At 32.7% G+C, this 112,351-nt stretch overlaps 17 protein-coding genes and 4 non-coding genes across 39 annotated transcripts; 8 read left to right on the forward strand and 13 right to left on the reverse strand.

Annotated features, from left to right (window-relative positions):
• The first annotated feature begins 9,241 nt into the window (after positions 1–9,241).
• LOC123194061 lies at positions 9,242–11,275 on the forward strand. The gene is made up of 3 exons (XM_044607191.1): positions 9,242–9,397; positions 9,820–10,018; positions 10,828–11,275. Exons 2-3 carry the CDS (start codon positions 9,837–9,839, stop codon positions 11,012–11,014), a joined length of 369 nt encoding a protein of 122 aa, XP_044463126.1. The 5' UTR covers positions 9,242–9,397; positions 9,820–9,836; the 3' UTR covers positions 11,015–11,275.
• Positions 11,276–13,416: 2,141 nt separating this feature from the next.
• LOC123194282 (probable phospholipase A2 homolog 1) lies at positions 13,417–15,202 on the forward strand. The gene is made up of 4 exons (XM_044607454.1): positions 13,417–13,607; positions 13,725–13,764; positions 13,848–13,967; positions 14,829–15,202. Exons 1-4 carry the CDS (start codon positions 13,500–13,502, stop codon positions 15,005–15,007), a joined length of 447 nt encoding a protein of 148 aa, XP_044463389.1. The 5' UTR covers positions 13,417–13,499; the 3' UTR covers positions 15,008–15,202.
• A 2,819-nt stretch (positions 15,203–18,021) lies between these two features.
• On the forward strand, positions 18,022–23,378 carry LOC123194697. 3 transcript variants are annotated; one of them, XM_044608057.1, is made up of 8 exons: positions 18,022–18,293; positions 18,430–18,562; positions 18,968–19,071; positions 19,519–19,690; positions 19,831–19,971; positions 20,124–20,367; positions 20,456–23,013; positions 23,173–23,378. In XM_044608057.1, the coding sequence occupies exons 1-7, from the start codon at positions 18,262–18,264 to the stop codon at positions 22,984–22,986; spliced, it is 3,357 nt and encodes a 1,118-aa protein (XP_044463992.1). In that variant the 5' UTR covers positions 18,022–18,261; the 3' UTR covers positions 22,987–23,013; positions 23,173–23,378. The 3 variants fall into 3 exon arrangements, with proteins under 3 accessions (XP_044463992.1, XP_044463993.1, XP_044463991.1); XM_044608058.1 differs by having other exon boundaries at positions 20,456–21,640; positions 21,719–23,378; XM_044608056.1 differs by having other exon boundaries at positions 20,456–23,378.
• Positions 23,379–23,985: 607 nt separating this feature from the next.
• On the reverse strand, positions 23,986–27,541 carry LOC123195044 (deoxyhypusine synthase). Of its 3 annotated transcripts, none has more exons than XM_044608613.1 (8): positions 27,127–27,541; positions 26,866–27,033; positions 26,488–26,706; positions 25,843–25,929; positions 24,891–24,996; positions 24,558–24,793; positions 24,344–24,416; positions 23,986–24,167 (listed from the first exon to the last, which is right to left on the reverse strand). In XM_044608613.1, the coding sequence occupies exons 1-8, from the start codon at positions 27,319–27,321 to the stop codon at positions 24,001–24,003; spliced, it is 1,251 nt and encodes a 416-aa protein (XP_044464548.1). In that variant the 5' UTR covers positions 27,322–27,541; the 3' UTR covers positions 23,986–24,000. The 3 variants fall into 3 exon arrangements, with proteins under 3 accessions (XP_044464548.1, XP_044464550.1, XP_044464549.1); XM_044608615.1 differs by having other exon boundaries at positions 26,866–27,029; positions 27,127–27,268; XM_044608614.1 differs by having other exon boundaries at positions 24,038–24,223; positions 27,127–27,533.
• Positions 27,542–27,778: 237 nt separating this feature from the next.
• LOC123195045 (40S ribosomal protein S15a-5) lies at positions 27,779–30,809 on the reverse strand. Its single transcript, XM_044608616.1, has 3 exons — positions 30,625–30,809; positions 28,556–28,716; positions 27,779–28,196 (listed from the first exon to the last, which is right to left on the reverse strand). Exons 1-3 carry the CDS (start codon positions 30,752–30,754, stop codon positions 28,098–28,100), a joined length of 390 nt encoding a protein of 129 aa, XP_044464551.1. The 5' UTR covers positions 30,755–30,809; the 3' UTR covers positions 27,779–28,097.
• Positions 30,810–31,642: 833 nt separating this feature from the next.
• Positions 31,643–40,854, reverse strand: LOC123194603 (zinc protease PQQL-like). 2 transcript variants are annotated; one of them, XM_044607886.1, is made up of 21 exons: positions 40,570–40,854; positions 39,928–40,174; positions 39,731–39,856; positions 39,044–39,181; positions 38,820–38,954; positions 38,433–38,690; positions 38,196–38,333; positions 38,043–38,112; positions 37,727–37,940; positions 36,412–36,517; positions 36,095–36,328; positions 34,742–34,906; positions 34,510–34,659; positions 34,337–34,428; positions 34,106–34,187; positions 33,902–33,985; positions 33,704–33,820; positions 33,492–33,602; positions 33,239–33,319; positions 32,375–32,569; positions 31,643–32,072 (listed from the first exon to the last, which is right to left on the reverse strand). In XM_044607886.1, the coding sequence occupies exons 1-21, from the start codon at positions 40,776–40,778 to the stop codon at positions 31,998–32,000; spliced, it is 3,027 nt and encodes a 1,008-aa protein (XP_044463821.1). In that variant the 5' UTR covers positions 40,779–40,854; the 3' UTR covers positions 31,643–31,997. The 2 variants fall into 2 exon arrangements, with proteins under 2 accessions (XP_044463821.1, XP_044463822.1); XM_044607887.1 differs by having other exon boundaries at positions 39,928–40,169; positions 40,570–40,708.
• Positions 40,855–42,332: 1,478 nt separating this feature from the next.
• On the reverse strand, positions 42,333–49,952 carry LOC123194602 (zinc protease PQQL-like). 2 transcript variants are annotated; one of them, XM_044607885.1, is made up of 21 exons: positions 49,530–49,952; positions 49,171–49,417; positions 48,957–49,082; positions 48,280–48,417; positions 48,052–48,186; positions 47,663–47,920; positions 47,426–47,563; positions 47,265–47,334; positions 46,949–47,162; positions 46,297–46,402; positions 45,979–46,212; positions 45,351–45,515; positions 45,119–45,268; positions 44,946–45,037; positions 44,740–44,821; positions 44,544–44,627; positions 44,346–44,462; positions 44,134–44,244; positions 43,869–43,949; positions 42,924–43,118; positions 42,333–42,701 (listed from the first exon to the last, which is right to left on the reverse strand). In XM_044607885.1, the coding sequence occupies exons 1-21, from the start codon at positions 49,745–49,747 to the stop codon at positions 42,639–42,641; spliced, it is 3,024 nt and encodes a 1,007-aa protein (XP_044463820.1). In that variant the 5' UTR covers positions 49,748–49,952; the 3' UTR covers positions 42,333–42,638. The 2 variants fall into 2 exon arrangements, with proteins under 2 accessions (XP_044463820.1, XP_044463819.1); XM_044607884.1 differs by having other exon boundaries at positions 42,333–42,679; positions 49,530–49,950.
• Positions 49,953–52,746: 2,794 nt separating this feature from the next.
• Positions 52,747–56,032, forward strand: LOC123194863. 2 transcript variants are annotated; one of them, XM_044608339.1, is made up of 7 exons: positions 52,747–53,224; positions 53,308–53,393; positions 54,477–54,555; positions 54,663–54,722; positions 54,862–54,983; positions 55,137–55,208; positions 55,321–55,566. In XM_044608339.1, the coding sequence occupies exons 1-7, from the start codon at positions 52,910–52,912 to the stop codon at positions 55,331–55,333; spliced, it is 747 nt and encodes a 248-aa protein (XP_044464274.1). In that variant the 5' UTR covers positions 52,747–52,909; the 3' UTR covers positions 55,334–55,566. The 2 variants fall into 2 exon arrangements, with proteins under 2 accessions (XP_044464274.1, XP_044464273.1); XM_044608338.1 differs by lacking the exon at positions 55,321–55,566 and adding an exon at positions 55,638–56,032 and having other exon boundaries at positions 52,752–53,224.
• A 546-nt stretch (positions 56,033–56,578) lies between these two features.
• Positions 56,579–60,554, reverse strand: LOC123194862 (histone acetyltransferase type B catalytic subunit-like). 2 transcript variants are annotated; one of them, XM_044608336.1, is made up of 10 exons: positions 60,328–60,554; positions 60,186–60,227; positions 59,332–59,441; positions 59,082–59,150; positions 58,910–58,948; positions 58,755–58,831; positions 58,555–58,642; positions 57,820–57,901; positions 57,531–57,691; positions 56,579–57,373 (listed from the first exon to the last, which is right to left on the reverse strand). In XM_044608336.1, exons 1-10 carry the CDS (start codon positions 60,404–60,406, stop codon positions 56,732–56,734), a joined length of 1,389 nt encoding a protein of 462 aa, XP_044464271.1. In that variant the 5' UTR covers positions 60,407–60,554; the 3' UTR covers positions 56,579–56,731. The 2 variants fall into 2 exon arrangements, with proteins under 2 accessions (XP_044464271.1, XP_044464272.1); XM_044608337.1 differs by lacking the exon at positions 59,082–59,150.
• A 1,456-nt stretch (positions 60,555–62,010) lies between these two features.
• Positions 62,011–64,054, reverse strand: LOC123194864 (60S ribosomal protein L28-2-like). The gene is made up of 4 exons (XM_044608340.1): positions 63,900–64,054; positions 63,602–63,771; positions 63,351–63,514; positions 62,011–62,355 (listed from the first exon to the last, which is right to left on the reverse strand). Exons 2-4 carry the CDS (start codon positions 63,747–63,749, stop codon positions 62,215–62,217), a joined length of 453 nt encoding a protein of 150 aa, XP_044464275.1. The 5' UTR covers positions 63,750–63,771; positions 63,900–64,054; the 3' UTR covers positions 62,011–62,214.
• On the reverse strand, positions 62,644–62,735 carry LOC123195365. Its single transcript, XR_006497434.1, has one exon. It is a non-coding gene; the product is annotated as a small nucleolar RNA R24 (small nucleolar RNA).
• On the reverse strand, positions 62,928–63,013 carry LOC123195366. The gene has a single exon (XR_006497435.1). It is a non-coding gene; the product is annotated as a small nucleolar RNA R24 (small nucleolar RNA).
• Positions 63,062–63,152, reverse strand: LOC123195367. Its single transcript, XR_006497436.1, has one exon. It is a non-coding gene; the product is annotated as a small nucleolar RNA R24 (small nucleolar RNA).
• Positions 64,055–64,066: 12 nt separating the features above from the next.
• On the forward strand, positions 64,067–64,138 carry TRNAP-UGG. Its single transcript has one exon. It is a non-coding gene; the product is annotated as a tRNA-Pro (tRNA).
• A 2,609-nt stretch (positions 64,139–66,747) lies between these two features.
• On the forward strand, positions 66,748–68,774 carry LOC123194866 (60S ribosomal protein L31-like). Of its 2 annotated transcripts, none has more exons than XM_044608344.1 (3): positions 66,748–66,897; positions 67,074–67,191; positions 68,255–68,774. In XM_044608344.1, the coding sequence occupies exons 2-3, from the start codon at positions 67,109–67,111 to the stop codon at positions 68,532–68,534; spliced, it is 363 nt and encodes a 120-aa protein (XP_044464279.1). In that variant the 5' UTR covers positions 66,748–66,897; positions 67,074–67,108; the 3' UTR covers positions 68,535–68,774. The 2 variants fall into 2 exon arrangements, with proteins under 2 accessions (XP_044464279.1, XP_044464280.1); XM_044608345.1 differs by having other exon boundaries at positions 66,855–66,976.
• Positions 68,775–69,188: 414 nt separating this feature from the next.
• LOC123194865 lies at positions 69,189–72,149 on the reverse strand. Of its 3 annotated transcripts, none has more exons than XM_044608343.1 (8): positions 72,008–72,149; positions 71,778–71,891; positions 71,546–71,607; positions 71,355–71,438; positions 70,880–70,934; positions 69,879–70,014; positions 69,709–69,759; positions 69,189–69,618 (listed from the first exon to the last, which is right to left on the reverse strand). In XM_044608343.1, the coding sequence occupies exons 2-8, from the start codon at positions 71,878–71,880 to the stop codon at positions 69,519–69,521; spliced, it is 591 nt and encodes a 196-aa protein (XP_044464278.1). In that variant the 5' UTR covers positions 71,881–71,891; positions 72,008–72,149; the 3' UTR covers positions 69,189–69,518. The 3 variants fall into 3 exon arrangements, with proteins under 3 accessions (XP_044464278.1, XP_044464277.1, XP_044464276.1); XM_044608342.1 differs by having other exon boundaries at positions 71,778–71,903; positions 72,008–72,144; XM_044608341.1 differs by having other exon boundaries at positions 71,778–72,122.
• Positions 72,150–74,169: 2,020 nt separating this feature from the next.
• LOC123194618 (asparagine--tRNA ligase, cytoplasmic 1-like) lies at positions 74,170–77,341 on the reverse strand. The gene is made up of 7 exons (XM_044607910.1): positions 77,174–77,341; positions 76,635–77,092; positions 75,939–76,529; positions 75,085–75,341; positions 74,873–75,002; positions 74,690–74,748; positions 74,170–74,532 (listed from the first exon to the last, which is right to left on the reverse strand). The coding sequence occupies exons 1-7, from the start codon at positions 77,175–77,177 to the stop codon at positions 74,349–74,351; spliced, it is 1,683 nt and encodes a 560-aa protein (XP_044463845.1). The 5' UTR covers positions 77,178–77,341; the 3' UTR covers positions 74,170–74,348.
• Positions 77,342–79,478: 2,137 nt separating this feature from the next.
• Positions 79,479–80,420, forward strand: LOC123194619 (40S ribosomal protein S30). The gene is made up of 3 exons (XM_044607911.1): positions 79,479–79,638; positions 79,758–79,895; positions 80,235–80,420. The coding sequence occupies exons 1-3, from the start codon at positions 79,635–79,637 to the stop codon at positions 80,279–80,281; spliced, it is 189 nt and encodes a 62-aa protein (XP_044463846.1). The 5' UTR covers positions 79,479–79,634; the 3' UTR covers positions 80,282–80,420.
• A 3,306-nt stretch (positions 80,421–83,726) lies between these two features.
• LOC123195295 (vacuolar protein sorting-associated protein 32 homolog 2-like) lies at positions 83,727–87,926 on the forward strand. 8 transcript variants are annotated; one of them, XR_006497422.1, is made up of 10 exons: positions 83,727–83,886; positions 84,040–84,150; positions 84,721–84,820; positions 85,014–85,099; positions 85,181–85,272; positions 85,846–85,960; positions 86,075–86,270; positions 86,888–86,968; positions 87,552–87,646; positions 87,748–87,926. XR_006497422.1 is itself a non-coding variant. In XM_044608968.1 (8 exons), exons 2-7 carry the CDS (start codon positions 84,079–84,081, stop codon positions 86,264–86,266), a joined length of 657 nt encoding a protein of 218 aa, XP_044464903.1. In that variant the 5' UTR covers positions 83,727–83,886; positions 84,040–84,078; the 3' UTR covers positions 86,267–86,270; positions 86,888–87,100. The 8 variants fall into 8 exon arrangements, 3 of the variants coding, with proteins under 3 accessions (XP_044464903.1, XP_044464902.1, XP_044464904.1); XR_006497423.1 differs by having other exon boundaries at positions 87,753–87,926; XR_006497421.1 differs by having other exon boundaries at positions 87,552–87,620.
• Positions 87,927–93,288: 5,362 nt separating this feature from the next.
• Positions 93,289–94,439, reverse strand: LOC123195132 (transcription factor MYB87-like). The gene is made up of 3 exons (XM_044608747.1): positions 94,177–94,439; positions 93,970–94,099; positions 93,289–93,854 (listed from the first exon to the last, which is right to left on the reverse strand). The coding sequence occupies exons 1-3, from the start codon at positions 94,310–94,312 to the stop codon at positions 93,356–93,358; spliced, it is 765 nt and encodes a 254-aa protein (XP_044464682.1). The 5' UTR covers positions 94,313–94,439; the 3' UTR covers positions 93,289–93,355.
• A 5,450-nt stretch (positions 94,440–99,889) lies between these two features.
• Positions 99,890–101,555, reverse strand: LOC123195010 (zinc finger CCCH domain-containing protein 20-like). The gene has a single exon (XM_044608558.1). It carries the CDS (start codon positions 101,497–101,499, stop codon positions 100,381–100,383), a length of 1,119 nt encoding a protein of 372 aa, XP_044464493.1. The 5' UTR covers positions 101,500–101,555; the 3' UTR covers positions 99,890–100,380.
• Positions 101,556–112,351: the final 10,796 nt, after the last annotated feature.

Genomic DNA, 112,351 nt, shown 5'->3' on the forward strand with positions numbered 1-112,351 from the left:
ATTATATATTAATTATATATTAAACAATATGTGCCCATCATATGCATAAAATCCTGTAACACTTGCGTGTGATCTTTACTCATTACCAAACCATAATTAGCAACATAATACAATAATATAGCTTTATAATTAACAACATAATTAACAAAATTACCCCCCAAAAGTAATTTGAGCAGTAAAAAATGAGGTTATATGTATAATAAATTATGAGTTTAAGTTTTCTCTAGTGACATATTAAGATCATAACTCTTGATTCACCTGGTTCAATAGTTGTAAGATCGGTCATTAGACTCAGAGCTTGTTTTATTCAGTGTAGTTAATTCGATCTCAATAAAACAGTCCAACTCAAATGAGGTTTCTCGTTAAAAAAAACATATTTAACAAAATAAGCTAATTAATAATCTAGTGGAGTTAATTAGATTTACCTTATTTGATAGTTGTAAAATCAATCACTAGACCCAAAGTTTGTTCTACTCAGTGTAGTTAGTTCAGTCTCAATAAAATGATTAACTCAAGTGAGATTTCTCTTCTAAAAAAAAATAAAATTAACGGAATAAGCTAATTAGGCATAATCATCTAGTAGGGTTAATTAGATTTACTTAATTCGATGATTATAGGATCGTTCACTGGACATAGGGTTTATCCTATTCAGTGTAGTTACTCCAATCTCAATAAAATAACCCAACTCAAATGGGATTTCTCATTTAAAAAGAAAAACATAATTAACGAAATAAGCTAATTTGGCATAATTATCTAGTGGGGTTAATTATATTATGCTTAATTAATTAGTTTTAAGCTCTTTCGGCTCTACTCCTTCCACGCTTGGATGCCTTTAAACTCTCTATTATATCTCATTCCTATACTTGGAGAAGAAGACACCCCATTCAATATTATAATTTCACAATTTCAAAGCATTTACTTTTCATTATAACACTATAAATCTGACTTCTAATTCTAAATCTGAACTAATTAACAATTAGTTCATCCCATGATAGACATGACTTTGATGAGAGACTGTCAACAGTCTTTGCCTACCAAAGTAAGAAACTTTCTTCATTATTAACTTAATCTAATCCTATTAATTTATTGTTGAACATGATTTTGATTTGAATATTTCCTATCCCTTTTGAGAATAATGTTAAACTTTGTTTTATATATAGGCCAACTAATTAGTTGTTTATTGAATTCAATATTCATAATTTCATGGATGCTACAGAAATTAATTTTTATTAGTTCACTACCCAACTTTATTTGTTGTTTATATAATACAGTTTGATTATAACCCCCGCAATCTCAAAAAAAAAGAAAAAAAAAAAAAGGCCAAGAATGAGACTTTTAATATTTTTTTAAAGGGGTTTTTAGTTCTAGGGTAAAAAATTATTTTAATAATTTATCTTTTGTTACTATTTTTACCTTAAGTATTAAAAGATTACCAAAGTAATCTTGTTTTAATTATTACTATATCCTTATTTATTAATCTTTTTAAATAAAAATAATCTCATTTTCAATTAATATAATAAATAATATAAAAAATATTTTAAAATAGTTAAACCTAATAACATTTAAGTAAAATAATATACTAGTATTATTTTATTAACTCTAACTAAATATAATAATTATTTATATCTATCCAACTGATTGTATAAGTAATGTGTCATCATATGTTTAAGTGATTTTAAATTAAGAATAATATAATATAATATTTAATCATATGATGATACATCATCTGTGTATATATATATATATATATATATATATATATATATATATATATATATATATATATATAAAACATTGCTTAAAAAATTCTGAAAAAAAAAAATTGGCTCCTCACGTGTGAACGTGGTTGCTGGGATTCTGGTTGCTCCGTGTAAGAGCTTCTCATTGACAAAATTTTAACGCTGACTGCCACACCAACTCTCTGTATCATCTAATTTTGAGTCAAAACTCAAAAGTGAACTAATACAGACCAACGGTTTAATCTGGACCGTCCAAATCACCCCCGTGACTCACGATGCCAAGCAAATCTGCCAGAGACAAAAGATACATCCTGGCATGGCAGCCAATTAAATGGTTTAGGTCTAAAAAGTGTAAAGATCGCTGGCTCTTTTAGCTGGATGATATTCGGTTCCGTCAAGCCATTGTTTCACATTGTAACTGGATCCCATAAATCTTATATCAATAATCAACCTGATCTCATTGTTTAATTTTTTTATGAAGCCAGCGTACGTGGATGAAAATGGCCCATGCAGCTCCATTCTGCATGATTCCTGCCATAGAAAAAGAGTTCTCCAGTCAAATGAACAGAGTAAACTGGTCCACATTTGATTACCATCGCGATCAAGTTAAGCCAGGTGGAGAATAATGGATTCTGATGGAGATAATTGGTCCACATTTGATCGCAATCTGATATTTTTTGCATGCTGATTACTTAATTGTTCGATAAAGCTAGCTAGCTGTACATAAAAATGGCCAAAGTACTGTTGGGTGCAGGTGACTGGCTGGAATTAAAAATGATATGTTCTGTGTTAACATATAGAAAAGATGGTGGGTAGCTGAAGGAAGAGGTCCAGAAAATTAATTTGTGAAAGGGATGGCGTGTGAGCATATATAGAGACATGCTTAAAATATAAAGTAGAGATTCATTTCAAAATTATATGATCGTTGGTGATGTAATTAGCAAACACAAACTATCCCCTATTCAATTTGGCTCCCATTGCAATCTTATCCTAAGTGAAATGTCTTTCTTTATTTCTTTTGAGCAATATCATCTGTACACATTTTAAATATATAAATAAATACATATTTATGTGTATCATTATATGATTTGATGTTATTTTATTCTTAATTTAACCTCACCAAATTTAATGATATCATATATCAAATGTATACTCAAAATAAGTATACATAATTTTATTGATTTCTTTTACTGTAGACTATAAATTTTGACTACCACTTTAGAATGAAGTCTTCCCATATATGAATCTACTATATGTATGATTCTAAAGTTTGTACATCATAATTAAGGTGTAATTGTTTGCTTGCCCTACAGTTACTATAGGTGAACGTAAAGAGAACATAAATAAAGATATATGAATAAAAGGCTAGATTAATTAATTATTATAGCCAAAATGTAATTTTTTTTTCCTTATGTAATCTATTAGTTTTAGGGCACAAAGACCAACATTTTGTCAACACCATAACAAAGAACAAGGAACTGTTAGGTTTCCATTTGCACATCAAGGAAGAAACAAACCCCTCACCTCAAGGGTAGTCTATTATTGTCTCTGTTGGGAGAGACATGAAGTAGTCATGCAAGAGGATCGAGACTTTGAGTTAACTAACGGTTGAGGGCGGATTGGAGCACCAATGGTTGCCATTGAGGTAGGATGTCCCATTGTTGAATCAACACTTCAACAGCAATGGCCAAGCCACCGAGGGTGCCAGGCAATTGTGTCATCACCTAAGGGGCCACGGTTAGCTCTCCAACCATTGAAGTATATTGGCTTTCAAAGATAGGGTTAGGTGATTCCAAAGATAAGGAATTATGATTGAGACTATTTTTGGTAGTTTAATTATTAACAATCACTAACATTGTGCTTCTTTCACGATGATCCTTTGGCAAAAGTTTAAAAAAAAAAAAGAGGGTCATTCTTTTGTTGGAAAAAAAAAAAGGAAAAACCTTTTAGAGGACCTTTCTCTGGAGTCATTTTTTTTTTTTATGATAAATTAGCACCATCAAGAGTATACTGAATAATGATAGGATTCAATTGAAAATGTATAGATATTATCGAATTTTTAAAATGGTTTGATGTATGATTCAGAAGTCTATATTCACATTTATGTTATTAACCATTGGAGAAAACAGTAACAAAATTACAATGTGTGCACTAAAAGTAATAGAAGTTTTTCAACGTTTATAAGCCTTTGTATAATTGAATTTCAAGAAGATGAGTCTCGGGTTACATGTATAATTGAATATGTAAAGTGAAATATTTATCATGAATTTTGATGAGTGTCATCATCATCAAGTGAACGCGTGCGTGTGCGCTTTCAATATGATTGGAGAGTAATTGCACTTCAATTGTATATGTTAATATCATGGGAAATTGTTTTATGATAATAGGAAAATGTTATTCAATGTTGAGGAGACTATCAAAATCATGATAGTTACCAACTCCTGCTCTTCTCATTACTTCTGGATGGGAAGGTCTTTTATTGCATCTCAAGTTAACTGCTATATCAGGCTGAATTTGAACCAAGTTTATTTAAGTTTGATTTGAATAAACTTGAAACGAGCTTGACATAAACAAACTTGAACATGAACTTGAGCTTTATATGTCAATATAAATAAGTTTGAGCTCAAGTTGTGTAGCCAAGCAGCTTATGCGGCTTGCGAACCAAGCCACTTTTGTCATAAAAAAATTTAAAGTAAACAACATATTTCATTTTAAAATTTTTAATTAAAGGGAAAAGTTTTCTTTGCCTTTTCAGTCTTCACGCAATCAATGTTCTCTTCCTTCCTATCAACCTGATCTTTCAAGCCCACAATGGATCTTTGTATATGAATATGGCCAAACCTCAAATCCCCTTGATGAAGAAGAATCCACGATGGAACATCAACCTATAGACCCTCCTGAAATAGAGCTTGCTTCCAAGACTTCTTAATATGTTCCTACCACAAATTCCAAATTTTAAACTTTTACTTTCAACGATATTCCAATCTCCTAATATCACAATAGAATTCATGAAATGATTGGTTGGCTTAATAATGAAATGTTAAAACTTGGTGCGAATCTTGTGCAAGTATTTACTTCCTTTATATCCCATTTCTCTGGTGATATAAAAGAATGGTGGATTATGTTGGCTCAGTATAGACAGACTTAGCTCTTACGACTTTCTGATGTTGATCAATTCATGTATAATATTTATGTTGAATTTTTGGGAAACCCTGCTCATATTGCTGATTAAGCACGCGAAGAGTTTTTCAAGCTTAAATGTTGCTCCTTTAATCTAAAAGACCTGGAAAAGAATTTCAAAAAGGCTCGGGCTCGATTCTATATTCTCAAAGGCGTTGATGATCCAAATCTAAAGCAAGCCTACCTAAATCAATTGTCTGAACCCTTGGGCAATGAAACTTTGTATAAGTGCCATTAGAAATCTTCATGCCAAGAAACTCAATGGAATCCATGCCAATTAGCATCTTTTTCTCAGACAACATGACGCCATGGTTTTTGACAATATTATGGAACTGGAGCAGGAGTTCAACATGATTCTTTTCTGTACAGGAGAACAGTAAAATGTCATCAATGTATATGAGAGCATTATCTTGGATTGGGCCATAAATTCTAGTCGTGGCCTTTTGGAATAATGATGGGTAGTCTTGAGTCCAAAGGGCATGATAGTCCATTAGTAATGGTGGCCTGGGAGAGTGAATGTTGTCTTGGGCCTATCTTCAGGTTAAATGCTCAATTGCCAAAATCCAGCTTTAAGGTCAAACTTGGATAAGACTTTTGCTTGGGCTAACTAAGCAAAGAAATGTTGTTTGTTGGGTATAGGGAACTTGTCGTCTTAGAGAAAATCATTCAAGGGCTTATAGATTATTACAAGCCTCATTTTGCCTCGTAATTTCTCAGCTCGCTTGTTGACATAAAAGCAACACAAGCCCATGGAGATTGAGTGGGCTCAATGAGTCCTTCTTGTTTTAATTGAGAGAGTTCCTGTTCAGATTGTTGTTGCAGGTCAGGATTTAAGCCATTGTGACTAGCTTTGGTGGGATTAATGTCTTCATTTTTTTTAATAGGAAGAGTGATGAATAATTATAGGGGTTTCCATAATGGTTTGTCGCACTTGAGCAAGAATTCTGAATGATTATCTGCATAGGATTCTTCAATAATTTGTTGACGAAGAGCATCGAGAGATGTAATGGTAAAATAATTAGGAATCTTACTCCATGAAAGAAACTGTTGAGAATGTTGTAAGCCATCAGAACAAAGATAAATCCTTTTGTCCAAAAACTTTTGGATAAGATCAAACCCAATAATAGCATCTTTGTCAGGTAGATCAGAGGCTAGAAACTTGTAGCATATGTTGATTGAGGGAAATGGTTGTAAGATGATGGTTTTACTGATGGCTTCTTTGGCAAAGACTTCACTATTGGCAACCCGAAAGTATTGTTTGAAGGGCTACCAATAGGAGGGTAGAAGTACTGGAGGTTTTAGAATTAAAGAAACTGCACTAGTATCAATGAGAGCAATGATCTTGATTGGTCAGTCATATTTGTGAAGTAACAACTTGAGTTCAATAAGAGGTTACTAGTGGTGGAGATTGTGAGATGGCATCATAACACCATAAGAATCCGAAGGATTATGAGCAGAATTGTCCTGTGTCTCGGAATTAGACTCATAAAGAATAAAATCCAAGTTAAGAGTGTTTTGAATCAGTTTTAGAGTAGAGTGATTCTACATCATCATCATGAAGACTGGCAATGTGAGAAAGTTGTTGTATCATCTTTTGACTTTTACGTATAGAACAATTTTTAGAGAAATGACTTTTCTTTTTGCATATGAAAGAGCAACCATGTTTCTTGAAGGTTTTCTATTTTTTGAAAAATTTGTGTCTGCAGTGTCGTGGCTTAAAATATTCTGACTTACGTCTGTACTTGGGGTTGTATCGCCGATGATGCTTTTTCTTGGATGTGGGGTAGCTGTAAAGTTTATTGCCAGCAAAACATTTAATTTTTAAATCAGATCGATCACAAGTTTTTTTCCAAAGATTTACCAAGTTTGTCCACATTGGTCAAGAATTTAGTCTTATTGCGGAGCATTTGGAGCTGGTCAAGTATAGATCCCCAAGGGAAGTCTGAGCTAGCGTGCGTCCTTTCGAATTGAAGAAATCTGACAGTTTCATTACCTCCATAAATGTACACCAGTCAAGGAAGAAAAAACTTTCCCTCCTCCAATTAATGCATGCCACATTGGTCAAAGGGAAAAAAGACTTTCCCTTTAATTAATGCATGCGTTTCAACTTCCTTTTCTTCTGACCTTCTTTCTTCCTCTGTCGTTCACTCCATCTGAGTCTAGAACACAGATGTTTGATAACGTCAGTTCCAATCGATCACAGTGTTTGGTAGTTCAACTATTCCAGTCACAAAGCCTCTCTCTCTCTCTCTCTCTCTCTTTAGTTGATGCACGTTTTCATTCATTTTTAAGTTGTTGTTGTTCTATATAGCTAAAGCTCCCGAGTAGCTCGTGAGCCAGTGAGCTTGAGTTTGAATAACTACTTTCTTAGTTTATCGAGATCAAGTTCAAGAAATCAAATTTATTTTGATTTGAATCTAACCTTATTAATAATGCACTTTAATTATTGACCACACAACTTATATTGTTAAAACCTCCGGAATGGACCGTCTATATATCTATAGCATTAAAATTGACAAAATGTTTTAACAGTAAAAAATTCAACCGTCTATATAGAAGATTGATTCAAATTTGACTTATTTTATTTTATTTAAAAAAAAAAAAAACTTCAATCTTTGACTAAAATTTGTTTATTTAATTTAAAATTGAATTTAAGTTCTGGTTAGTTTAGATAGGATCCGAAGGTAACTTAAATTTTAAACTGTGTTGGTAGAGTTGCAACTTGCGAGTATGCCAATTTAAGAGGAAGGTGATATGGGCCCCGAGACTTGGATTTTGTTGGCTCTTTGCTGGGCTACAAAATAATATATTGGAATGGTAACCTTATGTTCGGCTAGTTTTGAATATCAAGTTTATTCAATAGTTAGATAGATGGGTGTATTTAGAAAATTGCATCTTCTATTTGAGTGGACGTGGACTTCGGCTGTAGGCCCAAAACTGACATTTGTGTTATAGAGTTGGGCAAATTGGTAACTATGATAAATAGTCGAATCATGTATTATTTTATATGATGTAACTTTCAAATAATAATAATAATAATAATAAAATAATCTATTAATATGTTATTATTTTAAACAAATCATAAACATCATTAAAAATTCTCATATACATTCCTATAATATTATTATTTTCTATAAAAAGTATATCTATCCGTATCGATAATATGTATCATATTATAAAATAAGTCAATTATATTATATTAATTTGATATAACTTATAATATATACTATTTTCTAACTATATTATATTATATAATACATATTTTATATTATAAGATATTGATAGCATCCATCCTTAAATATCATTTATATTTTTCACCATCATAACTACTGTCATAAGTTTAATTTGTTAGGATTCTAATCCTATTCTTATATTAAATTTTATAATATTTCAATGACTTGTTCTAAATTTTATATTTTTAAGTGGTGTATATGGAAATTATCATATTATGCTATTTGTTTCTTCTAAAAATTTTTCTTTTGAGAAAAAAAAAAAACTTTAATTGGTTTCTCGCACTCCTTTTACCATAATCACCACGAACCCTTTGGAAACAATGTGAATAGTCATAAATATCTCTTCGTAATTATCTGTCCTATTAATTATGATTATATTCATAGTTACAATATTTTATAATATATATGATATAATACCGTATTCACATAAACTGATATATATTATAAGATATATTGAATTAATGTGATATAGTAAATGTATTGTATAATACAATATGTAAATATATATCATCGATACAGATTAATACAATTTTTAAAGAAAATATTAATATAGTAAATGTGTATATAAATAATTTTAAATTTTCAAAGATATTTATGATATTTTTTAAAACAAAGATGTGTTAATTAAATTTTTTATTATTTTATTTTTTAAAAGTCATATTATATAATATGATAAGATACTTAATATATTATATGATACAATATGTTGGCAATTGTTATTTATGTCATAACAATTTTTTTTTATCAACACTAAAATAAGTTAAATAAATTTTGTGTAAAAAAAAAAAAGTGAAAAATAGTGTTTATACAGAGGATGTTGGTCCATTTTGTTTAAATCATATTGTTATATTATTTGTTTTGCATAGATTATAATTATAAAAATAATTGATTATATAATAATTTATCCGTATATATTTGGTATAAAAATAGTTTTTATTTTTTAAAAATTAAAAAAAAAAAAGTAAAAGAATACAAAGTGGTAAGTTGGTAACTTCACTTATAATACTGCCAACACATAATTTGCTAGTTAAGCCCTCATAATTCTTGGTTTATTTTTAGGCCCATTGTCAAAATGGAAATTAACTTAAATGACTCAAATAAAATCCCAAACCCAAAGGCAGCAGTAAGCTTGCACTCTCTATCCCTCCCTCTCGCCATACAGAAGCCAAGCGGCGACCATAGCGAAGAGCAGCGCCGTTTCGTTGCGTATTCGTCGGACATTTCCTCTTCAGAAAAGCATCGAAGGTAAATTGAATTTCTCTTATCAGATTCCCGATTTCCTTCATTGGCTACTAGAAACGATTGGAGTTCATTCGATTTTCTCTTGTATTGTCTTCTTTTTTTCAGATCTGTTCTTGTTACTGTACTTGATAGACTGATCTTTGAATTCACGTAGTAAGATTATATTTATTGTTGTTTTGGATTGACACTTAACTCCGGTTTGGTCTCCCGTGGATGAAAATATGAATTTTACGAGGAATTGATAAAAATGTTGCTTTTCTGAAGTAATTGACGGTGTGGGTCTTTGTTATTTTGGGTGAATTTTATATTGAATTTTTCGTAACTGGGTTACGCTGAATTTTTTTTTTTTGTTTGTACTTAGAGCTTTAACATTTGATGATTAAAAAAGTTGGTTTTAATGGTTTGATTTGTGGTTGTGGTTTTAGGTTTTTAGTTGGAGTTGATGGCATCAAAGTTGCAACAGTTGCAATCCAAGGCATGCCAAGCGACGAAGTTTCTGTCGCAGCATGGAAATGCTTACTATAAGCAATTATTGGAGCAGAACAAGCAATATATTCAGGAGCCTCCTACTGTGGAGAAGTGTAACTTGTTGGCAAAACAATTGTTTTACACTCGTCTGGCTAGGTACCCTTTTTGTACCTTTGTTTTATTGCATTTGATGCAAACTTTTTTGTGGATCCTGCAGCACTTTTGATGATCTTGAAATGGTTCATTTGTATGGGAAGCATTCCTACTAGGATGTAGCTACATGATATCCCCTGATTTATTTTTATTAGATTTTTTTCCTTGAATATACACAAGGTGATATGCCCAGCTTGTGATGAGTTTTATTTTACTTAATTTATTGGTAATGTTTAGCAGTGATATTTTGTAGAAGTTCCTGATTATTTCATACTTATTATGTGCGCATTTTAAAGTTTATTTTCTGAATAAAAAATTATTTAAAACTCATGTAGGTATTTAAATATTTTTGTGCATTAACTTGTGTACGTACTTATCATGTACGCATTTTTTGCTTACCTACATATTGTTTTTATTTTAAGGCTGCAGTGGTTCTTGGTTGTGTTACTGTGTTTTGTGAATATATTAAACACCTGCGGAAATTTTCTGTTAGCACATGTTTGCTAAAGAAATGTAGGAGTTTTTAAAGCTGGTTGACAGAATTTATAAACATGAGTTTCTCTTTTTTTGCGTTTCATGAGAATTGAGTGATGATAAGTGTGTGATTCTGTTGGTCAATCTGAATTTATTTTTTGATTGTGCTATGTAAAACTGTCTGTGACATTTTGCTTAATAAGATTTCTCAGTGTGCTAGGTATTAGCATGCCAAGCACATTCCATACTAACTAATTACATTGTAACTGTGTTTGAAAACCTATGATCTGATTTGCATATTTCTCATATATGCTCACTGACTCATTTTAACTTGACAGTTTTCCTGGGCGCCGTGAGGCATTCTGGAAGGAAGTTGATTATGCAAAGAATTTATGGAAGAACAGGCAGGATCTGAAGGTTGAGGATATGGGCATTGCTGCTTTGTTCGGACTGGAGTGCTTTGCATGGTATTGTGCTGGTGAGATTATCGGAAGGGGATTTACTTTCACTGGTTACTATGTCTGAGGTTACTTAGTTGGTAAAATGTTTTCAAGGAAAAGAATATGTAAGCCTCCCATAACATTCGTGATTGAGTCACAGCTACTCTACATGCAATTTTTGTTGTTTCTTCAACATTTTTGAAGCTGAGAAATCAGTGGGTAACTTTGGTAGCGTCAATAATTTTGCATTTGAAGTGACCTGGTTTGACAAACCTTGCTGTTTTATTTTATCAGAAACTGCTACAGCGACCCATGATTGATTATAAAGGATGCAAGTTATTGTGGATCTTCCTCTTTCACTCTAATCACTTTACTAATTTTCTATTTACTTACTGTCTGGAATGGTAGTTATCTTTTCACTCCAAATCCAATTGTCTTGATCTTTACAGGCCAATCAAATCAATGTAGAATTACTGGCTTTTATATTGTAACGTGTTCTGTTGAATTTGTCTTTCCCTTCAATGGATGTGAGATAGAGTACAACATGGTTGGATGTGTATAAATTTTTGCTCAGCAGTTTCAAACGCCTCGCCAAAGAAGATGGATAACACCAACATTCATTCAGGAAATGTTTCTCAGCTATTCTGTTTAGGATTGAAAAAAAAACCATCAAATAAGCTCGGCTTTGGATTTGTTTGGAATCTAGTCAACACGAAAGTCCGTACAAGTAATATTCAGGTTTAATGATTAATATCATAATTATGGTATCAAATAAGCCTCCTCCACTCCGTGATTTCCACATGCCACTCAAGCTATCTGCAAACATGAAATTCCATGAAAATCATACCTAAATTTTTGTTGAGGCGCCTCTTTTCAGGGCCTCTAATTCTGTATTGCAATTATGACTCTCATTTCTTGTTCCCCGGTTCAGCTCCACTAGACCGTCCACGGAGACGCCGAAAACTCCCAATCCAAAGGAAGGCCTTTTAAGGAATTCCAATTCTATCTTTAGCCAATCAGATTAAAAAAAGGGGAAATTATAAAAAGTAGGCAAAAGTAAGGGGGTTTAAGAAAATTATCCAAAAAATTCTGATTAAAGCAAAAATGTCCAACTTTTGTGAAAAGTCAAAACTGCCCATATATAAACCTAGCAAATTTTCCCTGTTTCCACTGTGAAATCACTGTTTAAAAACAGGGAAAAATTCAAAATTTTCCCCTGTCCCACTGTCATCGCACTGTCGGCCGAATTTCCAACGATTTTCGTGGTTTTCGTCAACCGAAAATGGCACAGCACGTTAGAATATCTTCCGTTATCTTGTTTGAATCAAGTTATTGTTCATATTATTGAGATTTGAGTGAGATTTTACGGTTTAGGGTTTAGGGTTTCGATTTTGAACAATGCTTGAAATGTTTTGATTCTTGGTTGTTTTCGTTGAATTGGTTGAGGGATTTTATGTTATAGCCTATGTAGATTTGATTTGTGTTAAAATTAGAGGTCGAAACGACGAATTTTTGGTTGAAAATTCGTTTTGAAGCGATCGATAGTCGACAGTGGGAACAATGTTTCCCACTAGGTTAGGGGGTTTAATAGTATTTTCAAAATATTAGGGAGCTGTGTGAAAGTCCTCAGCCACTGTGGGCTTTTTTTAAATTTGCCACGTGACAGTGGGTTGTTGCTATCTATACGGTGGGTTGGGGGGAAATTAACTTTTTTAAAACTATAGGGTTTATATGAGACAGACTTTGAACGACCATAACTTTTGATCCAGGAGGAGTTATGGGGCCTATAATATATCAACGAGAAGCTCGTTTCGAGTTCTATAACGAGCTTCTCATTGATGTGTATTATGCATTTTTTTTATTTTATCAAATTTAGAATTTTCGGTTTTTATGATTTTGAGTTTATTTGTGATCGGGGTAGACTTTTTGATATGTAATTTTCAAATTTGATATTTGTAATTATAATATGCTTTTTTAGACATGTTTTACGATGTAATTATGAAATTTTTGATCGATTTTTCGATTTTCTTGTTCATAAGCTATTTGAACGTGTAGTTTTATAAATTCAGATATGTTTTTTTAGATTTTCGAGTAATTTTTTTATTATTGATATTTTAGGGTATTTCAATATATCTATTTATTCATAACATGTTATTTTCAATATAGTTTTCACGAATTAATTTTTTCAATTCGAATTCAGAAATATAAATTTCTTCTTTCCGAACGAACCTGTAGTAATTGATATTAAATAAAAATGAGAGTGAAAGTAAGTATTTAAGTGATATAAGAAATATATGTAATGAGAGCGAAAGTGAGAGAGTTTATATAAATGAGATGAGGGGAGGGGTAATTTTGGTATTTTAGAAAAAGTTATGGGCATTTTTGCTTAAGAATAGTGAATTTGGGCTTTTTTGCTTGAAAATAGTGAATTTGGGCATTTTTGCTTAATGAGGGGATATTTTGGCCATTTTTTATAATTTCCCCTTAAAAAAGAATGCGGACTCGACGCCAGTATCGTATACAACCCGGAGTCGTTTCATATCAGGGGACTTGGCAGTTTGGCTCGAAGAATGCTGCGCGGTGCGGTCGGCCTCGTTCATACGCGTGTCGTCTTAGCATTCGCATTTATCTTCTTCTTCTCCGCTGTCTTATCTGAATGTGCCACCAATAATTCGCAGGTAACTCGGGTTTCTCCGTCTCCCCTCTTGTTTGCCGATAAAACACAGGGAAAACTAAATAAAGATTAAAGTCGCATTTGTTGGATCCAAATCTAAGCTTGAACTATCGATTGATAGGTGAAATGCAGCAGAACTTGCGTTGCACAGAATTGTAATTGTAAGCCTTATTTCATTTTAATTGTAATTGTTTACATATTTGTGGTTTAATTTTCTAATACCAAATTTGCCCGTAAACAATAGCGGTTGGGATTCGGTACGGGAAGTACTGTGGCGTAGGGTGGACGGGATGTCCCGGAGAGAAACCATGCGACGATCTCGATGCTTGTTGCAAGATCCACGATGAGTGCGTTGAGAAAAAAGGTACTAAAACAGTTAATTGCTTCCGTCCAATTAACATGTATGGTCTTCAGCTGTTTACAGGATAGGGTTTACTGATTTTAAACTGAGCTGGTTAATTATGTTATGCCATAGCTTTGTTTACAGAACTTCTAGATGTAAAAACAAATTAAATTGCGTTTGATGTTGTTGATTTCATAGCTGTCAAAACTGATTAACAGACGGCATTGGACTCAAATTTCAGAATTTCTTTGGATCATTTTGTTTATTGTAAGGCAGAGAGTATTTAAGGGAAAGCCTGGTAATTGCTAGTTATGCAAATAATGTGCAAATGTGAAAATTGGGGGAACTATGTTGTTAATTATGTTCATAAACTATGTATATGAAAACATTGATTCCATTGAGCTGAATCATTCATTAAATTATAGATTACGAATATGTGTATATTAGAATGTATTTGGGAGTTGGGACTACTTTTGTAGGAGGGATTTGAAAAGCACCATCTGCATCTTTTCTTTTTAAATCCCAGTAGCATTTCCTCTGAAAGTACAAATGGTTTTCTCCTTCAAAAGGGAAATGAAAGCCTTTTTGCACATGAAAAACATTTTAATCTGTATTATCTGAAATTACAAGGCAGACACAATTTACTTTTGACTATTGAAATTTAATGTTTATCATTTGGCAAAAGTACTCCCGAACACACATTTTTTTACTAACTTTGCTTTTTTCTTTTTTTTTTTCAATTTTTGTTTCATCTTGACTTGATAAATGACTATGACAGGATACTATCAAATATAAAAAGAATTATGGCTGTAAAGATTACATTTCTGATGATTCTGTAGTTTCTTGTGCAAGTTCTGTGACTAGTATTAATTGTAATCTTAGGTATGACTAACATTAGATGCCACAAGAAGTTCAAGACTTGCATAAAGAAAGTACACAAATCTGGGAAAACCGGATTTTCTCGGGATTGTCCCTATGACACAGCAGTGCCGACTATGGTACAGGGTATGGATATGGCCATTTTACTGAGCCAGTTTGGGAACTCAAGGTTGGAGCTGTGACTAGTGAATTTTAGAAAGATTGTTGAAGCTGGTTCCTGTATCATTCATTAAATGGATTGTTGAACAATTTTATATAGGTACCGGATCCTCTCTGATTTAGTATATTTACTTAGCTTTGAAAATAAATAATATTGATTCATATTTGTACTCAGAATTCTGGATTTGGAATTTTACTAAAGCATGAGTATTTCTTCAGAGCTGGTGGATTAGCTTCTGTATTAGCATTTGTTGTTGATCTTATTGCAGAATACAAGTAGAACGCGCTCTTCCTTAGTTGATCTGATAATTAATATAGATATTTTTTTCTCAAAATCCAGGAACTGAAGTGGTACAATAAATATGAGTTTTTTTTTTTTTACAATAATCTTTGTTATGCTTCTTGACACAGGTGAGCTAAAAGATTTAGTCTTCTCGATAAATCCAATCATTTTGAGCACACGAGCACCAACTGAGGTGTTTTTTCGTTATCTCATAATGCTCCATGCGAGAATGATTTCAAAAAATCTTAGGTTGATTAATCAATTCTTGATCATTCTAATAGTTAATTTCTATATTATAGTCAACAAAGACAGCATGATGTTCTATGCAAAGTTCCTTTGTTTTGGTTTTTTATTTCACTGAATTTTTTTTAACAAGATTAATATAATTATTTGTATATAATAGGAATTGAAAGGAAATTATTAATATGTAAGGTGGATTTTCCACCCTTGAAGGAATGTGAGGCGGTGGAGAGCTCTATAGGTAGCCACCCCTCTTGTTTGCATATGTGTATATGATATATTCGTTGTGAAGTTTCAAAGCAAAGTAGAGAAGCTTTCAAAGTAAAATAGCGAGTTTTCATAGTACATTATACTTAAGTTCTGTACATTTCAACTAGGGATGGATTCAAAACAAGTTTGTTCAGGCTCAAAATGAGCTTCGCTCGCAAGAGCCCAAGCCTGAACACAAGCTTGAATTTTAAGCAAAAAACGAATACGAGCCCGAATACGAACACCGGTTAAGCGAGCCGAGCACTCAAATAAAAAAACATTTAACTTAGAACAAACGACACCGTTTGTTTTTTGAAATACGAGTCCAAAGCGAACCTAAACCCGAACACACGACCCCAAGCTAAGTGCAAACTGAGCCCGAACACTAAAATTATGAAACAAGCAGAACACGAACATGTGTTTAGCAAGCTCGACGAGTCCAAGCCCGAGCCCGAGCTCAAGCTTGGGCTCACTGAAAACGAGCCGAAAACAAATTGGGCCCTGTTCGGGCTCGGTTCGGATCGTATCCAACTCTAATTTCAACCCTCCTTTAGTTTCCTCAATTACATACATAATAACTCACTGATTCTCTTCACAATTGATTATTCGTTCATCCCAATTAGCGATGATTATTTGATAAGTTACAATCATACCAAATTGTCTCTTACTCCATGATATTGTAATATTGTGAAAACACGTTAAATAACTTAAATAGTCTTAAGAAGAACAAGGTGAACAAAATTTATGAAAATTAACACAATTTACAACTCACAAGTCTAACACGATCTGTTATAATGGTAGGCCATGTCTACTTGTGTCAGACCAAAAAAAAGGGTCTAGGTTGACTTGACCTCTTTGTCATTTTTATATAAGTGTACTTAAAAGTTTGACTTTGCCAAGAGTTTACTCTCTCAATATGCATGACTTGCCTTTGCACTAGACGACTTGCTTGTGACCCCTTCAATAAGCCTATGCACCGGCGTGCATGAAATTTGACCAAAACTCGTGTTGACTTCAACTAAGGCGTGCATGGGTGCTTGTGCTCTAGAAGGCTTGTTTATGAGTGGCCTAAACTGTCTTATACATGGTCATGCATGACATGAATACAAAAAATTCCAGAGTTAGGAATGAAAAGCACACATGGTTCTATACCTTCACATGCATAACTCCAAAATGAAATTCTGCATGGTTGAGTATCAATGGTGCTAGGTCGTGCATGACCTAGAAATCTACATTTTTTAAAGGCCAAAAGACTTATTCCCACTTAAGGTTTAGTGTAAACCTAAAATTACACGTACTAACTTTCAAAAGCTCAAATACTCACTCATTTATTAAAATTTGTTGTTATTGTTAGGAGTAAAATTATAATTTAAACTGATATATTAGAATCACCCTTAAGTTTTAAAATTTTTATTTTTACCTCTTAACTTCGTATTTTCTAAATTTAAAAACTAACTTTTTTTTAGGGTTACAAACTATCATTTTTCTCTAATATACAACTGTCCCCCAGTTTTCTAAAAAATTTTAGTTTCCCCTTTTTTCTCTCCCTTAGTTTCCAATTCTCCTATCTGGTGATCGATCGTCGTCCCCGATCGTTAGCTCTCTCCCTCTTGGTCTCAATCACTCTCATTTTCCTCTCCAATTGTTTTCATCGAAGAGAAAAATAAAATCGCCTTTTTCTTAGAAACAAAATCGCCGTTTTCTTAGATGAAGACTCGTATCCTAAACAAGTTTTGTCTAATTTGTTAATGAACTAAGTCAGACACTAAACAAATAGAGATTTTAATTTAGTTTTTGTTATCATATAAACAGTATAAACACCTCACCATCCAACATATTGGTTCATGGAATGATATTTGTTTATTAATATTTTCGTTTCCTATTATATCTTTCATAATATTTATAAGTTTTAAAGTTATTTCTTATAAATTAAATCTAAAATCCACATGTTGTTTAATTTAATCTAATTTATAAAATATCTTTATATATATTATGAACACCCTTCAAACAATTATAAAGAGGCGTAATTTTGAAATAATACGTGACTGATTGATTGATTGACAATGAAAACATATTAATTGCACGTGCCTACAATTTTATTCTGACTTTAATATTTGGACAGAAACTTCTAATTGTAACCCACAAGATTGACAAGGGTACCAATAAATGAACACAGAAAGCCAAACAAAGACGAAAGGAAGGGGGTAATTTGGTCATATAACAAGCAGTATTTTTATAACCAATCTAATGTAACTTCACATATCAGACTTTGACCTAACGATATTTCAAAACTGGAATCGGATTCGTGGGTTTCCTGGATATTACATAATTGAACCATTTCTTCGCTCTTAAGATCCCCTTATCCATCACTGAATCGGACAAATCCATATTAGATTTTTTTTTGTTTTATAAAATTGAATACGCAAGCCTTATTTTACCTCGGTTGCTTACGGGATTAGAGAAGAGAGTGATCGGAATTCTTGCGTTGGTTTCTTGTGAAGCGCGATGCTCCACCGGAGTTTCAAGTCTGCGAAATGGTAATTACGTTTTTTTTTTTAAATCTATTTTAAGAGGAAAATCAATTTGTCCTGTTCGATTCATGTATTTGGACTTCTGTGTGATAATCGCCTGATTTTTCATTTCTTTTTACAAAATTTTGTTTTCGTTGTGTAGCAAGACAGCTTTAAAGCTTGCGGCATCACGTATAAAGCTATTGAAGAATAAAAGAGAAGCGCAGCTGAAACAGCTGAAGAGAGAATTGGCTCAATTGCTGGAGTCTGGCCAGGACCAGACTGCCAGAATTCGGGTACTTTTTTTATTGTTGTTTTTAGATCTTTCTTTTTATCTCATGAAGTGTTTGGGTTATTTATTTAAATTGATGTTAATTCAATTAATTGTCTTTTCTTTTTTTTTTTAAATATATTTTTTATTATTATTCCAGTAATTGAGGCCAAGTAGTCTATAATCCTGTTTCGAGCCTTTAGTTTTGGTTTTCACTTGAAGCAAGGAATATACATTAAAGCAAGTGAATGAATCAAATAATTTTTGTTTATATGAGGCTTAGTCACTGTTTCTTTGCTGTGATGAGGATATTGGAATTGCATTCTTTGGCTTCTTATCTGTTGTGTCTTTGTTAATATGTTCTTGGTGGTCAGAAAAAGAGCAGTGACTTTTTGGCTGATATATTTTTCTATCCTATTTTGTGTCTCAGGTTGAACATGTGGTGAGAGAAGAGAAAACAATGGCAGCATATGACCTCCTTGAGATTTACTGTGAACTTATTGTGGCACGCTTGCCGATCATTGAGTCACAGAAGTATGTAATAGGGTCTGATTTTATATTGTTCAATGTTAAAATTCACGAATGAATACATATGGGTCAGGGAGAAATGGTACCATACCATATTTGCTGACACTGGGGCTGTATGGCATGGTTCATGTCTGATGCAATTAAAACTCCATGTTTGATGTGATCATGTGATTGAACATTCTCACAGATAAACACCTGCTTTATTCAGCTTTACTCTTTCTAATGGAGAAATAAGATATATTGTCTCTAAATTTAGATATCTGGCATCAAGTTGATTTGGAAAGCTATGTGGTGAGAGTTTTCTCTTTGCAGTGTACTGACACGGAGTTGTCATAAAGAAAAAAGCCCCATAAGCTTTTGTTTGGGTGCTGCAGACAAACTAGACCATTATGATGTAAAGAGTTATTTTGTCATAAGAAATTCACAGTTATTGAAACATACTTATTTTTTCAGAAACTGCCCCATTGACTTGAACGAAGCAATTTCAAGTATAATATTTGCATCTCCAAGATGTGCTGACATACCTGAACTCATGGATGTACGGAAGCATTTTACAGCAAAATATGGGAAAGAGTTTGTCGCTACTGCTGTTGAACTGCGTCCAGATTGTGGTGTAAGTCGCCTGGTAAGTTTTCACTGGATGTGTAGCTCATTGATATCTGAAATTAACAAAATTAATTTGATCCATTAACAGAAATATGCTAGTTTGCTGTTAAAGCCCAGCAGTTTATCATTAGTGGATAATTTTATCTTTTATTTTTGCAGTTGGTTGAGAAATTGTCTACGAAATCACCTGATGGTCCGACGAAAATTAAAATTTTGACTGCAATTGCTGAGGAACATAACATTAAATGGAATCCTGAATCCTTTGGAGACAAAGATTCAAAACCCGCTGAAGACTTGCTGGTAAAATAATAATTCAGTTCCAAGTGGTTTCTTTGTTGCTTGACATTAAAGAATAATAAATTTTAAAGAGGCCATATTTGTTTGTAATTTGATTTTAATGCATATATTTGTTTCTTAACATGTATCCTTCTCAAATGAATTTGTTTGAGCAGAATGGGCCAAATACTTTGGACAAGGTCAATAAAATGCCAATGGATTCTTATGTTCAAGCTCCACATAGTCATAATGAAAAAGGACCCTCAAATGTCTATGTTCCGTCTATGAGAAATGAAAATCATGATTTACCTGTGAACTTGCAAGACTACAATACTAGATCATCGGGCCACTCCCATACAGATAGCGATGACACTAAGGCAAAATGGTCTGCTCCTTCTCAACTCGAACCTCGGCCTACAGGTTATTGAAATACTTTTTAATACACCATGTTTAAATTTATCCCTTGTCTTGTCCATAATCATTCACTATGGTCTTTTCTAAGTAACAGGATCTAGTAATCAAGGGATGGAGTTTAGGCGGTTGTATTCTGGAAATGGAAGTACTTTTTCACCTGATAGGCAGAACTGGAATATGGAATTCAAGGACGCTACTGCGGCTGCACAGGCAGCTGCTGAATCTGCAGAAAGAGCAAGTGTGGCTGCTAGAGCAGCTGCTGAACTTTCAAGCCGTGGACATACCTCACAGCAATATTCAACAGAGTCACAAAGAGATAAAGTGCCTCAAACGTTTTACCAATCAACAAATGAAAATCATGCAAAAGGTCCCGTAAATAATGCCCTTGATAGAAGAAATTTTAAGGCCGATTATGAACAATTTCCCACCAATCAGGAAGATGATATGGCAGGGATTGCTGACAGATTTCAGAAAGACAGTTTCAAGAGCCTCAATAAATCTATCCAATCTGCTTCACTGAAGTCCACTGCAGCCTCTTTTGATGGCAACCCATTGGTGAATAATCCCCAAATTGCTGATGGATATTCTCGAAAAAACTCATCTGAAATTGAGCAGAATGACCTTTTAGGTCAAGTTAGCTTAGAGAAGCAATCTAGCACTTCTCAGGTAGAATTAATGAATAAATTGCAATACGGTTTGAATTTTAGTAGTGTTGATGAGTTTGAAGAAGTAAAAGTCAGAAAGCAAACTGGCTGTGCCTCCTTTCCTTCTCATTCAAGCACACTTAATGATGATCATGAGGCTGTATCAAGTTTAGGGGGAGATGCTGATGAGAATCCTTTCTCTATTAATGACAAAGGAATTGCTCAAAGAAACTCTAGTAAAGTAAGTTATCATGAAAATGCTGCTGCGGTCTTTGATGATTGTGGTTCAGATGAGATTGAATACAAAATTGATTTAGATGGTGAGCACAAGGGAGATGGCTATGGTTTGAATTTCTCATCTCCTAGTAAAACTACACCTTCTCATGTTTTTTCAAATAAGAATGCTTGGAGTGATAGGGAAAATATTGATGAGTCATGGGGGAAATCTACTCCACAATCCCATTTCTCAATGGATCACCACTCTGGTTCTGTGTTTTCTGAGAGTATGACTAGTTCAACAGTTCCTTCACAATCAGATAACATGTTGCCTGCAACTTTTGATGATTCAGAGGGTCCAAGTTCAGAAAGTGAAGAGGATCTTGATAAGTCTAAGCTTGTTAGGAGCACAGATACAAGTAAACACGATGTTTTCACCAAAACTTCTGAGGTCATCCTCAACAAGAGTAATGAGTTTTTGGATTCTTCTTTTGCAGATAAGGGGGAGGCGGGGTCTGACCAGCCATGGGTAAAGCCATCTTTTGATGTGACACCAGTGGAAGTACACTCGGGTAAAAACCAAGCAATCAGATCCAATGCTGAATCAGCAAGGAAGTCTGCTTATGGTGATGTGTCCACCAGTCAGTCATCTCTGAGAGTGGGAAAATCCCAAGTGGATTTTAATGATGGGGATGAGGATTCATACAACAACTCATTTGATGAAGGGAAACACCAGCAATCTCAACGGCTTTCAAGATTTTCACTGGGCCAAGAAGTCATGGACAATGTTCCCATAGGACAGCTAGCTGAACCCATAGAACATACTGAACCTTCAGATGTCTCCAGTGTGGAAAGTAGTAATGAGTTGAACCTTGCAAATTTGACTGGTGGATTACGAAATAAGGGTTATAAGCGTCCACCATTTAGTATGAGCCCGTCAGGCTATGCTTCATTACCTAAGCAGACAGCCAAGGATACTTCCACAATTAAGGAAGCACATTCTGCAACTGTCAGGGGTCCAATTAATCCTGAAGGCACAAAGCAAGATTCATACAGTAGGGAAGCGAAGGAAGCAGCCGCTGAAAAACCAAGCATTAGATCACATTTTGGTTCTTATGGTGAGGATTCAGATGACAAGCTCCCACAGCACACTTCTGCAAGCCATAGAGAGCAATTCAGTAATAAAGCTGGGATTGGAGAAAATAAAAAGTCAAGCTGGAACCAGGTTCAATATTTTAATGCTGATGATAGTGATTCTGATGATGATATTCCTAATCAAGCTTTGACAAGCAAAGCTCGTATAAATACCAGACTTTCTCGAAGGACAAAAGCCTCTCCTTTAAACTCTGAGAAAACTACAGTTACTTCAGAGGCATTGGTAACATCAGACTATGGTGATGAAAAGAATTCTCCTTCATGGAATTTTTATAATAATGAAACCAGACAAAAGCCGATGTCTCAGAACAAGAGCTCAAGTCGCTTAGGAAGTTCCGAGCGGCCTAGGTTGGTAGAACAAGCAACTGATGAATCAATTCCAGAGTCGAAGGGATTGTCTTCTGACAAAAGTTTAAGGTCATCAGTGAAGGAGCAGCCAACCAATTTTCAACCAGAGAAGGTAACATCAGGTGGCGCTGAAGGTTTGAAGTCTGCAAGTTCTAGCGTGTTGAGCCAATCTAAGGAGAAAGCTAGTCATGTTCACCCAAAGCTTCCAGATTATGAAGCATTAACTGCACACTTACAGTCTCTCCGACAAAGCCGCCAGTAATTTACTTCTGTTCTTATAAATATATAGGTAATTTTGATCTGTTGCTCACGTTTGCTTTTTTCATTTTTTAAATTTATACTGTATGCATTATATAATTTGATGATGGATGATGAAACAAGAGGCCAATAATTTGTCTGTCTGAATCGGGTCTATTTGCTCTATTTTCTCTGTAAACCCAAAATTTAGGTATTGTTTGCTGCAATGAAATAAATAAGATTGTTTGGAGGAACTGGAGATTGAAGCTATGGAATTCAGTCACATGATGAATGTATGATCTCAACAAAAGTAGTAACTTTTACGAGTTTGATATTCCATTTACAATGTAATAACTCTCCTATATGAGACATTGATTGTTGAGGTGGATGTAATAAACAGTAATTTTATGAGTTTCATATTAATTGTAGCAAATACTAAATTTGGCCTTAATGCGTTCTGGATTGGTTATCAGTTGTGTAGAGCTTTAATTTTCTTCGAAGGTAGCACACTTTGTTTGCATTTCAACCTTGATGATTAAAATGTTAGGGAGAGTCTTTTGATACAAAAGCTATATAAGATACTGTTGAAGAAACTAGAGCAATATTATACGTATACATTTTTTATACACAATTGGGATATATAAATGATGTGTCATTACCTGATTAGATATCACTTTATCTTTAATTCAAAATTATCCAATTACATGATAATAAACATTTATGTACCAAAGATTTATACACATAATTTTATTGTAATTGTAAGGGCCTGCTGAACTTATGGTTTTAAACTAGCTACGTGTGTTGGATATCATTCAACCATATTTATTGATAAAATGGCCTGTGATGCTACTCATTTTGTAATTGAAAGCTTATCCATCGCAGGTCCAATGGAGTAATTCCATATATATAAATAAATTATACAATCTAATGTAATAATATTTGATTGGATGTGTTAAGTAAAAGAAAAAATAAACTATCACATATCAAATTATAAACTATCACCTTAGTTTATATAAATAAGTTCGTATAATTTGTTCATTCACATAGTTTTATTCCATCCAGTTAGGTCAAGAGGGTGAAAAGAAAATGCTTGGCATTCATAAGAAGCTTCAAGTACTCCGTATAAGTTACAACATATGGCAATTAAATGACTGGCATCCAAGAATATCAATATTTTCCTTCTACAAGCGCAGCAGGCAGCAGCTTCTACAAGGGAAGCACACTCTCATCAAATAAGATAGCAACCTCCTAAAATTCAGCCCCTTAAAATAATTTGAGTTAATTCAAGACAAATAATTTTCTGCTGATTAACAGCTTCATGAGCATTAGTAAAACTGTAGTATGATATATGAATCAAACTTCAAATTAACGCTCAGTCTCACCACACTGCATTGTCCTTGAGGCAAATGTTTCAGCAACCAGCAGAGGAAAAGCAATAGTTGCATCACAATGCACCTGGTTAAATTCAGTTTTAAGTGTGGGAAAGGAATCAGCATTAAATACTAAAAGCACAACTCATATTAGCAAGGAAAATATTGCATGCAACAGTGGACTCAAGGATGTGTATAGTATGCTGCAAAACATCCAATTACATACCTTCACTGTCTTAGCTGAGCTGCGAATTTTTCCCCATGACACAGCCTCATCAGGACGAGCTCCAGAATCACTACCATCAAACTCTTGGGCAGTATTGATGAAGACAGCATAATCTGCACCATTACGCATCATATTGGCATTGCAAATATGATGCTTAGGTAGACCACCTCCTAAAATTATCATCCCTGTTTTCCTTGGACTTGCATGAACAGCTTCACCATTCATGGCCCTGATATCTGTTTGAAATTGGTAGTTTTTTCTCAGATAAAAAACTGAAAACTGCTAACTATCAGTATGGAATGACATTGCAATACTGAAGCAGCAAGCACCTACCTTGCACGACATCAATAATCAAGCCAGGGCTCTTGAAGGAATGGAAGTACAACATATCCCCCAGTGAGCCATCAGTTAAACCTGGACAAAAGACTGGAATGTTGTTCTGGAAAATATCCAACAATTATATTGAATTATTTTGGAGAAGTATTGCAAAAAGCTATTTCATTTGGCATTAAATGCACTACATCTAAAGCAGTGTATAAGATAAATCTGATTGTGCATTGATAGCAATATTTATGATGTACCATGTCTTAACACTGCAACCCTAAATAGCACAAGCAGGGGTGTTGATACTAATCAGGATACCAGCAGCAAATGATGGCACCATCTAATACATCTGATGTCCAAAAAGAATTAATGAACTTAATTTTCCCATTAAATTGAAAATATTGTAGCATATAGTGGTAGCTTCCCCTTCAAAAGACAGTTCTGTAACATGCAAGGGGTTACGGATTACTGTCAGACATGTTTAAGTTGCAGAATATTCAGAAAACTAAACATGCTATGCATACTATACCAGACAGACTCAAAAATTTGAAGTGCACACTTGTTTATGTAACCAAGTATATATTAACAAAACTCAGTGACATCTTTTCACCTTGTAGAGTGGAAGATTTTACTTTCATGGAAGACAATTTGAATTGCTTGAGAAGTCAAATTCTTGACCTTTAGGTTTTAGATTATTAGATATACAAGATGCATGACAAAAGAGAATCATAGCCTAGGACAAATTCAAAAGTTCTGAAGTATAAGACCTATTATGAAAAAAAATACACAAAACTGAAACTCAATGTACAGAACAAATATGGATACATGAAGGATGTTCAAAAATTATGAATAAGAACAATAATAAAAATGGTTGATCATTAAGATAGGAAGTTGATCAACAAGCAATGAAAAAAATAAAGATGGTGGCCAATGTGTACACCAAACTTGATGAAATACTTGCCTTGTATGCCCAGTAAAGATATGAATTCTCATCATTAATTTCTTTTCCCAGCCGAGCAATGACCTTAGATGGTGTCCAGGATACTTTCTGTGAAACAGAGGAAAAGGTAAATTGAGTGTATGGTTACATAATATTGGACGTAAAAAGAAATAATTTGGTGAAAGGAGGAAGGGAGATGAATAATTTAGGGCAAAACTGAAATTATTATCTTATTGGACCATCACTGCACTTTTTTAGTTTTGTAGTGGGGTAAACTAAAACCTATACATGTAAGGTGATAATAAGCACAAACAAAACCAACAGATAAGTTGTGAACAGTATTTGGTAGAGGAACCTCACTACATATATAAAACAAACCATTTACAACATTTAGTTAAAACCCATAAAAAAAATAATGTTTCCATATATTTATCAATTAGGAATTATCATAAATCTTCAAGTACGTTTTTTCCAGAAACTATAAAGGGCAGAATAGTCAACACTCCTTCAAATTAGAACATGCATTTTCCTCTTTTCTTTTGGTAGAATGGTACAGTTGAAACTCAAGTGCTCATATCCAAATATATAGATTTAAAAACCATTAAGACATGAAAGATATGCAAACAGAAGTATGTGCATTACTAGAAGAACGACATCAAGGATTACCTCTTCAACTTGTTCTTTCAACATTTGGTCGAAAATTGGAATGATCCAATCCTCAAATTTGCAGTAGTTCTCATTGGGAACCAACAGATTACCAATGCGATTCAATCCTTTTGACCTTAATTGAGATCCAGGTAGAGAAAAATCTCCTTTATAAGTGGGTGCAAGGCATTTTATGAGATCTTCCTCGATACCACCTGCAGTTGTGACCACTACATGTACCTGCAATCATATAACATAGTCAAAATTCAGACCAGGAAAACAGGATCATTAAAAAATTTAACAACAATGTGAATCGAATTTTGCTTCCTTGTGTAATTTCAGCAGATACAATCCAGCAAAAGAAGAATAATTAGAAAAGTAGGCCGCAGTGTGACTCACCATATGGTGCTGAACAAGATAGCGAACCGTATCTCGAACACCAGAAGAAATAAGATTGGAAGTAAAACCCAGAAACACTTTGCATCTAACTGAATGTCTATAATTCGGGTCCTTCTCCTCCTCGTCACAATCTTCAGCTGTAGCCTCATCAGAAAGCCGCCAGTCTAGCTTCAGCCAGAAAATAAAAACTTTAGTGTTATTTCTAAAGCAGGGAAAAGAAAAGAAAAGAAAAGAAAAGGGTTTGTAGTAGGAGAAACATACCATTTGATTAACCACTTCAATGGCGTCTCCGAGATTAGAAGCTTGAAAGCCCGTGGAGAGCATAGATTTCAGAAGAAGAGAGTAATTAACACCTTGATTAAAATCATAACCCTGAATTTTAGTGCATCTCCCTTCCAGGGATTCAGACTCTTTGAAAACCGTAGAGTGCACTGAGGCTAAAAGATGATCTTCCATGGCGCCTTCTTTTTCCAGTTAATTTTCAAGAAACCACAAAAGGGTTTATGCTGTTGACGGCCTGTAAGGTTTTAGACACGTTTTCTTTGCGTAGCTTATTATTTATAAAAGTTATGATCTTACCAAAATTATGGGGAGTTACAGGATATTGACTAAACTTTATTTACAATTTTTCAGTCCAAACCTTTTTTTTTTTTCGGTTTTCGTTGACATGAAGACCCTTCGGAATTTGGCCTCGAGCACCCGTGGCAACCGGTTTTCAGATTTTATTTAGGCCAAAAGACTTATTCCCACCCCAAGTTAAGGTGAAATCTCAAACTTCCACAGTTAACTTTTAAAAACCCAAATACTCGCATTTAAATGTTCTAATAAGATTAGATAATTTTAAATTAAAAATAAAATAACACCTAATCATATGATGATTCATTAGCTATATATTCAATTATATACTAAAAAATGAACACATAAAATCATTCTTTTATTTATTGCAGCAAGACTTGGCTATGGTGAAATTACACCTCCTTTGCACACTTTAAAATGCCAGAAAGATGAGAACATGAATCAATTATCTAGCGTTAAAAAGTAGGGAAAACATTGCTTTCTGCAACAATCAGACCAGTTCGATTATGCTAAATCATCCATCTAATTCGACAATTGATATGAAATCCAGAAGATTTGAATGGAATGTTTAACATATTCTTGCTGGTGAAGGCAGGCGGCTTGACACTTTCAAATTCTTCTCCACCCAAAAGTTTTTAGATAGATAAGAAGGTTATCTAATGAAAATAACCAAGAACCTGACCACCTACATTTCGTCTTTGAGCCTCCTCATGATCCAAAACACCATCCGGAGTTGTTATCACAACATAACCCCACTGCATTGCAAGAAATCAGAGACAGGAAAAGAGCCTAAGATAAGTCCAGAATAAAATGTCATTTCTTTTAGAAAAAGAGCAATGCTATGTACATATACAATAAGTACCAATTTGGGTGTCAATGATAATGTACCACTATGTAATTAGGTGTTATTTTATCTCTAATTCAAAATCACTCAGATATATCACCGTTGATACCCAAAATTGATACTCATTACAAATGCACATAATTTTATTGTTATAAAAATATGTTAGATCCCAAGACACTCCCAGTACACAGCATTTCTTGGCAGAAAAATTCCAGACTATAAAAGAGCAAACAATTATAAGAACTTAATAGTGGAGGCATTTGAACAAACCTGACGCGTAGGTAGTGTACGTGTTGTGTAATTTTCAATATCCTTTGCCTTGATATCCTGCCTGTAAGTGAGTGCCCGACAATCTTTAACCCTTCCTAGTAGTTGAACTGTTATCCTCCCCACCCTATGTGGATCATAAACTTGAAAATCCTTGATGTATCCTGTCAGGAGAAAAAGGGCAAAGTTAACAAGTTACAACAAATTGACCAATAACCTTACAATTTTAAAGCATGTAGGGCACAAACAACATTGGACAAGAAATTGTATTGAGTAACAAACAAACATAATTGTAGCTAACACAACCACTTTATTTATCAACAAAAGATTATTAGAGCAGCTTCAGAGAATGATGTTCAAAATCCATTCAAGGACTTGTTAGGCATGAAACTCAAACAAAATTCAGGATGCAGACAGAAGATATAGAGCTTTTAACAAATGACTGATCTTCTCTCAACAATTAGATATGACCTAACAGATATACCTAATGGGAACATTCAAATGTGACAAATACTATGTTTGAATTATACTTCACCCGTCTCCTGACGAGATAAAGGTACAATGTCACCACCCATTTAATAACAGCCCAATATGGTTCTAGCAGGAAACACACAGTAGTATAAAAGCCTAATCAAGTCTGACCCTTCTAGAAAGAGAGAAATCTATTTACCACCATAAACTATGAAGAGAGAACAAATTTCAAAGCATACGAATTCCAGTTATCACAGAATCTAGTTATTACAGAGAATTCCAAGATAAATTCCATGTCCTCTCTAGTTGATTAACAATGCTTAAGAATTTCCTATCAAAAACCTTTAAATTGAGAGATTCCAAAAGATAATAATATATCCATTATTTCTTATATGACTCGTAACATTAAGAAATGATAAGCTGGTAACAGTATCTCATGATAATGACAATAAATTGGTAAGCTTAGGCCCTATCTTAATTATAAAGAAAATAAATAACAACATAGCTGATGTCAATACAAAATACATAAAAATTAAAATATAAGAGATGACGTTAGTTGACAGTGAGGTTAGAAAGCTGATTATTATAATGTGAAAAATCAAGGTCAGTTATATTGTTTATAAAGAAAATTAATTAAGTCTATGAAACAGAAAAAGATATATTGGTTATGAACGATTTATTTCTTTTAAAGAGTTTTAAAAGATTAGAGAGAATATATGATGGACATAGAAGATTACATTTTTAAATATATTTAAAATTTTTATTTTGTGATAAAAATAAACATCTAGGAATTTGTAATTTTTTGAGAGGGCTCGCCCAGGTTAGCACTTTAATAGAAAACCCTCTTAACCACACCCAGAAGCAAGATGAGTTCTCAAAATGTAAAAGCTACACCTATATCAAACGAGCATTTACCATCCTATTGAAAATAAAGTTGCATCCTCATCCTACTAAAAACTAATATGCATCCTTTAAAGGATTAAAACTTCTGTGATTCACACAGTTATTTCAAATATACGAAGCAATTTAGTAACATGGTTTTCGTTTCATCAAAAAATTCATGTGGCATCCCTCTTAATCCTACACAAATGTTTGATAAAGTTTCTTTTTGTGTGTGTGTGTGTGTGTGTGTGTTTCAAGAACATGGGTGTGGCATCTTTTCCAACTTAAAATTACTGAACTAAATATGGCACATTTACATCACTAATCTGATGAGATGCTAATGTCAACATTCACATAGTTTAAGTAGAAAAGAACATTCTAAGTTATAATTAGAATATTCTGCATAAATTTTCCTTGAATGGAACGATATTTTGCGCCCATGGCTCATAAGTACACAAAATATTAAAAGACAGTATTTCAAAATTACAAACACACATTAAAACCCAGCTGAAGTTAACAACTGAATAACTACTCCAACAGGTTGAACATTAAACGTTGCACAACCATGAACCTGCTTAAGTCCATCCATTCTCCTTAGCCAGCACACAGAATTTCAAATCATTACTTTCACTACTTTTATCCAAACGTATATAAATCCAATCTCAATAATTTAAATCCGGCATTAAAAGAGTGTTAAGGGAACAGAAAATTATATTTACCTCGATATTTCATGATATTAAGAAAAGAAGACATCACAGTAGAGATTGGTTTCAGCTCTACAGTAGATTTGCCTCTCCTCTCTGCATTAACTATCGCTCGCAACGCGTCGTTTAATATCCTCCTTCCCATCTCTTTCTCTCTCTCGCTGCACCACAAAACCCCAAACTCTTGCTCAACAAAAGGGTTTCCGTCAATGGTGTTTCAGATATTTCAGCTAACAACTAGGGGCATTTTTAAGCCCAATAGCTTATTGGGCTTATATTCTAGCTATTTGGGCCTTAACTTCCCCGCCCCACTGCCCAGCCACATAACATTTTTGCTGTTTTGTAGTAATATGAATTTTTTTTTTTTCCAAAAATAAACATTTTCAATTTAAAGATGACCAGATTTCAAGGAATCGTAGGAAGTAATCAACTGTTCATGAATCCAACCTTTACAATAAAAGGGGAATACTATGTTTACATATTTTTTATATATGATATAAATATATAAATAATATAACATTATTTGATTGGATATTAATTTTATTTTTTAAAATCTTTCGATTATTTTATTGATAATCAAATTGGATTTTACCATCTAAGGCTTTGAAAGACAAATTCTACAACTTGATGACAACTATAACCTCTAAGCTAACAAGGGATGACAGAGTAACTAGATTGATTGAATTTTGGCTGGATTTTGCTCCGTGTGATTGAGAGAAATCATGGAAGAATAATCAAAAATTGGAGAGAAGAGAGTTTAAATATAGGAATACGAAGACAAAATTATCATAGTACAATTGTTTGATCACAGGTTTAGTCCTTAAAATTTTGGTTATTTGTATAGAATCCTCTCAAAATTTGATTATTTTAATTAATAACCCAAACTAAAAACCTCTTTAAAATATCCTGACTGAAAAGTAGCCAATAGGTATTGGGGAAGGAAAAACAGCTGGTGCATCTTGTAAAGACATAATTTCTTCCGAAAACAGTAAACTTACATCACAGAGAAAACAATGGCACAGCATCAATGGTATGGTCAGTGAACTTGATATTTCACTTAGTTGATGTGGCCAATTCAGCCTGAAAAAGTAGTCCAACTCTATGTAGGGTTCCTCGTTTCCAAAAAAACTATTCCAAGTTCAAATAATCCCTACTACCAGCGGTGTTTAAAGTCACTTCACTACTTCAATTACAAGTATAGTTCCCCACAAATCGCATGCTATTGATCAATGATACACAACTTTAAAATTAAAAAAAATACATCTCATAAGATCAAAAAACCAAATGTTCATCGATGTGAGAAGTTCTTGTAAGGGATTGGGGAACAGCAGCTGGTTCTTTATTATTCTTCTAATGTATGTTATGCTCTGCTATCGAAAAGCCTCCTACTATTTCGAGCTTCTCCGAGAATATCTCCATAGACTAAGAGCTACGATCGACAAAGCAGCAATGCCTGCCAAAATCTGCCACAACCAACAAGACTACCCAATTTAGCAAAGTAAAGAAATATCTTGAGATTCTGTAATACCATATTTTTGCGAAGAAAAGCAATGCATATAGACAGCACATGAAATCAGCAGTCAGTAATTTTTCAACAATAACAGTAAATAAATTTTGGACATAGTTAGCACATTTTCAGCAAATTATTAATTCCAGTTAATAAAATTGTAGGGCTCACTGAAAGCAACTTGCATGCAATGTAAAAATTGAATGCTTCTTCATCGCATGGTAGAAACAGTGGTGGTGAAACAGGCAGACAACTAACCTTTGGATCTCTAAAATTAATGGTCCAAGTAGATTGAAAAACTGATCCCAGTAACTTAAATCGAGATGTCTGAGGCATCAGAATCACTACTGTGTACTGTTTTTTGCAAGGATAAGGTAATATTCTTTGCAATGCTGACTGCAAGGTTGATGATGTCAGAGATGTTCTGACTTTCAATCGTGCTTCATCCTGAATCTGCAATGGAGAAAAAAAATAAAAACTCAAAAATTGATGAAATTTAGAAAATAAAAAATTAAGTAGTTTCATTTTACTTAATCAATAAAATTGATCCATAGTATGAGATGCTTGAGTGTGTTTCTGCATTCACAGCTTCAAAACAGAAGTCCAACAACAAGAGATAGTTGAAAACCTTGCAGCAATTGCATGTTAAAGCTATCCATTTTCTTTTCTTTTCCTCTAATGCATAACTTTAAAAGAGATATGATAAAGGCAATAAGGTGAATTGAAATTAGGATTATCATGTTACTGTAATTTTCGCTGCCAATGTTATTCATATGCTGAACTCTGTTCTGATAATACAAGTGCCAAAAGACACTAGTGTTGACAGTGAGGCTACCTCCAAGACAAACATTTAGAGCACAAATAAAAAGAATATATATTTGGATGCTTAACAAAGTAAGAAAGGAAAAACTGTACGAACATTAAACTCAGTGATCCTGTTCAAACTAATTTAAAAACAAGAGAAGCTATAAATTGAATTCAAATGTTTGTCCTAGATAATCTTGCACTGTCATATATCACTGACAATACCTCACAAGTTAGACAAAATTTCATGGATTCTAAAACAACAAATAGAGACAAACTCCAATTTAACAATGGTAGAATACACAGTGAACTATCAACCTCAAAAGAAGCGCCAACATTTCCAGAGTAAATTCTTGACTGGTAGCCACATAAAATTCTGTCCAGCCAGTGGTAGTTCTCCTGAAAATCAACAACACAAATTAATGGCACCGAATAACATTCATTTCTCAAGTCAGTGAGACTAATTAGGTTGAACTGGTAGATGTAAGGTTCAACCATTTCTCTTTCCTTATCACTTGCATTTGGCAATCAAAAGAGCATATTTAGACACAAAAAAATAGAACATTTTGACCTGCAACCCGTTTTCATGGGCTCTTTGCTCAAGTTCAAGTATGGTTGAAATGTCCTCATCTGAAGGCCCTTCCTCTTGAACATGTAAGATTTCATCCAGGGCAAGATCAACCTGTAGATAGACATTGTACAAACAAAAATTGAGCAAATAGGCTAATTGGCTACAATCATATTGGCAATAAAAACAAAAAATGCACAACTATAAACACTTACTAGCTTTGGAGAGACTTCTGGATCACAAGAAAAATTTATGCTAATATCACCACGTACATCACCGGTTCTTGAATGTTTATTACCACCAAGGAAAACTGAAACACCAGCAGAATAGATCTGAAGAAAGAAGTACATTAAACAAAATTAGGCCAAAGAATAAGAAAATTAATTAAAACGGAATACAAGGGGCACTTATACCTGCCCATGCTTGAAACGAAGCACCTGCAACATCTTCATTTCAAGAAATTTGCTCAGGAACCCAACATAGTTAATCTCTTCCACCTGCAATTTAATTTTTTCAACAAAAATTCACATTATAAATCATCAGCAACACTCATGAAAGACCACAGGATGTTACACGATATCATTCATTAACTGATAGATGAAAAGAGAGCCAGAAACCATTGTTCCATTCTTCAGCTCAACAGGAAAGCATAGTTGGACAGAACATTGTGCTTCAACCATGTGGCTGTGGACCACTTCCCTGCAAGTATACCCAATGCGTTAGAGATTTATGGATCGCAACAGAAAAAAGGAACATATATCAGTAAATTAACCAAAATGGTGTATATTAAAATTATCCTAATTACAACTAAAAGTGTCTAAACCCCTTGTAAAATATAGACCACTCACCTAATTATGGAGGTTGGGAAGGTAAAAGGTAAGCCTTTGAGTTTATCACGGTTAAAATGGAGAACAGGTTTGGGAGGCTTTGGGATCCCACCCTGCATGGGAAATCACACCCCAGATTAACATAAATTTAAAAAATTCCAGACATAGGTAGGTTAGCAGAAGTTTCATCTTACCAGATATTGCAATATCAGAGGAATTGCATTTGTAGGATCAATGTTGCCAACAATCACAACAGTGAAAGTTGATGGATCCTTAAAACAGCTGTTGAAATAGTCACAAGCTTTTATAGGATCAACATTTTGAAGGTCACTTATTCGAATGGGCTGCATTGTCAGATAAAAAACCCACATAAGGATGGATCCATCATTAAGCATCAGTGAGTTTAAAACAGAAAATGATGTATACCCTAAAAAAGTATGAATTTCCATAGTTGATCTGCTTAACCCGATTTGCAAATGCAGTGTATGGATCTCTGTCTTGAGCATGAATTGCTTCTTCTGCCATTTGCATCACTATTTTGACTTCTTCTTCTCCCGGTGTTACATTTGTTGTGAATAGTTTATATACAAGCTGCCAATACAATCATAATTAAGAACTGACAGATACAGTTAGATTCTTCAAAAAATAGAACATAAACAAGCATTTAGCATATTAAATTAGATGATTCCAGAATAGGAGATTTCCAATGAGACAAGACTGCACACTGCAGTGATTGCTCCAAGCTAGGTGGTACAATAAAATAAAATTATAGACTCAGCAATTAATTTTAACAAATTCTATACATTCTAGATGATTTTCTGCACACAAATGTGGATAGGGGACTTTCAAATCATTAAAAAAACATTATTCACTCAGAAAAATAATTGGCTAGATATCAGGATCTTGCTCCTTATGATTCATCCACAGATTTCTGTAGGGTGCTCAAGCATTTTAAAGAAACTCTCTGGGATGAAGAAAAATTATAAACTTCAAGCACACATTCGCAGGAATTTTTAAACACATCTACATGAGCATGGTGCAACAAAGATGTTTTGAACACATGGACCACAGATCTCAACAGACAAATCAAATAGAAATACATACATCCTCGAGCCGTGTTATGCAACAGCAATAGTGGAATGAAACTTTGGTATTCCAGGTAACAAGAAAATTGTAACTAATAGTGCATATGCAATGGATGAGCGACCTAATTTTAGGGAGATCAAAAAAAGAGAAAGAAATAATTATAAACACTAAAAATCATTTACATACAAATAAATCACCTTTTTTTGTTTCTCATTATGTTATTAGCAAATGTATTTCTGAAAGTGTTGGGCCCCCAAATAATTCTAGGAATAATAACTTAGGAATAGTTTGAGAATATTTTTTAGGAATATTTAATTAAGAAGAGTTTGTTAATTAGGAATAAGTATATTGAGAGTCGAATCAGGGTTGGATTTTTAATTATATAAATAGTAGAGTTTTGGGGGATTAAGGCAGCTTTTGAGAATCTAATTTCAGCATAGTGTTGTATTCTGAGAGGTGGAGTACCACCAGTAGTCTCTTGGTAGAGTGCAAGAGTTATTAGTTCTGGATTGTAATTGACATCCACTCAATGAAATATTCAATTCCATCTATACAAATTCCATTTATTTCAATTCAATTCAACAATTGCAACAAAAAGTAGATATTGGTATGTTACAACATTTGAAAGTGTCAACTTCTAAAAGAATACTACGATAAAGAAAAGTTAAATGTGGTAAATCCAGAAAGGCAAACCTGCAATGCTGTTTCCAGGTCTGAGGGTGAACAATCACCAGAAAAGGTTCTCATGTATGCCCCAAGCTTTGTACCAACTTCAACTCTCTTTCCAGCAAGCATATCCATCAGCACTGACGGTCTATAACCAAAAACACCGATTTCTCCAGCAATGGTTGATCCAATTGAGCATGAGAAGTACTCACTTTCTGGGAGTTCAGATAAACCCCCATATGAAAAACCCGTAAAAAGAACCTGTTGAAAGAAAGAGTGACAAGAGTTTATTTGACTAATGTACTAAAAGTAGTCAAGGATAGGAAACTTGCATGCCCCTGTACCTGGTCATCAAGAAAGTCGGTGCATTTATAGCAAACTCGCATGCCATTTGATAAAATCAACTCGGTAGCCCCAATATTCTGATATTCAAACTGTTGTTCAATATTCCTGAAGCAAAACATTTGACCAAGCTTAGAATCATGTAAATCAAATCATACAAGACAGTTATGCAAACTGATTATCTGGACCAGTTAAGAATGCAGAAAGAAACACACAGGGGAATAAAGTTACCAAAAATTATTTAGTCAAAAGAAAACCAATTGAACTAAACAAGGAAAAATAGTTCTTTCAGATATAAGATGGATGACACATCATATTATTCCCTAGCTGAGATAATTATCCATAAACTAAAGTGGAAAATTACATTGAGTCATAATTTGAAAAAACTTCAAAAATAACTTTCTCAAACTCTATTTAATTGCTTGATTTTAACAATGAATCACTATGATATTGACTATTACTAGTATAAGTTTTCGCCCTGGCAAGATATTTTTGCCTGCCCTGATGTCTATGCTCTTGCACCTTACAGAATGAAAATAGACAGAAGGGCAGGCAGAGAATTATCACAAAGTGAATTAAGAGAAGGAAAGATAAGTACACTGAAGACTAGAAATAAGGATATCAAAAGAGAAAAGATCCATCAGGAAGAAGGCAAAAGTTGGATTTTAAATGTGGAACACAAATCACCACAAACTAGTGTGTGCCAAAAGCAATTATAGATTTTCATATCCAACATGGAGCATTCGCAGCGCTTTCTTGAAACTTGAAAAAATTCAACCAAGGAATTAGCCAATTTCTCAACTAAATGGATTCTAAATATGGAACATAGATCACTAAAAACAAGTGTGTTCCAAAATCAATTATTGATTTTCATATCCAATATGGAGCATTCATAGCACTGTGTTGAAACTTGCAAAAATTCAACCAAGGAACTAGCCAATTTCTCAACTAATAATAGAACCATCAATAATAAACTATATAGCAAAAATGATCTAAGTGGTTTCTATACAATTCAAACACTAAAAATTTACTTCTCTAGCAATCAAACTCAAAAAGTGATATGGTCAAACACATTGAGGTTAAGAGATGAAGAATCTACATTACATATAAAATACAATGATCCAATAGATTTATGATATATCACCTAGATTTCATTATATTGAATCATGCAGCACCAAAGACTTGTGAAAAACAAGTAGAATCTAAATAGGTGGTTAAGCAATATAAACTGCGATGAAAATCAAAATTCTAGGATTTCCACAATGCAATGACTTAAAAAGTGAACAGGTATTACTGCAGGAAAGGACCCAACTTTACCCTGGACTGGGTTTTGTACCAACAATTTCTTCAGGTATTTGTTCATCGTCCCAAGAAGAAATGCGCTTTTCATCCTCCAAATTATTAATCTTCGACATAATACTTTGCAAATCATCAACTTTTGCAGAAGTTCGAGGTTCAATTGTCTTAATGACACAACTGCAGGATGTTCGTAAGTTCTCTGAGTATTTTGATACTTCTAACACTGATATTTCTATGGACATGAAACCCATTGTTAGGACAATAATATATTAGGTCATCCTTTATTCATTAAAGTATACCAAACAAAGTATGTTTACAAGAGGTATTTACTTACGAGGTAGAATAGTTTTCTGGAGACGAGCCTCATGCTCAATCCCAATAACAGGTTCATTGCAGAGAAAATGCTGCAAAATGGAATATAAAGAACTATTTTGTAAGTGAAGTTTCTTATAAGTAACTGGACAGTTAAAGAAATCTGCTAATATACTTGTAAAAGTTCATCTCTCAAGCTTGTTGATTGCATTTGATCACGCTCCAGATAGGCGGATTCAATTTCAGACATCAGTAATGCTCGAACTACAGCTACTTCACGTTCTGAAAACCCATGTAATCGCACCCTTGCAACCTAACACAAAATGCATTGGCAACCACGTGTTAGTGTGCATGAAAGTGCGTGTGAGATAGAGAGAGGCAACTGAGATATAACATTAAGATAAAAGCACACCTCAACAAGCACCGACTCTAAGGCCTCCAAAGTCCCTCTTTCTTTACAGGCAGCAGATATTATGCAAGCCTTTAATGGACGAACTAGATCATCAGCACTTGCTGAACATGAGAAAAAGGGGGGATCCTTTCTGCGAGATATTTTGAAGAACCTCTGATTTAGAGCATGTAGGAACATGGATTCTGTGAGCATTTCCTTATAGTCTTTTACTGTCTTCAACTCATTCACTGCCATCTTATAGCTAATCATCACTGCAGACTGGTAAGAGCATGATTTAAAATGATAATGTTAGAATATGAAAATTTTCCAATGAAACTCTATAAAACTTGTATACATTGTTAATGGTAAATGTTATCCTAAAAATTTATAAGATCAAAGTATACTAACCCCTGCAGCTTCAGACTCGATAAAACGTGAAAAATGAGGCTCCTGATGAGAAGGAACTGGAAATATAGGTATAACTGGAGGATCAGTTGCTGAATTTTTCTGCCCAAAGTGAGTCTTTATCAACTCCACTACACTCTGCATAAAGAGATAAAAGAGAGAAACAGAAATCTTGATTATCATCTTATTTGTAGCTATAATGGAATGAACATAGGACAAATACAAACCTCTGTATCAGGAAAGTCTCCAACTGCAATCACTGCCATGTTATGTAAATGGTACCACTTGCGGTAAAAAATTTTCACAGTCTCAGAAGAAACTGTCCTAATTACTTTTTCTAATCCAATGGGTAAGCGTTCAGCATACTGCAGAAAAAATAAACATAAAATGTCCTTAAATTATGAATGTTGAGTCAAAACACAAATCAAACTTATTTCTTACACTATTTGCGAAAATGCCTGAACTCACTTAAAATGTGAGCTAAACTAAATAATTCTCCCACTAATAACTAGAGTAAAATTCCTATAGTAGAAGTCTAATTGTTCAAAAGGCAAAACAAAAATACTCCAATCACATCCTTCCCTCTTGTTTCCTGGTATACACATATTATACCCTCCCACACACCATGTCATCACAGCCACAATATAGATGCTACTGAAGTCTTTTAATTGTTTGCAAATGTCAAAAGGCAACACTTGAAATGTGGTTTGCACTATGTAAACCCGTACAAGAGATGATTGGCCACAAGATTAAAAAAGCATGACCAAGTTAAGAAAGAAAGAACCTTTAATTGTGTTATATAACGCTATAGAATACCAGTTATTTCCACAAGAAGAGCCTAACTAATATGTCATAAAGTAACTAATAAATGAATAAATGACAACCAGTAAAAGGGCTGAAACCAAAAGTTACACCTTTGATCCTTCAGTCATAAGGACCCAATGTGCATCCTGCATCCTTCCAGTAGCATTTCGGTTCCCCCTGTACTCTTCCATTACAGCTCCCCTTTCTTTTTCCAAATCATCTTTTGAGACTCGGACCTGTGTTTGCATAAATAATTATCCTAAAAGCACACTATATAAGCACAACCAAACAAGGAGTTATTTGGTACCTCTGTACTGAATTCTGCCAAGATTGAAATGGCCTGAGATAATAGTTCAGGCTTGTCAACAGGAACAAACAACTCATATACAGTGTCATCAGCAGATGTTACTGCATTCTGGCAGGCACCAAATTCTGCTCCAATACTTTCTAAAAATTTGACAATATCATGATTTGTGTATTTCTTAGTGGCACTAAAAGCAAGATGCTCAACTATGTGAGCAACTCCTCGCTCATCCTCCTCTTCTAGAACTGAGCTGCCAAGAACCCAATAAGTTTAGCTTCATTCCAATATAAATCTCCACGAATGGGTATTTAGTTGCATCTAATAACCTCAGATAAGAGTTAAAGAACTTAACGAAGAATAGGAATTCAATCACCCGACAACACAGCCAAAATAAATTTAGGGAGAAAATCCATCCTCAAAGCAACTTTTCCAGTTTTAACTATAATATAGCATTCTGCAAAAGCATGTCTAATTCTACTTGGAATTAACAGATGTTTTCAACCATCAAAGAGGCCTTATAGAGCACTTCTTCCATTTCATAAGTAAGTTAGATTTAGATTTATACATTGTTTTGTTACAAATAAATTGAATTAGACAAAATATGATGAAGAAATTAGAAATGTAAGTGGCAAAAAAAGTGCATACCCGACTTTGACAGCGAGAGCAAGAGCAGCTCTCATTCTGGGCTTAGAGTTACGACGAACGTAGTAAGAGAGGCCATTGTGAAGCCTGCCATAGTCCACCCCATAGGGTTTTTGGCCAAGAAATTCATCCAAGTCCACACTCAACAATTTAAGTGACCTGAACCTCTGCTTCTTCGTGATCTGTGACCCCTCTCCCGCTATCAGTTCCATCCTCCCCAATCTCTACTATTTTCTCTCTCGACACAAATGAGGGCAGCTTTTGTATAAGAATCCAACCAAAAATCAACCACGATTGGGTAGTTTTTAGTTTATTTAATTTTGTTTGGAATCCCACCCACGCAATAACGACTGGATTCAAACCGAATCTATTTGAATTCGAACTCAAATTTGATTTGAATGAGTTCAAAACGCGCTAGTTCTATATAAACTTGTTCGAATTCAAGTTTACGCTCAAGTTCGAACTATTTGTTGAATTTATCTATTAAAAATTTTAATACAAAACGATATCATTTTGAATAACATGTATTAAAACGACATCATTTTAATAATTAAATAGTTAAAAACTTGAGTTTAAAATAAATCAAACTGAATTTGAATTGAGTTTGAGTTTAATTTTTATGAACTCGATAAACTCAAACTCTACTGTATATAAATTAAAGTGAATTTAAACTCAAATTTAATTCGATTCAAATTTACTCTTACATGTAACGAAGGAATGGAAGATACCATTTGTTCGTCAATCAAGGGATCAAGTTTTTAATTTTTACCCTAGTAATTGCAACTTAAGTTTTTCCAATATTTATGTTATAATTTAATTAAAATAAATCTTAAATTACTAATATAACCTTTCCTTCCAACAATAATTACATCAAATCATGAATCATAATAATACAATTTAACTATACTTTCCTGTAAAATAAGTGTTATACATGACTAACGACCAATTACAGAGCAATACTCAAAAAATATCTCTTGTTTATCGGATAACAATGAATGTGGGTTGACATTCCATATTGTCACATGATACATTTGTTCATCAGTGTGTCACTTAGATAATATAAATATTGTGTCGTATCAAAATATTTTAAAATATGGATGACTATACATTAAAAAAATGTGACAGTGTCATTGGTTTTTGATATATTCTATCCGAGGATCAAATCCCATGGTCTGTTGTATATTTCATTTTCCCGTAATTCTCAGTTTTTAAAACACATTCTCACTTTTCAATGAAAGAGAATTCTAATCGTGCGAGAGTCAATTTTGAATATAAGAAGAAGAGTTCTGGCAATCCAACCGAAGAATTCTACTATAAATCCTCTAATTAGGTGAACAGGTAAGTAGAAGAGTGAAAAATTTTGCTACAACTCTTCTAACTATGCAAGAAGTCAACGGCTCTTCGTCTTCATCTTCTTCGACAACAACTTTATCGACTTCAAAGTAAGAAAAAGCAATGACAGAGAAAGAAGACGGGTTGAAGATGATTTCAGTTGGAGTTCAATTGTCAAAGAAGGAAAAGAAAAAATGAAATCCTATGAGAAAAACGGTAAATTTTCAATTTTCTAAACTAAATTAGAAAAAGATTTCATATCTTTGTTTATCTAGAATAAGAAAAATGAAGTGAACACCCAAATATATTAAAGTAAGAGGAAACAATGGCACCACATCAATGGTATGGTCACTAGACCTAGGTTTTAACTGTTTGATATTATCAATTTAGTTTGGAAGAATGATCTAATTTAAATAAAAAAATTTTATTTCCCAAAAAAAAAAAAGTATGGCCTTCCTATTCCAAGTTCAAATATTCCCTACAATCAGCAGTGTTTATAGTCTCTTCACTGCTTCAATTATAAGTACACTTCCCCATAAATCGCATGTTTATGATCAATTATACACAGCTTTCAAAAAAAGAACATAAGATCAAAAACGAAATATACAACGATGTGAAAAAGTTCTTCTTAGGGATTGGGGAACAGCAACCGGTTCTTTATTTTTTTTCTGAAGTATGTTTTGCCCTGCTTGAAAAAGGCCTCCTACCATTTTGAGCTTCTCCGAGAAGATCTCCACAGACTAAGAGCTACAATCGACAAAGCAGCAACGCCTGCCAAAATCTGCCACAACCAACAACACTACCTAATTTAGCAGAGTAAAGAAATATCATAAGATTCTGTCATACCTTATTTTTGCAAAGGAAGGGAAAAAATGATCAATGCTATGTACACGTATAATCACACAATCACTCTATCATATGATAACACATCATCTATATACTTAATTGTGGATTTAAAAGTGTGTGTACATATGCTTCTTCATCATGTGGTAGAATACTGAAGGTGAAACAGGCAGACAACTAACCTTTGGATCTGTAAAATTAATGGTTCGAGTAGATTGAAATAATGATCCAGGTAACTTAAATAGAGATGTCTGAGGCATCAGAATCACTACTGTGTACTGTTTTTTGCAAGGATAAGGTAATATTCTTTGCAATGCTGACTGCAATGTTGATGGTGTCAGAGATGTTCTGACTTTCAATCGTGCTTCATCTTGAATCTGCAACAGAAAGAAAGATCAAAACTTGATAATCACTGAAATTTAGAAAACAAAAAATTAGTTAGTTTCATGTTACTAAATCAATGAAATTGATCCATAGAATGCGATGCTTGAGTATGTTGCTGCTTTCGCAGCTTCAAAACAGAAGTCCAACAATATGAGATAGTTGAAAAGCTTGCAGCAATTTTGTTAAAGCTCTCCATTTTCTTTTCTTTTTGTCTAATGCATAACTTTAAAAGAGAAATGATAAAGGCAATAAGGTGAATGGAAATTAGGATTGTCCATTTCTGTAATTTTTGCTGCCAACGTCATTCATACGCTGAACTCTGTTCTAATTATACAAGTGTCAAAAGACGCTAGTGTTGAGAGAAGGCAAGCATTTAGAGAATATATATATATATATATCATATTTGGGTACTTCGCAAGGTAAGAAATATGGTTATATTCGAATCGAGTTTGTTTGAACTTGGTTCAAACAAATTCAAAATAAGTTAGGCTCAAGCGAGCTTAAACCTGAGAGTTCAATATTTTTTAGTTTGAGTTTTATGGTTATTTGATTCATAAAGTTTGTAAGTTTGAAAAATTTAATATGAATTGAATAAAATAATATCGTTTTGATCAATATATATCAAAATGATACCGTTTTAGTATCAAATTAAACTTAAAACTTAATTTAAACTCGATTTTTCTTAAGTGAGCTCAAGTTCGAGGTCCACTTAATTCTGAGTTTAGGCAGTAAGAGACATCAACCTCAAAAGAAGTGCCAACGTTTCCAGAGTATATTCTTGACTGGTAACCGCTTAGAATTCTGTCCATCCAGTCGTAGTTGTCCTGAAAGTTCAGTAGCAGTCAACAACACGAATTAATGGCACAGAATAACATTCGTTTCTCAAGTCAATGAAACTAATTGGGTTGAAATGGTAGATGTAAGGTTCAAGCGGTCCTCTTTCCTTTATCACTTGCATTTGACAACCAAAAGAGAATAATAGACAAAAAAAAAAGGGAAAATTTTGACCTCCAACCCATTTTCATGGGCTCTTTGCTCCAGTTCAAGTATGGTTGAAACATCCTGATCTGAAGGCCCCTCCTCTTGAAGATGTAAGATTTCATCCAGGGCAAGATCAATCTGTAGATAGATATTGTACAACCAAAAACTGAGCAAATAGACTAATTGGCTACAATCACATTAGCATTAAAGTCGAAAAATGTGCAACTATAAACACTTACTAGCTTTGGAGAGATTTCTGGATCACAAGAAAAATTAATGCTAATATCACCACACGCATCACCCGTTCTTGAATGTGTGTTACCACCAAGGAAAACTGAAACACTGGCAGAATAGATCTGAAGAAAGAAGAACATTAAACAGATCTAGGCCAAAGAAGCAGAAAATTAATAAGAACAGAATGCAAGCGACACTCATACCTTCCCATGTTTGAAACGAAGCACCTGCATCATCTTTGTTTCAAGAAATTTGCTCAGGAACCCAACATAGTTAATCTCTTCCACCTGCAATTTAATTTTTTCAACAGAAATTCATCAGCAAGCAACACCCATGAAAGACCACTGGATGTTACATGATATCATTCATTAATTGATAGATCAAAGGACAGCCAGAAACCATTGTTCCATTCTTCAGCTCAACAGGAAAGCATAGTTGAACAGAACATTGTGCATCAACCATGGGGCTGCGGACCACTTCCCTGCAAGTATACCCAATGCATTAGAGATTTATGAATTGCAACAGAAAAAATGAACATATTGCAGTAAATTAACTAAAATAATCCTAAAATTGTCTAACCCTCTTGTAAAGTATAGACCACTCACCTAATTATGGAGGTTGGAAAGGTAAGAGGTAAGCCTTTGAGTTTATCACGGTTAAAATAGAGAACAGCTTCAGGAGGCTTTGGGATCCCACCCTGCATGGAAAATCACACCCCAGATTAACATGAATTTCAAAAATTCTAGGCATAGGTAGGTTAGCAGAAGTTTCATCTTACCAGATATTGCAATATCAGAGGAATTGCAATTGTAGGATCAATGTTGCCAACAATCACAACAGTGAAAGTTGATGGATCCTTAAAACAACTGTTGAAATAGTCACAAGCTTTTATAGGATCAACTTTTTGAAGGTCGCTAATTCGAAGGGACTGCATTGTCAGACCAAAAACCCACATAAGGAGGGATCCATCATTAAGCATCAGTGAGTTTAAAACAGAAAATGATGTATACCCTAAAAAAGTATGAATTTCCATAGTTGATCTCCTTAACCCGATTTGCAAATGCAGTGTATGGATCTCTGTCTTGAGCATGAATTGCTTCTTCTGCCATTTGCATCACTGTTTTGACTTCTTCTTCTCCCGGTGTTACATTTGTTGTGAATAGTTGATATACAAGCTGCCAATACAATCATAATTAAGAACTGACAGATACAGTTGGAATCTTCAAAAAAATATAACACAGGCATTGAACAAGCATTTAGCATATTAGATTAGATTATTCCAGAATAGGAGATTTCCAATGAGACAAGACTGCAGTGATTGCTTCAAGCTAGGTAGTACATTAAAAAAATAAAATATCGACTCAACGATTAATTATAACAAATTTTGTACATTCTAAATGATTTTCGGACAACAAATGTGGAGTGGCAAAGCACAAGAGATGTTAGGTTCTTGATTGTAATTGATATCCACTAAATGAAATATTCAATTTCATCTATACAAATTCCATTTATTTTAACCCAATTCAACAATCGCAACAGAAAATAAATATTGGTATGTTACAATCTTTTAGAGTGTCAACTTCAAAAAGAATACTACGATAAAGAAAAGTTAAATGTGGTAAATCCAGAAAGGCAAACCTGCAATGCTGTTTCCAGGTCTGAGGGTGAACAATCACCAGAAAAGGTTCTCATGTATGCCCCAAGATCTGTATCAACTTCAACTCTCTTTCCAGCAAGCATATCCATCAGCACTGATGGTCTATGACCAAAAACACTGATTTCTCCAGCAATAGTTGATCCCATTGAGCACGAAAAGTACTCACTTTCTGGGAGTTCAGATAAACCTCCATATGAAAAACCCGTAAAAAGAACCTGTTGAAAGAAAGAGTTGATAAAAGTTTGCTTGACTCATGTACTGACACTAGTCAAGGATAGGAAACTTGCATGACCCTCTACCTGGTCATTAAGAAAGTCAGTGCATTTATAGCAAACTCGCATGCCATTTGATAAAATCAACTCAGTAGCCCCAATATTCTGATATTCAAACTGTTGTTCAATATTCCTGAAGCAAAATATTTGACCTAGCTTAGAAACATGTAAATCAAATCATACAAGATGGCTCGCAAACTGATTATCTGGACCAGTTAAGAACTCAGAAAGGAACACTCAAGGGAATAAAGTTACCAAAAATTATTTAAAGTCAAAAGAAAACCAATTGAAACAAGGAAGAATAGTTCTTTCAGATATAAGATGGATGACACATCATATTATTCCCTAGCTGAGATAATTATCCATAAACTACAATTCAAACACTGAAAATTAACTTCTCTAGCAATCACACTCATCAAGTGATAGTCAAACCCATTGCGGTTATGAGAAGAACAATCTACATTACATATAAAATACAATGATCCAATAGATTTTATGATATATTGCCTAGATTTCATTATACTGAATCATGCAGCATCAAAGACTCGCGAAAACAAGTAGAATCTAAATAGGTGGTTAAGCAATATGAACTGCGATGAAAATCATAATCCTAGGATTTCCGCAATGCAATGACTTAAAAAATGAACAGGTATCACTGCAGGAAAGGACCCAACTTTACCCTGGACTGGGTTTTGTACCAACAATTTCTTCCGGTATTTGTTCATCGTCCCAAGAAGAAATGCGCTTTTCATCCTCCAAATTGTTAATCTTCGACAAAATACTTTTCAAATCATCAACTTTTGCAGAAGTTCGAGGTTCAATTGTCCTTATGACACAACTGCATGACGTTCGTAAGTTCTCGGAGTATTTTGATACTTCTGACGCTGATATTTCTGTGGACATGAGACCCATTGTTGGGGCCATAAGATATTAGGTCATCCTTGATTCATTAAAGTATACTAAACAAAGTATGTTTAAAAGAGGCATTTACTTACGAGGTAGGATAGTTTTCTGGAGTCGAGCCTTGTGCTCAATCCCAATAACAAGTCCATTGCGGAGGAAATGCTGCAAAATGGAATATAAAGAACTATTTTGCAGGCCCAAAGAGAAGTTTCTTATAAGTAACTGGAGAGTCAAAAGAAATCTGCTAAAATACCTGTACAAGTTCATCTCTCAAGCTTGTTGATTGCATTTGATCACGTTCGAGATAGGCGGATTCGATTCCAGACATCAGTGATGCTCGAACTACAGCTACTTCACGTTCTGAAAACCCATGTAATCGCACCCTTGCAACCTAACAAAAAATGCATTTGCAACCATGTGTTAGTGTGCATGAGAATGTGCGTAAGATAGAGAGAGGCAACTTAGTTATAAGATTAAGAGAAAAGCACACCTCAATGAGCACCGACTCCAGGGCCTTCAAAGTCCCTCTTTCTTTACAGGCTGCAGATATAATGCAAGTCTTTAATGGGCGAACTGGATCATCAGCACTCGCTGAACATGAGAAAAAGGGGGGATCCTTTCTGCAAGATATTTTGAAGAACCTCTGATTTAAAGCATGTAGGAACATGGACTCTGTGAGCATTTCCTTATAGTCTTTTACTGTCTGCAACTCATTCACTGCCATCTTATAGCTAATCATCACTGCAGACTGGTAAGATCACGATTTAAAATGATAATGTTAGAATATGAAAAATTTCCAATGAAACTCTATAAAACTTCCACATGTTGTTAATTGGTAAATGTTATCATAAAAAATTATAAGATTTGAATTATACTAACCCCAGCAGCTTCAGACTCAACAAAATTTGAAAAATGGGGCTCCTGATGAGATGGAACTGGAAATATCTGTATAACTGGAGGATCAGTTGCTGAATTTTTCTGCCCGAAGTGAGTCTTTATCAACTCCACTACACTCTGCAGAAAAAAGAGATAAAAGAGAGAAGCAGAAATCTTGATTATCGTTCATACTTGTAGCCCAAATGGAATCAACATAGGACAAATACAAACCTCTGTATCAGGAAAGTCTCCAACTGCAATCACTGCCATGTTATGTAAATGGTACCACTTGTGGTAAAAATTTTTCAGAGTCTCAGAAGAAACTGTCCTAATTACCTTCTCTAATCCAATGGGTAAGCGCTCAGCATACTGCAGAAAAAATAAACATAAAATGTCCTTAAATTATGAATGATAGTCAAAAGACAAATCAAACTTATTTCTTACACTATTTGAAAAAATGTCGAACTCACTTAAAACATGAGCCAAACTAAACAATTCTCCCACTTATAACCAGAGTAATATTCCTATAGTAGATGTCTGATGTTCAAAAGGCAAAACAAAAATACTCCAATCACATCCTTCCCCCTTGTTTCCTGGTATACACATATTATGTTCTCCCACACACCATGTCATCACAGCCACAATATAGATGCTGCTAAAGTCTTTTAATTGTTTGTAAATGTCAAAAGGCAACATTTGGAATGTAGTTTGCACTATGTAAATCCATACAAGAGATGATTGGCCACAAGATTAAAAAAGCATGATCAAGTTAAGAAGGAAAGACACCTTTAATTGTGTTATATACCACTACAGAATACAAGTGATATCTACAAGAAGAGCCTAACTAATATGTCATAAAGTAACTAATAAATGACAACCAGTGAAAAGGTTGAAACCAATGGTAGCACCTTTGATCCTTCAGTCATTAGGGCCCAATGTGCATCCTGCATCCTTCCAGTAGCATTTCGGTTCCCCCTGTACTCTTCCATTACAGCTCCTCTTTCTTTTTCCAAGTCATCTTTTGAGACTCGGACCTGTGATTGCATAAATAATTAGATTGCATAAATAATTATCCTAAAAGCACACAATATCAGCACAACTAAACAAGGAGTTATTTGGTACCTCTGTACTGAATTCTGCCAAGATTGAAATGGCCTGAGATAATAGTTCGGGCTTGTCAACAGGAACAAACAACTCATATACAGTATCATCAGCAGTTGTTACTGCATTCTGGCAGGGACCAAATTCTGCTCCAATACTTTCTACAAATTTGACAATGTCATGATTTGTGTATTTCTTAGTGGCATTAAAAGCAAGATGCTCAACTATGTGAGCAACTCCTCGCTCATCCTCCTCTTCTAGAATTGAGCTGCCAAGAACCCAATAAGTTTATCCCTTAACATTGTTTTGTTACAACTGAATTGAATAAAACCAAATACAATTAAGAAATCAGAAATGTAAGTGGCGAAAAAAGTGCATACCCGACTTTGACAGCAAGAGCAAGAGCAGCTCTCATTCTGGGCTTAGAGTTACGACGAACGTAGTAAGAGAGGCCATTGTGAAGCCTGCCATAGTCCACCCCATAGGGTTGTTGGCTGAGAAATTCATCCAAGTCCACACTCACCAACTTAAGTGACCTGAAGGTCCTGAACCTCTGCTTCTTCATGCTCTGAGACCCCTCTCCCGCTATTAGTTCCATCTTCCTCAATCTTTACTACTCCTTCTCTCAACACAAATCAGGGCAGATTTTGTGTGAGTATCCAACCAAAAAGTCAATCACAATTGTGAATGGGTAGTCTACCATTTGCCCGTCAATGAAGGTGTGCGTGACCAAGTATTTGTAACTAAAGTTTTTGCAATAATTGTGGGTAAACACCAACAAGCAAGAAGCATCTCTTGTCCGCCAGACAACAGGGTATGTGGGTACACATTCTATATCGTTCACATGGCACACTTATTCATAAGTGTGTCGCGTGAACAATATGGAAATTATGGCACGGTAAAAAGCTTTAAAGAGTGAATGATTTTGCATCAGAGAGTGCACGATTGTGTCATCGGGTTTTGACAGATTCTATTTGGGTATCACGTTTCATGGCATGTAGTATATTTCATTAGCCCATAATTATCAGTTTTTAAAACACATTTTTATCCTCTGAGGAGAGGGATTTTCAGTCGTATGAGAGTCAATTCTGACATAAGAAAAAGATTTTTGGTGATACAAATGAAGAATTTTATTACAAATCTTCTAGCTAGGCGAGAAGGTAAGAGGGAGGCGAATTTCTACGTACTTTTGAATTGTCTATGTTCTAATAAGTTCTGTATGGATTTGTGAGTTCTGATATTACAGTTTTGATGATAAATTGGTCTTTTATGGTTAGAAATCTAATGCAAGAGGATCCAAGATGCATGTTTTGTAAAAGATGTAAAAATAGGATGATTTGTTGATAGATAGTTATTGTTGAATACTTGGTTCTATTTGATAAAGCCTGCAGTTTGGTCTCGTAAATTTAGATGATTCGAACATTCATGTTGTGGATTTGATGTCGGAACTAAATGGTATAATTATGTTGTGATGAAAACTTGGATTATGGCTAATCCATGTACATTGATTTATGAGATGTTAGGTCAAACCTAATTTGATGTTGCTTGAGACGTTTGTTTTTTTTAATCTTGATATGTGAAAAATGTAGTGGGATCCACTTGACATTAAATGGTTAGGCAAATTTGACCAAAATTGCATGAATTCGTGAAGTTAGAAGGTGATATATGGTCATGCTAAGGACAAATATGGTTGTGCACTTTCGTAGAAATTAAGGATATATACAAGTGAATAAGTGTGCATAGGACATGTACGGTCATTCATTAATTAAAATAAAGATATTGATATCAAGAGACGATTGTATGTAGGACTCGTGCAATAGTACATGAGATGTCAGATAGATCAAATGAATGCTTGTGCAGGAGAGTGTACAACCATTCATGAATCTGAAATGATAATTGTGCCCCTAGGTCGTGCATAGAGTTTCCATAGATTATGACATTTGATGTTATCTACAAAAACATGTATTTGAGATATATTGTCAAAAAGACTATTGTAAGGGGTTTTTATAACATAGGTTTATACCTATAAGAGAGAAGGACTATTTTCCACCTAACTTTTGATGCGTTTTCAAAATGTCACCCACGACAAATGAAAATCCATTTTTTTCACCCATGACCAAACTGTCGTTCAATTTTTTAGTTAGGGACAGGGGCAAAATCGTCATTTACTATTTAAAACCTTAAAATTTTAAAATTTTTCCGTTTCCCCCCTCCAGGTCTTAAAAATAATAACTAACCCATCCTCAAAGTTTGAAAAGTTTAGATTTCACCTCTAGGGTTTACTTCCTTCTTCAGCCACCACCGACGACCGATGCAATAGATCAATCTCCCATCTCTGACTACAAAGGACGGCGAAGGACGACCCTTCGTCGCCCAGATTTGAATGACGAAACGTCGTCCAGATCTGGAAGAACAGACGAAGAGTCGTCCTTCGTCGTTTGGGTGGAGCGACGAAGAGAGACCTCTTCGTTGCACAGTGGTGTGACGAAGAGATCTCTGTCTCTTCGTCGCACCGTGTGACAAGGAGATAAAAATCTCTTCATCGCACCACTGTCGTCACATCAGAAGAAGGAGGAGGCCGGTGATGATGTCGGAGACTACGTCGGGAGATGAAGTTGAAAAATGGGGATGAAACTGCTAGTTTTGAAAGTTATGGGAGGTGGCTGTATTTTAAAAAATATGGAAACCCTAGGTTTGGGGGTGAAAATGTTAGTTTTCAAAGTTTAAAAACTTTAGGTAAGGTGAAATGTTAGTTTCTAAAACTTAAGGGGGGTGAATAGTAAAACCCTCACATCAATTTTGGGATGAATTTTACAAACTAAATTAAGGGGTATTTTTGTCATTTCATCTAACAAAGGTAAAATGGACATTTTACCCTTATACAAACAGATATCATCCATATTAACGGCTCATGGGTGAAAAAAGTAGATTTTCATCTGTCGTGGGGGACATTTTGAAAACGCATCAAAAGTTAGGTGGGAAATAGCCCTTCTCCCTACCTATAAATAAGGTTATGAGATAGTTTGTCGATTGGTGTCTACTATTGAATAGGTCAAGACTGATGGTATATCGATTGATGTTTAAAGTAAAACATATCAGGATTGGAATGTCTATCGATTAGTATTTATAATAAGTTTTACTAAGATCATAAGCTTATCAATTAGAAACCACAGTAAGACAAATCAAGACATAGATAGTATTTGAGATTAAGTCACATGATTAAAGTGTCGAAAACTTATTTTAACCTAATCTGATTGATAAAGAATGAAATAAAGAAGAACAATCCAAGAGCTTACTTCCATCGTTGATATTTACATATTTATTACACATGCTAGCATTACATGTCATCTAAAATATGAACTTTAAATGACGCAGAGAATTTGAATAGGAATGCGAGATAAATTGAAAGGGGAATTATGAGATTTGATTATTTGTAAAATATATTCTTCCATATCTTATCATGTCTTCATCCTTGTTTTCGTAGGCTTGTTCATGTAAGGCTCCTACTTATGTTCATAATTTACTGACAACAGATTGTAATTAATTATAGTTTATAATTATAATTAGTGTATTTATGGAATTACTCCTAATTTGCATGACTCATTCTTAATGATAAGGGATTAAGAATGACCACCAAACAAAACTGATGGCCTTAGGATATAGCAGACCCTCCTTAAAACCCTTTCAGTGTGCATGATTTACGAGAAAACCACTTGTTCAGAATCCGAATCCTAAAACCTCCTATCCTTTCATCACTACAATGCTTATCCTGCACACCTACGCACCGCCTCTTCCATTCACCCAGATATCCAACTCCTCCACCTACCATTTGGCGCCATTTCCGGCTGTTAAGGTTTCTATACCGAACATCATTGGACCCAGGACCTCATTTTTTATTATGAAGGCTAAAAAATTGCAGAGAGAGGTTGATAAAGATGAGGAAAAAGAAGAGGCTGAAAAGGCGTCGCGTGGAAGAACTAGAGGGAAAGAACAAGAGAAAGATTACGATAGAGACCCTGAATTCGCGGAGATTTTGGGAAGTTGTCTGGACGACCCGCAAAAAGCGCGATCCAAAGTGAGTTGTTAATTCTATGGATTTTGTTGCTTTTCAAGTTTTCTTTTGCTTACAGTATGGAATTAATCCTGAGTTCTATTTAGATGGAGGATAGACTGAAGAAGAAGAGGGACAAAATATTGCATGCAAAGACTGGCGCAGGGACTCCTGTGAAAGTGACTTTCAACAAGTATGTTTATGGTTCAAGACATTTGCGCTTTTGTTTGCCCTTGGCTATAGGAATTTTGAAATGCTTTTTTCAATCTTCCTAGTTAATTTTGGCTTTAGAAGATATCGTATGCTCACTTTATTATCTTTGAGTTTAGTGGGTTGCATAAACACCAAAGCTTATTGGTAATCAAACAAAGAGGAATAAAATGTGGAAGTGCTCAAACTTGAAAACATTAGTTGTGTGATATCTTTGATTGTGCTTGATTGTTTCAAAGGGAGTCATTTGAAATTGTTTTGACTTATACACTTGTCGGAGTTCATAAAATGCAATAATTCCATTTTTCAAAATGAGCTTGTCTAATATCACTGAAGCTTCACATACCTTATGGACCCGTATTATTAATTTTCAAATGGAGTCTGAAATCTATAAATTGGTTTTTGAGGCGGCATTGGAAGTGGGAGGAGGTGTAAAGAAAAAATTACCTTGTTTCATGTTGTAAATTCGCATATTGATGCTTATGGTAAGCTGTTTTCCATGATAGAGAGACTACATATGGAATTGCAGGGAATCATCTTTCTCAATAGTCTTCAAAAAGTTATGATCAGTCAAGTCACGATGCTTTCTATCAAGTTTAAGAAAACCACAGATTAACAACACCCAAATCTGAGTCTGTTTTTCTAAATATAAAATTCAAAGTAAACTATGTGGCATACGCAACTGAAATTAACTGAGCTGATCTTACTTGTTTATGAGTATATTCCTCTTGAGGTTGATGTAGAGTTAATTAGAAGTAATCAGTTGTAGCTTGGTGATAAATTTACTTGGTACATTTCCTCACCTCACATCTTTGTTTGACTGAAAGCACATGTTAGCTGATTCTCAATTTCCTTGAGTGGCCAAAAACTCTTGTTGTTCTTTCTCATCTTCTCTATCTTATGATAAATTAGGTTATTTTGTATTCCAAAGCCTGGAGTAATTGCAAGTTTTTATCATCCTGTGATTAAATTGCTTTCATTTCCTGTTTCTGATATATGCTAAGTTTCTGTCGGATTTTTTTCATTAATTCTATTGTTTTGTTCATTTGCTGTTATGTATTGCCAGATTTGATTTCTCAAACTCATATATATGGTTTGAATTCCACAATATTCCGTTGGAAAAAGATATTTCCTTAATTTGTGATGTAAGTAACTTATCTTAAACACAACAAAAAATGATATTCACAGTTGAAATGCAGCAATTCATTATTGAAAACATATTTTGATGATATTACTGGTTTGGACTTTGCAGGCAATTCGAGCATGGCATATCATTGGGCGTCTTGGTGGATGCAATTCCATGAATATGCAAGTAATTTTCCTTTTACTCATTTGAACTGCAAATAGGGGCTTTTAATGCCATAATCCTGTAGCAAAAAACCATTGAAATATTTGGTTTAGCTTTTTGAATATATACATATATAAATCTTAATGCTTATGCATCATTGCAGTTATCACAATCTCCAATGGATAAAAGACCAAGTTACGACTATATTGGGGGAGCCAATGTTACACCATCCACATTTTACAATATTGGGGATCTTGAGATTCAAGAAAACTTAGCACGTATATGGTACGGAGCTTGTTCGGAGGTCTAGTAAATGTGTTCAAGTATCTTTTTCTTTCCATTTCCATAGGATGCTCAGATTTTATGTTCCCATGCTTTTATTTTATTTAAGATTGGATGATACAAATATTCATGCTAATGATGTGATCGAATAAACAGGGTGGATATTGGGGCCCCTGAACCTCTGCTTCTGGATGTTTTGATTAATGCCTTGACACAGATAAGCTCTGAGTAAGCTCCACATCTCTGTTTCCCTAGATTATTATTATTTATTTTAACCTCCAGAAATCTGTAGCCATATTCTTTATCTGAATTAAACATTTGCATGCGTGAATTTTTGAAGTCACTACAAATGAAAAGTGGCTCACTATGGGCTTGTCTGTGAGGATACTATCTGAAGACTGCCACAGTACATTGTGCCAACTGGTTCCATTAGCAACAATTAGTCGTATATGTATGTAAACACTACACCGGTAGCTGGGATTTGCTTTTTCTAGTTCATGTTCTTTTAGCTTCTTAAGCGATCTTGATGTCACTTATCAAAACTATGTTTCTGATTGTCTAGTTCATTAGTTTTCATTTAACCTAATTTGTGTACATGCAGCTTTGCTTTCTAAATTTGTCTGTTGACTGTCAGACATTTGATATTTTATTTGACAGCCATGTTGGAATAAAGCAACTGGTGTTTGGTGGATCTGAATTTGAGAATTGGAAGGAGAACTTGACATCAGAAGATGCAGGGTGCAGTATTCACAAGATTTAGGGTTCTTGTCTCAACAACGTAGCTCTTACCCAATTTTCCTGGTATGAAATCGAAGTAGTTGTAGTAGAATAGGCTCACAGTTCCGGATGTCTTCCATTATGAAGCTCATTGCAATATAATTATGACCATAGAGAGAAAAACCAAAACTTTTTGTATTTGTTTGTATTTCACTAGCAAACATTGTCACATTGACACACGGCCGTGAAATTAAGGAGTCACTGTCTGAAAACAATAATTGTTAACACTATAAATGACTTTATGATTAAAAGGGTCTTGCGGATGAGGAAGAGAATCAGTAAAAGCTATAACATTTTAAGGCTGAACAAAGCACTGGTATAATTGCAGTGAAGATAATGCAACCAAGAAAATTTAAAGGCTGGTCGGTTTGTGATTTTGCATTTGAATGCAGTACGTACCATGAAAGATTTCTTAAAACATGAGGATGATCAAGTCTGATATATACAAGATTTTGGCAAGATGTCACTAAATTCCATACAATTTATACCAATCCACCGGCCATCAAATTCTAGTTATAAGATTTAATCTGTAACCATGAATGTAGATATATTTATACTATTATCGACTAAGATTGAACAATCTGTTTAAGAAAGATAAGCAGGATCAAGAGAGCCGATCAAAAGTCTCAGAATGGCCAAAAGAAGGGAGCGCTTACATGAGAGCTGGTGATATGAACAATAAAAACTCACTACCCACCTGCAACTGCCTGTTATCTGCTTTGCAAAAGCCCGACATTCCAACCACCAGCAAGTCTTTTTTTTGGAAGGAGAGCAAACTAAATAAAACCAAACATTAAACCACAGTATAGTGCAAGGTTGGATGATCGCATCAATAGTAGAGTCGGTAACTATTCTTAAAACAAGGTAGTAGTGCAAGTACAGGTTAATATTGGTCATTGTATACTTACAAAAGAGTCTTGGTTCATGTTAACCTACAAAAGGACATCAAAAGACTATCCTTTGGCAGTGGCACTTCAAGCACGGGGCAAAGACACCTTCTGTGCAATTAACTTAATCTCTCTGATCCTTTCATCAACCAACTGTTGCAGCTGTTGTTCTTGATTTGTCTGAGTATTATCCATCTGGACGTCACTAGGTTCACCACCCTTTGACCTGAATGCAACAAACGATGTCTCCTGATCATAAGCTGTAGGGACATCAATCACTCGTTTCCCAGCAGTCCCAGAATCTTTTCCTAAGATATCAGCCCTCACACGATTTGAAATGATGGTAAAGTAATCCTCAATACATTTGTCAACAGGATCGAGATTAAGATATATCAAAACCTCCCAACACCGGAGAAGCTGTTTCTTGTTGATTTTCAGTGTTTTCCGCACATCGTCTACTGCACTCAAGGGTGGCACAAATCTAGGGGCATGGATTTTCTTGGAAAGTTTTCCTTCTTTTAGACTCAAAACAGCTGATTTGATTGCATGTTGGATTGGTTCAAAGGCAAGCAGGTGTTTTATGTCAACACAAGTGCGCACATGCTGAAAGGAATCTAATGGTTCTTCAACCGTAAAGTCATAAACATTTTCAGCTATTGTAACACTGCTGAGCACCTCCACAAGGTAACTGCCATAACCCTTGCGTTGGTAAGGAGGCAATATCAAAATCTGCAATCACGGTGGTAACTCATTATCTTGCTTATGAAACATTTAATAGCAAGCAAAATAACTGAATGCTTCCGAAAAAAAAAAAAAGAGAGAGAGAGAGAGAGACCGTTTGGGCTTTTATTATCCTATCAAATAGACTGAAATAGAGAAAATGAACCTGACTGAGACGAATGCGTGTACTATCAGGATAGTGATAAAAGCGATATACTGCAGTAAAACCAAGTAGTCTATGTTGAATGTCTCCTTGCTGATCCTTCTTTTTCTGGATCAAGAGATATAACTCCCATCTTGGATCAGTAACATCAATAGGATTGCTTCCTAATTCAGATAATAAGGAATACTAGAATTAAGAGTTAAATTCAGACTGCAAATGATAGCAAGAATAAGAATATCAAAAGAATGCTATAACCATTGCTATGCTAAGCTGACACAGTTAAGAAATTTACCATCAACAAGGAGAAGAACAAGAGGTACCAAGCGACTGTAAAGGTGTCCTGTTGCCATATTGCCTACCACCATGCGAACAACCTGAAACAGATTAAGCACATCAATCGATAGCACTCATTAACAAACACACAATCCTTGCAAATGCTTATGCTGAGGGCAGAAGAAAGAGAAAATAGCTCATGTCCAGAAACAGAGCATATCCAGCCATTAAAAAGGTACAAGAAGCCAATATGCCGAAGGCTTCCATTAAAATCATTTTTCAAAAATCACTAAGATTCTTTCCCCCAACATGTATATCACATTGAGTTGTTCATCAACTACAGCATCCCACCCCAATACCTCACCTCCAAAAAGCCAAACACCATCATGAAAAGTAAAAACAAAGAAAAAGTTTTCCAGAACCTCACTTTGTGGTGATGCTTCCAGACGGGAAGGAAACTGATCACAAAAGGACAGCCGTGATCTATATAAGCGTAGCTTTGCTCCCAATTCAGTCAGTTCCAAAGCTTCTTTTGAAACTTGACATAATGGACTAAGACCACTGAATCTCCACATGGGGGAACATTGGCATTCACAGTGGAGGGAGTTTAATTATTAATCACCAATATCTTTAAAAGTGTAGAGAAATTATGAACCACTTGCAAAGTACACACATCTGGCAGTAGATGAAAAACGTCCTAGAAGTTTTCTTTTTCTCAGAATTATAAAAGTTGAAAACATATATATCAAATTACCTCCAAATCAGAAACAGCCTCTTCCAAATGACTAACATGTCCATTGGAAGCCTTCTGTTGCATCACTTCCCCAGTTGAGACAGCAGATCTGAGAATTGATATATGAGGAAATCTCAACTCACAAATAAACCAGAAAAGCCAACACCAAATGGACATAAAGATAATTGATCTTTAGGATCTAGATAAGCAAAGATCTCTACCTAATAAACTGAGCCTCCATTGAAAACGTTTGAAGGAAGTCATCTTTACTCTCAACAAGAGTCTCAGCAAAAATGCTCTGGAAAATCACTATTGTATAAAGACCCAAGGATATACGTAATCAAACAAAAGGTTTGAGTAGGAGACTGGCACATACCTGAAGGGCAGATTTCAAATCCGTAATCCCTTTGCCCCTCTAGCAACATAAAAATAAGTTTAAAAATTAAAAGAAATTTTAAAATACTATCAACAAACAAACTGAACTGAATCAGAATTCAAAAGGTAAAACAAATGTGATTATAGTTAGCCATGAATAAATTCAGACTTACATCAGATGTGCCCTTAAATGTGACATCAGCATATGAATGAAATGATATAATGCTAACCCAAACAGTTATCTACACAAAATGTATAAAAAAAGAAATCATGTTAGGAAAATTAAAATTCCTGACAGAGAATTCATCACCTCATTAAAAATTGATGCAAATGATAATTAATAAAAAAATTATTAACATCTTTATCATCCTATGCAGCATGTATAATACCGGTAAGCTTCAAGGCAAAACAAGTATTAATTACCTTCAACTCTTGGTAACCATATATTTTCCCATCTTCATCGAAAAAACTATTTAAGTCAACTGGATCAATGCAGAAACTGTCTGAAACACCCACTTCTTCTTTGCTAGACACTAAGATTTGAATAATCAAAATAAAAATGTAAGCCAATTACTTTGACAAATGAAAAGGACCATCATCAGAATATGTACAAAATTGTGATGTAAAAAACAAATTAACTCATCTTGTGCTGCTCACAAAAAAATGATTGAATTAGCAACATGAAAATGGCTAGTTGAGAACCAAGTATTAACTTAAAGTAGTGTATTTCTTTAAATCAGCATAAATTAGTGCAAAGGCGGTCCACAACTGAATTCTACAGTAGACCCATGAGTTCAACAAAAATTCACTGAATTTATGATTGGGTCCTTAATGTACTCAAATCGATCTTATTGGTGGCAAGTTATGTCACTTTTAACCCTAAAAAGCTATTCCAAGGATTAAGCTGACACCATCTTGGAAATGTTAAAGCAATGTATAAATACCCGGTAACCATAATTCTTATTGGCAGTAATTATTTCAATTAAAAAACTTTAAATCAGTTTAAACTCAACCACTCCTCAAATACATATGCATACTACCTGAGAGGAGAAACAAAGTCCCAAATAAAAAGTTAAAATTCAAATTATCTCAAAAAATAATGCGAAAACAACATTTAGAAAAAAAAAAAAAAAAAGTAAATAACTCCAAGCATGTAGCAAAATTTAAACGAAGGCGATTTAAGTGATAGGTTCAAAATCAAATGAAAATAAGAAAAAAATTACCAGGAAAACTAAAAACATGTTTATCGTCTAAACTTAATTAAATTAAAGCCTTACCCAGAAAAATTTTGATGCAGTCTTTAGCCTCAACTCCAGCATCTGAAACAGAAAAAACCAGCAGAATTTAGCTACACCTAAAAACAGTATCCTTTTGCAAATATTAAAAAATAGAGAGGAGATCGTAGACGAGTATACTAACCAACGTCAGCGATGCTGACACGCCTTCTCTTCTTGGGTTCGGCGACGGGATCGATGGACGGTTGTTTCTTCTGGCCCATATTTGGAAGAACTAGGGTTTTTGCAGAGCGGGAACGGAGAGAACTTGAGGCGGGAAATTGTACAGTACAAACAGAGATGGCTTAGAGCTAATATAACGGAGCTGTGAAAGTAACAAGTGTGCCTATCTTGAGCTCCATTATGGGCCGTTTCCTTGGTTCCGGCACAACCCATTTGTAGTTTTGACTTTTTGAGGGTTTTTTATGCACCCCTAGTAGTATTGTTTTTTTTAAAATACCCAAAATTTTCAAAAACATCATCTAAACTCCCTCTATAACAATGAGAGATTATAATAAAGAATAATATTATATGTATATATTTTTTATATATAATTTAAATATATAAATAATATATTATTATATAATTAAATATTATTTTATTTTTAATTTAAAATTATTTAATTATATATAATATATTATTTGTATATCTAAATTATATATAAAAACTATATATATAAAAAATTTAATTTTATAATAAATGGCACAGAACGAAGACAATAATTAAGAATAAACACATTTTACGTTTTTTTATATCACCAAATTTTTTGTCCACTGTTTGTAATTATTATTATCAAAAATATCATTTTCATCTTCAATCACCTTTATATGTTCACTTCATCTTCTTATCTCTCTATTTTCGCTTATCATTATCTTCATCGTATTTATCATTCTTCAATTGTATCTCAAATTTTTCACTATATTTTTCTATTTAAAGTCACATTTTTTAATTTCTATTTTGAAAGGTGGTTGTTATGTGATGATTGAGTCATGTAAGTTAGCAGAATTTCTTTGATTAATGGTTTGAAGATTATTTAAGGTTTAGTCTTAGTGGTTTTTTTCAGAAGATAAGTGGGTTTTGGCAAAAGATACAGGATTGATGTACGAAGAAAATGTTGAAGACTTTATTTCTTCTTTCCGCCGATTTATGCATTTGTTAACGTATAAATCAGTCAAAAAAATAAATTTGTAATTGATCTATGCATCAATTAATGCACAGATCAGTTGAAAGAAACAGATATATGTTGATGAATTGTCAATCTACCTTTGATTGTTCGATAATTTATCGCCGTCTAGAAAAGAGAGGGGCACCGATATGATAGTTGTCCAACTCTGATCACCAGAGGAGCAATAGCAGAACAAAATAACAAACTATAAAATAAAAATATTTATTTTTTAAACTTGGATAGAAAAAATTAATAGATTTTTAGACTTAAAAGAAAAACTGCGATAAAATTTTACTCGTAACTTAATTGATATTTTAAATAAAAATTAATTTATAAATAAGTGTTTGAATTTTTAAAAATTAAAAAATAAAACATTAAAATTACATCAAACCTTGGGTGAGAACAAATCTTTCGCTCTTATTTTTATTTTAAAATCATTCAACCACATAATAATACATATTAAATATATATTATTATATACTCAAAATGAATACGTATAATTTTATGGTACCAAATTCGAAAGATCTATTTACAAAGTTAAAAAGGAACAAAATACATTTTTTAAAACTGCACTAACAGAAAACCACTAAAACACCAAACGAGCAGAAGCAATTTCGTTGGAAAATCACTGAATCGGATTGTAAAAGAGCACACATTCTCGAATAACAAAATAAAGCACCCATTAAACTTATAACAAATATATGTCAAAAACTAGATTTTACACCCTTCCAAGCATAGTAGAAGGGGATAATCTCCCCAATACATTGTCAATGCTAACATAGAAAATAAAATAAACCATCATTTTTTAGTTCTAAAAACAAAATGGAAACCATTTGACGAACAAAACATGACATCTTCCCACTACATTCACTTCCTACCAGTGATCTTCACTGCTTGTCTGTTTCTCTTTTTGACACCAGATTTGGCAACCTTAAGGCTCCTGTTAACAGCACTAAGCCTTGCAAGGGCTGCCTTCTTTAAATCAGGCCTGTAGTAGTTATCAGCAACCTGAGATATTGGCAAACAAGAAAAAAATTAAGAAAGGCAACATAACTAGATACTAGGCAAACTAATTACAAGCACATAAAAGTCAAGTTCTTATGCAATGCAATATAATACATGAGTCATTCACACAGTGTAAACCAGAAGATAAATAAAGAAACCTACTTATCCATGTAATAGAGACACAAATCCTACTCTAAATGGAACAGTGTTAAAGACAAACATCATGTACAACAAGAGTAATTTAATAATGTGATTAAGCTAAATCACACAGTCAAAAGAATAAGTTAATAGTAAGCTCAGAAGCCAAGCGTAACAAAGTAAATTTCATTGAAGATCCACAACAAGGGAAGTCTTCTTACATGTTAACTTCTCATCATAGCTTGAAAGTTAAAATTCAGTAATCCCCAAATCCAAAGAACTCTTACATGTCAGTTAATGACCAGAAACAAAAGTAAGAAAATATATTCCAATGAAAATCCACAACAAGAGGGGTCTTCTAGCATGTTAACCTCTCCAAATGCTTGAAAGTTAAATTTTAGCAGTTCTCATAACCAAAAAAGTCCTACATGCCTTGTGAAGCTCAGAAGCCAAGCGTAACAAATTATATCTCATTGAAGATCCACAAGGGGTCTTCTTACATGTTACTTTTCTTCATAGCTTCAAAGTGAAAACTTTAGAAATCCAAAATAAATAATTTGTACAAGTGATTAAAGCTGACAAGCCAAGCGTAACAAAATATATTGCATTGAATATCACTATAAGATAAGCCTTCTTATATGTTGGCTTCTCATCATAACTCTAAATATCAATTTCAGTAAAATAAATTAAAAAGAAAACACTACAAGCAAGCCACCCATCATGTGGTTAGCTTATACAGGTTAAAAACTATATTGCATCATCAAATACACAATAAAACCAATCATTCCGCAACACATTTAATATACACAAATAATATATATAAAAATTAAAGATATTAAACAATTGAAAAGAAGAAGTACCTGATTGACAACAGCCTTTGCCATCCTAGGGAACTCCTTCCTCATGACGGATTTGTGAAGCAAGCGAGCAGGCTTGTTCTGCTTCTTGGTCTTAGTGGTAGCTAGCACCACTGACAGGTCTTTCCCACCTGGCTGAATAAATACGCTTTTGCGGTTTGCCAACCCTAAGTTCATGTAAATTAAAATTAAAATCAGCATTAAAACCTAACAATAACTATACAACGCGTTTGAACAACTAGTTGTGAGCGGACCTGAGTGCTTGTAGGAGTTGAGATTGTAGAGGTTGTTGGGTTCCTTGCTAAAGCGAACGCCTGCGGTGCCATTGCCAAATTGTTTAACCAAGAAACAGTTGTTCCTCTTCACGATCTCCCAAATCAACTGACCTGGAACTGTCGCCATTCTCTGTATTACCTTTGTTACACTACCGAACAAAAATGAAAGATCAGATATTGTTTATGGTAAATGAAATTGGAACAACATCACAGTATGAAATAGAAAATCACGAGATGGAAATTTTAATCGTGGGCAAAGAGAGAGATCGATACTTACGGTGGCTGCGAGAAGGAGAGGGTTTAGGGCTGCCAAGATTGTAGAAGCAGCTCATCTGGTGATTATATACTCATTCAAAACCCTAACCACAGTCGAGCCAGGAAAAATTTGAGGATCAAATATAAAATTTGTTGATTAAATATATTGTGAAATTCCCGAAGCAAAATGGGCGTTTGGTCTAGTGGTATGATTCTCGCTTTGGGTGCGAGAGGTCCCGAGTTCGATTCTCGGAACGCCCCCTCCGAACTTAAATTTGTGCTTAAGCTTTTGCGTGAATTTTGCGTGTTTCACATAATTCAATAACATTTGACAAAATATTCTATAAATTCCAAAATTAAAATTAATATTTGATAGAGCTGAAGCCGATTGATTTCCAAAAATTGAAATCGAAATCTGAAATCTATAATGTTGGTTCATACCCATACCTAAAATTGATCTTATAAGTTTTGATTTTTATTTTTAACTTATACTATATAAAATAATGTAAAATCTGACCAATTTCCAAAATTAGAAATAGAAATCTAAACTCTATAAAATCAGTTCATACCCAGAAACGGTCTTATAGATTTTAGATAGGTTTTGGTTTTTATCCCTAGTTTTGTGTGAATTTTGTGTATTTCACATAATTCAATAACTTTTGATAAAATATTCTATAAATACCAAAATTAAAATTAACATTTGATAGAGCTGAAACCAATTGATTTTCAAAAATGTAAATCGAAATCTGAAATCCATAAGGTCTATTCATATCCAAAACCGATCTTATGCGTTTCAATTTTTATCTTTAAGTTGTACAATATAAAATAATGCCCAAAAATAGAAATTGAAATCTAAAACCTATAAAATCAGTTCATACCCAGAAGTGATCTTGTAGATTTCAAATAGGTTTTGGTTTCTATCCCTAGTTTGCACTATATCAAATAATGTAAAATGCTTTGATTTCTTTTAGGTAGTTACACAAGGTAATAGACTTCTAAAATTTAACATTTTTTAAGTGTATTTACTACATGGCTATGTAGATGGAAGCGGCATAGTGCTATTACATTTACACAAACTCTGCTACAAGTTTTATCAATGTGAGTATCTTTTTACTCTTGTTCAAGGGGACTCAACTTATTCTCCTAAAATGTGTGATGCCTTTTACCATAGGTATCTTGAGGGGATTTTCTCCACATCCTCATGGCCAAGTAGTGTTCTCCATGCATTTTTGAGTGACCTAAGGTAGGTCGGTTGCAAGTAACTCATAGAGTGGTGAAGACAAACTTATCATTATTCCTAGTTAAAGATGAAGACAAACTTACCATTGTCCAAATTGTTTGATTATATCCATGTAACTCATAGAGTGGTGATTAATTCCGCATGTACCTCTCCAAAACAATTTGATTTAAAGTCAAAAATCTAAAAAAGATAAGTCTTTACAAACAATAGATAACTAATCCTCAACAAAGTTGATATCGGTGAAGTAAATATTATCAAACTTGCACTTCAAGTCATGAAACATGATTCTCGCCAATGATCTATCTATAACAATCAATATAAACTCAAAGTGCCACGAATTTCAGATAAATTTACGAAAAATTGTCTTGAATGTTATGACTCAATGTTTATGCTTCAGTGATCGAGATTTTTAGGTAATGTGACAACGTGCATACAAGATGTATGTACTTTAGTCTTTTACAACATGAGCAATAGAGTTTTAAAGCTTTGGAAAGAGTCAGTAATATTATGTGTATTTAGTTTTGAGTACATAATAGAATATTTAGATGATATATTATTGTGTAATTGAATTTTATTTTATCTTTAATTTAAAATTATTTAATTATATGATGATACATTATTTGAATACCTAATTGAGAACTCAAAATAAAGTGTAGATAGTGTTATTGGGAAAGAACAGAGTGGACACTCCTTGCACACTCCCTGTGTTATTTGAAATACCTATAAAGCCACGCCCAAGTAAAAAAAGTTAAGGGCCAAACGACTATTTCCCACCCAAGGTATGCTGTAATGACAAGTTTCCACCATTTAACTATAGAAACACCAAACACCCACCCATAATTGATTAAATTTAACAAAACCCTAATGGTGATAAGGGTAAAATTGTCATTTTCTCTATAATATTAAAAATAAACTAAAATAGAATCAACTTTTGCCCCCTAAACTTTAAAAACTATAATTTTCCCCCAGCCTAAGTTTTAAAAAATCGCAGTTTCACCCTAGGGTTTCGTTTTGAAATCTCCGGCGACATCTCCGGCGACATTGCCGATGGTCTATCCCTCCCGAAGCATCTTCTCCTTCTAGCGATCTCTTTCCTCCCATTTGGACGTCTGATCGGTGTCGGAGAAGCCGTGGAAGACGAAGAACTTCGTTGGGGAAGACGAAGTTCTTCGTCTTCCCAGTCGTCGTCTTGGAAGACGATCATCTTCCCAGACGAAGACGAGACGACTCGTCGTCCTCTGGGAAGACGAGTCGTCTTCATCTGGGAAGACGATCGTCTTCCCAGACGACGTCTCTCTGCGCCGGATGAGTTGGGGTGGAGTTGAGGGGGGCCGTTGGTGGAAGAGAAACCGTCGGGAGGGGGAGATGGTCGGCGATGACTTCGGAGAAAGTGAAAGGGTTCGGAAACTAAACCCTAGGGGGGAAAATGAGATTTTTTCAAACTTAGTTTAGGGAAAAAATGTTAGTTTTTAAACTTTTAGGGGGGAAAATGAGATTAAATTTTCAGGGGTTAGGGTTTCGTTAAATTTAACCGGTCATGGGTGGATATTTGGTGTTTCCATAGTTAAAGGGTGAAAACTTGTCATTACAGCATACCTTGGGTGGGAAATAGACATTTGGCCAAAGTTAAGGCCCAAAGTTAGCTCAGCCCAACTAAAATATGACTATAGAGACTTATTAGGGTATGCGAACTAGGGTTTTGTCATTCGTTTCTAGTTCAGCTCTCGTTTCAACATTTTCCTTTCTCTCATTTTTGAGTTACTTCAACTCCCAGTCTAAGGTTTCTGTCGAAGCTTTAATTTTCCAGCACTTGAAAGCTTAATCATCTGTTCATTTTCTTTTTCACATAAGATCTTCCGGAAAGCATCTTCTACTATTGAATATATGTATTTCTGATAGATTTTTTTGTGGGATTTTGTGGTGATTTTGATGTGACAAGAGGCTGACTGATTGCAGGTACGTGCAGTTGAAGAGAGGGAAAGAGAGCGAAAATGGTGGAGAAGGTCAAAGGAAGAAAAGAGGAGGTGGTGACCAGAGAGTACACCATCAATCTTCACAAGCGCTTACATGGCTGGTCAGTGATTTCTGTCTTTTTATTCAGTCTATCTATTGCATTTAACGTTCCAGTTAATTTCATATCTGGCTTGTTTTCTTTTGGCCTTTTTTAGATATAGTCTTAGTTTGTAATACGGCTTATATTTATTACTTTGATTGATAAATAGATGATTCGGCGTAGTAGTCGACCCGAGAAATTGGGAGGGACATGGTGGTGCAATTAGTTGTTCAAGGATCTTGTAATATGCAGGATGTAAGGGTTTATGGGTGGTTATAACGGTCAATTTGCAATTGGGTATTTGTGATTTGCAGGTCAACTGTGCTATCGGTTGATAAAGTATGGATTCGTTAGGTTTAGGTATGTTGATTTAGGTTTTGTTATATTGTTATAGCAGTTTCTTTGGTTCAGTTTTTTTTGCAGTGGTTTATGGTACAGTTTCAGAGGGAAAGTGGGATGTGGTGGCAGTGATTGTCTTTCTGAATACAGAGGTTTGAGTGGAGCATCAGAGTCTAGTGATTATAATTGGGGAAGATCATGGAGTTTAGTTTTGTTTCAAAATTGGATGTGAAAGAATTCTTTTTTATTAACACAGATAATTTTATTACTTAAATATTTATTGTCTATTCTCTATGCCTTCATATTTTGAAAGAAGTGATGGAACAGTATATTGCTAGAATGAAAGAGTTAAAAAAAGATATAGGATTTCTCAACCTCTACTCCATACATTGTTTGGGGAAAAAATGGCTGTATTATATGTTGTTGGAGCTGTAGGATGTAGTGAGATGATATTGACGGAGTTCATTACATTAGTACTGTTTTCTTCGAAAAGCTGTTTTGCTAACTTTTACTTTCTTACATGTTCATTCTATATGATACAAAAAGTTTTTATTTCTTAGTCTTGTGCAAGACTACATCGTGGTGATATAAGGCATAGATTTCTTGTCATTTTTAGTCTTTTAGATTATTTTTGTGAGCATGTTTACTTTTATTTATTTCATTTCTCCCGCAGGTTTGATAATTTGTTAGAACATTTGAATTGGAAATTTGACTAATGCTTTTTGTAATAATATTCTGGGAACAGCACATTTAAGAAGAAGGCGCCAAAGGCCATTAAGGAGATTAGGAAATTTGCAGAGAAAGCCATGGGGACTAAGGATGTGAGGGTTGATGTGAAGCTAAACAAGCATATTTGGAGCAGGGGTATCCGAAGTGTTCCAAGGAGGATTAGGGTTCGCATTGCCCGCAACAGGAATGATGATGAGGATGCTAAGGAAGAGCTTTACTCTCTTGTAACTGTTGCAGAAATCCCAGGAGAAGGATTGAAGGGACTTGGCACCAAGGTCATCGAAGATGATGAATGAATCATCGATCTCTATTTTCAAGGGCAGGATAGGTTTACATGAGATTTTAGCAGTTGTTTTAAGTGTTATGAGAAAGACTAGTGTATTTCATTATCTGGTTAATTTCTGTTTAGATTTTTTCGACCTCGCTGCTACTTTGGGTTTTACTGAACACAGTAACTTTGGAGTCCTACCTTGTCATTACCTATGGGCCACCTGTTATTTATCAGGACTTAATATATGAGTTTTTCTTACTGCCCAGCTCAAGCTACTTCAGAAGCTTTCTATTTAAGTAATATCACGACAGTGAAAAGTAATTCTTTTTTAGTTCCAATAAGTTCTCTCTGGCAATAAATAGTTTATTCATACGAAATTCCTCCCAACGAAGTATTTGAAACAAGGCGTATATTGTTTATGAAAAAGCCACCAAAAGGAAATGCATATTACCATTCAGAAGAAAATTGTAATTAAATTTTATTAGAAGAATAGAAATTATGAACAATTTCACTGTGATGATGTTACAATTTGATTGATTATTGTTTACATTTTAAAGTGTTGTTTTACATCTCTAATTTGAAAAATTATTTATTCATATGGTGACATATCATTGTATCCGACACAATCTATCCTGATCCTCCGTTTGAAATGTTGGGCTGGCCAACCAAATGCCAAGAATTTTCATGGTTCAACTAAATTTGATATAAAGACCGAAAATGAAGTAGCAGTCCACTATGATAATATATACCGTCAAATATCTCACAAAAAGAGGATAAAAAATTTAAAATAAAATTCCCTCAACGTAAAGGAGTCTTGTCGACTTTGTTTGCCATTCTAAAGATGAAAATAGAAAGTTCACCACAGCATGATGGCATCAGATACTCTTCCTCCTTTCAATTTCTGTCCCTGTTGCACTATTATGTTATTATATAAAGTTTGAAACCATACCTGTCTGTTGTCTATCTCCAGTCAAGGTAGAAGATGAAGATAAGAGAGAGAAGACAACTTTTAGGTTCCCTTATAAGCATACATATAGCCTTGTAGTTTTCTTACTTCTTCTGATGACTCATTTAGTAAGTGGTCAACATACAGACAAATTCCAGCTCCACTGCAATTTCATTAGATAATATAAATATCCTAGTCTTTTTCTCAGTAATAATAAGATAAAAAGCAGATGCCTGTAAAATTGAAAACATACCTAAGAGGCCCAAAAGGAAGCCAGATAACATCCCACCTAAATTTTGGCAACCTAGCACATAGATTAGTATAACATAAATTCCATAACAATGTTTTCATACCCAAGACCAATTATAGAAACACAAAACCATTGAGAATATATATATATATAAATAAAAGAGTTCCATGTACCTCAGCATGTAATATGACCAGAAAACTGCAAGTACAAGGCCAACAAAAAATGAATACCAAATCCATTGTCTTTGATCCTTTGAGTTATGAACAAGCCCTTTAATGGCCAAGAAGCATGCTAAAACAGCTATCCAATCTGTTAAACACTTGATTAGTGTCTAGTAGATGATGAGAACTAAAATGAAATCTCATATTATTTATGTATGAGACACACAAGCGCCCTTTACGCCATTTCTTATACCATGCTCTGGAAACCATAAGAGGAATCAAAGTAATTGAATCACCATGAATTATTTCAGCTTCTCAACATCATGGACTCATCAAGAATTGAAAAAAAATTCAATACCTCCCCCTTTTAATGAAATTCATTTTAGGTCCAGTTGATTGAAAGTTTAAACATAAGTAAAACTGGCTTGATCCTTCAATTGGTGATAGTAATGTAATCATATTTACCAAAGTGAGTGGATACTAATCATTACCAGGAAAATAAACAATTTGGTAAACAGGGGAGATTGATCCCAAAATTTATATTTCACAAACGGTTACTTAAATTAAACTTTGGATATGAACTTGAGAGAGATACTATATGTTGAACATAGCAATTCCAAAAATACAAGTAGGAAGATAAAACTTTATACAACACATAAATTTTAGTCAAAGTCCACTTCTCTGAGCTATTACAAGCAAACGCCAAGATAACTCAATGAAATAAGTAGCTCTGAGAGAATCAAAATAGAGTGACAGCAGGAAACGCATCATTATTTATTAGAAAATTGAATTGATCCCTTTCCAGCAAATGTGTGCTAGAAAACAGGTATGATTTCAAACACAATACTCATCCGTCCTTGCATTAAATTAGTCCAAACAGATACTTAACTCAGCAAGAGAAAGATAACAGTAAAAATAGGAGAGATACATAATACAACACTATAAAATTAGGTGTCAAACATGCATCAGCTAATGAATAATGAAAACCAAATGAGAACAGCAAAGAATTAAACCTGCAGTTATGATCATCCGTGAGTCAATATCTTCCATGAAATAAGCATGATACCGCTGGCACAAATTACAATTGTCAAAAATGACAATATCAGTTGGCAAAAAACAGGAAGTAAATCTTCCAGGCAAGCTGCATACACTTGCTGGTTGTTTCCAAACTTAAACTATGATGATTAAGTCTAAAGTAGTGTACCTTTCTGCCATTAAGTCTATTGAAACTTACTGATTCTACCCATAACTCTTACTAATAAAGGATATACACACTTAAACAGAATGATATGAAATTCAATGTCGTCACTGAATTCTTCACTAGTACATATACGATAGGACCCTTAATTGTAGTGTGCCCAAGAAAACCATAATGAGTATATTCTTTCCACAATTTTAATATAGTAGCTTTGATCATGGCAAGTAATGTAGAATATAGTAAAGTAACACAAATATTAAGCTAAATTAGCATAAGATATTGATGCATACCATTTCCCAGGGAGACAAAGTCTGCTGAAAGATAGAGTAAACAAAAAACATAGCGAAGCAAAAGACAAATGCTGCGAACACACTCTTGAAAACCCAAAAAAAAAAAAAAAAAAAAAAAAAGGTAGAGTATCAGATTAAGTTTCATAACAAGATTAAACTAAAAATAACTTTCCGAAGGAAAATTATAATACCCTCCAAACCAGGCTCTGCTGAGCCTGACTCCTTTCAAATGATCGAACAAGCTCCTCTTGCTCTGTTAATTCAACAACAATTCATAAATATTTGAAAAATTAAATAAACAGAAATAAATACGGAGTTAACGAAGGTAACCCTATTTGTCTGCTGACAAAATTAAATTTTGAAATGCTAAGTTTCATCAGAGGGATGAAACAAAAATATTGAAATGGAAAATAGAGAAGAGACCTTGAGTATCCATGGGACGAGAATCGTCGAGAGTTGGGAGAGAAAAATCGTCTTCCTCCCGAGACTTTCGCCAGTTTCTTGTAAGTTTCCTCACCGTCAGCATATCCTTCTCCGCTAAAATAACCACTATTTTCCTCCGTTCAGAATTCAGGAAAATCAACAAACACGATCTGGAAGGTGAATTACAAACGCGCTAGGCGCAGCGTTCAGTGACACGGCAAAACGCATACCTTATCACCGTTTCATCTGATCAGAACCTCGCTAAGTTGCTGTGGGAACCGCATGTGAAATCACCGCTTCGGTTAATCTTTGAATGGGCCAAACAAACCCAAGGTTTGCTGGAATGAGAGAGTTCCACCATTAAGTTTAAAAAACCCAAAGTCCACCTTTTTGTTAAAACTTACTGTTTAAATTAAAGGTAAAAGTATTATTTAATTAAAAATATTACTAAAAATTTATCATATTTTTTTTTAATTTTAAAATATAATAATTTTTCTTATTTAAAATTTAAAAAATAGCCATTTGCCCCTTAAGATTTTTTTCGGACATCTCTCTGACTTGACTCTAAAAGCTGATTTGGGATTACTATTGCTTGATACACCAAGCTTAAAAATAATTTACTAGTGTTTGTTTTTCTTAATTTTAAAATCACTTTTATTTTAAGAGAGGATAAATGAAAAATGTAAAAAACCCAATGTAAATATACTTTTAAATAAAGTTTTTCCCAGTACTAAAATATATAAAAAAAATTTATATTTATACAAGAAATTTGAAATTAGGAGAGACTGAAAACCAACGGTTCCGCTGTTTAATATATTTAAAAAAAATTCAAAAAATTTAAAATTTTTCGGTTCAATACAGTAAATCGTCAGTTTATATGTCGATTCATAAACCGAATGTGAACCGATGGTTTCACGATTCAAAATTAAGTAAACCGAAATCAAACCACTAAAATCTGATTTCGATTCTGATTCAATCCAGTCCTGATTCTAACTTTATTCAGACCGATTTTGGTCCGATTCACAGGCTAAACTGGCCCGTGCCCAGGTCTCTCCACCGGTCATTGTCTATATTAAAGTTATCATAGGGGATCAACGAGGAGTGGATTGACAACCGTTGTCAGATTTGACTGATGATTTGGCCAATGAATATTTGGTGAAATCAATAGTTGAAAAGTTAATGATAAAAATGAAGATGACCCCAAAAATGAGAAATTATTATTTTTTAAATTTTAAATATAAATAAGTTATTAAAATTTTAAGTTAAGAAAAAAATATAATAAATTTTTAATTAAATAATATTTTTATGTTTTATCCTAATAATAAATTTTAACAAAAAGGCCAATTTTTAATTTTTAACCTATCAGATAAAACTTTATCATTTCAAGGACCCTCGGAGCAAGAATAAGACTCTTGGCATTTACCGAAAGTAAAAGTACAAAATGTCTTTATCGTTTAAAAAGTTAAAATAGTGTGATTTAGTAGACTATAAAAAAATGGGTCAATGCTCGTCAAAGATGAAGAAATTCAACATAAATCAAAAAACAATACAACATTTTCGTGGACCCCCTTAAATTTGTTAAGCAGATCACCATTACCCTCTACATGAAGAATGTTTACAGTTACCCCTATTTCATTTGGCATTGAGAAATTAATTAAATCCCCTTTAAGTATAAAATGATTAACCCCAATTCAACATTTACATATGGAAACTGTTGAAAAATCCAATTGACACCTTTGTTGGAACTTCAGTGCAGATAAAATTCTGCTATCTCTTATCAAAAACATTTACAACTTAATCGCCAAAACTGACAATCAAATCCATCAAATCTTTAAAAAGATTAAAGAAACAAAAGAGAACATGGAGCAACAATGATCAACAATGATTTTTGGCCGAATTTACTGGATGTGGTTATATTTTGACCAAAAACAGATTTGTAGAGGCTAAGATAGATTTTTAAAATAGACAAAAAAGGCTAAAAATTCAATTCATATACAAGGATAGTTTCATGGGGGGATCTAACCCCATTGTCTCCCACTCACACATGACGGAAAACTTGAATAAAATGCTTCACAAAAATCTCATACGGCAATATATTTCATACTCATAAATGTATCATAAGACTTTGCAAACAATCTGCACTCAAGAGCTAAATACTATACATCTGTTAAGAATGGCATAGTCACTTCAACCCGAATACCAAAATATTTTGATTATATGGGTATAAAAGAGAGAGCCACAACTACCTTTTTATGTTCTTTTAGTTAGTATACCACCAATTAATCCCCCTTAAAATATCCTTAATTTCTTCAGCAACCAGAAGCATAATAAGCCATGATTACGTGATAAAACGCACTAGTAAATATAGAATGAAAACATCAAGCAAATCATCTGAAAAGACAAATCCGGTAAATCTTTATAACAGAAAGTGCAATATCACAAAGTACAGCAAACATCAAGTATAGCCTTTGATTACCTTGTTTGAAGAAGAAAAAAACACTTATGATGATTATAACTACCGTGGCCGGCTGAATCTTGAGGTAAAATGCTTTTGCATAATAAACTAAAGATTTAGAGATCGGCTCTCCCGGGATACCTGGGGAAGGGAATTACATCTCTAATGTTGTCAATGCCCGTGGCAAAGAGAATCATTCTTTCAAAGCCTAAACCAAATCCACTGTGTTTCACAGTGCCAAAGCGTCGCAGGTCAAGGTACCACTCATATGGCTCAAGAGGCAGGTCCATCTCCTCTATTCTGTAATGCATTCCCATCCAAAAAGAGTTGGTTGTTAATAAATTATATTGCAGATTGTGAGAACTTGAATGGCTAGATAAATAAAAAAACAAACAAAAAGAAGGACATCTATTCCCAATTACTACAATACAGAAGAAAACCGCATCATTTCTGATACCTGCTCTTAATAATATCATAACGCTCTTCCCTTTGGCTTCCTCCAATTAACTCTCCCACCTATAATGTAAGAGAATTGAGTAACATGCATGCAACTAAATAATATCTAGGAGAATCAGTTCTGGTTAATTATTAGAACGTAGCAGGTAAGCAGTGCACAAAACATTTAAAAGAAACAAATCACCTTTGGTACAAGAACATCCATAGCAGCCACAGTCTTTAAGTCATCATTCACTCTCATGTAAAATGCCTTGATTCCTTTTGGGTAGTTATACACGATAACAGGCTTCTGAAACTTGACCTCTGTTAAGTATCTGCAAAAGTAAGCAAAACCGAGACATAAATTCCCATACTTAGATTAGAACTGAAAAAACACGTAAACAATGACTTGCACACCTTTCATGCTCAGATGCTAAATCAATTCCCCACTCCACTTTATTCTCAAAGTTCTTTCCCTCTTTCACAGCTTCTTCTAGTATTTCCACCGCTTCTGTGTATGTTATACGTTCAAAGGGCGTTGAAGAAACCTTTCTTAGGCGATCAATGCAACTTTTATCATAATTTTTGGCCATAAATTCCATATCATCAAGGCAATTGTCAAGTAACCAATCACACATAAATTTCACATATGCCTCCGCACAGTTCATATCATCCTACATATATAAAACAGTTGTTTCAGGTCATTCACTTAAAAATAATTAAAACAACAAAAAAAAAAACCACCAGTCTGTCAAGCTGCAACAATTCAGCATAGATCACATAGTCACAGTTTAAAAACACAGAAACAAGTTTGATAACTTACATTCACATGCCTGATTTCAGGAAATATGATACTAATAAAACCTATTGAACTCACTTAAAGCTCTTTTCCACATCACGTGTCTACACAAAAAAGATGTCAAGAACAAATAACCATGTTGTATCAGAAGTTTTTACATTTTCCTCAGTACTTTTCTTTGTGCACCATCAATAATCCATCCCACCTAGCTAAAAGGGCCACTCAAATCAAGAACTCATAACTTTAGCCTTCCCAACTTATAAATCCTGTTTCCAATCAAATATGCACATATTTTTGACTTAAGTGCTGTTATGAATTATAGCCACAAATACATAAATTTGGAATTTTGTTATCAATAGCACTATGTTTAGGAATAGGATTTTTCATATGACATGTATATGTATAAACTTCTATCAACTTCAAATCTTCCCAAAAACCTAACATAAATTGAGTGTTCTTGAGCCTAATATACCTTAATATCTGCAAAAGCTATCTCAGGTTCCACCATCCAGAACTCAGCCAAATGCCTGGAGGTATGGGAGTGTTCAGCTCGAAAAGTTGGCCCAAATGTATAGACGTTGCTAACAGCACATGCGTAAGTTTCAACTTGGAGTTGACCTGAAACAGTCAAAAATGCTTGACGGGCAAAGAAATCTTGCGCGTAGTCAATCCTTCCATCCTTTTGAGGAATTCCAGGCTTAAGCTTCAATCTCTCCTCCAATTTGGCAAGATTCTCCTTTGCTTTTGTCAGTTCAGCAACGAATGCAGTAATTGCCTCTTTCCCGGCTTTATCAGATTTTAATTTCGCAACAGCCTCTCCTTTCTCCTTGACAACAACCTTGGCAGCCTCAACATCGATTTCTGATGGAGGAGGATTCTTTGTCAGCTCCTTCTCTATTTTCTCAGCTTCACTGATCAAAGTTGTAACTTGAAACATCTCACCAGCACCCTCACAATCACTTGTGGTGATAATTGGAGTATGTATGTATAGAAACCCATGCTTTTGAAAGAACGTGTGGGTAGCATAAGCAAGAGCATTTCGGATTCGCGCAACTGCAGCAATCTAAAAACATGCACAAACAAAAAAAAAAATTGAAATAATTAACTTCTTTAAAAGAAGAACAAAAACTCGAGACACTGATCTTAAAATTGGGGTAAGAATAAATACCGTGTTTGTCCTAGGCCGAAAATGAATACGATCCCTCAAAAACTCAAGCGTCAGTTTAGTCTTGGGAATTGGGTACTTAGCCGGATCAACGGTGCCCACGTCAATGACTTTCTCAACCCGAAGCTCAATCTTCTGCTTAGTACCTTCAGGCGGGTTTTTAAGCAGCCCCTCAACGGACACAGATGTGCCAGTCAGCACCAGCTGGCCCAGATCCGCGACAGCCGCGTCCACAATAACTTGTAAATTGGCCGCACATGAGCCGTCATTCACCTCCAAGAACGCGAAGGAGCCTTTGCCTTGTTCCCGGCCAGTTTTCACCCAACCACCGACCCGCACTCGCTGCCCAGCTAGGCCAGCGCCTCCATCGGGTCGGCTCACGATGGAGCGAATCAAAACTCGATCAGAAAAGGGGTGTTTCTCTGCCTTGGAGGCTAATTGGGCGTTATCAGAAGTCGTCGCTGCAAAAGAAAAATGATGTCAAATAATAACAAAATTAAAAGGAGAACGCGATAAACGCAGAATTTAAGGGTAGAGCTTACTCATGGATGGTTAGTGAAGGAAAGAGAGCTCTGTGGCGGCGGGCTGCTCTCTTTTGCCGGTATAAGCGAGGGTTTTGGGTTGGAAGAGTTTACGTTTACGTGGCCTCAACTCAATCAAATGGTGGCGTTAACTGCGATATGTAAAAAAATCAAAGGTGACTGCTTTAGTTAGTGACACGAATATGATATTTATTGGATAGGAGCCTCATGTTTAGGCCGAATCGAGTCTGATTTTACGCTATAAGCGGTGCAATAGATAGAATGGCAAGGGGACCAACACGCAAAAGGGATATTTAATATTTTAGCCTTTTTTTTCAACAGTATATACATATATATTACACAATTTATCCACTTAATAAAAATATTATTACAGTATTTTCTTTTTTAAAATTACCTCCATTGGCATTATTTATGTAAAGAGATTTTCTTTCCTTTTTATCATTTTTCTAACAGAAAAAAGATCTACAACTCTAGAATCACTAGCTATAAATGATTCATATAAACACAAAGAAGGAAAAGATAAAAATTGTCAAATTTCTTTAGAGAATTCACATTTCTTGTAAAGATTTTACAATAAAATCATTCAAATTTAAGTCGATCGTAATTCAAACCCTTATGTTTTATGTTTTCTTCTTTAATAATTAAAAATCAAATAATATAAAATAAATTACATTTATTACTTCATATGAAATATAATTTTGTTGTGATTTCATATTATTTATATTGTTTAATAGTATGATTTTTTGTTATTGTATTGTTTAATGTTGTATTAATAATTAAAAAATATAAAAATTTAGTTTTGAATTAAAACCAGATGAAGAACAGTTGTCGCCAACCCTTTGCGTTAACATTAAGGGTTGGCATTGCCGCCAACCCCTAGCGTTCCGCTAACTTGTTCTTCGTATAGTTTTTATCAAAAATTGAATTTTCGTATTTTTTAACCATCAATATACCATTAAACAATATTATAATAATATTAAACTATACAACAATATAAAATCACAACATTAAATAATCTAACAATATGAAATCGCAACAATATTATATTTCACATATGAATTCTCTAAAGAAATTTGACAATTTTTGCTTCTTCCTCCTTTGTGTCTAAGTTAAATCCTTTATAATGGTTTTCTCTCATGAGTTTTATTATTCAATCATAGATATCTTCTTTGTTAATTTTCTTTTTTTATATTGTAAAGATTTTTTCCCTTGTTAGAAGGTTAAAAAAAAAGAAAGAGGTTAATTTTTTCTTGTTGCATAAGTTTCATCAATTGGGATATTTTGGAAAAATATATCACTGTTGTGGTACTTTTGTTTAAAGTTTGAGATAAGTGACATATATGTATGTATATACAGTTTAAACAAAGGGTAAAATTCAATATCCTAGTGCCAAATACCCTATTTTCTGTTTCTACTATGTAAGAAACATCAATTTCCATTTCTAGTATGTTCTTATTATAAAAACTTAAACATTTTTCATCTCCTCTCCGGAAAAATCCCCTTTTTTATCCCTTATCTGTTAAAAAAAATAAAAATAAAAATCTCTTTTTGTATATCTAAACATAATATAAATATATAAAATAATAAAATTAACTAAAATTAAAAATAATATATTATTTTAAATGCTATAAAAAATATATATTAACTATTTTAATATACACAATAAAAATATACATAAATCTAAAATTATAAATAATTTAAAATTATAAAAAAATATCAATATTCTAAATAAAAATATTAATATAAAATGATAGAGATGAGAATAGGGATAGGGGCGTGACGAGAAAGGGACACATGTTTTCCCGTTCTAGATTATGGGATATTTTTTATTTCGTTCTCAATTCTATTAATAAATCTCTTTAACGTTAGAGTTGAAAAGAGTCAAAACCATAAATTCAAACATAAATTAGCATATATAATAATAAATAATAAAATTATATATACACAATCTTTATTTGTCATTCTCTTTGGTAAATCTAATTAAAAATAAAATAATAATTAATCATAAAATAATATATTAATTATGTATTTATAATATTATATATATAATATTAATTATACAAATATTGAGTTACACAAAAATGATATATAATACGAATAATTTTAAATTAAAAATAAAATAATGAAGAATATTTTATTGTTTTTTAATATATTTACACTCCTAATAAAATTAGGACGCAAAAGCCTAACCAATTACACGTGTTTATCATTTTTCTGTAAAATGATTAAACCAAAATCACAGTGCTTATGTCCAAACCTTAGGACTTAAATAAGTTAACAACTCTTTTTGACAATCATATTGGGCGGTAACCCGGCCCAATATACTTTGACATACTCTATATATTCAGCCGAAACCCTTGAAATGTTTTCTTCTGCTCCGCTTAGTAACAGCTCAAACCGCTAAACAGAAACACAGCAGCAGCAGCAGCTGCAGCTTTCGGCGCAACTTGTGTAATCAGCCATGGGTAATTTCAAAACACCAGAAAACTTAAACTATTTGGATCGAGTGTTTACTATTGTAATGGTGTTTGCCTGGTCTGTCACAAACACGTAGTTTTGATAAATTTGTTCGTATTTTTATCAGGTAAGGTTCACGGTTCTCTGGCTCGTGCGGGTAAGGTGAGGGGACAAACTCCAAAAGTCGCTAAGCAAGATAAGAAGAAGAAGCCTCGCGGCCGTGCCTACAAGCGCATGCAATACAACCGCCGTTTCGTCACCGCAGGTAGTTTTTGCCCGCATTTTATTTATTTACCGCCTATTTACCATGGATTGTTTATTAGGTGGTTCTGTAGATCTGAGTTGTCGTGTTTGCCCATTTACATTTTAGAGTTAATTTTGATTATTAGATCTAGAAATAAAGTGGGAAAATCTACAAAAGGCTAATTCTGCATAGTTCTGATTATAATTAAGTAAACCGGGGAACCTGAATTGTAACTTAAATAGTGCTACTATTCACACGGAACCCTGATGAACAATGCTTGCTTTGCTTGGATGTTTATAGTAAATAATCAGGCTGTAGTTGAGTGCATATTCTGATGATTATTGTTTGTTGATTTTGCAGTTGTTGGTTTTGGAAAGAAGAGGGGACCCAACTCATCCGAGAAGTAAATCTTGAAAGAAGGCAGGGTTAGATAGGTCCTGGTGTTTTCATTGTTGTTCTAAAGACTTTTTATTGTGATCTAGTTACTGATAACATTGTTGAATTTGGTGTTAGATAAATATCATGTGATTTTGGGTTTTCGTTTCATCAATAATTTCCTTAGAGAAACATTGAGCTTAAGATCTCTGGCTCTGTCAAATCAATGAAAGCCTAATGGTCTTGCAATAATACATAATAGAATAGCAGTTTGCATACCGCCATCGCTTGAACATATCAGAAATCAATGAAAATACTTGGAACAAGAAGTAATGAGCCCGGAACCAACTCTCATCATCAGTTAGTAACAATTTGTCGATACAAATCCCCAGGAAGCTTTTCTGCTTGCTTAAGATGAGGCTCTGCTTGCTGAAATTGGAGGCCTTTTCCAACTGGTTTTCCGCCTTCATTCCTTGGCCAGGCTCTCATGTGATGGATTTGATGGAGCTTCTGGTGATATCTGGAAAAGCTGGATTGGAAACTTCATATTTCTCCTACTTCTACATATCCACAAAATCGAAAGTAGGTATAATTAAATCAATGAAATGACATTGTTTGCAGCTTGTCAAATGTATGATAGATATAGGTAAAGATGAGCAATTCAATCTGTTCTTAAATAGAAAGGAGATTCTTTGATTAAAAAAGAATAGGAATAGTTCGGGGACGAGATAGGGATGGTTATAAATATATCTATTATTCCCTCTTCTATTCATTAAACTCTTGCATATGAAATTAATATCATTATTTTTCAAGTGGTGTTTGGTTACAGGGTAGAGAAATTTTTTCACAGGAGGGACAGGATTCTCTCAGTGATAGGGAATAGGAAAGAAGGGTTTATCATATAGGAATGAGAGTTAAGGAATTTAATCCTTGCCCGTCCGCTGCCATCTCTAAATACAGGTGATATATCCGAACATGACATACATTTTATTGAAGTGGCTACATAAATAGAATAGTTATAGTGTTTAGCCGCCTGTTTGGTCTTAATATGCCAATATAAACAAACAATGATTCTAACGTAAGCAAAGTCTCGCATTGTGTAGTGAGAAACAATTACAAGGAAGAGGGTTGAATTACCTGACCCCAGGAATCCTTGCAATAGGAAATGGCTTCTTTTAGATGCTTTTTACGATCCTCTAAGTTCATTGCACTGTAACAGCTACCATGAACTGGTGAATTTCTCACTGATTCATTGTTACAACTCCTCCTTGATGCCTCTGTAATTTTCGGCTTCCGTTCTCGACAAAAGAATGTCAAATAAGACCTTAAAGATTTCCAAAACCCTTCATGATTTTTCTCAGTAACATCGCTTCTATGAGTCTTGTTTTCAACACGGGGCGAGAATAATGGTTTAGTGGATCGTCTGCCATTTGGAGAACTCTGGGGTCTTGCATTAACATCAGCAGAAATTGTATCAGTTGGAAGTCTGTGATCTGAAGTAAGATTCAAGGATTTTGGTTTTAAGTTTTGCATGCTAGCAAGATCTCTAGAGGGGACAATAGAATTAGAATTATGATGTATGAACTTTTAAGGCTCCATTTACTGCAATTTATATGCTGGTTTTTAGGCCATGATTATGCACTAAATACCATTATTAGGCTTTGGCTGAGGGAAGAGAGAGTTGAATCAATCAGGTAAAGAATCATCCATTTAAGCACTTTCTATTATTTGATTGAGATTTTGAAATGGCCACTGTGTTTCCTTTATTAGGGATAGTGACAGTGTTCACAGGGAGTCCAGTTTCAGCAGATCGGTTAAATGTTGCCATAATTGAACGCTGATTTTTATAGTAAGCACCCTTATCTAACTTAATGGAAGAGAACTTTGGTAGCCAAGAACCCCATCTGAAGAAAAATTGAACTCATACTTTCTTGTATATAGAGTCTTATCTTTTACTATTCAAAGTTATTATTTGAAAGTAAATAAAAAGAGAAGTACGAAATGACATAAAATAAAAAGATAATAATTTACAACAAATATTTGAATTGTTAGGTTTGAAAGAGATAATGAAATTAAAATAATGATATAGATTTACAATTCCTCCAAACATACAAGCACAATCACCACATAATTCCATCTTCAAGGATCACCAAAATGTAAAAAAAGGGAGATCCTCTCCTTCTAATATCACAAGACTAATGTTATCCATATACATCTTTTAATATATAATTAAGTAGAATATATGATTAATGTTATTTTATTATTAATTTAAATTTATTCAATAACTTAACTTATTTATATAGGCCAAACGACTATTTCCCACCCAAGGTATGCTGTAATGACAAGTTTCCCCCTTTAACTATGGAAATACCAAACACCCACCCATGGCCAGTTAAATTTAACAGAACCCTAACGCCTGAAAATTTTATCTCCTTTTGCCCCACTAAAGTTTGAAAACAAAAATTTCCCCCCAGCCTAAGTTTAAGAAAATGGCAGTTTCACCCTAGGGTTTGGTTTTGAAATCTCCGGCGACCTCTCCGGCTCCGTTGCCGACGGCTTCTCCCTCCCGAAGAATCCTCTCCTTCCGGTGATCGGTTTCCTCCCATTTGGAGGCCCGATCATCGCCGGAAAAGCGGTGGGAGACGAAGAACTTCGTCGGGGAAGACGAAGTTCTTCGTCTTCCCAGACGAAGACGAAGCCGTCGTCTTCGTCTGGGAAGACGATCGTCTTCCCAGAAGAAGACGGTTGTCTTCCCTGGGAAGCCGATCGTCTTCCCAGACGAAGACGACGGCTTCGTCTTCGTCTGGGAAGACGAAGAACTTCGTCTTCCCCGACGAAGTTCTTCGTCTCCCACCGCTTTTCCGGCGATGATCGGGCCTCCAAATGGGAGGAAACCGATCACCGGAAGGAGAGGATTCTTCGGGAGGGAGAAGCCGTCGGCAACGGAGCCGGAGAGGTCGCCGGAGATTTCAAAACCAAACCCTAGGGTGAAACTGCCATTTTCTTAAACTTAGGCTGGGGGGAAATTTTTGTTTTCAAACTTTAGTGGGGCAAAAGGAGATAAAATTTTCAGGCGTTAGGGTTCTGTTAAATTTAACTGGCCATGGGTGGGTGTTTGGTATTTCCATAGTTAAAGGGGGGAAACTTGTCATTACAGCATACCTTGGGTGGGAAATAGTCGTTTGGCCATTTATATATATAAAAATATGTGAGCGTATAAATTTGGAGCCATTGAGAATAGCTTAAAATCTAGTGAGAATAGTTTTAGATCCTGCCAATATACAAATATTTCAAACCAATCGAAAAAAACGTTTAACATATACGAACCCAACTTTTGATTTGGTCTCAAATCGGGCTTGGTCTGTTCGAGCAAAGCCTAAGAGGATTTGAAACAGTTTGAGTCGATCACTAGTGTAAAACTACGTCGTACATTAGCAAGTGGAAGCGAAAACAAAACATGCGCCCATTAAAACTAGGTAAACGCCGCATAAACTAATCAAGCGGTAGCCACGTGGAAAGTCAACATCCTGTAGAAAAGGCAGAGCATTTGGAAAACAACACGCTTAAGAAAATACCAAAAAGTCTTATAATTCACAGGTCTCCTCCCCCTCGCGTGTCTTTTGATCGAATTTCACAGGTACGAATTTGAATTTATTTCTTCATTTGTGGTCTGGTCCGATCGTTAGTTGAAATCAATTGTTTCGATTAAGGTAGAACTTTGTCGTTTTGGTTATGGAATATTGAATTAGGATTTTGGATGATCTAATAATTACGATGTTGATTCTAACAGGGAGGATATAGGATTGTGAATAATCGCGGAGAATCAACCATGTTTAATCGGCTTTTTGGGAAACCTAAACAGGAAGCCAATGCTCTAACTACGATTGACAAGTTAACTGAGGTACTATTATTTTTTACAATAGGTGGTCCTATACCTTTTTTGTTATCAATTTTTTTTGTTCTGATTGTTTGTTTATTTGTATTGGGTTAACGATTTAGGCTGAGGATTTTATTAACCCAGTAATTTGAGGTTGTTGGCTGATAAGTAACTGTTTTTACAATCGAAACTTTGAGTGTTTCTTGTTGCATTATTATTTCTAGGAAATTCTGTGAATAGTGAAAAAAAATTGAATAAAGATTGATGTTTTTGATTATGCAATATGATATATTAGTTATTCACTCTAACATCATTGTGGAACCAAAACCAACTTTTCTGTTGGTAGAAACTAGAGAATAAATTGGTGTTTAATTTTGCTTTCTTGAATGCAATTGCGTCATACTGTTTATCTGACAGTAGGATCTTATCCAAATTTAAGCACTAAAAATATTTCCTTTGCACTTGTATCTATTGTGACTTGTTTTTCTCATATGTTTTCATTGAGATTATCTTACTGCTACTGTATTTTATGCTTGTTTCTATGTTGCTGCCATTGTGTGCATTGTGTGAAACTGTGTTCTGTGCATTGTATAGACTCTTGAAATGCTTGAGAAAAAGGAGAAAGTTCTCCTTAAAAAGGCCTCTGCAGAGGTTGAAAGGGCCAAGGAATACTCCAAAGCAAAGAACAAAAGAGGTACGGCTGAGAAGTGCAAGCAAAGTTTTATGAGATTTTTTTTTAAATGTATTTGTGTGAGAAATTGATGATGTAGTTTCAGTGAGAGAAGTTTCTGTTATCTTATTTGTTTGCGTGGTTAGTTTGTAAATAAAATTGTCACAATTCATGTGTGATTACTGGCATACTATTTACCTGTGTTGCATGCATATAGCTGCCATACAATGTTTGAAGAGGAAGAGGCTATATGAACAACAAATAGAGCAGCTTGGAAATTTTCAGTTGCGCATTCATGATCAGGTAAACCTGGAACTTTTTAATCAATGTTTAATTTCTGCTCCATGAACTTTCACTAAATTGCTATTATGTATAATGTCACAGATGATTATGTTAGAGGGTGCTAAAGCCACAACTGAGACTGTGGATGCATTGAGGACGGGAGCAGCTGCCATGAAGGCAATGCAGAAAGCAACGTATGTATCTATCTAGCTTGACCTCGTGTATTTGTTGTTACCAGAGTTTCTTATTCCATCATACGTTATATTGTTTTTAGCATCTTAATTGTGCCTTTTAGTGTAATCAGTTACCATGGTATATGCAATGTTTTGTTTGTTTCAATTTTTCCGTTTTCCTTTTAATTATTTTGCATTATATAAGAGGATAAGTTTGTGTTCCCCGGCAAGTTTTGGAATTTGATACATGGTTTATTCTGCAATTTTCCTTTCACTGGAGAAGTTGAAAGTATTTGTAAATTTGTTGAAACCTTCACTAATGTTTATTCCAAAGTGCTTGTTTTCTTGTGATCCTGTAACCAAGTTTCTCTTTTTAACCAATGTTCTATTTGGAAAACCATTGATTGTTATTTTGTTGAGACCTGGGTATTGCAGTTATATTAGTGAAGGCAAAATACATCTTCAATTTAATCTTTTTTTTTTTTTTTTTGGTTTCATGAAGGACATGGAGAATCATTTAATTATATAACCAGAGAATTCAGATGGTAACAATAGTAGTGGCTAATGTGTGTGAAAATGGTGGGTTGTTTCCAGGAATATAGATGATGTTGACAAGACCATGGATGAGATCAATGAGCAGACTGAGAACATGAAACAGATCCAGGAAGCATTGTCAACTCCTATTGGCTCAGCTGCCGATTTTGATGAGGTTATAATTTACTTGATGTGTATTGAAATCCTTCACAGATTTTTTATTTTATTCTCTCTTCTTCTATGTTATCCAAAGTAACTCAGAACATCCTCGGCATTTTTTGCATCACAGGATGAGTTGGAAGCAGAACTTGAAGAATTGGAAGGTGCAGAGTTGGAAGAACAGCTTCTTGAGCCTATAGTCACAGCTCCAGCAGCTCCAGTGCAAGTTCCTGCTGGCAGGCAACAAGCTCACCCTGTTCCACGGAAGCGGACGGCTGAGGAAGATGAACTTGCTGCCTTGCAAGCTGAGATGGCACTTTAAGCAGGTCCTTAACCCTTTCTCCTCTTTCTTTAATTAATTTTACCATTTTAATTGGTGCTTGCGAAAGCCAGTGGGAGTCTCTTAACACTTCTTCAGCATCTAGCATTAACTTATCATCTGAACTAATGCAGGTGCTGTTGCTTAGATATGAAGAAAATTTTTAAGGACTATGTGGAGATTTATGTTCTAAGCCGATCATGCATCAGGATTTCTATGTGCATTCAGTGAATAGACTGTATATAAGATTGGCATCAACTAAAAGAAGTCCCATTCATTATATGTATCATGTAATATGCTTTTTAAACCTTTAAATCAAGTATATTGTCTTGTGATCTCGCACGTTGAAGCAAGAGTTTATGTAATTCTGAGAAGCTTTGGTAAATTTTCTCTCTCTTGAGACACTGTCAAGTGAATTTTGCTAATTTTATCTCTAGACAATATGTAAAAGGAAGTGATGCAAGAACAGTGGAACGGCGTTTCTGAGAGTTTATGATGAATGAATTTTGGTTTTGTGTTGAGGTTGCCTAGAATGCATCAGAATAAAAATTCCATTATGGTGTGTGTTGATTCTTGAAGATAGATCACTTTATACCTTGTAACAAAACTTTTGATGTTTCGCAGGTAGCAAGATTGTTTTTGAAGGAAATCATGAAGCTGCGTTGAGTTCCCAAGTTGCCAACTTTGGACTGAGATGTCAAATATGTGAGTACTGGTGCAGAGTCAGATTTGGTGTAGTTTAAGAAGTACAACCAAACTGTGCAAAAACAGTTTGGAAAAATTTTAAATTTAAATTAAGTGAAATTAAATTGGAAACATACAATTTGATTTAGATTAGATTACGATTCAAATTTATTAAAAATCAATTTTTTGAAAATATAATAAAAATGTGTATTTATTATAAGTATATAAATATATACATATTTGATATATATCATCAAAGTAATATTATGTGTATTTATTTTAAGTACATAATTGTATAAACATTTATATGTGTCATAATATGATTGAATGTTATTTTATTTTTAATTTAAAATCACTTAATCATGTAATGATATATATAAGTATATTTATATTTGTATATCTAAAGTAAATATATATAATTTTATTGATCATATAAATACTTTTTTGTTTTCAAGTGTTAAGATTTTAAATATAAGGTATGAGATTTGGAACTTATATTAAAAAAATATGAGTGTCTAGCATTAATGTATACAATCTCATAGACCTTGCATCCTTGATACAAGAATCTACAACACTTCTAAGAAGAGAATCTCATTTATGGCAGGGATTATACAATTGGTTGTCGATCTCATCACAACATTGATGCACGGTTCTCCCCTTGTACATGCACAAGGTAGGAACAATGGAATTATACTCCAGGTTAATATTTTGTCAGAATCTATCGATTACAATTTTGGGTCATAGACACATTTGAAGTTATCAAAACCACTTATCTTTACTATCTCTCCTCGTCATTCAAGATCAGGATGTCATTGCCAACCAATCTGGCCTCATCCACCAGCAATGGGGAAAAGTGAATTAAATGGTCAAAAACGGACGTATTTGTAGAGATCCAACTTTTTATGTGTACTGTTAAACTGTAATTTGAGTGAAAAAAAAAAGTTTTTGATATATAAAAAGATATGGTTTTAAAGATTTATTGATAATACATTAAGATTAAATTTTTTATTTTATTTGGTTCAATAATGGTGAGATTCGTCTCAACAAGACAGTCCAACACTATGATATACATTTAGATTAAAAACATGCAGACTGTGAGTAACACATAATTGGATCATTTTTTCTTTTCTTCTTCTTCTTCTTTTAAGGAGGATTGTCCCTCGGAGGTTTGATTTAAAATGATAAAAAGTTCAATTCTCTTCAGTCTGTGTCTGCCATGTAAGACGATAGGTGCATGCATTCATACTATAATATAATATAATTAGCTGGTTTGATTTCAAGGCTGCTTAATTTAGATTAAAAATGTGACCGTTTGAGAGTCGAAACTAGGATAATAATACTCCTTGTCCCTGCATAATTGAGCTCTTAATTTTATTAATATGGTGGTTTCGTAGAAATATGATTTCTTTAACAATGTTTTTAACATGGGACTAAGATCAGTTTTATTTTAAACTACTATAATTAAATGAATGATTGTTTGATTTGTTTTTATTAGAATGATCCGTCTTTATTAAAGACGAAGATGTCAGAGTAGAGGAAGCAGGTTGCCAAAGAGAGATAGCACCAGAGAAATGGAAACCTGGTAAAGGAGAATATAACATTTCAAACTTTAATTTTAAGAGAAAATTGTTTATTGTTTTGTCTTTATCTAAGACAGAGATAATAATTTCTACCTCCAACGAAAAAGGAGAAGTGCCGACAGAGAATAAGACGGAAGGCCTACTGATGGTTAGAAAGAAGTTGGTCACTGGAGATAATGAGAAAAAACCCTAGAGAGGAAGTAGCAATTTTTCAAACTTTGAAAAAAAATTTAAGAAGAGAATATCAAATTTTAAAATTGAAGAGAAAAAATATGATAAAATTTTAATTTTTAAAATTTTTTTATTAAATGATAATTTTAGCTTTAATATTAATTTAAAATTTTAATAATATTTAATTTATAAATAAATATTTAAATTTTAAAAAATTAGAGACTGAAACTTAGGTATAGGTGGTAACAGGTCTTTTGGCCTTAAATATATAATACACATTTATGGCTACCGTGGGTGAGACGATTTGGAAAGGGGAAATCTTCAAACAAAATCCATCTCTTTTTCGTACCTAAGTTTAGAATCTTCTATCAGTGAAGAAAGTTCCCGGAACCTACATAAGACAAGGGGATTAACACTACACATGTACATTCAACTCTTGAGCATTGACTCGAGGCCATGCAAAATACAAAAAGATATAATAACAAAAAATAAAAATATTAAATTTAACAAAATTAGGGAAATAATACTATAACTTTTTAAAAAATTTGAGTTTAAATTTTATTACAATTTGTAAAATCCTTATTTATTTGATAAAGTGATTATAAAGATTATGGTAAAATATGGCGGGTCGGTTCCCATTAAACAAAAAATAGCAAGCCAAAGCATTCTGGGGAATTTTTCAAGTCTGATAACCTCAAAAAAGAGACTTTGGCGACTAGTTTCCACAAGTCTAAAGCAACACACCAGTGATTATCTTTGAAAGACTCAAAATTCTACATAAAAGGTTAACCCCACATGCATAGCCTTTTGACAAATTACACTTGAGATTAGTTCAGTCTGACCATTCCACGCATTAACAGAAAGAAAGTTCTAGCGTTTGATTAATAAGAACTTTGAATTGGAGGATTCACATATACAAACCCAGAAGCGAGGTTATTTAATTTTCTGAAGTCAAAGTCTTAGATACATGCATGTATATGATATAGTTTTCATTGGGAAGCAGCGGACTTTTTATTTTTAATCTTGTGTTTAATGAATAATTAATAAATAAGGCCAAAAGACTTATTCACACCCGAGGTTTCATATAAGCCTAAACTCTTATTTTTTAAATTTTAAAAACTTAAATATTTATTTGCCTTGTTAGAATTTTTTATTAGAGTTAAAAAGAAAACCGTTATTTAAAAAATATATTAAAATTTCATCTTGTTTTCCCTCTTAATTTTAAAAACTAATAATTTTTCTCTATTCTAAGTTTTGAAAACTCACCTTTACCCCCTATTAGGTTTAACTCAAAACATAACACATTTTTCAGCAACCTTCTCTGCTCTAGGCACTTCTTTGTCGACTACCTTCTTTCTTCGGAGCTCTTTATCACTTCTGATGATAGACAACCAAGCAAAATTGATCAAATATATTGAATCTTATTTGTCAAACTCCTTTATCGTTTTGGTCAAAATCGGGCATAATCGATCAAGAAACTTTGTCTTCGTTCAAGCGAAATCGATTGTTTAACGTTTTGAACCACCACAAAAATACTTCATCTTCATCGATAGCCGACCTTCAATTTCAGAATCTTTTATTGTTTTGTCTTCATCAACAACTCACTGTTTTATCCTCAATTGTCTGCAGTTCATTTTTAGTCTTCATCATATACAACAAAAAAAGAACGTCAATTATCAATTGAAAAGAGCATTAAAAAAAATATATATAAACCTAAAAAAGGGAAAAAGATGAATTTTCAAAATTTTGGTTAAAAAAAATTATTAATTTTTTAAATTAAAAAATAAAATTTTAATTTTTTAAATAATAATTTTACTTTGATCATTTCAAAAAATTTCATTAAAAAAGTGAGTGTTTAAAATATCAAAATTTACCCCTGGAAAGTTTGGGATTACATCAACCAGGGTTGGGAGTAAGTCTTTTCATGGTTGCCGAGAAGACTGTTTGTCTTTCTACCACCTCCAATCCACGTGGTCAATAAATAAATACAAAAGAAAGTTTGATAGACTTATCCGAAATGCAATGGCAGCCGCCCCCCCAGACGCCAAATTGTAAGTGGACACATAATTATTATGTAAATCTTTTATCATTGTTATTTCTGTACTTAGTCTACTCTTTTTGACAGCGATTTGAATGTTATTATACTAAATGACAATTCAATTTTATTTTTAATACTATTATTTTTATAATTAAAATTTATATTAAATTAAATAATACAGATATTTTTGTTATTATAAAATAATAATTTATATTAACATCTATGGAGAGTAGATTCCAGATAAGAAATTAGATTTGTCAAAACTTAAATATTAAAAATTTATTTTTCACTAAATTTTTTATAAAAAATAATTATTTGGCCTATAACAAATTTTTTTCAAAAACATACAAAAAAATATTATATATTTATTTTAATAATAAAATTATACATATTTATTTTAAATTTATAAATATATATATTTTAATATATGATTATATGATTTAATTTAATAATAAAATAATATTTAATTACATTATAATATATATAAATGTACATTTATTGATGTATTTAAAGTAGATAGATATGTGTGTATAGTATTGTACATAATTTAATAAAATTATGTGTACCTAAATACTAAAATTAGATATCTAAATTATGTATAATTATGTGATTAGATAATTTAAATAAAGATAAGATAATACTCAATCTAGAGATGACAATTTCGTTCAAAATTTAGGGGTCTTGAGTCTAACGAAGAGAAGATTCTCTAATAGAAATAGGAAAGAGGATCAGAACAAAAAAAATCTTCACAATCAAGAATAGAGATACATGTATCTTGTCCCCATCCAACCTCATCCTTATCTTGCCCCTCTCTTTTTATATTAATATATTTACTTAAAATACTAATATATATTTATAGTTTTAGATTATTTATGTTTTATAAATTTATTTATGTTTTTATTATGTACATTAAAGCAGTTAATATATTATATTTAAAATAATTAGTTGATTTTAATTTTATTATTTAATATATTTATATTATGTTTAAAATATATAAGAAAGATAATTTTTTTCTTAAGATAAGGAAAAGATTTTTCTTTTGAAAAAAGAGACAGATAATTTTTATCATCTTTGTAACAAAAATAATGATTAATATCTTATATAAAAATAAAAATAAAAATTTTAATTAGATAATGACATACCAATTAAATTAAATAAATATTGATTTTTAATTTGAAAATCAATTTCCAAAATAAATAAATAAAATAGGATTAATTTTGGAGGGGTGTGATGGTTACTCAATTCATTAATTGTCAGTAGACTGACCCTTTTTTTCTTCATCTTTGAATAGGCAAACACAACGCAACTTTCATGACCTCTGATTAACTCTGAATTCAAGGCGTACGGCACAGCATTTTTCTCACCACGTGTTCCCACCTCCTAGACCATTTCACGCCTTCTTCAGCAATGATTTTCTTTTCAAAAATATCTAAATTACCATATTCAATAAATCAAATATTTAATTTTAAATATCATTAAAAAAAAGGCCAAAACACTATTCCCACCCAAACTATGTTAAATTTTCAAGTTCCTCCCATTAATTTTGAAAATATTATTTATCCACTCATAGTCAGTTAAATTTAATGGAACCCTAACTCCTGAAAATTTAATCTCATTTTTCTCCCTAAAAGTTTAAAAACTAACATTTTATTCTCTAAACCAAGTTTAAAAAGATCGCATTCCCCCCCATAGGGTTTAGTTTTAAAACTCGTTCACTTTCTTCAGCTCCATTGTCGGCCGTCTCTCTCTCCCGATGGCTTCTCTTCCACCGACGACCCGTCTCAACTCCACCCCAACCCATCAAGCATCGAGAGACGTCGTTTGAGAAAAGAAATCGTCTTCTCATATGAAGACGACTCGTCTTCATCTAGGAAGACAATCGTCTTTCCAAACGACGTCTCTTGGCATCAAATAGGTTGGGGTGAAGTTGAGGCAGGCCGTTGGTGGAAAAGAAACCGTCGGGAGGGAGAGACAACCAATGATGGTGCCAGAGAAAGTGAATGAATTTGGAAACAAAACCCTAGGGGGGAAATGTGATCTTTTCAAACTTAGTTTAGGGGAAAAAACTTAGTTTTTTAAATTTATGAGGGAAAATAAAATCATATTTAAGTTTATTTTTAATATTTAATATAAAATAACGATTTTAACTTTATTACCGTTAATTTTAACTGTTCATGAATGTGTATTTAAAATTATCAAAATTAACGAAAAAAAACTTTGAGAATTCAGTATAGTTTAGATGGGAAATAGTCCTTTGGCTAAAAAAAATTAAATATTTACCTTCATATTTAAAATTTCATTTTTTTTACTATTTAAACAAACTCTCGTAAAATACAGATATTTCAAGAATAACCAAATTATATAATGCTTATAAAATAAGAACACAGTCCTAATTTCATTAAATTATATTTACAATCACAACGATAACCATAACAATAAGATTATATTCATAAATATTGGATATGGATTTATTTATAAATGATAACTAAATTATTTTATATTAGAGATATATCATTGTTTTTACACTAATTTATGTTAATACTGCTGTTCTATCCATAAAGGCAAAACAGATAGTGCCCATATTGTGCATTGATTAGTAAAATGTTAGACAGTTAACTTCTAATTTAGGGGATAATCACATAAATCTTGAGCAACTTCATGGCTAGTTGGAGTCTGAAAACCAAACTCATTTACAAGTTGTTGATAAGGTGAATCGAAGCCAAAATTTTGTAGATTAATTCCTGAGTCTTCAACATTTCCATTGGCCGACCACGAGACGGCAGAGTTGCTTTCTGAGATAGAAACAGTCGAAGCTTCTTGGGCTGATGACATGAGCCCTGGAAATGGAGCTTGATCAGTTGATGAGTCCAAAAAAATCCCTTGATGCTCAGGATTTTGCTGCTGCCAAGCCATGCCTGTTGTACCAGCCAATGCAGAGGAACTTGCATTCCCATAATGAAAGGATTCATCTTCAGGAATTGTGGCAGAAATTTGTGTGGAATTGTTTGAGATTATACCACCGTTGGCTGCCGATAGCTTCTTCTTCAACTTGGTATTCCAGTAGTTTTTTATATCATTGTCTGTTCGTCCTGGTAGTTGGGAAGCTATAAAAGACCACCTAATCCAGAAACATAAAGTATTTATCATGAAAACGAAGTAAAAGGCAACAACTTTGCAGATTACTGAAAAAACCCACAATAAAACCTGGAAATTAAGTTAATTAATTGACTTGCCTACTTCCTATGGTACTGTAAAGAGTGCATATGATGCTGTCTTCTTCCTCAGTAAATCCACCATGCTTAATATCTGGTCTCAGATAATTCAGCCACCGCAGACGACAGCTCTTTCCACAGCGCTTCAGTCCTAAAATTAACATAAAAAAGTAATTAGTTTGATTTAAAGGATAAAGAAAAAAAATGAAGATTTGAAGATATATATACCAGCTTTATGAGGCAAAGCAATCCAGTTGCCACCAGCTCCATGCTTTTCCAGAAAATTCTTAAGAATGGCATCTTCTTCAGGAGACCATGGACCTCTTTTCACGTTCGCTTTGTCACAACACGGAGCTCTTCCCATCTGTAGCTTAATTTTTCTAAACTTCTATGCTGCGACTACAAGAGAAAAGTAAAATATATTATATATATAGATAAGAACATTTAAGAATTGACTTCGTCTTGACTCAAGATAAATAATGATTTCTGTCTTGTTGGTGAAGACAGAGAGCAAGAGAATGTGGAGGCACGGAGACTTCATGCTGGCAGTTTTACCTGCATTTTACAGAGGACTTTTACCGGGCCAGTAATTAAAGTTTAACGCGTTTTCATGTTGACCCAGTTCAATTATGCAGGCTTTGGTTATGGTGAAACTCAGTGACTATTCAGCGTGGTTGATTTTTCACCCATAATGGAAATAGAATTACTTCCCTTCTGCGAAACTTCATCTGCAACTTCCTGGAAATTTAGGAATTCCTAGTTACCACTTGAAGAAGCTTATTTATTGTAATACAATACAAGTAATGATGTTAGTGTTATAGTGTTCGATGAGGGCTAGTAAAGAGCTTACATACCATCGATCCGCGTGAGTGTCAGATTATAAAGCATGATTGTATAAAAATTTTAAATATAAGATATGAGACTTAAATTTTATATAAAATAAATAAATATTTTATACGAGATTTATATAATTTCGGATTTTCTAATCTCTAAATCTAACTTTTGAATTATGTTTTTTCCAATGTTTATATAAAGAATTTATTTCTACGAAATGTTCTTTTTCTAAATTTTTTTGGAAAAGAAAGTCACAATTCTTGCATTCATACAAATGTAAATACTGACAAAATAAGACTCTGTTTCTTGAAATATTAGCTTATGATTTTCCATGTCAAGTTTTGTTTTGGAGTCTCTAGCTACTTGAGACACTTCATTCTCAGTGATTTTTGTATAATTATTTTTATAGTTTATACCTTTAATATTACTTCTTCTTTTTTACAGAAAATCATTTATATTATTTCTAGAAAAGCATAAACTATCTTTTCTAATTTTGAACCTAAAATACACCCAAAAAGTTTAAAAAAAAAAATCTATAAAATAACAAATCATATAAAACACCTTAAAGCATGTTTGAAAGTAGGACTGGATTTGGAGTTTGTTCAAATTGAATTTGAAATATGCTTATTTGGATTTGATATGAACTTTACTCAAATGAATCTAGACTTGAGTCTGACATATACAATTTGAGCCCAAACTCAAGTTAAAATATGTTTAAAAACCGAGTATAAATCTGAACAGGAGCCTAATATTTACGAACTTAAGTTAAAAAATATTTGAAAACTGATTACGAGCTTGAATTCAAACTAAAACATATTAAAAAGATTTTTTAAATGATGTCATACAAGTCATGAAGAAACCAAATTTAAGCGAACGAGTTTGACAAGCTTTAGTCAAGTTCAGCTCTTTTACACAAACCTAAGACTTATGCAAGCCGAACACAAACTCCTGATCTAAGAAGCAAATCAAAGACAAACAAGTTATTCTCCAATCTTGGAGAGCCCAAACAAAATCCCTCTGAAAATAAGCTTCACCCTGTTTAGACTTGATTTAATTCGAATCAAACCCCACTTGAAAGTAATTTGACAATGTCAAAATCTCTTTTATTTTTGTCATGTATCCCAGCAGAGAAAAAAAACTTGAATAATAAATTATTATTCAACTGGGTTTTGATGAATATTTTATAGATTTTCTTGAATTTTTCTAGTAATAATTTGTTTTAGTTAAAAATAATTTTAATTGTAAATGCTAATTATATGTATTTTGTTTTTCTTTTTTCAAGTGCATGATTAATTATTAGGCTCCTAACAGCTTCAAAGCCCATAATGTCTCATGGCCCAAAAGATAGGCATATGTCTCGTCGGCTGGACCCCAAAATTTATTGAAACTACAATCATTGGAACAAAGCCCAATCTGCCGAAACAAAACCCAACAGCGTTTGTAATAATAATTAGCGCTTTTAAACTTTAAAAAATTCAGTTTCATAATTCAATTTAATTTATATATAAATATTGACTAATTTACCAACAAAACAAGAAAAATGATTTAAAATCAATAAAACCGAAATTATATAATATTACATAATTTTAAAACTTTAAAAAATTATAATTTATAATCCCTTAATTAAATTAAGGATTAAATTTGTAATTAATATTAATTATTTAATAATTAATATATAATATTATTAAATCAGTTAATATTCTTTAAAAATATCTAATAATTTAAAAATATATTTAATTAATTAATAAGATAACCAAAAAGCATTGATTATTGAAAAGAAAGAAAGCATTTGAGGAGTGGGGGGGAAAAGGACAGGGAGCAATAAAAGAGTTTCTTAATTTGACGGCAAACCTAATATGCCGGCTAATCGGACTACATCACCCCAATTTTAATGTGATTTTGTCATTCACAAATTCCACATCAATCAAATGGGGGCCCATTTCTATTAATTTTTTTATTGATTGGATCTTTATCTACAATCTTTCGGATTTCCAGTTGACATTATTAACATTTTCATGGACCTTATTTATCACCACCCCAATATGATAACCCTTTTCCCCGGTCAAACCTGTCAAATTATGTCATTATATCCACTAAACTAATATTAAATATGTAATTATCTCCTATTAATTAATTAATTAATTTTAATAGACACCCCCCCGAAGGCTTTAGGCTTATCTCAATTCAATTCCATCCGCAATCAACATAGTCAAAAGTAAATCACAAAATGATTCAAGTTAATTTCAATCTTTGCTCCATTCTCGACTATAATAATCAATGTGTTTTTTGTCGATGATCTACTATTTTAATGATAGTCTTTTATCTTATCCAAATATAAAAAAATAATATAATATATGTTAATTATAATTATAAATTAGATCCTAAATATTAGTAAAATTAATAAAGTATTAAAACTTAAAATAAAAATGTAGATTCAAATTTTTATTATATTTATAAAACTCTGATTTATTTAATACTTTAATTACTGATAAAAATTTTAAATATTATTTTATCTTTGATTTAAAATTATATTATTTTAATATAAAAAAGATCGAAGTAGGATGAAAAGGAAATAAAGAAAACACAACCACCCTTGAATCCGAGGTGTTTGTAATTATGGATGAATCCAATTAAGTGAGTTAGACACAGCACATGACATGCCCTAGATTTCTGCCTTGATGGTTGAAGATTAAGCAGCTAGCATTAATAATATGTAACCTCACATTTCTTATATACCAATAATGAAAAGAATGAAGATTTTGTTTTCGATACAAATAGATATTCGGAGAATTCAAGAACAAGGGGTCATTGCCTATAAGTTTCAATTGTTGAATATAATAAAAGACAACGTAATCTATCGATAGGACCGTAATATAGAGTATTACATCAATTTTATTATTTTATATTTTGTTGATAGTTACTCTCTATTTTGTCATTATTTTCTCTTCTCCTACCAAAAAATTTTAAACTTAACCATATAAAATCATATCTATATGAACAATAAATAATAACTAAAGACTCTAAAAGATAGTAAAATTGATGGAACATCAAAATTTTTAAAAAAAAAAAGTATGAGTTTAATTTAGCTGTAATAATTATGGATCTAGTTATCAAAATAATAATAATAATTGGGAATTAGCTAAACATTTCAATGTTATTTGGTTTCGGCCATAAATTTCGGGGTACAGTCAAGTCATATAAGAAGAATATTCATAAATGGCCATTTGTTACATCACCATTTTGAAAACAATATCAAGTTTAAATGCTTTCTATTAAGATTGTATAATTTGGTTTAAATTGTAAAATTGAATCATTTTATTTAAAAATTACGATTTAGTTTATAAAATGATTTGTTTTTAGTTGACAAATTTTTGAAAAATAGTTTTCAATTTAAATTTTAGTTTGAACAATTTTTAAATTGAATTAAATTATAAATCATAGTTTTACAAAAAATATATATATATATATATATATATATATATATATATATAACTATATTAATAAAAAATTTTAATAAACAATTAGATGTGTAGTTTTTTTAATATATATTTTATTATTTTTTTATGTATACTATATATATATATTATATTTATTTTATATATTTATATTATATTTTAGAATACTATAATTCAATTAATTATATTAATTAGCATATATCTAAAAATAAATAATTTTAATAAATTTAAACTATAGTCTTCTAGTTTAATTTTTAAAAAAAATTAAATCATTTTTTAATTAGATTTAAAAAAATTCTTAAATCACGGTAAATTGACCCGTGCATATCCTTATCATATTGAAACTGACTGAAAATATTATATACGAAGACCTAATAAAAAAGCTTTACAAATAATAGACAGACATAGCAAGTGTGCAGGCGAGGATTGGAGAGATGATGCCCCATCCCCATCGTGGCGGCATTGGCCAGTAAAATGAATAACAATAACAATACCCAAGTTGTAAACCCATGGAGGATGATAACATATCAGTCGCTATCACCTCTGGGTCTGTGGACCTTTGGATAGTCTTTGTGAAAATGAGATGGGAGTGATCCAACGGTGGAGGACCCGGTTTTGTCGTCCATCGTCAAAAGGGACGTAATTCAATCTTTCATTCCAAGGAGGGTGAAGACTTTAGAGTGCGCATGATGTTGTTGCGTGTTGGTAGGGTAAATTACAGTAAATTGCGTTTTCCTACCAAGGGTAGGTCAAATAACGCTTTTCCAATTTTCACCCTAAATCCTGTCAATAGAATAGAATTGACTTTTTCTTTTTAACCTAACGTGAGTATTTAAATAATATTTTATTTAAATAATTTTAAATTAAAAATAAAATAATATTTAATTATATAAAAAAATATCATTTATGTATAAAAATATTATTATATAATCAAATATTATTATTTTTTTAATTTTTTAATTATATGAACTAAGCAATTTTATCAATATTCTCTAAAACAAGATATTAGTGAGTATTCCCGTCCATGATACGAAAATTTTTTGATTTCTCAAATTAATATTGGCATCAAGCTTCTTCCATCGGACAAATTGATGGCCCGTCAATCTCTATTGCAACTCTTTGTCAAACAAACTTACCTTTCACGATGGTCTTAAGGTAATAACAATGATATTGAAATACCATAGTGGGCTATAGTTGGAGACATGCAAATACCAATTTTTCTTAACTAAGAGCAATTACAATGGAAGAACACCTACAAAGTAAAAATATATTAAACCTACAAAATTAATTACCTTATATTAAAATCTAATTTATCACATTGATATACTATCTATTTATTTAATATAATATAAAATTCTTTTTCTTGTAACACCAATTTAAAAAAATACCCACCCATCAAAAACTATAAAACTCAAGATCACTTTAGACCATAGACTCTAGGATCATATAAAAATATATTAAACATATAAATATAATAGTCAAAACCCACCCATATTACCCAAAACTAATTAACTTATATACCAAATATACACAATTTTTATAAATACTGAAAGAATGAACGCTCAAAAATGTTTTTAACTTCAGTGGAAATCCTGTAATTTACCCAGATGGTTTATTATTATTATAAGGAGATTAGTAGGAAGGGAATACAATTTGTTAAAATATATACATTAAATTGCATAATCTGAAAAGGGAACGAGAGCATTGCCTACGAAGTTCCGAAGATTTTACAATGCGCTAATTGATGATAATAGAAGTAACAACACCCAATGAACAACACAAATCAAATAAAATAGTGGATCATCATCATCATCATCATCATCATCCATGTCCCCTACCTATACAAAAGTTGGCAGTCTTTTCCTTTTTCTTCTTCGAATTAGCCTTCAAATTTAACCTAAACAAAGATTCCAATCTTCAACCATACCTTAATCATAATTTCTAATAGTATTCACATCATCTTCAATTTGCTGATTCCAAAATTATAAACCATCTTTCTGTTCCTCTTCCTCTTCTTCTTCAGATGCTATTCACATCCAGAGGAAACAAATAGTCCACCCAAATACAATACCCAAAAAATCGATTCATCGAAGAAATCATCACGAAAATTTTCCTAAAATACCCACCACTTTTTCACATGGTCTCAGTGCGCACCGTTTACCAAATCCGAAACCCAATCTACATCCGGAGCTCCATCAGATGGAAACGGCTCCACCCGTTTCAGTGAGTTCTCTTTGCTTAATTTCTCAAACATTCTTGCACGCAGGCCTCTCCCTGACTCAACCCTTTCCATTACAGGTTCTTCTTCGCTGATATTTTCAAATGGATCCAAGTAACGCATCCCGGTTCGGGTCGGAGTACCCGTTGGTGTTGACGGGAGGCTAAAAAATCCGGATCGGATCATTGACCCGCGAGGAGATCCGGATCCGTATCCGGGAGAACCATTCCCGTGAATATTCCATGAAGATGGCAAGGATTTCACCTTCCCCAACTGCAGATTCCTAAGAGAAGCCACCATTTCGCTGATTGAACTCGAACCAAGTGACCGACTCAGAGATAGACTCATGGGTGACTCAGCCGTTGGACTCATAGGAGGAGAATTTGACTCCGGAGAAGACAAAAACGACAAAGTTCTAGCACAGGAAGTAGTATCAGCACTTCTAGGGCTCTGCTGAGGTAAGATTCTAAGCTGCTCCGGTGTGTGGGCGAAGAAACACACCCGTCTCCTACAACCGGGTCCATCTTTACAAGGCTGAGTACGGTAACGGGCCGGATGAAGCCAACACTCGAATACACCATGAGCGAACTCACAAGAATCGCCTTTCTTACAGCTTCCCTTTCGGAACTCGGGGCACGCCGTACCCGAATAGTGATACTTTCTCGGGTCACGCCGGCGTGCCTTCTCCCCTGGGTGAGCGTACGGACATTCCGTCCAGTCATGCGACCTTCCACGTGCACACTTCCTTACCTTGAACTCGAACATGCGAAAATGATCACATGAGTAAGCGTCCACAGGAGAGTCAGAGTCTATACCCGAATAATCAGTATCCGAGTCCAAATCCTGATCATTAGCCGGTATATAAGGTTGAAGCGCGGCTAAGGCTTCTTGGAGATAGTACGGGCAGTTAACATCAGGGCTGCCGTTTGCATTGCCGTTGAAGGAGTGAGGAGAAATAACACCAGCCTTTGGATCTTCGTGGAGCGGATGCCACGGAGGGACGTGGACAGGAGGATTCAGACGGTGTCGCTCGCCGAGCATCATTTTCGGTTTGGATTTCTTAGCTGTGGATGCTGTTGTTTAGGGGAACACCTTCAAGCTTTGCCTCTGTATATAAACTTCCAAGAAGAGAAGGGGGATATCACTATGGTTAAGTTAAAATTTAACCATGGTTAGGCATTTATCTTGGAAAAGCCTTTTGTACTGCGGTTAAAAACTTGAATACTAGGGGAACGCTTGTTTTACAAGGCTGTTGTCGGATGGGCTGAGAAGGTTTTATATGAATGATACCACCTGGTGATATCGTGATAATAATTCGCCACGTGGCATATATAATCGAAAGTTGATAAAATTATTGTGACACAGACTGTGATTCTGTAATTATCGGCTGGGAATATTTTATTCTGGATACGCCCGTAGTGTTCCAAAGTCGGTGGAAAATTAGATGCGCAGGATAAGATGAAAACTATGAGTTCAAAAAGATAAATTGTTTCTTTATTTCTCTGTCAAAAAAAATAAATTATAATTTACAAAGAAATATAACGGGGCTTCTTTATTTATAACGCCGTGCTTATTATTATTTTTTTAAATGGGATTTTATCAGTATTTATCTGATAAATAAATTTGAAATATAATAATTTAAATTATAATTATTATATTAAATAATTTAAAATTTTATAAATATAATAAAAATTCAAATATAAACTTTTATTTTAAAATTTTTAAAATTTTATTAACCTTTTTAATTGTCATGCTACATTTTTGCTCTTAAGAAATAAAATTCAGATAATTGATGTGGTAAAATAAAAAAGTGTCTTTAATTTCTATGATTATGATTTGTAAATATTCTTTGCCCAGTCAATAGACAGAATAATTTAGAAAACTTGTAAAATAATTCATACCCTAGTAAAGGCAATGGCTCTTTGTTGATTTGTGAACAAATTTACTGGAATGAAATTGTTTCCACTCCAGGGTAATTAAAGTGCACTGCCAGACGTTGATGATAAAATTATGGTGGGTGAAATCAGGACCCACATAATAATTACTAGATCACCTTAACAGGACACTAGAATTTAGTTTTGGGATCACCTCCATTCAATTGAGGGTGAGTTTGGTGGCATTTTTATTATTTATATTATTTTATGTGGTCAAATTATTATTTTTTACCTAATGTGGGGGTAGACATTCGATTTTTCATATTTTAATTATTATTATCCGGAATAAAATTATTATTTATTAAAATATTTAAAAAATTAAAATATTATTATATTTTTCTTTAAATTTAAAATGTTAACAAATTTTTTCATCCAAGATTTAAAAAATTAACATTTTCATCTTAAAAGTTTTTTAGCACGTTATCGACAATATCTTCTCCTTCCCTTCCAAATTTTCTCTCAATTGCGTTCTATTTTTTACTATTATCAATCATCCTCTCTTTCACCAACCATTACACGATGAGACCAAAATTTTTTCATCATATGACTAAGAAATTGTGGTCTCTATATCATGTGTCAACTAGTGAGGCAGAAGACGACTGACGATCGATGGTGACCAATCATCATAAAAGAGAAGAGGAAGAAATCATATAGGGAAAATATTGATTTTTCAAATCTTCGGGGTGGAAGGGGGAAACATGATGAATTTATAGTTTTTTCAAATATTTTTATTAAATAATAATTTTATCTTTAATAATAATATTAAATTTTAACAGATTGATAAGTATTTAAATTTTTTATAATTAACAAGTAAAAAATTAAATTTATATCAAACTTTGAGTGGAAAATAATCACATGGCTTTTATGTTATTTATAAGTTTACTCACCAAGATAATATTATAATACTTATTTTAGGTATTAAAATAATTTTGATTTTATTACAATTTTATCTTTATTTATTAATATTTTTGAATAAAAATATATTTATTTTCAATTTATCTAACAAGTCATATAAAAAATATTTTAGAATATTTAAATATAAAAATATTTAAGTAAAATAATATCTTTGTATTTTTTTATTACCACTAACTAAATATAATAATTATTTATACATATCAATTTTTATTAAATTTTATTAAACATAATATTAATTTTCATCTTATAATCTTTTAAATAATCTATCATTACGTTAATATTTTATTTTTAGTAGATTATTTTAAGGCTATTTATTATTGTAAATGAGTAATATTATATGTATTAGGTATTATTTTATTTTTAATTTAAAATTATTTAATTATATAATAATATATAATTTATATATATAATTTTATAGATGATAGATTAACGCTAAATGTATTGGTGCTCTACTTTAACTAGATGATAGAAATTTTTCAACCGGAGGGCTTGTTTTCCCCGCCACTCTTTCTATATCACCTGCCGACAATAAAAAGCATTGAATTTCTATTTGTCCAAATACCATAATCTGTGGGAGAGTAAGTCTCTATGTGTTTTTTCCGCCATGGTTTTTGGGAGGAGAAGAAGAAATTCTTCTCAGTAAAATAAAATGTGTTACCTCCACTGTTAAGTACAATTTTAGACATATATATATATATATATATATATATATATATATATATATATATATATATATATATATATAATAGTTTAACTATCACTTAACTATCATATAACTGTTCTTTGACAGTTTTAATAAAATTGGATAGGATCAATTTACCTGATAACATTGTAATTATCATATAAATTTTATTATTTTATTTTTAATTTAAATATATTTAAATATATAATAATTTATATTAAATATATAACTATTTATATATTTAAAGTTAATATATAATTTTATTAAATTTTTTTAATTACACAAAGATAATAGATTTTAGAGTATTATTAAATCGTGGCTACCGATATTATAGGCTGTCTTTTAGGCTGATGTTGAGAAATTTAACCAAGTCAAATGAATCTGACAATAAGGACTAAAGAGGTGCAATTTAAATAACAAAAATTGGGAAAATTAAAATCTTATTGATATAGTGTTAATGATGGAGTTAGGTAAAATACACGTGTATGGATAAGATATGGAAGCGATGACTGCAATTCAGGACAAGCATAAAAAAAAATCTCTGTCAACTTTATCAGAAAAAAATCGGCCAACAAGGTTTGGTATAAAATCTTGTTATCATCTTAGTTTTTAAAATTAATCTCCACCATCAAGCACAAATTATCGGTGTTCATTTTCCTATCATATCTCTATCATCTCAAGAGAAAACCAACAAAAATAAAGTAAAAGATCTTACTCAATTTTGATTTCTTTAATACATTACACTGATAAGAGACATCAAAAAAGCTGACAACAAGAATAGAATAAATTTTGTTATACTCTTATCAGTGCAACACATCGAAAAGACTGAAATCAAGAGAGATCTCTTAGCTTAATTTTTGTTAGTTTTTGCTTTGAATGGCATAAATATGTTAGGGAGATAGACATTGATGACTCATGTTCAGTGATTGAGATGTAAGAAAAGAGAGAAAATTACCGATGATGATATAAAAACATCTAAAAATTGAAGGTGAAATGGGGTTGAAAGAAATCTTTTAAAAGGTTGGTGGTCACTATAATAAAAAAATGTGAAGATTATACAAACTTTAGACTTAGATGGAGAAAAATTAGTTTTTAAACATCAAAAATTTGAGACAATGAGAGAAATAATTAATTTTTAAAATTAGAGTGAAAATGTGAATTTTTTTAAAATATAATTTTTAAATAACTATTTTATTATGATAATATTAGTAAAGTTATAGCAATAAATTAAATTTTTAATAATTAAGAGTCAAAAATTGAGTTTACACCAAACCTTGGGTGGGAAACGTAATTTGCCTCCAAAAAAGGACAAAACAACTGCTGCAGCTCTGGAGTGGAGTGGACTACACACTAACCTAACCTTGCAGTCATTTGCCCCCTCATCTTACGACACGTTCCCCCTTTTTAACTCCCCCCTAATTCTGACACCCCCGGTGCCGAGAGAAATATCCACATGCTTGGGATGGAATATAAATACATAAATGGTTTATAATTTTAAATTAATCTAATTATATAATAATATATTATTTTTATATTTAATTAAAAAATATATATAATTTTATTTAAAAAATATTACCTATTTGTTCAAGAGATAAAAGGTATAGATAACGAAAAAAGTTGTATCCATACGTAAAAAAATAATTTAATTTAAATAAGATTTTTTATAAAAAAATAAAAAATTCTTATGTTTAAACCTTAGATAACTAGATTAGGTGGTAGAAAAAAAGAAATTTAAAAAATGAGAACAAAGATTAAAATGTTTTTTAATAATATTTCAAAATTAAAATTTTAAATTATTTGAATCAAAATTTAATAATTAAACTTATAAAAATTAAATTAAATAAATTAAAATTTTTATCTTAATATATTATTTGAACCTAAACTTTTTCCCATAAAAATTTATTCTTTTATCCTCCGGACTACCCATCGGAGGCGGTGATGCTGTTCACTAACAAATAATACGCTCCCCGGGAGAGATAGTTATATATATTTATTTTAAATATTATTATATTATATTTTTTATAGGTAGATTTAGAGATAGAGATGTAAAATTAAAAGATTTGGGCGTCACGTGAAGGGTGATGGAACAAGGGTAGAGATGGTGCCACAGATGCAAAGGATAGGTAGGACACATGGCCAAAAGCTGACAAAACACTAAGGGAGCCCGTCGTAGTTAAAATTTAAAAAAAAAAAATCTTCCTAAAATGAATGCTGTGTTGTACGGACAATCTCAGCGTGTCCCCTCCTTCATATCTTTGACCAAACACGTGTCCTTGTCCTTATCCGGTATTGTTGACACAACTCGTCTATATCAAGCTACGTTTTTTAAGGTCAATACGTGGCTTTATCTGCTTGTTTTGCTGGCTTAGAGATTCGTGTGATTTGACCTCACTCTATATTTCATTATTTTATTTTATTTTGCTCAGACTATATGTTTTTATCTATCTATAATATTAGGGTGGTGCTCAAAATGAATCGAACTTTGTTAAATTGAATCAAATTTGTGTTCATATTTATGAATTTCATTTAAAAAGCGTTTAAATTTGATTTCTTTGGGAGAAATTAAACAAAAATTCTATTTAAATTTAAGTTTGAATCGGATTTTAAATCCAATTTAATTTTAAAATAATATTATTTTAAATATATTAATAAAAATAATATTATTTTAATTAATTTATATTAAATATTTAAAGTTTAAAAACTTTACAAATCAAAAATTTGTAAAAATTTAAACTCAAAAATATTAAACTTTTATATTCAAATTTGAACTTATTTTAATTGAACTAGATTCATGTTTATTAGAATATAATTTACGTTTGAACAAGTTTGATTTAAATTAAATCTTATTTAATATAAATATTATAATATCACACATAAAATGAGCAATAAAACTATACGATTATATTTTTGATAAATAATTAATATATCATTATATAATTAAATAATTTTAAATTAATGTATAAATAATATACAAATAATTATATATTATTATATATTCTTTTATTTTTAAAAATATAATTATATAATAATATATTATTATTTATATTTAAAATTATTTATGATAATATATATTTAGATAATAATATATTATTTACATATTAAAATATATGTAAAAATATATATAAATACCGTTACTGAAAAATTATTAAGGTAGATTAGAAGAGTACGATACTGGCAAAGGAGACCGAGGAGTAAATAAAATTTAAATTTTAAATTAAGAGAATACAAATATTCGTGTCAACGAAACTCTAAAATAATTGTCCCCCGTTTAAGCTTTCATGGATTATGATTAAACTGTCACTCTTCTAATCTACCTTAATATTATTGGAATATTTTAAAAATTATCTTAATAATTTATTTTTTATTATTTATATTATTTTATTTAATTTATTAATAATAAAGAATTATAATACTTTTTTATTATCAATGTTAACGTGACATATAATATAGGTGATAATCTGATTACTACCTTCACCTTAGGTATTAAAATATTATCAAAGTAATGTTAATTTTATTATAATTATATATTATTTATTAATTTTTTAAGATAAAAATAAATTTATTTTTAATTAATATAACCAATAATATAAAAATATTTAAAAATAATTATATTTAAACACATTTAAATAAAATAATTTACTATTATTCTTTTATTACTATTAACAAAACACATTAATTATTTATACTATCTATTTTTATTAAATTTTATCAAACGTAGTAATCATTTATATTCAATAATCTTCTCAATAATTTATCTTTAAGATAATCTCTATATTTTGGTAATAAGATATTACCAAAATCAAACACTCCCATACAATTAAATTATTCACCATGCCTCTTTATTGTACAGTATGATGAAGGGATTTCAGTCTCTTCGTTCTATCACTTTTTTGCATCAATTAAGATGAAAAGGATATCAAAATAAATGTCAGAGACTAAAGTTTACGAGCAAAAATAAAATTGTTGTTTTTGAAAATTTTGAGAGATAATTATAGTTTTAGAAAAATAAAAATCTTAGATTAGGAGAAAATATTATTTTTTAAAATTTAAAAATTTTAATAAAAATAAAATTATTAATTTTTAAAATTAAAAAATAACATAAATTTTATATTTTTTAATATTAATAATAAAATAATAATTTTATTCCTATTTATAATAAAAAAATTAATGATAAATCAATTATAAATAAATATTTAAATTTTTTACCTATTATATATATTTTTTTGATATTAAACTAAATCTTGGATGACAATATTCCTTTGCGCAATTTTTATTTTTTTTATGCAAAACTTGGGACTTGGACCTAGTTTCGAATTCGGGGTTATGGACTCAACACTACCCGACGACAAATTCCTCTGTGGTATACTAAGAATAATATATATTTTAATAGTGTTATTTTGCCGGTATGATCACTTGTCCGAAAGTCAGATTGAACTTTGACCAAGTCAGTACCGACTTTAATTATTAAAACCACTTGAGATAGATTGGATGGTAAAATAAAAGGTTTTATAATATATATATATATATGGCCAAAAATTATACCCCTCAAATTATCTTTTCATCTCAAATTTTTATATTTTAATTTTGAAAATTCTAAATATCTACTTATAAGTAGTTAAAATTAAAATTTTTCTTTAACCTAAGTTTCAAAAGATGACATTTTCCTCCATAAAGTTTAGCTTTTACATCTCCAAAGTCAAATCTAACGCTATTGTCAGCGACAAATATCCCTCGATGTCTCCTCTCTCTCTAACGACCAAACTTTTTTTGTTTGGAAGCTTGGATCACGTCAATTGATATAAAAAATAACTCTCAATTTTATCAAAAAAGACAAAATTGTTCGTCTTTTCTGATGAAAATTGGATCCGACAAAAATGATATCTTTTATCTTTGTTAGGGAAGATGACAAAGACGAGATCTTGTCGTCGTCGGAGAGACAATGCTTCATCTTTCTTGATAAAACATCGTCTTCTATTGGGTTTAGGATCACTAATAAGAGGGGGAGATAGTGAGAGAGTGATTGTTGAAGGAAAAGAAAAGAAAAGCTGTTGGATAAACATTGGAGATAATGTCGGAGTTTAAAATCAAAACCTTAGGGGGAAAATCTCATTATTTAAAACCTAGACTATAGAGGAAAATTGTTAGTTTTTAGGTTTTTGTGGGGGGAGGGGTGGTGTGAAGTAAAATTTTAAAGGGTTAAAGTTTTGTTCATTAATTTTAACCACTTATAAGTAGATAAATAAAATTTTTAAAGTTGCCATTTTCCCCTCTATATATATATATATATATATATAATAATCTAACTCAAATACAATTTTCACTTAAAAAAAATAATATTATATTAAAATATTTTTCATAAATTTGATAAATGTAAACATCAAACTAAGAATAAAACAACCCTGAAATTGAACTTCCGGGGCTAACTTTTAAGTCACTCTAGAAATTTCACAACACAATTATAGTAACAGCGAAAAATATTTAATTAGATAACATTAATCGGGGAGCATCAAATCAAACAATGCATATTTCTCGTGATATTAAGTACAAACAACATCAATTTTCTCTACTTCAAAATATATTTAGCTCAAACTTTAGCCTTTCTAAAGAATCAAAGGCATACATGAACTTTGCAAATCTACATCTATAGTATACGAAAGAAATTTGAGTACATCTATAGTATTCATATTTTGAGTATATAAATAATGTGTTATTATATGATTAAGTGATTTTGAATTAACGATAAAGTAATATCACATATGATCCCTTTAGATAAATTTTACATTGATATAGCACGAGAGAGATGTTAGATTTGTCTGTACATCCCATATTGCTTAGAGATGAGAAGATTCGACTAATTAAATACCTTGCGAATTATTTAAACTGTCAAGACACATTTAAGTTGTAAAACTCAGAAATAAAATCATAATATATTATATGTCTAAAATAGATAATATTTTGATAATAGATCGGACTATTAGACCAGAGATATTATAATCTAATCATATGATGATACATCATCTATATACCTATTTTATATATTTCAAATATATATATATATATATATATATATATATATATATATATATATATATATATATAGTATTACTCTTTCTAATATAATGGATTTGAGTTTGACAACGAACATATAAAATCAATTATCTCGATTTATCATTAAAAACACAATACAAATGGATTAAACTTAAAAATCATGAATATCGATGATTTGGGATGGTCATATACTAATTATTGGCTTGCATACTAATTTGTAATCACATATACAGTTTCTCAAACCCTAAATGCAAGAACTTAGACCTACATCATTTTGACAAACGAAATTCTTAATGTTGTATAAGTCAAAGTTAGAGTTCATACAGAAACCATTATATACCAATGCTTTACACGCAGTAACACAATATATATGAAGGAGATTGTAGTCGCAAGTCCCAATTGAAAATCTCTGTTTGACAGTCACAATCGGTAATCCTGGTCAAAGTTGAAGTTGGAAAACGGAGCTTTAAACTTTTGACTTTAGATTTGGGAAATAATAAACTAGAAATCAGAAATTTCAGGGAAGAATTCAAAGTCATTGAATTAGAAATTAGGGATTTCAATGAAGAACAAAAGAAAAGTTGAAGTCGGAGTGAGACTGCATGTAACACCATTAGTTCAATAATATACTCCAATTATTTTTTAAAGATATTATATATTATAAATGTACAATTTGTTTCGATTTTATTTACGGATTTTACAACTTAAAACTTATTTTGATAGTTTATGAGCGAATAAGTTATCGAATAATGTATAATGTCATATGTCTATATTTTTTAGTATACAAACAGATATACACATAATATATCATATTATGATTGAGTGTTACTTTATTCTTAATTTTAAATTCTCCAATCATTTGATAACATACATTAAATATATATATATCTATTTGTGCCCTTAAAATACGTATATATAATTGTATTGTACGCTATTTAACTACTTTTATTTTATTATCCATTAAATAATACTGAAAAAATTTATAAATTTTTCTGAAACCCTCCTTTCCAAACTGCCTTCGCGCTCATATAGGTTGATATAAGTGGAAAAGTGCTGGATAAGGAAGAATAAAATGAAATATGTAGATAAATAATTGTGTAATCAATCATTAAATTCATAACTTACTATATTTGATATATGGTCGATTTGATCCCATAAATGGAGATCTCATTCAGATAGGAGTGTATATATAAGTATACCTCTTGCATATTAAATTGCAATCACCCTGCATGCAAGGCAAGTGAACCTCACCTCACCTCACCTTCATGTGAATGCAAAGGGATAATTACAAGGTCATCCCTAAAGTTTTATTTAATTGCCTTTAATCTCGTAAATTTTTTAATAAGATTACTTTTCTTTTTAGTGGGGAACTTCGTCCGAATCAAACTAATCACGCCAATTATAACAAATTTTAGATTTAGTGATCGACTTCATAATTATTAAACCAAGTAAATTAAAAATTTGATTTTAATATATTACTAAAAAAAAAACTTAAATTCATACTCTTTTATATTTATAATTTTATCTTTTATCATTTGAATTACTATTTAAAATGGAGAATGCCAAAATAATTAATGGTAAAAAATTTTCGAAAGTGAAATTGTAAGTGAAAAATTTTCAAAAAGCAAAAGGGTGTGCAGAGAAACCCAATAAAATGGAAGAAATGCGGTGGGGTGAATGAATGTAACAATTCTAATCTGGGCTAGGAACTGTCAACATTCATTAGATATTGAAGATCTTGATGGCTTTTTCAAGCCAAAGCGAAAGAGACAGAAGAATAAGTTATTGCCTTGCATTTGTTTTCCCTGTTTTAGTAATTGAGAGGTCCAGGAGACTAATCTATAATTAGACGTCCACGTGGAAAGCATACATACCATCAGCCCCCACCACATGATTTTCCCTCTCTTATAGCTTAAAATCTTAGCCCCTATTTTTTTTGCCTCCTATGTCAACATCCAAACATTAATTTATCACTCAATATTTCGTCATTTTACAAATTTTACTGTAAAATTTTCCGTCAATTATAATTATAAATAGGAAATAATATATTATAAAATTTATCAAATTAATATAATATAATAAATACATTTTATAATATAATATATATTAATATTAACTGATATATCTTTAAAAAAATAATATAATTAAAATAAAATTTATAAATATGTTTATGATATTAATTAAAATAAAAAATATTAATTAAAATTTTTTATTATTTTATATTTTTAAAATTATATTTTATATTATAATATAATATTAAATATATAATAAAAATTAAAATTTTAATATACAATCGCCTACCATCTGATAGGATATG

The sequence above is a fragment of the Mangifera indica genome, chromosome 13 (assembly GCF_011075055.1).
Source record: "Mangifera indica cultivar Alphonso chromosome 13, CATAS_Mindica_2.1, whole genome shotgun sequence".
Taxonomy (NCBI): domain Eukaryota; kingdom Viridiplantae; phylum Streptophyta; class Magnoliopsida; order Sapindales; family Anacardiaceae; genus Mangifera; species Mangifera indica.

What these genes read in the sequence shown, in the direction of transcription:
- LOC123194618 (XM_044607910.1), bottom strand. An exon ending in TTCGGCCTAGGACAAACACG is followed by an intron (nt 76,530 to 76,634) that starts GTATTTATTCTT and finishes GCATGTTTTTAG; the next exon opens with ATTGCTGCAGTTGCGCGAAT. An exon ending in TAGCTTTTGCAGATATTAAG is followed by an intron (nt 75,342 to 75,938) that starts GTATATTAGGCT and finishes TTATATATGTAG; the next exon opens with GATGATATGAACTGTGCGGA.
- LOC123194862 (XM_044608336.1), bottom strand. Translation starts at nt 60,406, where the DNA reads ATGGGCCAGAAGAAACAACCGTCCATCGATCCCGTCGCCGAACCCAAG. An exon ending in CTGCATCAAAATTTTTCTGG is followed by an intron (nt 59,442 to 60,185) that starts GTAAGGCTTTAA and finishes TTCAAATCTTAG; the next exon opens with TGTCTAGCAAAGAAGAAGTG. An exon ending in ATTTGAAATCTGCCCTTCAG is followed by an intron (nt 58,832 to 58,909) that starts GTATGTGCCAGT and finishes GTGATTTTCCAG; the next exon opens with AGCATTTTTGCTGAGACTCT.
- LOC123194697 (XM_044608056.1), top strand. Translation starts at nt 18,262, where the DNA reads ATGCTCCACCGGAGTTTCAAGTCTGCGAAATG. An exon ending in ACCAGACTGCCAGAATTCGG is followed by an intron (nt 18,563 to 18,967) that starts GTACTTTTTTTA and finishes TTTGTGTCTCAG; the next exon opens with GTTGAACATGTGGTGAGAGA. An exon ending in CCGATCATTGAGTCACAGAA is followed by an intron (nt 19,072 to 19,518) that starts GTATGTAATAGG and finishes TTATTTTTTCAG; the next exon opens with AAACTGCCCCATTGACTTGA.
- LOC123194866 (XM_044608344.1), top strand. Translation starts at nt 67,109, where the DNA reads ATGGTGGAGAAGGTCAAAGGAAGAAAAGAGGAGGTGGTGACCAGAGAG. An exon ending in CACAAGCGCTTACATGGCTG is followed by an intron (nt 67,192 to 68,254) that starts GTCAGTGATTTC and finishes TTCTGGGAACAG; the next exon opens with CACATTTAAGAAGAAGGCGC.
- LOC123194602 (XM_044607884.1), bottom strand. Translation starts at nt 49,747, where the DNA reads ATGGAACTAATAGCGGGAGAGGGGTCTCAGAGCATGAAGAAGCAGAGG. An exon ending in TGAGAGATGAACTTGTACAG is followed by an intron (nt 47,335 to 47,425) that starts GTATTTTAGCAG and finishes TCCATTTTGCAG; the next exon opens with CATTTCCTCCGCAATGGACT. An exon ending in ACGTTGGCACTTCTTTTGAG is followed by an intron (nt 43,119 to 43,868) that starts GTTGATGTCTCT and finishes TTTCTGTTGCAG; the next exon opens with ATTCAAGATGAAGCACGATT.
- LOC123195295 (XM_044608968.1), top strand. Translation starts at nt 84,079, where the DNA reads ATGTTTAATCGGCTTTTTGGGAAACCTAAACAGGAAGCCAATGCTCTA. An exon ending in AGTTGCGCATTCATGATCAG is followed by an intron (nt 85,100 to 85,180) that starts GTAAACCTGGAA and finishes ATAATGTCACAG; the next exon opens with ATGATTATGTTAGAGGGTGC. An exon ending in AAGGCAATGCAGAAAGCAAC is followed by an intron (nt 85,273 to 85,845) that starts GTATGTATCTAT and finishes GGTTGTTTCCAG; the next exon opens with GAATATAGATGATGTTGACA.
- LOC123194619 (XM_044607911.1), top strand. An exon ending in CCGCCGTTTCGTCACCGCAG is followed by an intron (nt 79,896 to 80,234) that starts GTAGTTTTTGCC and finishes TTGATTTTGCAG; the next exon opens with TTGTTGGTTTTGGAAAGAAG.
- LOC123195044 (XM_044608613.1), bottom strand. Translation starts at nt 27,321, where the DNA reads ATGGAAGATCATCTTTTAGCCTCAGTGCACTCTACGGTTTTCAAAGAG. An exon ending in TTGAAGTGGTTAATCAAATG is followed by an intron (nt 27,034 to 27,126) that starts GTATGTTTCTCC and finishes TTCTGGCTGAAG; the next exon opens with CTAGACTGGCGGCTTTCTGA. An exon ending in GCTCAGCTAAGACAGTGAAG is followed by an intron (nt 24,417 to 24,557) that starts GTATGTAATTGG and finishes GAATTTAACCAG; the next exon opens with GTGCATTGTGATGCAACTAT.
- LOC123194282 (XM_044607454.1), top strand. Translation starts at nt 13,500, where the DNA reads ATGCTGCGCGGTGCGGTCGGCCTCGTTCATACGCGTGTCGTCTTAGCA. An exon ending in GTGCCACCAATAATTCGCAG is followed by an intron (nt 13,608 to 13,724) that starts GTAACTCGGGTT and finishes ATCGATTGATAG; the next exon opens with GTGAAATGCAGCAGAACTTG. An exon ending in CGTTGCACAGAATTGTAATT is followed by an intron (nt 13,765 to 13,847) that starts GTAAGCCTTATT and finishes CGTAAACAATAG; the next exon opens with CGGTTGGGATTCGGTACGGG.
- LOC123194865 (XM_044608343.1), bottom strand. Translation starts at nt 71,880, where the DNA reads ATGCTGACGGTGAGGAAACTTACAAGAAACTGGCGAAAGTCTCGGGAG. An exon ending in TCGTCCCATGGATACTCAAG is followed by an intron (nt 71,608 to 71,777) that starts GTCTCTTCTCTA and finishes TTGAATTAACAG; the next exon opens with AGCAAGAGGAGCTTGTTCGA. An exon ending in ACGGATGATCATAACTGCAG is followed by an intron (nt 70,015 to 70,879) that starts GTTTAATTCTTT and finishes AGTGTTTAACAG; the next exon opens with ATTGGATAGCTGTTTTAGCA.
- LOC123194864 (XM_044608340.1), bottom strand. Translation starts at nt 63,749, where the DNA reads ATGGCGACAGTTCCAGGTCAGTTGATTTGGGAGATCGTGAAGAGGAAC. An exon ending in CAACTCCTACAAGCACTCAG is followed by an intron (nt 63,515 to 63,601) that starts GTCCGCTCACAA and finishes ACATGAACTTAG; the next exon opens with GGTTGGCAAACCGCAAAAGC. An exon ending in CAAAGGCTGTTGTCAATCAG is followed by an intron (nt 62,356 to 63,350) that starts GTACTTCTTCTT and finishes CCAATATCTCAG; the next exon opens with GTTGCTGATAACTACTACAG.
- LOC123195045 (XM_044608616.1), bottom strand. Translation starts at nt 30,754, where the DNA reads ATGGGAAGGAGGATATTAAACGACGCGTTGCGAGCGATAGTTAATGCA. An exon ending in TAATATCATGAAATATCGAG is followed by an intron (nt 28,717 to 30,624) that starts GTAAATATAATT and finishes TTCTCCTGACAG; the next exon opens with GATACATCAAGGATTTTCAA. An exon ending in GTACACTACCTACGCGTCAG is followed by an intron (nt 28,197 to 28,555) that starts GTTTGTTCAAAT and finishes CTTGCAATGCAG; the next exon opens with TGGGGTTATGTTGTGATAAC.
- LOC123195132 (XM_044608747.1), bottom strand. Translation starts at nt 94,312, where the DNA reads ATGGGAAGAGCTCCGTGTTGTGACAAAGCGAACGTGAAAAGAGGTCCA. An exon ending in TGCTTTGCCTCATAAAGCTG is followed by an intron (nt 94,100 to 94,176) that starts GTATATATATCT and finishes TGTTAATTTTAG; the next exon opens with GACTGAAGCGCTGTGGAAAG. An exon ending in TACAGTACCATAGGAAGTAG is followed by an intron (nt 93,855 to 93,969) that starts GCAAGTCAATTA and finishes TTTCTGGATTAG; the next exon opens with GTGGTCTTTTATAGCTTCCC.
- LOC123195010 (XM_044608558.1), bottom strand. Translation starts at nt 101,499, where the DNA reads ATGATGCTCGGCGAGCGACACCGTCTGAATCCTCCTGTCCACGTCCCT.
- LOC123194863 (XM_044608338.1), top strand. Translation starts at nt 52,910, where the DNA reads ATGCTTATCCTGCACACCTACGCACCGCCTCTTCCATTCACCCAGATA. An exon ending in CGCAAAAAGCGCGATCCAAA is followed by an intron (nt 53,225 to 53,307) that starts GTGAGTTGTTAA and finishes AGTTCTATTTAG; the next exon opens with ATGGAGGATAGACTGAAGAA. An exon ending in ATATTTCCTTAATTTGTGAT is followed by an intron (nt 54,556 to 54,662) that starts GTAAGTAACTTA and finishes TGGACTTTGCAG; the next exon opens with GCAATTCGAGCATGGCATAT.
- LOC123194603 (XM_044607886.1), bottom strand. Translation starts at nt 40,778, where the DNA reads ATGGAACTGATAGCGGGAGAGGGGTCACAGATCACGAAGAAGCAGAGG. An exon ending in TAGAGTCGGTGCTTGTTGAG is followed by an intron (nt 38,334 to 38,432) that starts GTGTGCTTTTAT and finishes ATTTTGTGTTAG; the next exon opens with GTTGCAAGGGTGCGATTACA. An exon ending in CAGAAGTCTCTCCAAAGCTA is followed by an intron (nt 33,603 to 33,703) that starts GTAAGTGTTTAT and finishes GTCTATCTACAG; the next exon opens with GTTGATCTTGCCCTGGATGA.
- LOC123194061 (XM_044607191.1), top strand. Translation starts at nt 9,837, where the DNA reads ATGGCATCAAAGTTGCAACAGTTGCAATCCAAGGCATGCCAAGCGACG. An exon ending in TTTTACACTCGTCTGGCTAG is followed by an intron (nt 10,019 to 10,827) that starts GTACCCTTTTTG and finishes TTAACTTGACAG; the next exon opens with TTTTCCTGGGCGCCGTGAGG.